We start from the raw sequence: 121,896 nt of genomic DNA on the forward strand, positions 1-121,896 counted from the left end.
GTTACTCGATAGAAAGAAAAAAAATTCGATATTGTCTTTTTTCTTTCATTTTCATTGATGAGAAAAAATCACAATTCAACCTCAGAGCAAAAATCAGGATCAAAATGATTTTTTTAAATTTTTTTCGAACAATTTCATTTTACCGGTCAAATCCGAAATCCATATGGCAGAATAAAAGAGAAGGAAAAGTAATTTCGTGACTTGAATATCGTAAAATGTAGACAATATTCTAAGGAACAACAACAATGTGGTTGATTTCATCTCAAGAAATAATAATAACAATAAAACGTGATGTGTCGTCGATCGAAAGGTTTAACCGTGTTTTGTTTTTGGTGAATCTCGTAAATGCAGGTGCAACCGAAGTAAGTGACATCGAAAGACTGTTACTGTCGTCGCGAACGATCACTTCCGTTTCCGACAACTCGGAGTTTCCATCGGATCTCAGCAAGGACCGGAAATGAAGGCACGAAATAGCGCGACAAGTAGAAAACTGATCAAGGCAAAAAAAAAGAATGAGTGTCATGAAGAATTTGTCGATTGTTTCATCGTCTCGTAACGAGAACAAAAATAAGAAATGAGTAAAGCGAGAGTGCAATAAGAGAAAGGAAAGAAAATAAAGTGTGTACAGAAGCTCGATTATTTAATAATAAGTGGCTATTAACATTATTTATTGTCGTATCTTTATGCTTCTTTCTGAAGTAGAAATTCATTCTAAGTATTCGAGCTAGGTGGGTCATCAACCTTTTTTAAATTGGAGTTGAAAAGAGTGATTTTCTATATTTCGATTTTTTTTTTTTATCAAAATATGTCAAAACACCAAATGTCTCGTTGGTGTAACTCCGCTCAGCGTCAATATCGACGTCTGATGAGGTGCCGTGGCCACTGGCGTTGCCGGTGTGGTGTCATCGAACCCGTCTCACCGTCGCTCCTCGGGGTCATACGTTTCTCGCGTTCTGGAAAATTCAATCAACCCCAAAATTTGAATTTTCTTCAAACTCCATAAATTTGCGAGGAGCAAAAAGTCCACTTTGGGTCAATCTGTCCCGAGGCTTTTTTCAAACCGTTCAATTCCGGAAAATATGAACTTTTCGTTTTTTTTTTTACAGCGAATTTATAGGCCTGAATGTATTTTTCACAAAAAACAAAATTCAATGCCAAACGACCGGTGGGAAAAAATTCTTCAGGTCAAAATGACCCAATGTGTTCTCGAAGGGCTTAAGAAAAAGAAAAAAACCTCCTCAAGTCCACAGTGGATCAATCTGACCCGAGACGTTTTTCAAATCATTTAATTCCGGAAAACATGAATTCCTCGTTCTTTTTTCTAGTTGCGAATTTATGCGAGACTGAATGCATTTTTTCACGAAACAGAAGAGAACAAATTTAACGGGTCAAAATGACCCAGTGTGTATTCGAAGGATTTGACGGAAAAAGAAACAAAAAATCGATAAAAACTGACTGTGACTGCTTCCGGTATCGCTGCACGTGCTCGAGGCCGGCGAAGGAGGCGGCAGCATGTCCAAATGATCTGCGGTTTCCTTGTGGTTCGATTTGCTGCTGCCGCTGGCACTGGCGTTTCCATTGGATTCGCATTTATCGACAGATTCTCCGGTGTGGAGAGACCCAGCGGGCAAAATTTTAAAACGGTAAGTTGAATCGAGGTTCCAGGCGGCCAAGAGCAGCTGACTGACCTTGGGAAAGCCGTTGGCGATGGTGAAGCCTGAAAACGATCGAGCCAGCGATAAAATTGAAAGAAAATGTCGAAAAAACGATTAACATGGTTTTTTTTTAGAAAATTGCGAATTACCGATCGCTCCCGGTTGGTACATTGGACTGTTTTTCATGCAAACTTGCGTCCCGTAACTGATGTCCGTCGAGACGACCATCGAGGGTCTGTGTTTGCGAGATTTCGCCTTGTATTTGTCCCACAATTTTTTTCGCTGCGCAAAAGCTACACAGCTACAGCTGCACAGCTTATTTACCTTGTAAATGCGACAAGGGATGGTACGCCTAGCCGAGTAACATGGATCGTTCGCAAGATCGCTGCAAGCACGGTCCAAGATTTACAAGATCTGAGAACACAGAAATCTTGGGATAGACAAACAGGAACATCGCTGACATATATTATAAGCCCATCGACATTCTACGTTTCGTCCAATTATGAGTGCATTATTCCTTATCTGCAAGTAAATATCAATTTTGGCGTTCTATAAAAGATTCCACTTTCTGTAGCACTGCGTTAAGAAGATTTCGTCAAGTTTCCCGTTTTCGACTCTCGTGTCTTTTTCCAATAGTTTCATCCAATTCTTCTCTTACCATTGGTGTCATTAGAGAAAATTGCTCAGCTTCGTCTCCATGTCCATCTCGTACCCGTTCGATTTACGATAATCCGCATCATCGAAACTCGTATTTCTTCGTCAATCTCGGTCGCTACATCTGATTTCAGACGCACTGCGCAGACATGTTGCGCATATACAGTGCGCACACACAATGCGCACACCGGAAGTGCTCTAATCCTAGGGAAGATCGCACATTGAATAATTATTTAATATCAATTAAAATATTAACTCTCTAACAATTTTTTTCTACTCTCAAATCCTCTCAAACGATTCTCAAAAGATTAAAAAAAAAATTAAACGTCCAAGTCCATTTTTTGAGGAGATAGAAAATATGGGGGCCAACTTCACACCCAAAATTAAAATCAATTTTCCGGAAAAACTATTAACTCTCAAACGAATTTTCTTTACTCTCAAACCCTCTCAAACGATTCTCAAACGAATTGCGTTAATTAGATTTAAAAATAACAACTTCGGGGGGCCAACTTCACGGAGGTGGACGTACGGACGTATCAGCCATAACCTGTTCGTGTCAATTGATAGTAGTTTGTTATTTATTTATTTTTGATTTAGTTTTTGTCTAATAGTTCGCTAATCGCCTCTCGAACTTGAAGCACGCCAGCGACAAGTACGACAAGTTTCTGTACATTCCACGTTTCTCGTTTAAATCGATGATTCAAGAGAGCTCAGGCAAATGTGTATTTGTTTTTCTCGCGTCGTGTCACCATCGAAGATTTATTGTTCGTTGAAAAATCGATGTAGGGCACGAGGCAGTCGGAAAGGATGGAAAAAGATGCGAATGTTTCGGTGCACCGTTGGCTCGGAACTGTTTGCTCAAAGACGAGCCACGGCGAATTATATAGTTTCGCAGTGTCTTTACGTATGGTTTTCAGAAAGGTGGTCGAGCAGGAGAGAAGAAGAGGAGAGAACCGACGAAAAACGTAACCGAAGCGTTAAATCTATGCTGGACCTCGTTGCAAGCCTCTTGCTGCTCCACAGAAAATAATAATAACGTGTCAAGAAATAGTGTGAAATTGAATTGAGAACTCGCGAAACTCTCATTGTTGTCCCCAGGCCTTCTAGGGCAGAGCGCAAAGATACTAGATCTCACTTTCTACCGTTAAACTATATACGAGAAGCCCTCTGGCTAGCTGCTGTGAAAAATCATTGAAAATACAAACAAAAAAGATATAGAAACAGCTTCTTCACGCTTATACACACGTTTACAACTCTCTGCTGAATTTGATGTGACGATACACTTTCCAATTGACGAGGATAGTGCTTCTCGAATCACAGTCCGTATCCAGTTACGAGTACCTAGTTTTTCAAGACGCGTTCCACGTTTTTTCCTCTTTTCCACACGCACCCAAAAGCAAACGATCCTCAAGAGTTTTAACTCTCCTCGCGAATCCACTTTCGTTAGATTTTATCATGATCCAACAAAAAGGCAATAAGTGGGTCGTTTCAAATAATTTATAAACAAGTTATATTCTAATGAAAGTAAAACTTTTCATCATTTATCTTTATAATCTGATTGTGTTTATATGCTTTACAGATTAACGTCGAAACCCGCCTAAGGCTGTGTCGTGCTCGCAAACGATGTAACACAAAATAAAAAATACGAAATAACACCAAAACATAATTAACCCTCCGAAGAGATAATTAGCACACCTCCCTAGACACACATGGGTCCAGGGCGCCCTATACCTTTTTTTAATGTACTTGGGCTCGTTGAAAAAATCGAAAAAAAATTTAGGAAAGTAATTTTGGATCTACAGAAAAAAGGCTGCATTTTGTGATGGATAAAAATGCGTTTTTTTATTATTTTTATTCAATGGTAATCGATACGAGAAACGAGAAATTTACGGCATTCGCTGAATGGGCATCCCAGACCCATGTGTGTCTACTGAGGGTCAAAAGTACGTAATATTAATTCCGGGTAAATTACATGTTTATTAAATTCAAGATTTATTGTTCCGCGATGTTTTTTTTTCGGCTGGTCCACGCCACATTGTAAAAACGGCCACGAAAAAGTCTTGGACTCGACGAAACAGACGCCAAAAGTGTCTGTTCGTGGCAATTTGTGAAATTCTTGGCAAAGGCATTCATCAGCCGGAATCATTGTTTACAATCAATCAAATCGTCGCAAAATACGCGGTGCACAGTAAAAGGAGATTTTGTTGGATAATAAAAAAAAATACAATCGAGTCTCTCGTCCCCTTGGCTTACCAACAAAACTGCCGAAACACAGAGCCACTTTCACCAGTTTCTTCTTCTCGGTTTAATTCGCTTATCCTCAACGTGCCAGCACCAAAAACGAAATTATTTTTTTTCGGCCAGGTTGAGATACATTTTATTTCAATCGTCGAAGGAATCAACGAATTGGTGCAATTCTTTCTGTTGATAAAGTTATCGTCGAGGCAAAACAAATCTTAAAGAAATATCGTAGAATTTTTTGCTGTCTCTCTCAATTTATAAACGTACACTGAGTATTTTTGTCTAGTTTCCAAAGGAACCGAAAAATGGGTCGTACAACTCGAACCGCATTGAAATGTTGCTTGTCTTTTTAACTTTATTCTTCCAGGCACATTCCAATGCATCATGTAAAAAGGATTAAACAAAATACAAAAATTTTATTCCTCCGCCAATTGGAAAATTTTATTCCTCCGCTATTAAACGAGGATTCCTAGACAAAACAAATAGTCATTTTCTCTCCGACACTGATGAACTCGTGAGTTTCAATGATTTTCGGCAATTTTGCCGAATATTCCTGCGTTTTAATGAAATAACCATTGTATTGGGAATTGCAGATTTTTACGGATTCGATGGAGCAACGCCGGCTCCATGAACAAGACATTTTATTGGTCGGCTCGGTCGTAACAGCTCCGAACTAGTTAGACCTGCTCCGTTTTTACGTATTTTGTGCGGTAATGTACAAGCTAATATCACGCAAGTCCGATAATATCGTATGAAACGCCAAGCGTGATATTTTCATCGGTTTTTGTTAATTTCACTTGCATCAATTCTTTGAATTCGTCGTTCATTACGTATATAAAATTGTTTGATTAGCAAAAGAGTGAGAGATTAATTGGCGGAACAACTAGTCGGAGCTTGAGAGAGCAAAGCTTAGAAGTTAGAAAAATCGAAGCAAAATTATCATGAATTCGAAAATTTGAATTATTTACTGACCATTTTTCAAATATAAAATTTTTCTTGCTCTCAATTATTTTGAAAAAATCACACCCCACAATATTCCGCGCATCGGGTATGCGATATCGACTGAGAGACTGGGTATACCAGAAAAATTGATCGACTTATTTATCGTGTCTTTGTGATAAAACAATTATTTCGCAAATTACTTCAACCTTATATACGCGTTTCCCAAATGATTTTCAGTTGATTCGGGGGAAAAAAATTGAATATCCAATCATTTTCTGCTAACTATAAGCTGAACAGATTTTTATTTGTTATTAACAAAATATAATGTCATAAATTATAATAATAGTGGCATTAAATTGCTTAAATAATTCCCTAAATATAACAACAATAAAAAATAATAATTGTTATATTTATCTGCTAACTATACGGAACTCGCTCGCTGCCCTCGATGACCGCGCGCAAGCTCATCAGTAGGGCGATTCTGTAACTCGTTATAAGAATAACGATTCGGAACGCTATCGTAACGATAACGAATTTCGCCGCGTGTAACGACAATCTCATAACGACGGTGCGATTCCGTAACTACGAATAGCGACACTTCGACGTTACAGAATGGGATAACGAATCGTCGTTATGGATACCGACAGGAAGTGACGTATTGTGACAAATCCTTAGTAAGTAACTAGAATTTTATCGAAACTCGCCTTAAAATAGCTGAAATTCGTGCCGCGGTGGCGCGCATGAAGGTTCAAATCGAGGCGCGCACAATCACTCAGTCACAGTCAGTGCAAATCCATCGTATAGTGAACATTGTAAATATAAATATCATCATTGTTATTATATCTTAACACCGTTTAATACTTTTAATAAATTTTAATACGAGTAAAAAAATTTATTTGCACTCATACTCTTAAAAGGAGCCCTTTGTCCACGTGTCGTGAATCCCCATGCAGCGTTTACTGCTTCTACGTTTTCCTCACTATTCTTTTTGCATGGACCACCATTGAGTTCTTCACGTAGAACCAATATTCTGAAGAGTAAAATTATATAACTACTCCCATTTTTTACTAAAAATCATAACTGTAGCTGTAATATTTTCAATACTTCAAGAAGTCTTTGAGTTTGTTAATTTCATGGAGGCAAAGCTATTTAAAAACAATACCACTTGAAAAAAAAATTGAGGTCTAGTTAAAAATAAAGATTTTTCGCGTTTTTATTTTTTGTTCGGGTTAAAAAAGGTGAATATTTTTTATAAAATAAAGTTATACTTTAAAAACACAATTGAATGTTTCTTTATGTACAATCAATTGTAAACATTATAGTTGAAGGAATGTAAATTCGAAAAATTGGTAATTTTGAAAAATTAACGACGGAGCCAGGAATCGAACCTGGCGTCTAGAGATGCTTGACCGGAGCCTTACTCCTATGAGCCTATGAGATTTTGATGAAATATCTTAATATATATAAATCTCGTGTCACGATGTTTGTCCTCAATGGACTCCTAAACCACTCCACCGATTATAATAAAATACGCACACCATGTGCAGTTCGATCCAACTTGAGAGATAGGATAGTTTAAATCTCAAATTATAGTCGCAATTATAATATATTGCTAATTATTTGTCTGTTGTTATTTGACAGTCACAATTATCTGTTAACTCCGAATGATTCTAACAGATGTCGATACCTTTCGACTGGGTTGAGTAAGTAATCAATAGATGGCGCTGCTATGGTAAATCTACGAACGTGTCATATAAGCTACACTAGCAACCCATCCCGGCTTCGCACGGGCATATAATAATATAATAAAAGAAAATACACAATGTTTACAGTGAGTTTCTAGAAAAATAACATTTATATTATTACTTAATATTATTATATGCCCGTGCGAAGCCGGGATGGGCTACTAGTATTTATATATTTATATATTAATTTATATATAATATATATTATAATAAATATAAACATATTCTAATAACGGCGAGTTCCACCCCTCCTGGAAAAAGTCACGTAGAGACCAACAATGATCCCTAGTATAAGGATCAACTTTCTTCTATTTAACTGGTACCAAGAACGGAGATAAGGGACTGCTGAATTAGCATCAGTAGCGCTCAGTCTGGAAATATCCCTCTTTTTAAGTTAAAATTATAATCAATAATCGCGCTAATTCGTCAAATTTGAGCATTTAGTTATTCTGTTAGCTGCAAAAGACTTACTATCTTCTACGTTTCCATCTTGTCTGTGCTTTACTAAATCTCATCATTTCGAGAATAGACATTTTTATGCCATTCCATCTTCCATAATTAAATTGAGTTCGGCCCTGATTCAACCGAATCAGGTAATTTTAAGTGCTAATAATAATAACTACATTAGCGTTTTAATAAATAATCGTTGGAATCATTTTTAACATGTATCAGAATGAGCAAATTGACACTTTCAACTATAGCTTTCAATAATAAGATATCATTCTGAATCTACTAAGACTAAGTGACCGACGTTCAACATCGTTCGATTGATCAACTCTTCCGAACTTGAGGTGAGGACCTGGTCCAGAATTCTACTGACGCAGACCGACACGATCCGACGCTCAGTACACTCTTACTCCCACGTAACAGCGGCTAGGTGGTGTAGTGGAGTAAGGCTCCGGTCAAGCATCTCTAGACGCCAGGTTCGATTCCTGGCTCCGTCGTTAATTTTTCGAAATCACCAATTTTTCAAATTTACATTCTTTCAACTATAATGTTTACAAATGATTGTACATAAAGAAATATTCAATTGTGTTTTCAAAGTATAACTTTATTTTATAAAAAATATTCACCTTTTTTAACCCGAACAAAAAATAAAAACGCGAAAAATCTTTATTCTAAACTAGACCTCAATTTTTTTTCAAGTGGTATTGTTTTTAAATAGCTTTGCCTCCATGAAATTAACAAACTCAAAGACTTCTTGAAGTATTGAAAATATTACAGCTACAGTTATGATTTTTAGTAAAAAATGGGAGTAGTTATATAATTTTACTCTTCAGAATATTGGTTCTACGTGAAGAACCCAATGGTGGTCCATGCAAAAAGAATAGTGAGGAAAACGTAGAAGCAGTAAACGCTGCATGGGGATTCACGACACGTGGTCAAAGGGCTCCTTTTAAGAGTATGAGTGCAAATAAATTTTTCTACTCGTATTAAAATTTATTAAAAGTATTAAACGGTGTTAAGATATAATAACAATGATGATATTTATATTTACAATGTTCACTATACGATGGATTTGCACTGATTGTGACTGAGTGATTGTGCGCGCCTCGATTTGAACCTTCATGCGCGCCACTGCGGCACGAATTTAAACTATTTTAAGGCGAGTTTCGATAAAATTCTAGTTACTTACTAAGGATTTGTCACAATACGTCACTTCCTGTCGGTATCCATAACGAGGATTCGTTATCCCATTCTGTAACGTCGAAGTGTCGCTATTCGTAGTTACGGAATCGCACCGTCGTTATAAGATTGTCGTTACACGCGGCGAAATTCGTTATCGTTACGATAGCGTTCCGAATCGTTATTCTCATAACGAGTTACAGAATCGCCCTACTGTGAGCGACAGAGATAGAAAAAATTTCTCTCTGTTGGCGCAATGGCGCTACAGCCTAACCGCCAAAAATAACGAAATTTAAGTTTCTGTAACTCAGCCCTACTAGATAGTTGCGACGCAGTGCCGAAACCGTAAACTACAAATTGATTCAATATGTGAGTCACTCCTAGCCTACCCCCACCACCAGAGTTGCAAGACCTGTATGTAAGACCGTGCGCCATCCAGTTTAATATACAGATCAGTGAGCTTAACCCACGGTCTTACATACAGGTCTGGCAACTCGGTCAAAACTTCAGTGGTGGGGGTGTTCTCTTATTGAAGCACCGATCGTTTCACCTAGTGACCACGAGTGTCGCTGCGATGGAGGGATGCAGGCCACGATGCAGGCTGTGTGAGAGAGACGGAAACAGGTTTAACCTGGTCTAAGACCACGGTCTTACCACGGAGTGGTAGGAAAGAGACAACACTCTGCGATAAAACTTATCCCCAGTTTTGAGGTAACGTAAGAGGAATTGTCTAAATGCGATTTGAGCGCCTCTTACGGAAAAAGTGAAATTTTCGCTATAACATGTAAACAAAAAGAAGGGTGGCAGTCGTAACCTATAAGCCTCCGGTTTATAAACATACCCCGTAAATTCGTAAAATACGCATCTGAAGTGACTAAAAAACAGTAAAAACCGAGTGATTGCTTTTCTAATCTCAACCGACATTAAATCCGGGGAAAAGGTTTGCAAACGGCGAATCATAAGATCACGGGAGCTTTCCAGTAGCGCGATTCTGTAACTCGTTATGCTGTCGTTATGGACTCATAACGACAAGTTTCGTTATGCTACCGACCGCGTCGCTATTATAACGACAAATGCGATTCTGTACACTATTCTTAGCGAGTTTTGTCGTTATTAGTAACGAAAAGTGTCGTTATGACGTCGTTACGGTGCGAGCGGATAGCGAGGCTCAGAGACCCCCTCGGTACGCTATAACGACCATTATAACGACACTTTGCACACGAGCTAGAGGAGTGGTGTGCGTTTCCCATATTTTTCTCGACTCCGAGAAAGTGCTCCGAAAGTGAAAAATAATTACGCCGTTTGAAATAACAAGTAAGTAAGTTGAATTTTGCAGTAATTAGGAATTATCAATGCAGATTGACTTCAGAAAAAACTGTAGAATAGATTTCATTATTTTCTAAAAAAGAATAACATAACCTATAAATTGTAGTGTTGCTCCGAAGAACCCACAAAGTTGCTTCCACAAATATAATTATTCATTAATTTCATTAATAATTCATTTCTACTATTAAGTCTATTATTTACGCTGTTTCTTTGATTATCTTCAATCTCAAAGGATCATGGCTATCGAATACCTTGCTTGGGATGTATTCGTTCTTGAGGAAAGATTACGTCGACTCGAACGTCGTGTGGAAAGAAGGCGACTGAGAGATGCTCAGAATCCTTTTCAGCTACCACGAGAAGAGTTTCTCAGCCTTTTTCGCCTGCCTCAAGAAGCTGTGATGAATCTTGGTTAACACCTTAAGCGCAGTCAAAGCGAAAATATTTTTCACTGTTCAGCAAAGCAGCATAGGTTCAGTTTGAGTTTTATATACATAATATGCATATTGTATTTAGTCTACTTTTTTCTAAATCAATATATTTTCCATCAGGTGATGCTGGATATCCGTTGGAGCCTTGGCTGTTAACACCTCTGGCCAATTTTCCTGAAGATACGCGACAACATCAATATACATAACAACTATGTAAGGCTAGAAGCGTCGTCGAGCGGTTTTTTGGAGTTTTTAAATCTGTTTGGAGATGCTTGTCATACCAGCGAGTCTTGATGTACGAACCAGCGTTCGCAGCGAAAATTGTTAATGCGTGTGCAGTACTGCACAACATGAGAGTGCAACTACGATTAAACAATGGAGATGACGAACAACTAGCACCGATAGCTCATCCCGTAGAGAATGATGTTGATCCGATGGATCAAGATGAAGAATACAACAGACGAGGACCACGCGCTTTGGCTCAACGAATTCAACAATAAATTATGAGAGAAAGATTTCCCAACTTCCATGATGCGGAAGAATAGAATACAGAATATGGAATGATGTTTATGGTTAAATTGCCAACAAGTATAATGTTTAAAGGTGATGAGAGAAATTAACGACAACAGAGTCAGGGCGGTGTTACGCTCCGACGTACCACCTTGGCGTACCTTTTTCAAAATTCCATGTTATTTCATTTCTTTAATATCTTCAATGCACAGATATTATTTCATCAAAATCTCATAGGCTCATAGGAGTAAGGCTCCGGTCAAGCAACTCTAGATGCCAGGTTCGATTCCTGGCTCCGTCGTTAATTTTTCAAAATCACCAATTTTTCGAATTTACATTCCTTCAACTATAATGTTTACAATTGATTGTACATAAAGAAATATTCAATTGTGTTTTTAAAGTATAACTTTATTTTATAAAAAATATTCACCTTTTTTAACCCGAACAAAAAACAAAAACGTGAAAAATCTTTATTCTAAACTAGACCTCAATTTTTTTTCAAGTGGTATTGTTTTTAAATAGCTTTGCCTCCATGAAATTAACAAACTCAAAGACTTCTTGAAATATTGAAAATATTACAGCTACAGTTATGATTTTTAGTAAAAAATGGGAGTAGTTATATAATTTGACTCTTCAGAATATTGGTTCTACGTGAAGAACCCAATGGTGGTCCATGCAAAAAGAATAGTGAGGAAGACGTAGAAGCAGTAAACGCTGCATGGGGATTCACGACACGTGGTCAAAGGGCTCCTTTTAAGAGTATGAGTGCAAATAAATTTTTTTACTCGTATTAAAATTTATTAAAAGTATTAAACGGTGTTAAGATATAATAACAATGGTGATATTTATATTAACAATGTTCACTATACGATGGATTTGCACTGACTGTGACTAAGTGATTGTGCGCGCCTCGATTTAAACGATTTAAACCTTCATGCGCGCCACCGCGGCACGAATTTCAGCTATTTTAGGACGAGTTTCGATAAAATTCTAGTTACTTACTAAGGATTTGTCACAATACGTCACTTCCTGTCGGTATCCATAACGACGATTCGTTATCCCATTCTGTAACGTCGAAGTGTCGCTATTCGTAGTTACGGAATCGCACCGTCGTTATGAGATTGTCGTTACACGCGGCGAAATTCGTTATCGTTACGATAGCGTTCCGAATCGTTATTCTCATAACGAGTTACAGAATCGCACTACAGCAAGGAGACACAGTGTGTCACTGTGTTACACGGTCGAACACCGTGCCTTGGTGCTTGTTGGAACGCTTCGAGGTTCTTAATTCAGTCATTAGAGTCCGCTCATGCATTAAACGAAAAATCTAAGATCATTGAGCGCTCCAGGACAAAAAAAAACATTTGTGAAATGCGTGTAGATTATCATTGCATTTAATAAATAAGTGTAAACAATACCATGCGTCGAAAATAAAATCTCTAACTAAAAAATTGGTAGCAATGAATCCGACACAGTGTCCAACCATGCTCTGCAGCTGTGTCCGACTGTGTCGTTCTGTGTCGTTGTTGGAAAGCACCATGTTCGACACAGTGTCGCTCTGTGTCGCTCTGTGTCGTTGCTGGAAAGCTCCCCATATGGGGAAGGGGGTGAGTGCGCTATACGGGCTTACACCGCAAGAGGCGCTTAAATCGCACCTTGACAATTCTTACGCTGTCCCAAAAACTGGGCGAGCTTTTGAGCCAAGTGCTGCTCGAGTGTTGTTCCTTCCTACTACTCCGTGGTCTCCGATTCATTGTCCCCAAGTGCACACACAAAAATACATACACTGTTGTCATTCGTCAAGTAGCACGTGTCAAGCAAACATTCGCGGCTTTCCGTGCAGTCTACTCTGTTTAATGTCAATTGCGTTGGATACAAGACGTCTAGTTGATTCCTTTGCGTTGATTTGAGTATTTTTTGACTCGACCATAATGGAAAATCGCTTGGCGGAATTAGCTGTGGAACTATTCGAGATCAACGCCGTGAAGTTTGGCAGCTTCGTAACAAAAGCCGGCCGGCCTACACCCGTCTGCTTTGATTTAAGAGTAATTATTTCACATCCGCGGTTGATGGTAGGTAACTTATATTTCGTTACTTCTGTTCCAATTATCAATTTTGTTTGAAAATAAATAAACAAAGGTCAAAATATACGCGAAGAAAACGTCATATAAAACGAATCAATGACTGCGGATTGCTGCACAGCGCAGTTTCATATGACTCTTTAAGTCCTGAAGTCTGCTAGAATCACGTGAAGCAGTTACAGCTATGAAGTCTCATAGCAGTAATGTATGTCCAACTTCCAGATGGGTTATCCCTCGAATGTGGCTGCATTTCAAAAAAATGTGCAAACTATGAGTTTCGACCACCGAATATCTATACCCAGTGCAACATTGAATGTTCTGTTGAAACTAACGTTTCTTTATCTTCTTACGCCACACTTCTTTAATTGACGAAACTAAATATCACTTGTTGACTAGTATCCAAAATTTGCAGAAGTCTGTGTCCACCTTACTGTGGACCCTGGCAGAAAATGGCAAAAGTGCATCACAAATTTGTGGTATGCCTTACACAGCGTTGCCAATTGCTGCTTTGATATCTGCACAATCAAACATACCTTTGCTAATAAGGAGGAAAGAGACTAAATCCTATAGGACAAAAAAAATAATTGAGGGCCAATTCAAAGAGGGCGAAAATTGCATCATAATTGAAGACATTGTGACGACTGGGAGTAGCGTTTTAGAGGCTGTAAAAGACCTAACCGATGTAGGGTTGAAGATTGAGGAAGCTGTCGTTATTCTGGATCGACAGCAGGGTGGTGATCACAATCTAAGTGCAGAGGGCATCCGAATGAGGAGCTTATATTCTCTGACTAGTTTAATGCAATACCTATTGAATGCAGGCAAAGTGACGTCAGCCATCGTCGAAGACGTCAATAATTATGTGGAACAAAGTAAAGATCAATTAAACAGCGAAGGTGAGTCGGTGTAATGGAAGAATTTAACCTGACCAAGGAAATTAGAAGTTAACGAACTAGAAATCATTCATATTCTGGGGGTTTTTTGATCAAATAGGGAAATAATCTTAGTATCCTTCAGACACGTTATCAAACTCCAAACATTTGGCTTTTTTTTTTAAGCACAGTAACTAAGACTAAAATATAATTTGATTTTCTCTTAGGAAACTCGGTGAGTCGATTAAGAATCGACTTCGCATCACGAGCAAAACTTGCCAAGAACCCAGCGGCAGCAAAACTGTTCAATATAATGTCGGCAAAGAAAAGTACTCTCTGTCTAGCAGTGGATTTGACAAAAGCTGATGAAGTTTTAGATTTGGCCGAACTAGCAGGACCGCACATAGCTGTTTTAAAAACTCATATTGATCTACTTGAAGATTTTACATCTGAGTTTATCGATAAGTTGAAACAGCTGTCCAAAGAGCACAACTTCTTGATAATGGAGGACAGAAAGTTTGCTGATATTGGTCACACGGTATCCTTGCAGTACAGAAATGGGGTTTATAAAATAGCAGAATGGGCAGATTTTGTTACTGCCCATACTGTTCCTGGATCGAGTATTGTTTCTGGTTTACAAGATGGACTGAAGGGGATTAAGGAAAGTCGCGGGATATTTTTAGTTGCAGAAATGTCTAGTGAAGGAGCCTTAACCATTGGAGAATATGTGAAACATTCTGTTCTTTTGTCTGAAACGTCAAACCTAGTAGCTGGTTTAGTGTGTCAGTACAATGTGTTCGATGATCCAGGTTTGATACAACTCACGCCAGGAATTAGATTGGAAAAGTCCCGTGATGATTTGGGACAGCAATACAAGACTCCTCAAATGGTGATCAATGCTGGGGCAGATTTAGCCGTTGTCGGTAGAGGTGTTACAGCCGCGCAGGACAAATTATCAGCCATCATTCAGTATAAAGAAAAACTATGGCAAGCCTACAGTGAAAGGATTAGTAATTGAAATGACACGTCAGTCTATTCGTTGTGATTAGAAGTGTGAAATACAAGTTGAAAAACTCATACTTGACTTGGATAAAGAGGTGATTTGTATTCAACAGGATTGGAAAAGCTAATAGTGTAATTATATGCGTCAATCAATGAAATATGTGATCATGTACAATTTACGGAAGTTATTTTTTACAGAGTAAATCAATGGAAGAAATCACTCGTGGAAAGTATTGGTCATGAACACTGTCATATACACAGGTCTGGGCACTCCAACCCCTTTCCTATATAACGCGGCGTGACCGTCTTGAAGCCTGTGTTTCTCAATTTGTGCACCAGGGATCGGAGCGCTGCAATCTCCGAGGCGGGTGTGCAACGAAGAGAGGAATATAGGGCAGCCGTCTCTCTCCGTGCGCTTGCGTGCCAAGGCCGTGTTCGAAAATTGACTGACAGCACTGTCAGCAATCTTTCATTTCTTTTGCGCTTCCAAGTTCGTGAACAGCTCTGACTCTGTCCTAGGGAATTTTCAGTACTGTCAGTCAATTTACGAACACGGCCTAAGTCGGCCTCTCCCTCATTAGCGCTAGCGGCAAAATTTCACAACATCGGCTTCATTTTCGTGCACGGTTTTACAGCCGGAGTGCCCAGACCTGTCTATAAGACCGTGGTCATGAAGTTACTCTGCTAATATGTCGCAAAACATTAGGATGAAAAACTTGAGTAGTTCACATTAATTATTCTAACAATAATACATAATGTTGAATAATGTTGAAAAAATTCACGATAGGATTTACAGTGCACCTCCTTCACATTACATTACAATTCTGCAGCATTATCTTAAATTCGACATAAAATTTTGCTGGATGTATGCAGTAATTTTGAGCTTTAATTGAAAAGTACATGTCTAAATTTACACCACATCGTTTACCACAGTTAGAAGCTAAAGTGAAATCACCTGTTTATAAACAACGAATCTCGGCGTATCTGAACCCAAGATACAATCAGTATGGTATAAGATTTCTTTTTTGCTTTTAAATTTTTTTTTACTTTTAAATCTCATTGTCATTATCATTGTTATTTTTACTATCCATTGTTACATTTTGTGCGCATATGAAATTGTTGAATACAATTTTTTTCATATCACTTATGGTATTCATTTACACAAGCTTTACAACTAATCAAACAAACCTGCCAAGAAAGTAGAATGTTAAGCGACTTGTTACCTTTGTAAGTACTTTCATATAATACTTGATATTCAACTTGAAAAACACTTTTTCGATATATTTTTGGGAAATACAAACGAAATAGAATAAGTAAACAGACAAGGACAAGGTTTGTTAGATGTATCATGACGTATCGTACCTATCTACGAGCAACAAGGTACAAATGAACAAGTTCATTGGGATAAGCAGAGACACGATTAAATGCTACAAAAATAAGTAAGTAGACAAAGCGTTATAACTATATTTGTTAAAACAGGGTTTATTCGCTTTTTGCAATCTGAAATTCCCTGACTTCCAGGTAATCCGGCCTGAATATAGGATTTTTCTAGCAACCTTTTAAGAAATATGCCGCTGATTACTGACAATTTTTTTACAGATTAATATTAATACCTTAAATATTACCTAGTAACTAACTGTTTGAATATCAATTTACAAACTACAGCCTGCAATTTTCCGTAAGAAAAAAACAGAAGTAGGTATGGTCTGTAATATTATACATAGAATTTATGAATTGGTGGTATGAAATAAAATTTCAAGTGCAATTATTTTTTTTCTTAAGATTGATAGTACTATACATAAGAACGAGTTTGTTTCTTCCACAGATTCAAAATTCCAGTCATTTTCGAAAATCCCAGACTTCTTTGACGTAAGAAATCCCTCGAGTTTTCCCGTTTTTCCCTGTATACGAACCCTGTGAAACATCGACCAAACAAGGATAAGGATATTTAAATTTCCTCGAATAAAATTTCTATTCTACTCGTAAATGTACGAATTGTTACATGCAAGTGTTTTTTTTTTCGTCAATTATATTTTATATTCATGTATGTAAATATCACCTTACCATAATAATATTATTTGCGTTTTTACTTTCAACCTTTGTTATTATAACTCAATGTCAATATTATTACCTTCGAAATAACACCCTTAAATACTAGCGTCCTAGATGGGTAGAATATAATTGGCCAAATGAGTTTTACTAAATAGTTCCATCACCTAGTATTTGCAAACCTGTATACAAAACCGTGAATAACCTGTCATCTAGAGAATTACCGTTTATTTGCCAGAATACTTTTTTCCGAAAAATTGAGATGGATGATGTGCGTGCAAGTCAGGCATGAATAATCGATATTGTGAAGAGTTATTGGTTCACAAATTGAATATGTAAGGCTGATTATTAGTATGTTTTTACTCTTGAGTGACTATATTGTCTATACCCAGAGAAAATAGTGAAACACAGCACATTGAGCAACCGACTGCTCATGCAAGAACTCTTTTGTCAGTTCATGCAGACTGGCATCTCAAGCTTTAGCTATCGAAAGTGGTTTATAGAGGCTTATGTAGGTGATGCACGTTCTTTTCGGTTTACAATAAGTACACCTTAAATATTTGATGTGGTGATTCGAAAATTCTTGGCAATAAGTTTTATTGTTAGCTGATTGATAATTGTTACTTGTCATAACATAATTTTAATTCGCCACTTGACGCGGAAGAGTTTGACATCTCATGATATGTTTCCAGTAAATTGGTTCATCCTGCCTTTTAAACTAAAGTATTCCTGCGGTCTCACCAACCAATGATGTTTCCTCTCGTTATATGCAAGAAGACATCATTGGGAACCCATGCACCAACGAGCTTGGAGTAGCTTAAATCAGGCTTAAATCTTCAATGAAAAATTTTTAAAAAGAACCATTTTTCTCCCTGCGAATTCAAATTGTTTATTGACAAATGTAAACAGCTTGTGATTACATTTTTGTCGAATAATCGTCGTATTCTGCACAAAAAATGCACTCAAACACATCTGAGAAACAAAATTTTTGCGAGCAATTTATATTTTTTGTAAACAATTTTCTGTACCTGATTGTGAGAATCAACTTTAAATGGGTTAAAATCAGGTTTCTTGATGCAAGGGCTTTCATCGATTTAGGTCGTTAAACATTGACACATTAGTTTTGAACGATTTGGAGAAGGTTTGGAAGGTGTTGTGATCAAAATTTCCCCACCAACCCCAATTAAAGACCACCTGATGGTCACATGTTGGTATAAGTGCATTACACAAAGCCGTAGTCATCTTCAGTGCTGTTAATTATGCATTGATAAGGGGCTATGTTTAATTTTCTGCGAAACTTGTAGCAATTCAAAGCTGTTGAAAACATACTGGAGGATATAAAATGTGTCACACGTCGAAATATAAAAGGTACGTAATTATTACAAATTCGATTAGTATGATTTGTGAAGATTTCAATAATAGCAATCACAGCATTGAATTTGCTGGAATGAGCAAAAAAAATATAGCCTATGATCTATGTAATAAATTCTTATAATAGTATAAACATATATTATATGAAACACCTTTGGATTAGAGAGTTCCGTATACTTGTGCTATAGTACAACTTGTAGTATAGTACAGCTGGTAATTACAGTGATATATTATAGAATAATGATATTACAAGTCCGTGAATATTTGTTAGATCTTGCACGACACTTAGTAATCCAGTGCCCATTCATTTTCTTGAAGAAATGCATCAACAACTTCCTTCATGGATAGGTTGGGTATGAGCTGATCTTGGGTCAGGCGAACTCGCGTCACAGGATCAAAATGACCCACCCTCTGCAAATGCTCCTCGATATCTTTTCGTTCATAGGTGATACCACTCGGCGTTATCACTGGTTCCTGAAGGATTTCGAAACTGATCTTGCCACAGAGGTAGTCTGGTACTTCCCGCACCTGTTTCCCAACAATCAGTGTGACTTTATCGACTAATGCAAGTGCAACATTTGTTTCAATACACGAACTTAAAAATAATCTGAAAATATTACACGGTGAAAATGAATTAAAATAAATATAAAATAATAAAATCTCAAAAGTAACGAAAAATCGAAGAGATCTGAGGGTAGGCAGGTCAAAATTTATTTTTGTTCAAAACAAATATGTAATGTTGCATGAGGAAATATCCTGAGAGTATACCACTCAAGATCTTCACAAGAAGGCCAGATTCAAACAAAATATGTCGAAATATTTTTTCAATTTATTTTTTTAAAAGGAATGTTATAAACAAACTCGCAAGCAGTTGCAAGAAAAAAAAATACCCAAGGTCGAAAACATTGCAAGACTAATATTTGATATATCATCATTCCAGCTCTTAAGGGCATGCAATAGTCGATGCCGAACTTTTACTATCGCAATCAATTGAAAATAAATTTGGGGGGGGGGGGGGGGGGGGGGTCCAAAGTTTGACGATATTCGACACTCATGGTCAGGCATAAAAGAATGGGGGTACGAAGATTTACACAAGGAGGAAACCGAAGATAGGGAATCCTATATATAGTGTGCTCTATATCATTCTATCTCTCCATAACTTCTTGGCCGATTTCAGGCGGTATTGCTCTATTTTTACTAAGTGAGATACTTTCCATCATTCCATTCCACCTCAGTAATTTACCGTTCTGGTTTAGATCGATTCCGTTCATTCGTTTATCAATGAAACGAAAAACTGTATTTAAAAGGCTGGTAAAGGACTATTGCATGCTCGTAATAACATTTCATATGTGGAACATACAATCACTACTATGTGAATCATTATACTGATAAAAAGTAAGCAATTTTATAGCGATACTAACTCTTCGTCGTTCATCCACTTTGGCGAATAAATCGTTCAGGTGAGCAATACAGTTGTCCCGATACTCTTCAACCTGTTCTTTCGTCGTTCCTGTTCTATCTGTTTCTTCCTCATTCTCTGTGCCTTCACTATCGTTGGCCTCAAGACTAGCAATGTTCCGGTCGGCATCCTGGATGATCAATTGATTAAGGTAAGATTGCAGTTCAATATCTTGCGCCACCCTTTGTTCTTCCCGCAATTGAAAACGCCGTTTTCTTGCCTGCCTCAGCATAGCTGTCACATCATCTCCATAATTCAACTTTTGTTCTTTGGCTAGATCCACCGCTAAACATGACACAACAATTGATGTTAGCCTTAGCATTTCTACAATGGTGTGAAGTATCATCGTGGAAAGAATACCAGGTGAGCCATTGCGCATGTCATCGATCCGGCCAGTGAGCGGTCAAATTGTTGAGCAAGAATGTAGCCAACGTTTTTAAAAATCATAGCATACACATAGCATATTTACATGCACTGAGTTACGTGCTATAAGTTACTAATTCTCGTAACTTGCGCTATTTGCCAAAAGGTAAACGGGTCGCATCTTTATGAGCACGGAGTCACGTGTCATGAGTCCGTGATAATCGGTAATACTCTCTACGGATCATGCCGTGCACCTCATTCAAGCAACCGAAGCTACAGCTTTCATTTCAGGTTGAGCACTGTATCCCGCCACGACCATCTAAAACGTCAAAATAAATAGTATTCGGATGACTATGGCAGGTTACGATGTTCAATCTGAACATAAGCTGTACTCTGATAGCTTGAATAAGGCACACGCATCGTTCTAAAGATAGCAAAACTCATAGCATATCCAGCTATTGGCTCAGTCATGTGGGATGCATAAACCGAGTCGAATTTGGACCACGAGGCTGAAGCTGGCAGCTGAAATTAGCAGCCAAACGTTCTAATGTTCACTCGAATAAAGTAGTGAAGTCCGAAAATCAAAATTTTTTAAAATACCTTGAACCCCCAATATTTTCACAGATTTATGAGTATAAGACTAAACTATATTTTTCTATTTCCAAAAAGTTGAACACGTTTCGCTGCTAACTCTGACTGCTAGTTTCAACTTCATATTTGGACCCCGTATTGTCATACCTGATATTCTTGTTACTATGATAAAGTATGTATATGTGCTGAAAGGTGAATGGGGAAAGTAACTGAGAGGCTAAAGTTAGTTACGTTAACGAAAAGAAAAATCTGGAAAAAAATTGTCCTAGTAAAAATTTTAGAACGACTTTCAAAAAGTCGGCTTTTCAAAATATCAATGTGTTTTGTTTATTATAATTTATTGAATTTCAAACAATCCTGAATGTGCGAGGTAACGATTGTTGCTAATCATGCATTGTGTAGTACTGTTACTATCTTCAACCTCATAAGTAACTGACTGCCAACACTTGCAGTGGCGAATCTGATCCTTAACTCTTTGACTTTTAACGATGTGATAAATCGCGTACCTACAACAAATTTCAGATAATTTGGCTAATTATAAAATGTTACTCAAAGTATAAAAATTAGAAGAATATTTTCGAGGTAGTGAGTTTGCATGAGTATTATCCTCTCCCGTTTTGGATGCATACCCTAAGGCCGAACAGGATGTAAGATGAACCAAAATCATCATTGCAGTCAAATATTCTGATACAAATAAAACTTTTAATAGATTTTTATCACTGGGATTTATAAGTCTGAAATGCAAGGTGCAAATGATTCCAAAGATGTGAACTGCTAAGGAATTTTAAAAAAAAACGGTTTCTGGCACAGACTCAAATGTCAAACAATACAGAAAAATAACCACTGTAGAATGAAGTTACGAAACAATGTATACAGAGTTAACATAAAAACGTATAATTGACTTTTGAAATGAAAAATATATCTCCCAAATTATTGGACACTCATGTAGTACTTCCATGTGAAGTAATTCCTTTTTGCTTAGTTATCAACATTTTAATATATTAAGACACAACGTAAGGATTTGGTCTAAAAAATACGTAAATTTTTAACATTTTGTTGACAGCGGTGTTAGAAGGACAAGGTCGGATTTTTACACACAGATAGTACAAGGTCTTACAGAGTTTCAGTGTTTTTTGTCGAAATATATGAATTGAAAATGGATTTATTGTTAATACAAAAAAAAAACATATTTGGCCTCGGTGTGGTCCAACAGCATGGACTATTGTAGCTGTTACAGTGATCAGAAATCAAAAAAACCGACGATGTACTTTTAGAAAAGCAATAAAACTGTAGAATGACCAAATATTGTGTAAGAAATTGTAAAATGGGAACAACATGGTGACCCAGTGAAAAAAAATTTTGGTTTTCGACAATAAAAACGACCCCAATAGTTTGTTAGTAACAAATGAATGAACATTTTGTAAGTCCAATCGGTCATTTTACAGAAAATGTTATAATCGTGGAACTGACCAAATTTGAAGTCAATCGGACAAATAAATTTCGAGATCTGATCCACGCCGTTGGACCACACGCCGTTGAATATCTTTTTTGTATTAACAATGAATCAGTTGTTAATTGATATTTTTTAATGTAATAAAACTGCAACTTAAAAGAAACTACAACATTATAATATCATACCATTATTGCAACATTGTGTGCTTTAAAACAGAATTTTTTCACGTGCAATATTTATGCAAATTTTAAGTATTTTAGTGAAAATATCACATGTACAGCGTAACTTTGTCCTACTTCAATCAGTAAATTGATTTTCGAAATTGGTTTAATGATAAGTAAAATTCATAATTTGAAAAGAAGCGAGAATTTAGAAAGCTACTACCATTTTTGAGGATAATATAATTATCTACACAATTATATCCATTTAATAGCGTACTTACGATTATTTATAAACAAGAAACTGGAATAAGTATGTATTTTCAACTTCCTACTTATCTTTTTCTAAGTTATAATAAACTCAAAAATGAAAAATACAGTTGTTACTAGATCTCCGCGTTTCAACATCTAATGAATTACCGGGCACAGGAAAACAAATTCGAACTCACTGGTGATGAGAGAAATTAACGACAACAGAGTCAGGGCGGCTAGGTGGTCTAGTGGAGTAAGGCTCCGGTCAAGCATCTCTAGACGCCAGGTTCGATTCCTGGCTCCGTCGTTAATTTTTCGAAATCACCAATTTTTCGAATTTAAATTGATTGACAAAATGATTCATTTTTGGATTGATGAAGAGTGTGCGTGCGTACGTATGCGTGTGTGAGTGTGTGTGAGAGAGAGAGAGAATAAAATAAATTGGAATAAAAAAATTGAAATAAAAATTTCGTTTGATGTTTTATAAGCTCAAAACATATCTGATCGTGAGTGAGGAATTCTGAGTTTGACCTGTCTAAGTCAGTGACATTAACCACTTGTTTTATAAATTATTTAAATGGAAAATAGTTACATAATGTGAGGCACCTCCTACTCTTGAGCCGAGCATCCAGTACCTTGGGCGGATGTTTTGTACATCACTTTTAAAATTACAAAGGCACTCAATAAACTAGTCTGAGAGTAGTCATCCAGATTCGAATTGTAAGCAGAAACCAATAACTAACATGAGGTACAAATTATTCAAGAATATATCTTATGTACAGGACAATGCAAAAAACTGCATCATATCACGTACATTGGGAAAGAACTCAAGTACAGTGACACAAGTATAAAAGTATAAAACATATGTAGGTCAATGATGTAAGAGAAATATGCTCAGAGACTGAGAAAATGACAGTGACACTGACAAGCGCACCAGACAAGGCGTTGGAAGAGGCAATACTAACTCGAAAATAATAAAGCATACATGGTACAAATGATCAAAAGCCTAGATAGTGTGCAGCAAATAGAAGAAGCTGTCATTGTAGGCATCAACGAAAACAAAGTGATGAAGATCTCGCTTAATGCTATAAAAGAATCCACCATGAAATTTTATTGTGACAAAATTGATGATTTCCTGTAGAAAATAACAGATTATGGTAACGCAAATAAAATTTTTTAACCAATGATCACAAAGCTTAAGAAGTGACATGTATAAACAACAAAAAGATGCGAGATGCTCATTGCTAAAGTAAAATGTATAAAAAATAACGAGATCAAAATAGTCAGTATACCAGTCGCTAAATTACAACTTGAGAAGAGTAATTTGCAACATTGCCAAAGCAATCCAGGCAAAGAATGTCAACACAAACATCGTCAATATGTAGTAGTCGGAGAGCTGGTGAATCAGAGCTACAAAAAAAATTTAGAAAATTTGAAAAAATGTATGCAGCTGAATCTCGGTGTATATGTTAACAATCCTTAGTCAGTTAGCGAGATTATAGGATACCTGACCATGGTTATCTAGTGAATATGCAAAAATGATCGGTCCAGTGCAAAATCCGAGGAGAGGCTGAAAATTGGTATACTGGTGTATTGAAACATCACGCATGCACATACACTATTTAGTTCGTTTGATGCCAGGATAGGGCTTAGTCAGTCAGCATTTTGATGATGTGCGAAAGCAGACAACGTGCCAGGTATTCGTGTTGTAAGATTTCCTTGTAATATTTATTTTTAGTACAGTGGTATCTACAAGACATTAAATGAACAAAATCTTACTCACAAAATTATAACGAATGCGACGAAGTAACCTAAGCGTTGGTGGTTATAAAGAGCAGTCAAGGTAAGTTCTGCTACTTCAAACAGTCTGGTTCTACTGCAGTTAATCTAAACTCTATTCACACAAAATGCATATTATTTCTATAACAATTATACTGAAGCCTAAGATGTCTCGTTTTTTGGTTATCGTTCAGTAAAATCGGTACCGTTGTTTAAAGAGAAAGAATTAAAGAGAGAGAGAGAGGTGTAAATGTATCGCAGCCGCCTTGAATGGTTTTTAAATTGATAAATGGATTTTCAATATTCTTAAAATTCTTTATATATTTATTGACCGTTATTACTAATACCGCTCGTTACACCAAACTACTTATACTGCTTCTGTAAGTATTAAATTACTTTGGGTAAACGCCCGGGGGAATGTGAGCATGTTCCATGCCTTGCACTGTAACCTGTATGCATGCTACCTAGGGTGTAGCCTATTTTCGGGCATCATCAAAATGCTGACTGAATAGGTCGGGTCCCGGAATTAGAGTGACTAACAAGTGGATGTGTATCCCTAATGCTTCAATACACCAGTATACAAATTTTCAGCTTTTCCTAAGATTTTGCACGCTACTCATCATTTTTACATATTCAGTAGGTGTCCCAGAACATCGCTGACTGACCGAGGATTCTTTAAACTACATGAATTTATTCAGATTTTCTCAATTTTTTGTAGCCTTGAGCCACCAGCTAGCGGACTATATAAATCTGCAAAAACAGCGAGATCTGGGAAGGAAGGAAGATTACTGAAACATGGTGCTTGAGCATGGATACACATCAGCGGTTATTACACCAATACACGAGACTGAAACAAGCAGTACATGTATAGATCACATATACAGGGTGAGTCAGTTAAAACGGCCAGAATGGGAGGAGCTCAGTTGACAGATCAGGCCGTACCTCTTAGCCAACTTGGAGCGAATCAATTGAAACACCGAGAATGGGAGGAGCTTTGTTGACGGATTAGGCCGTAGCCCGCGTGTTGATATCAAAGTAAAGTTTGCAGTCTGCGTACAGGTATTCAGTGGTAATACGAAATAAAGTAACGATATGACAACAAGTGAGGGATAATAATAAGAGTTTATTGCCTCACTTGTACAGGTATTCAGTGGTAATACGAAATAAAGTCACGATATGACAACAAGTGGCGGATCATAATAAGAGTTTATTCCCTCACTTGGTGTCATATCGTGACTTTATTTCGTATTACCACTGAATACCTGTACGCAGACTGCAAACTTTACTTTGATATCAACACGCGGGCTATGGCCTAATCCGTCAACAAAGCTCCTCCCATTCTCGGTATTTCAATTGACTCGCTCCAGATTCGCTAAGGGGTATGGCCTGATCCGTCAACTGAGCTCCTCCCATTCTGGCCGTTTTAACTGACTCACCCTGTATGTTAAAAGAGACAATACCAAAGAAATAACAGCAGCAGTATTACCAACGAAGATTGAGTCCCATAGAAGCGTACGGCCTGCAGGCTATTTGAAGCAAGAAAAGTTGGAGTGCTCGGACGAGCTATCCCCCAACAGCTAGGTGTCGCTAGTGGCGCCTTTGCTTGTGTGGCTCACGTACAGCGCTCTATACTAATGCGAACAGTGTCGGTGTGTTGGCTCCGACTGGCGAGTTGGGGTGATCGTGCTAACTCTCTACTGTCGACCGACGGTAGAGCCATCTTACGGATTTACGAGTCGCGGAAAGTTTTGCTTCAAGCGGCCCATAAGCCGTACGCTTCCATGTGACTCGATCTTCGTTGGTATTGCAGACGATGACCACGGATCACTACACGACCATAATCAAGATTGCAAATGATATGATGAAGTAACTTTATTATGGACTCATACAACCTATGATATAATATCGAACAACAGTCTGGGAAATTGTGTAAAAAATAAGCCATTGACCATCTGTAAGTGGTCCAAGATCTACAGAAAATAGCAAACATCCCAAACATCAGGTAGACATATCTAGCAAACATAATGATAAGGCTCAAAAAAAATCGACTGAAAACTGAGGAAAGAAAAGTACAGTAGGAATATATAACTCGGGCTAGCGTACAAGGAAATCTTGTACATCAAAGGGTTGACACAACCAGAACACATTGCCGTAAAAAAAGGATTGCAGTAATTTTTTTTTTCAGTTTTTATAAGGAGGATGAAGGAACAGAACGGAATATTTATTATGAGATTAAGTTTTTTAAAATAGTTTCAGTAAACAGGCTTCCGAATAGCTAATTGACTCTGCAAGTTAATTTACTGTGCAAGATTCGGGATGTACAATTACCTACATGTATAATAGGTCGATTTCTGTATAACAGTCATGAATCTTTAGGGATAAAAATTACGCATGGCTCAAGAGTTCATTTACACGCTAGTCAATTGTACTTAGTCTTCAATTCAACAATCATAATTTAAATATTCTTAGGGTACATAATTTTGAAAACGAATATGAGCTGTTACCTCTCTGAAGATGCTTGACAGCTTCGTCAAATAGTTCCAGTTCAAGAAGTGCTTGGCCTAGGAAAAAATGACCCTTGACTAGACAGGGATCTATATCAAGAGCTCTTCGACAGTCTTGGCAGGACGAGTCCCATCGTTTGAGTTTGAGGTGGCACAAGGCACGATTTGTGAAATATGTAGCTTGAGTTGGATTTTTGATCTATAACAAAATATAGTGAATAATTGTCTTTGAGCACTGATGTGAACCTTCATTCAGGTGGAGACTCGAGTCGAAAACTGAACCAATGGTCACGATAAAATGTTAGCATTTGTGGTGACTATTGTACACCTCTATGTTTTGGAAGAATCCTCTGCACATCACGCAGCACAAAGCGCACAATTAACTGTGGCATAAGAACTTCGTCATCCACTTGATCTTAAATCAGGTTATTCCACTAATACAAAACTGCACATGTATTCAAAAGTCACAAGGTTCAAGTTTGCAACATTAAAATAAAACCCTGAACAAAAAATCACTCTTATGATCAGAATGATTTTATGGTAGCTAAATTTGCAAAATATGAACACGTTCCGCTTCATTATGGTATATCTAATGTTAGACAATTCTAGAGCAACAGAATAATAATTTTTTCTCCAATTGTATTATTATATCAATGCTATGAACACCAGTTCATCAAAAGTTAGTCATATATAGTTATCATCAGCTGGTGTGTGTGGGATCCTTCTAAATATGAAGGCGTACGAAAATACGTACACGTGATATAATAATCCAATATCTCTTGCTTTTAGTCATCGAACAATACCTACGATTGCTTTTGTATAACAACTGGCTGCATCCTCATATTTGTGCAAATTGAACAAGCGGTTCCCCTGTTCTTTCAACTCCTTATCAGAAAGGTTAGTTGTTGAATACATCTTACTCATGTCGCTCGATATGTCAGAAATAGGGCAGATGCTCAATTTTTAATATACTATAGTGCTATGCGCGGTTCTTTTAAGGGAAATAAAACTGGATTTGAATTAAATCTGTCATTGTTGTATAACCTCAAGTACGTTCGCTTCCATTTTGGTTATCCATACAAACCACGGTAACAAACCATAAGTCACGGCCATCAGCATTATCAGCTCCACCCAGCCGCCGTTGCTTAAGGGTGCTTATTTCATGAGCAGTAAAAAGCAGCAGTGGTTTAGTAACTTACAAGTTTTCACTAGCGTCAGTCTGGTAAGTTTACGCAGCAGCAGCGCTGCTCATGAAGTAGATCGTGGCTTCTTGTGATCTTATGGCTTGTCGCTCGAAAAACTAGGTTTGTTCGTGCTAGCTACACTCTACACTCGCGAATGTAAAAAGAACTAGGGTAGTGTACTAGGGATTGCTGGGGAGTGTACGTCGGCTTCTCGAGTGTAGTTAGGATAGCGCGAACGCAATAGTGTAGAAGGTGCAGAAAAGTGGGGACAAGAAAATGGCGCACGTTACGTACAGTCGTTTTTTTCCTTGAAACACTTATTAATACAACAAATTAATATATAAGATAAAACATTTTTGGAATTTGTTGACGAAATCTTTCATACCTTATGTTTTAAGTACACCGTTATCAAATTGAACGTTGTTTTTTAAGTAAAATACTGTACTGCTTTGTTCTGATTTGTAGTGAGGTTATGGGTTTGTTGTCACTCGTGAGTTTTAAGATACATATCGCATCACAGTTCACTAACGTGGTGGAAAAACCTGTAGCATTCATGGTAATTGAACCATTCACACTTTTTACACAAAGGCCGTGTTCGAAAATTGACTGACAGTACTGTCAGCAATCTTTTATCTCTTTTGCACTGCCGAGTTCATGGACCGCTCTGTCTCTGTCCTAGGGAATTTTTAGTACTGGCAGTCAATTTACGAACATGGCCAAAGTGTAACGAAAGTCTAGTGACATTTGTAAAACGAACAGCGCCATCCGACGTCACGTCCGCTAAAACGAACGCGCAAGTGTACACTCCCCACGTAAGTGTAGAAAGTGTAGCTAGCACGAACAAACCTACTGAACTGCGAGCAACAGAAACTTGCGTCTGAAGTGATAGGGGAAAACTGCTGCTGCTGCTTTTTACTGCTCATGCAATAGCACCCTAACAGTGCGTTTCCAAATTAGATCTCAGCGTTTTCAGCAATCTTTTATCTCTTTTCTGCCAAGTTCGCGACTAACTCTGCTCTTACGTATATATACATGATAAAAAAAGATGATGGGTGACGGCAGGTAGCAGTTTCCAAAAATTCCAGAAGTTAGTCCAGTTAGTCATTGGGATTCGTTGACAAAAATACAGTGGGTACTTTCCATTTACTAACACAAGTCGACTTGTGTCGCCTAAAGTGCTTTCCATTTAATTTGTGTCGCCGCGTGTTAGCGACACAAGTCGACTCTTCTAAAAAGTATTTTGGACCAAAAAAATACTTTTATACGTCAGAGTGCTTTATATATTAAAGCGGTTAACTCTTTCAAGACTGAATGTATTTCATAGTTTTGTTACAGAGTGTATAGTATTTTAATACCAATAGTTTCATGCTTGTAGTTAATACTCATAGTTATGATCATATACTGTTATTGTATTCTTGATCAAAACAAGACTGTTATAAGTTAGAGTGCTTTATTGATTAAAACGGTCAACTCCTTCAAGACTTTAAATATATTTTATGGTTTTGTTATCGACTTATAGTATTTTAATATCTATAGTTTCATACTTGTACTTAATACTTATAGTTTTATCAATCCAGTTTTTATGTACTTAAACCCTAAGATGATATTATTGTTTCTGCCCAACAACAGAAGAAAAAAAAACTTTTGATACAAAATCTACTCAATTCATACCCATACTATAACTTACAGATATGCAGCATCATATCTTTAGCATATACATTTAAAATTATACATCTATTGCTTAAATTTATATAATATACAATTTCATGAAGATGAAATGGAGTTCATATGATAATTTTGGAAAAATAAGTTCCGTCAAATATTTAGCGGAAAAAATTTTGAATTATACATCTATTGTTTACATTTATATATTAGTAAATCAAGTCATCGGAATATCGTTGGATTCGAACTCTCAATTTCCTATTACAGATTTTCTGGAAACATATTGTTGAACAAGTATCCCCGAAGATTTCTTGGGTCTCTTTGTGGAACACCCCAGTCCTCATTTACATCTTCATTATCTGATATGTCATTCCATTGTTGATCAAGTTCGTCATTGAAGAAACCTTCCCCATTATCTCCGTTAATAAAACAAATATTGTGCAATACGCAACATGCGACAACAATGCGTATCATAAATTGAATATCTCGAAGTGGCATCATTTGCAATAAACGAAAACGGCCCTTGTGAATGCCGAAGGCTCGTTCGACTACTACACGTGTTTGAGAAATTTTCGTGTTGAACTCATCTTCTTGAACTGTTAAATTTCCGTTGTCCCGAAAAGGACAAACCAGCCACGTTTGTGCTACACCATTATATCCTTTATCGCCTAATAAAAAGCTATTGTTAGAAAAAATTCTTTCGCGATTCTGTTCGGCTGCTACAAATAGATCGGATCTTCTTCATTCTGGCATCGTGAAAAGAGCAGGTCCCCGCAATATACATTCGTGAATTTTAGATCACAGTGAACCACAGCTTGCAGTAGAATAGAATAATGTTGTCTCCTGTTGAAATATACCCAACCATTTCCTTCTGGCTTATTAATATGAATATGAGAATCATCTATTGCGCCAATACAACCACGAATACCTGCTACATTTTCAAATCTCTCAGATATTCTCACAAGGTTATTTCCATGAGCCAATTAATGACTTCGCACTATGCGAAATACAGATGAAAATGAAATATCAAAGGGATTTGACAGTAACCTATGTGACTCTTTGTTGCCGAGAAACCAAAGTGTCATTAATAAACACAATTCAGCAGGTTTCTTTTCCTTTCCAAAGGTATGGAATGAATCCACTATTTCTTCTAAACTTTCTGCAAATATATTGACGTATATGTATTAGCTTTATCCTTTGAAAATATCAGTATACAACTACCATGGTGAAATATGTGTACATAATTACCTAATAATATGTTAACAATTGGTTGCTCCAATCTGGAATCTTCCTTAAACTCCTCGTTGCTTTTAGCATGAACTGTTTCGAGAAAATTTTGCACACACTGTCGTTCACGTCCATCATCGCTTGAAGAATCTGAACTGCTGCTGCTGCTATTATTGCTGCCGCTACTACTACTACTGGATTCACTCATCAGGATAGCTAATAGAGCCTCTTCCATCTAATAAAAATCAGTAATATTTAATTTTGAAATAACATACAATTATAAATTGCAAAAACATATTTTAGCTCTTAAGAAATGAACATGATTAATATGAATACGTTATTCTATGGATTCATTCATATTATAATTATTTATGTAGTATATATCATGTTTGCTTCATTTAATTATAATACACAGAACTTTAAATATATAATCAATCTTACTTTTACATTTTTATTTACTCACCGCAAAGCTTAAATTTGTTGAAACCACGCTTTTCACATTCTAACCTTACTGTGTCGTGCGCATCAACTCTCGCGCGAATGTGTGATGTTCCATTTATTCGTTTTCGAGAGTCGACACGAGTTGACACGAGTCGACACAAAAGTCATGAAAATGGAAAGCACCCAGTTAGACGCACTGTGCAGTCAGTAGTTTTGGGTCGCCAAAAATTGATTAAGCATTAAAATGCACTGGACGACACAGTATAATCGTTCGTTTCAAATAACGGGGATTGAGTCCTAATATAAAATTATTAATTATGACCACTTACCTTTTGGAATGTAGATCTCCGCTGGGTGTTGCTCTGTTTCCATGATGACGTGGAGGAAACAAGGTTTTGAGAGCAAATCATTTAATCTACAATTACTGAAAATATATTATAAAGTGTTTATTCTGTTAATAAACCGTTTACAAATATTATATATTGGATAATTACTTAAAAGTTGGGATGGAGAGATTGACAGTTGTTCGGCCAGAACTAATGTTCGAAACAAAATGAATTGTTTTAAGTTCGTGACAAAGAATATTTCATCAGAATTTCTACGACGGCTTTTGAACTCGTAGCGTTATATGCAAATGACAAAGTACCAAAAGACCAGGTAAGGTCAAGAGTCTACAGGTGGGACCTGAGGCACGATCCAAAAGTAACGTTATATGAAATGGGAGTTTTTAAAACATAGTAACAGAATTTTAAATGCAGGCGAGCAAAAGAATTATGCCACAGGACTGAACGGTGAACAAGTTAGCAAGACTGGGGGCACGAGTCGAGAGAGCGCTTTGACACGTGGTGATATTATTTATAGGAAACGGTAGTGGCTCCGTATAGTTGGCAGGCAAATAAAACTATCTTGATTTTTTATCAATGCAGTCATTTGGGAATTGTTTGGACAAGTTTAGGAATGTAGTTTTATAGTTTAGGAAATGATACTGTATTCGTTATTAATAAAAATCTATCGAGCATGTAGTTAGCAGGTATAATTGAAACAAAAAAAAAATGTTGTCCACATTTAAGTCGAAATCGTTTGGGAAACACGCCTGTGATAAACTCAACGTTTTGAAAATTTTATTGTATTACATAATATAAAAACATTAATTTACCATCAGATAATTCACGAGAAATACACGCGTTATCGAATGCGTGTGCATTTTCATACTCTATCGACTGTACTCACTGTACCGATTGAATTATGGAACCTTATTTCCAATTCCGGTTATTTCTATTACGTCCAACCATTTTGGAGGATTGGAGCTGATTGAAGCTTTAGGAAATGATATTGTTGCACATACAGTAAAGTGAAATGTCAAATAAAATTATTTTCATCCGTTTATTACCTGTAAACAGGTAGGGTAGACCGAGGCGAATCGGATCAATTTTTTTTAGGAATATGAAAATCATACTAAAGTGAAATATATGTAACTTTTATTGACACAATGGTAATCGGTACAATTCAGCTACGCAATAAACATTTTAAAACTTAAATTGTCGATAAATTCTCCAAAATATAAACCAAAAACTTAAAAGACAGAAATGTCCGAATCGCCCCAATTCTCGGGGCGAATGGGATCATAAATAACATTTAATTAAATTAAATGTTTTTAACACTATAAGCTTTGGAATCATTAATAAAACTTAAATATAATAATTAATGCGATCAATATTAATTACAAGCACATAAATCACATTTTTTGTCAGTCTTAAGTTTTTTCTTAGCATCATTGTTTTTCTTTTGTAGGTGCGAACCATCTACAATGAAATAAAAATGCATCATTAACCTCAATATGAAATAAATCATTTTAAAAAAGCGATCCAATTCGCCCCCGATGACGCGATCCAAATAATCCCATATTAAAGACTTATGAAATAAATATTTTACACATTAACCTATAATATTTTGTTTAAAAACTGAAATGTTTTGTAAAATAGACCTCTACCCAATCAAGATAAGCCATATAATTCAAAGTTTTAACACAAACCCTTAGAATAAAGCAAAGAAATCGTAAGTACGTACCTTAGATGAGCGCCAAAATTGTGACGCATACAAACACCCGGACTCACTCTCGAGAAGCGCTGACACTGATGGACTAGTCGAAACCAAATACTACCGATTGCGGGAGGTGCGGGGCGAGAGGGGGTCGTAAGACGCCAGTCGTTTGTTTTCTGTGTCTATGCGTTGTTCAAAATATTAACGGATTTCTTATTTTGATCCGATTCACCCATTGATCCGATTCGCCTCGGTCTACCCTATCGGATTATTCACGTCTTCATTCGTCCAACAGATATGTTAAAACGAATTCGACCATAGCTCGCCTTGCGAAAACCTCGTTTTTTGTTCTTTCTGATTTATTCGAAAACTGTGCAGAAGAAATTTGTCAAAATAATAGAGCAACAAGAAGTAATTAAGGAGAAATTTAGAGCTCATCTTGTTCTGATGGAACGTTGAGTGAAGATGGAATAACGAAGGCAATGAACGAGTGTTTTGGCACCAAAATATATTTGAATATGGCGCCATTTTACTGGAAACGTTACCGACTCACGGTACCTGCAACGTTTCTTTGGATTTTTTCCAAAACCGTGAGGGAGCAAATAACAAAAATGACGGAGCAATTAAGAACATTTGAAGAGCAATTATACGAAGCACGGACTTGCCGGAAATTCCACGATTTTAGAGAATTCGTAAAACACCTGGCCGCTGCCGGATATCCATTTTCGTGTTTTTCGATTTTCTAGAAAACCGCGTGAAAACAAATTATAAAAAAAACATGTATGCAGTTCATACGTGATAGAAGTGCAACCTTCAGAAACTCAACTGCGAGAGAATGAAGAGAATGCAGTATAAGGAGTGGAATAATTACTTGTTTCATCGATAGTCGTTTCATTTCGTTTCATCGAGTTTCAAATCACTACCGCGCTAATTAAGTTAAGTCTTGCATTTCCGTTTCATCGTTAGTCGTTTCATTTCGTTTCATCGAGTTTCGATTCACTCCCGTGCTTGAGAAGTTTTCACCAACGGTGCTAAAGAAGTTTTCACTTCAAAAATAGAGAGCAATTAAGAGCAATACGAGAGCAATTTTTTGGCATAAATTTTTTTACGAAATACCAAGTCGCAGACTGTTTTATATAAGGGTTTGGCTCGGATGAATCGGTTAAAGGACCAAACTGAGTCTGCGGGAAGAAAAGATATATTGTAAAGAGAATTATAATAACTGAAGTAAGATAAGAAAATTGTGGCAATTGGAAGAGTAGTCGTGGTGTTATAACATAGCGTGAGTAGTTTTGTATAGGAAGAATCTGAAAAGTAAAGAAACAGCGTTAGTTCGTTGTTGATTGAGGAGGTTTGTCCAGAAATGTAGGCACAAGTTGGTTAATTTTCAAAGGTAAGTAGACAATATCCAGACTTCAAGGAAATATTACACATAATGGGTTTCATGAATGTAAGCGAACGAGTCGTCCAGAGAAAAGAGTCGCGCTCTAGGCGCAGCGAACAAGATTGCACGAACTAGGTGCAATCAAGTACAGTGCATGAATTAAATGCTCTCAAGAAGGTTGCACGAACTAGGTGCCTTGGATAGAGTGCAAGAACTAGATGCAATCAAGTACAGTGCATGAATTAAATGCTATCAAGAAGGTTGCACGAACTAGGTGCATGAACAAGAACCAATGCACGAACTCGGCGCGGTAGAGTAAAAGAGAGTACTCATTGTCAACCTGTGATTTAACCAATATGGGTTCTTGTTACACTCAAAACTGATGTCAACTCGGCGGTGGTCAGACTAGAAGTGAGCGTCGATCCGCGGTGGCGCTTTTGTAAGAAGTGGTTGGTCGTATCATCGAGCGTTCGGCAGTCGTTCGGTGACGTCACAATTCTGGGAATAGCAACTTGACTGATTATCTGCTCCCTTGCCAAATTATACTCTTAGGTGACCATTCACTCAGTGCAGGCGGAAGCGAATTCGACTGCGTAAATCCACACATACAGAAATTTATTAGTTCAATCATAATAAAAGAAAACATACAACTGTAAGGTTACTAAACACAGACCCATTTCACATAGGTTCAGACCCGGCATATTGTTATGAAAAATAACCCAGAGTTATTAGTCTTTACATATCCTCAGTCGACGCTTTTGAGTCTATTCCTTGGTGATCGTGCAATATTTGTAAAGACCTAAGACATAATCTTTCACTTTTCACCTCAAAACTGGTATAAGTTCTGTTCACTTTAAGGGCTTCATTATTATTGTATTAATACATGATTGTAACATTGTTTGGATTAATGTATGGTACAATTGTTTTGCCTCACGGAATCATGCCGTGAGTTGGATTATTTACAATCGTTTGGTCATTAAGCTTCCTAACATGCTGTCCTGGTAGCGTTCTGTATGGTTTCACATGGGGGATCTGCATACATTCTACGTACACTTGTGGACAACGAATCTGAGACGGCTAATTTTTCACACTAGAAAGTTACGTTGACAATGCAGAGAAACCTACAGCGCCACAGTCGGCCGAGCGCAAAACAAACTCAATCTCAATAATCGTAACATAACCCATGACCGTCGAATCTAACCTTAGAATACCGCGGGGATAATGACTTGTTAGATTAACACATAGACTTATAAAGATAGACTGAGCGCTCTTATGAGCCGCTTGAAGCAAACATTTAAAGGACAGAAATATGCCGGGAGTACTCCTTTCTCTCTCTGACGATATTTGAGGTGGGGATCGAGGCGGTAGAGGAAAATGAGGCGAAATTATACCCCTATATCTATAGCTGTTCCACTTCCACTGCTCCGATGTCTCCCACCATGACGCCGATTGAAAAGAGAGAGCAGTACTCCCGGTATATCTCTGTCCTTTATATGGAATTGTCAGTGCCTCTTATAGGAGCGCTCAGTCCAGTGTTGCCAGATCAGGGGATTTCCCCCTAGATTTAGGGGTTTTTTGGAAATGTTAGGGGGCATTTAGGGGCGAAAATGTTTGGCGTATTTTTTAGGGGAAGCCAAATTCCCGTTTTTTTTGGCAAATCGAGCAAGCGAGGTTGCCAGCCGTATGCCTGAACTCAAAATAACCCAACACAACCAGATACAACCCAACCCAATCCTGAACCCAAAACAACCCATCCAGCCGCTGGATTGGCACAATCGGCACAATCCTCTGACGGTGTGAGGGTGGGGGTATTTACAGGATTTTTAGGAGGAAATAGAAATTGCCTTTGGGGAAGCTACGTGAACCATCTGGCAACACTGGCTCAGTCTATCTTCATAAGTCAATGGATTATCACGTCAATTCTGCGCAAATTATTACGATGAGAATATAACCTCAAAACCTGGTAAAATGTGTCAACAAGTTATGTGTTTTACCATAACTTGTTGCTTCTGAGACATCTTTTGTTTTAGGTATAAAGCAAGATCGACAGCAAAAACAATGCCGACAGCGTTTGACACGTGGTTTGACCAATTTATCCAAGTTATGAGGTTATATTCTCATTGTAATAATTTGCGCATGTGCCGGTCTCGCGCAGCAGAAAGTACGTTCTGCGCGTGCGCTCCTATCATTTTGAAGGAATTCATCAAAAAGAAGAGACCGTCGAACACGGCCACGGTCTTGAAGGTTTCACAGTCACTGGTTTTGTGGATTATTGCAGCAGTGCGTCTAGCACACGGTCTTGTAGACGGATCTGGGCACTCCGGCTGTAAAACCATGCTCGAAAATGAAGCCGATGTTGTCAATTTTCGCTGCTGGCGCTCGTGAGGGAGAGGCCTACTTAGGCCGTGTTCGTAAATTGACTGATAGTACTGAAAATTCCCTAGGACCGAGTCAGAGCTATCCTCGAACTTGGAAGCGCAAAAGAAATAAAAGATTGCTGACAGTACTGTCAGTCAATTTCCGAACACGCCCACAGTACCACTGATATATATATATTAGTGCTTAGTACGCATACACCGGCCTCGGAGATTGCAGCGCTCCGGTCTTTGGTGCACAAATTGAGAAACACAGGCTTCAAGACGCCACGCTGCGTTATATAGGAAGGGGCTTGGAGTGCCCAGACCTGTCTATAAGACCGATATGGGAAATCTGCCGGGGGCGTGGCTTCTCCTTGCGGCAGAAGCAGTAACTATTCTAAAACGCATTTTTAAATCAGCTTTCGTGTTCTTATGTGAAAGCGTGTATTTATTTACAGTTATTAAACTCGAATTTTCAAAAAAAATTCAATAAAATATGAAAATTTCAATACAAGAAATTTGTGAGTTTGCAAATACTCAGCCTAGTCCTAAAAAATTTATTGGTGGTGAAGATATACTTGATGAGGGACATCTAATGAAATGTGGCCTACAGCAATCAGATACTAGTTGTGATAATAAGTATAAAATAATTGCATTCTGTCTCCAAACTTCTCGTTTAAAAGATCCACCGCATGAAATTGTGGGTGCAATATCGCAAAATGGGAAAATAATGGGAATGTCATGTTCGTGCAAGGCTGGTCTAAGTGAAAGCTGTAAGCATGTAGTAGCTCCACTTCTCTACTGCAACAGGTTAGTTTTTTGCTTATAAATAAATTTAACAAGCATAGTAAAATTTAATTCTATAAAATGACTCTACTGTTAATATTATATCTCAATGTTTTTAGAAATGCTGTTGAAAAATTGCAGCTTATCATTTGCACTGACAAAAAATGCACGTGGAGTGCTCCGCAAAAGGATGCGCTTGAAAAGTATGAACCTAAACCATTGGAAGAACACGACTGTTTTCAATTAAAGCTACAGAAAAATTTGGAGGCTCCAGGTAAAAAACATAAAAAAAAAAATCAAGACCCACCGGTTTGTATGGAACTAATAAAGCTGACTGAAGAAGAAAATGACGAACTGCTAAATATTATGTTAGAAAATTTACCCTGCAGTGCATTGAAGGAACACATGTAACAAAATATACATAACTAAATAATTTGTATATTTTTTTTCTTTAAATTTGCACATTTGTTAACTATTCAATTCTTTGTTTTATTTAAAACTGGAAGACACGACGTTCTTGAGATTATTAATAATAATTCTACGTGTGATCTATCTAGAATCCAAGCACTCTTCAAAAATCAACTTTCTTCTAATTTTTTAAGTCAGCTAGAGCAAGTTAAAGTACAACCTATCAAAGAATGCTGCCAAAAAATAGTATCTGGGTTGAATGGAAATGTTGTTGATATCTGTGTAAAAACAATGCAGTTTCATTCAACTTGGCTGGAAGAAAGACAGTTTAGAATAACTGGTAGTGATTCTTATCAATTATTTACCTATCGCAATAATAAAAAACCTGATTGGCGTCAAAAATCAGAAAAATATTTTTATCCAGAATCGATAACTAATGCTTACACACAACACGGTTTAAATAATGAGCCTTTAGCTCGAAACCTGTACGATGAATCTGAACCTTCTATCACAGTAGCTGAATGTGGTCTTGTTGTCTCTGAAAAAAACCCATGGTTAGCATATTCACCAGACGGTGTGGTTTTTGACAAAAATAATAATCCTGTAAAATTGGTTGAGATAAAATGTCCTTAAGAGGGTAAAAAGCGAAAACTAGAAGAAGTATTTCAATTATTAACATGGTTAGTTTTTGAAAATGGAACTTGGAGCTTAAAAAAAAAACACTCCTATTACGCTCAAGTTCAAATAGGTATGGCTGTTTTAAACATGTCAGTCACTGATTTTATTATTTATACATCTTTTGATAACAAATTAGCTGTATTGACTGTTAATTTTGATGAATTGTATGCAAAAGAATTGCTGCATTCTTTGAAAAGTATTTACTTTAATAAAATGATTCATTACATCTGCATCGCTCAAACTTCAAATGATCCTAACAATAATAATTGAACAAATTTTATTTTTTATCATTGTAATTGACAATATTTATGTTTTAAAAAAATTTAACTACTTCTTTACCATCCAAAAATATTTCTTTATTAACCTTTTTAATAATTATATCTTTAACAACTGTTTGTTTGATTAAATAACATTCTTACTTGTTTAATAATTATTTGTGTAATTTATTACTGTAGTTATAAAAGCACAACTATAATTACTATTTTTTATTGTATTTTAAAAATGTTTGGACTTAAAAAATTCACAGATTATAATTAATATTTTTTTGTGAATAAAAAAATATTTATATTTATATGGAAATATTATAAATAAACATCGATTTATAAAATTTAATTACTTATGAATTTTTTCAAACCAAAAAAAATAATCAATCTATTTTTTCAGCTATAAAATTTATCTTTCTTTAAAATCGGCGCACTCATATTTACCACACCACAAATAATCGTGAAAATTTCTTTAACTTTACTCATAAGACATGCAGGCATAGTTGTGCCTAAAACGTCAAAAGCTTTCAAGCGTTGATTACTTCTTTCAAAATGTACCCGAGCTTTAGCAACATATCGATTCATATTTGCTTCAGATTTTGAAAATTGCTGTTTGTCTCTGAGAAAAAAAGGTGTACACAGCGTGATGTCATGTTTTCTGCAAAACTCATTCATGGTGAATCCTTTATCTGCCAGTACAATGTCTTTTTTATCCATCATAGTAATAATATTACTTTGTTCAAATATGGCATTATCTGACACACGTCCACCATACGGAAGGCTTACGAAAGAAATGAGCCCTGCTGGTGTAACACCAGTCATAAACTTAATCGTATATGTAGATTTATAGTAAGAGTAGGCTTGTAGTTGACAGCACAGTTTGGAAGGTTTCTGAATTTTAATTTCAGTACAGTCAACAACTACTCGAACTTGTTCAAAATCTTTGAAGCACAAAGGAATATTCTTTAAAATATTTTCTTTGCTAGGCCATCGAATACTGGGTTTTAAAACAACGTATAAAATGTCGATCATTTTCCAAATCAATTCTTTGCAAGCTTGACTGGATACTTCAAAGAAAATTGCTAGAGTTGCATATGACATGTTTTGCTTCAATTTCATAAAAGTCATTATAATTAACTCTCGTAAATTAAATGTAATACAAGCGATTGAGATACGACGCATTGATTGTGCTTTAATGATTAACTTCTCGATAGTAAATAAAATTTGAAAATTAGATAATTCAGTTAACGTACTAAGCTGTTTATCAGTTTTTATTTTACTCGATAATTTGGGAGTCAGATAATCACTCTCGACTTGAATCGCAACATCGAGATGTATAATAGGCAAACTATTTTCGGATCTTGTCACGTTATCAACAGATACCGTGTTAGACAACAGCAGCAAGTCTTCAGTCGTTACTTCAACATTAAATTGATCTCCACTACACGGATCTACATTACACGGATTATCTTGTGTCTGGTCTAAGGGGTCATCTCGAGTAGCTGTGGAAATACCTTCAAACGTATCAGTGATAATAGATGATTTTTTCTTCAATGATCTTTGACGTTGTCTTTCGTTTCTGCTTTGGATTTGACTCACATTTGGTTTATCAAATGATGTTAATGATGTTTGAGGAAGGTTGCATGACGGAACGCTTGTTTTTTTCAAATGAGAACAAAGAGGATTGACATTGGCTGCAATGAAAAATAAAATTTAATGTTTATTGTTTTTTATTTTTTCTAACAAATATTACACTACAAAAAATTTCATTTCATATTGATGATAAACAAATAATTATGAAATGAAATTCTATAGGTAATTACTTACATGTTGGTATGAAGTCATTTTTGGTGAAATGTAATGAACACACTTTTTTTGACTGTGTAACCTTATTCCCAATTTTCAATGCTTTTATCCAAACTAATCGACGATCAATTACTTCATCTTCACCAAATTTATTTTTGATTACTACAAAACTAGAATTTGCCGAAGGAAAAGCGTAAAATCGAACTGTATTGTTCTTACTGGACTTGCTATTACACCCATACACGCAGCAGACAGTTTTATTTTTATTTTCTCGTGGTGGAAACTCCATGATTAAATTTTTTGATCAAATATTGAAATTTAAGATGTTTTTAAGTAATAACTAAGCTTATAGATAATAATTGTTTACTTAATGTTTAAAAAAAAGTTTAACACTTTTAAACTACATTTCTCACATGTTATATTTGAGATCAGCAGTTTAAGCTTGACCTGCATAGAGTAGTTTATTTTTGATCCGTCAGGTAGCGTATCTGAGTGGATGATTTCCCATATTGGTCGGTTGTATCCACGAAGTAAGAGGGAAGGAGACCGAACTCTGCCGAGGCCTCATCCCAAGAGTGGGATCAATTTTCCAGCGATAAGTAAGCAGTTCTCTGCGATGAATAACCGAGATGACGAGTCACGCATGCGCAGTACGACTTAGCTGCGTCCTTGTCTCTCTCGCATAAAGTGCGAGTGAGACAGTTTTGTTGTGACAGTGAGGTTAGTTTCTACAGTAAGATGTCAGCGTGTCGTGTACCACAGTGCAAAACCAAATATGAAGACAAAAATAACAATCACACGTTGTTTAAAGCTCCCCCGGTACGTAACGTGATCATAGAGTGATGGTAAAACAGAATTATACTTCTATTTATGTTTATTACCATATTGTACAATAAATTGAAATTGACAACAACAAGCAAGAAATATCGTTTTTATGTATATATCTAATTTGTAAATCCTTATATTCTACATCCTAACCTTATCTCGCAATTCTCGTGACTGTAGCTGATAATTTCTATGACGTAAAACTTGTATATATCCTAATTCTCTCATTTCCTACTTTAGCTGATACATTTTGAGTATTAAATTGTGTAAAACTTGTATACATCCTGATTTCCCTATTTACCATTTACAATTTTCGTATTGAACATGATTGATAAATTGTTTACGTTTAAAGCATGATTGTAAAAAATGGTTGTTCAATGTCCTAGTGATCTGGCAAAGGCATTTTATCTACGTTGTTCAGAAGAATAATAAACTGATCCATATTAACAAGGATAATACATTCTGAGGGCGGCCAAATTTTATTGTCTATGTATATTTCAACGTGCATATCTGATAAAACAGCAATCCTTTTCCTGATCCTGCAATTTTTTTCCATCTTTTGTGGACCAAAAAATGTGTGATCTCCTCGTGTGAAACGCCAACTTGGTGCTGGTAAAATACTTGCACATAGCTTTTTCCTCAAATACGTGTAATTAAATTCATTACGTACTTGCTCCATATCTGTAAGAACGTCCAGAATGATTCAAATGCTCCACTATTTACGGCTTAAAGTTCCATAAACAACGTTCGTAAAATACTCACCTATGATTTCTGACTTCGTAGCGTATTCACGTTTCTTTTTTGCAAATAATGAAGCGATATTTGTGATTCTACCATTCTGCCAAGAAATTATTACGCACCATAACCTCATGAACTTGCTGTCACAACAACAAAACTGTCTCACTCGCACTTTATGCGAGAGATACAAAGACGCAGTTAAATCGTACTGCGCATGCCTGACTTGTCATCGCGGTTATTCTTCGCAGCGAACTGCTCACTTGTCGCTGGAAAACTGATCCCATTTTTGGGATCGGAGTTCGGTCTCCTTCCCTCTTACTTCGTCTTTGTAACGTATTATCTCCGGCTATACGGTATTAGCTTAAGTTGCTTATGATATTGCTCTCAGCTCCGGGTACGCACATCGGCACATGGCGTTGTTGAGTGTTATACATGTAATGATTGAATACCATGGTGTTAGTTGATTATGGTGTTAGTCACGGTCTTACATACAGGTCTTGCGACTCTGAGTTTCGACGTGGGCCTCTTAACGTGTCAAGCCGCTAGCGTCGCTGCGATCGAGGGATGCCCGGTGCGACAAGGACACGGTCTTGACCGTGTTGTGAACGAAACACGATACGGAACACGCACGTCAGTCGTCAAAGGCTTATTCAAACATTGTAGGTTATGTTGATGCATCCCTCGATCGCAGCTCCATCTGGATTTTTCTTCAGTAGAGGAGCCACTCTCTACCATTGGAATTCTATTGAGTCGCAAGACCTGTATGTAAGACCGTGGTGTTAGTATAATAATATTATAGTTCTTCGTGGTATAATCAGAGATGAGTAGGGAGATCTCCAATACTCGGCTTTTCGTGATACCAGCCAGGTTGGAGCGTCGACGTGACACCTAGGCGGCCAGGCACCGAAGGTGGCCCATTTCTGACCTGACACCTAGGCGGCCATGCACCGAAGTGGCCCACAATCGTGTATATATAGATATACTCGGTCGCTCGAGCGGTTGCCAATCGCATCCTTGTCCCCGCTCGCACAGATGTTTCCAGGAATGCAAGAATTGGGATTTTTTTGTTTCAATTATGAATGTCAGCGAATAAAAGTATCTCCAGATTTGATAAATTTTGGATTCAATTAGCGGATGCTGAACTAAAATAATTAACCATACCCGGCCCGAATACTTTTTTTTTTAATATATATTATTTTTTTATTGATATGAAAATATGTGACGCCTGGTGTTCTCAAATATTTGTACACGCAGTCTATGGAAAAATATAAGAAGCCAGCTCGATAACATTTATGCAACATGTGCAATGGACAAGTGGTTAAAGCAAATTTTTTTTTCTCGAGTTGAATCTTCCAGAGAACCATCAGCGAATTCCAAGCAAGCTCCAGAAACATACCGAGCAAACGCGCGATTACGGACGTAGCTGTGGTGTGGCTGAGTGGATACCACATGAGGATGAATTTTCAATCACAGGTTTTTGCGCGAAGTTTTCCTGTATTTAAATTAATTACTGCTGCCTCCGCTATAATACTGCATTCAAGTCTTAAACAAAACACTAAAAAATAAGTTAACCACTTGGCGTAAAACAAAATGTTAGATTGAGCCTAAAATTTAAGCCGGAGTTACATAAACTAAGATAATTACAAGTGCAACATTGTAAATATTGTTCATTTATTGTTCATCTAAATAAATATGGTTTCCTCCTCAAAAAAAAAAAAAAAACATGAGGATGGAGTGATGCGGGACACGGGTTCGATCGCAGTTCACTCTTTTTTGTTTTTTTTTTTTTTCAAATTCAATCCCGGCTTTTGTTTTCGTATTTTCGGAGAGAGAAAACAAACCAAAGAAAGAAAATTTCCTAAGCCGGTCGATTTTTTCCTTCTTTCCTTTTGCTTTTTTTTTACTGAACCCACCTTTTTTGTAGTGGGGGTAACCCAGAAGAGAACAAATAATTGAAACAATAAAATTCCGAGAGTGAATCGATTTGTTCCCCGTTTTTGGCGCCTCTTTTTTAATAAGGAAAAGTTTTGACAGTAATGAAAAATAGAGATTACTAAAAACAAATGTATTGTTTTTTAATAACACGGGCCCACAAAAAAAAAAAAAAAAAGAAAGAAAAAATGATCGAAAATGTGTACTATATTCTTGGGTCAAATGTTGAGCTGAGACGAGTTGAAAAATCTCATAGAAAAAATTAAAAGTTGACATCACAAAGATGGGTTTTTATTATTTAATATTATAATAAGGTTTACATGTCGTTGCCTCATGTCAAGATGTAGACGTCAATGGATTTACTTCTTGGCTGCAGCTCCAACCTTGCTCTTCTTGGTACTTCGTACCTTCTTCATTCTGTTCTTGCGTTCCTTGCGCTGCTTTCTCGTTTGCTTATGCTTTTCATAAAGACCATGCCTGGCCAACCTGTGTTTAGGCTCAAACTTTTCTTCTCACTAGAATGGAATTCCCCACATATCGTCTTCCTATACAATCAAAAATAAAAACGTCTCACAATTCAAGGAAAATTAAATAAAGTATAAAATACGACTACAGGTCCCTCCCTTTTTTTCTCTTCTTAATCTGTTGGGATTTTTTATTATTTAGTATAATCACAAATAACAGTATTTTTATTGATTAACCGAAAATAATTTGAATAGTGGTTAGAGGAGAGGTTTTGTTTATGATGATGTCCGTTACACGGCATAGAGAGTACTGCCTCTCAAGAGCCTACAAAAGAAAAAGAAAAATAAACAAAAACATAGAAAAGAAAGGTCGTAAGAGTGGATTATATCTCATGCCACTGGTGGCACCTCTTCCTTAACTACAACAGACTTTTGCTTTCTAGCGGGAACTTCTTAATACTTAATATTCCAACACTCTTACTTATTAAGACTGGCGTACAATACTCAGTCTCTCTCTTATGTACACAAACTGTTGTTTCGACAATGGTTTAGTAAAAATGTCTGCAAGTTGCTCTTTACTTTCTACGTGTCTTACAGATATTTCACCACGCTCATTTACGTTGCGTACAAAATGAAACCGAACATCTATATGTTTAGTTTTCTTATGGTACTCTGGATTTTTTGCTAAGTCGATCGCAGATCGATTATCAACGTACATAGGTATAGTATCACTCTTAAAGCCTATTTCACCTAAAATTCTGCGTAACCATATCGCATCTTTGGTACCGTGTGCGAGAGCGATATACTCTGCCTCTGTAGTCGAAAGCGCTACGACTCGTTGTCGTTGGCTAGACCATGAAATCGCACCACCGTTAAGTAAAAACACGAAACCGTTCGTTGACTTTCGCGTATCCACACATCCAGCATAGTCTGCGTCAGTAAATCCAGTAGGTTCAAGGTTACTCCCACTGCTTCCGTAGACAATCCCATAATCCAGGGTTCCCTTCAGGTACCGGAAGATTTTCTTAACTGCTTGCCAATGTTCTTGCCCATAATTCGATAGGAATTGGCTAGCTTGGTTGACCGCGTATTCTATATCGGGACGGCTCACTCTCGCAGCAAACAGGAGGGAGCCAATTGCTTCACGATATGGAATGCTCTGTATATTCTTATTCTCCTCCTCATTTCTAGGGCTCTGCTCTTGACTCAGATGCAAGCCTGGTTCAGCGGGGACAGTTGACGGATTGGCTTCTTCCATTCGAAATTTCTTGAGAATTTTCTGTATGTACACCTTCTGTCCAATTTTTATTGTCCTGTTCTTTCGATCACGATCAATTTCGAGACCAATAAACTGCTTGCCATCTTCTATGGTTATCTTGAAGTGCTGTTCCAAGTTTCTCAGTACTACTGTTATTGCTGGTTTCGATGATGATAGTAGTAGACCATCGTCCACATAAAGTGCCAGATACACTTTTGCTCCTCTTACATTACCGGAAAATACGCAGTGGTCACTTTCTGTTGCACCAAAATTGAACTGCTTCAAAAATAAGACAAATTTTGAATTCCAGCACCGTGGAGATTGCTTGAGTCCGTATAGGCTTTTATGTAGTCTGCAAACTACACCAGCCTTCTCTTCATCTTCAAATCCACGGGGCTGCTCCATGTAAATATTTTCTTCTAATTCTCCATGAAGAAACGCCGTTTTTACATCGAACTGCACTACTTCCATATCCTTTGCTGCGGCTATGGCAAGGAGCATTCTTATCGATTCATAGCGGACCACTGGCGAAAAAGTCTCGAAATAGTCAATACCTTCTCGTTGTGCAAAGCCTTTTGCTACGAGTCTAGCTTTGAGTCGCTTGGTATTGCCTTCCGAATCAGTCTTTCTTGTATACACCCACTTACACCCGATCGCGCGTTGCCCAACCGGGAGCTTTTCTAGTGTCCAAGTCTCGTTTTCGCGAAGCGCCGCCACTTCTTCACACATCGCACTCTTCCAATCATCAGCTTCATCACTTGCAATTGCACTTTCGTATGTCTCTGGCACTGCATCAGCAACGAGTGCGATCTCGTCAACTAAGCGGCTAGTTTTTCTGATCAGGTTCCTATCACGCAACCGTGTTCTTCCCGATCTCTGATTATCCACCTCAGGTTCAACTTCGATTACTTCCGGTAGTTGAGGCTGTTCTTCGGGCTCACCGATGTCCTCTTCATCCTCTTCAGCCTCAGAATCACTGTCATCTTCGATAACTATGTGGTCATTTTGTTTTCGTACAGCTTCCAACTTATCCTTGACTGATGTGGTTTCATTGAATTTGACGTTGCAGCTTACTGTTATTTTTCGGGTTTTAGCGTCCCACAATCGATAATTCTTCGATTCTCCTTCGTAGCCAACGAAGGTCATCCTTTTACTTTTCGGATCCAGCTTCTTACGTTTTTGTTTTGGCACACTTACGTAGGCATCACTTCCAAACACGCGTATGTGTTTGATTTCTGGCTTGCGTTGAAACCACCTCTCGTAGGCTGTCATTCCGTCGATCTGTTTACAAATCGTTCTGTTTAGAACGTACGATGCCGTACTAACAGCTTCCGCCCACAGTTCCTTAGGAAGATCCTTCGCAATCAACATCGATCTCGCACTTTCAACTAGCGTTCGCATTTCACGCTCAGCACGGCCGTTTTGTTCAGGAACGTACGGCGTCGATAACTCATGGACAATGCCTTTCTTTTGTAAGAAATCTTTAAGCTGATTTGAGAGATACTCTTTCCCATTGTCAGACTTCAAGGTTTTCACACTATTGCCAGTTTGCTTTGAGACTAAAGCTTCATAGTCCTTGAGTCTATCGAAGACCTCTGCTTTGTGCCGCATAAAGTAAACATTTCGGAATCCAGTACGGTCGTCTTTGAAAAGTACAAAGTATCTCGACCCAAGCGGCGATTCTACGTTTATCGGACCGCATACATCGGAGTGTATCATTTCTCCAGGCTTTGTAAGTTTCTCTCGTTCGCTCGATGGATGTGAAACTTCAGGCTGCTTACCCAAGACACATGCTTCGCAGAAGAATTCATCAGCCTTGTTGACGATTTTCATCCCGTTTGCAGCACCGCGTTCTTCGGTCTCCTTGATAGCCTTGACATTGATGTGGCCGAGTCTGTTGTGCCACAGCTGTAGCGATTGAGTCTCGGCCACATTCGCGTTCGCTGGAGCTTTCATTGCGAAAAGCATACGGAATAGCTTCCCATAGCAAACACCTTCCGCGGAAACAGTACCATCGCTCTCTCGAACTTCACACCGATCACGATAGCAATGAAACGAGAATTGTCTATCATTTATTGCTCCCACTGAGAATAAATTTTGTTTCAAATCGGGCACTAAAAGAACGTTCGACAGCTGTCTGTCATACAGTTTATTGTACGCGCTCACTTGAATATCAATTGTTCCGATACCGGCGACCGGTAACGTTTTGTCACTCGCGATTTTCACGAAACGCACTGTTGTCACGGGACCGAGTTCACGAAAAAGTTCACTCCGGAAGGTCATGTGCATGCTAGCACCCGAATCTGCCAGCCACACAGACTCATCGCTTTCCGTCGTTTCGGAGAAAAGAATCGAGATATTACTGAGATACGCCTTTCCCTGACCCGAATTCATTCCATCACTTTTTTCGTTTGCCAACCGTTTGTTGCACTCGCGATACCAATGTCCTGTTTCATGACAATAAGTACACGGGTACTTATTCTTTAGAGCTTCGATTTTCTTCGCACTTAATTTCTTCTTCAGCCTCTTCTGACCGCTGGTCGACGGCTTCGATTTTTCATCGAGCTTTATCTGTAAAGCTTTCACTTGTAGCGCAAGTGATGACTCATTTTCTTCCGTGTCGGTGAGTCGCTTTTCTTCACGAACTATCCTCGCAGTCAAATTCTCCTTTTTTCGCTCTACTTTAGGGGTGCATTCCCATGCCATCGTGAATGCTGAGAATTTTGTAGGTAGACTGCTGGGGAGCTTAGACATCATAGCGGATTCAGACGGCTTGTCGTCTGCATCCTCCAACTTTTTACAGATTGTTTCGAACTTTTCAATCTGAGTTACGACTGCCTGACCATCGTTGACGCGGAACTCATAGAAATCTTGCCAATAACGCTGTTTCGCATTCTCACTTGAGTCACAATACAGTGCGTGCAGCTTGTCCCAGATTTTCTTCGGACTGTCACAATTAATCAAATTGATATGTAACGACTGTTCCACTGAGCCGAGTAAGATCACCGCTGTCTTTGACCAACCCTTTTTCCACTCTTTCCACTCTTTCAGTTTTGTAGCTTTGTCTGGTTCGTCATCCGTACCATCAGCAAACTGCATCGAGTCTTTTGAGTCTAGCAAAAAAGACACGCCGAACTTCCACATAGCAAAGTTCGTACCATCGAATTTGGTTAGATTTGACACTTCTTTGTCTGCCATTTCAACGGATAAAAGTTAAACACACCGAAAGTCTATACCGTATACGACAACTTTATTATTCGATTCGCGCAGTGGAATCGTTCCTGGGCCCATAACCTGTTGGGATTTTTTATTATTCAGTATAATCACAAATAACAGTATTTTTATTGATTAAACGAAAATAATTTGAATAGTGGTTAGAGGAGAGGTTTTGTTTATCATGATGTCCGTTACACGGCATAGAGAGTACTGCCTCTCAAGAGCCTACAAAAGAAAAAGAAAAATAAACAAAAACATAGAAAAGAAAAGTCGTAAGAGTGGATTATATCTCATGCCACTGGTGGCACCTCTTCCTTAACTACAACAGACTTTTGCTTTCTAGCGGGAACTTCTTAATACTTAATATTCCAACATAATCTATAAAGTAAATAGACGATCGTCGAACCTGCCGGTTTTTCCATACATGTAAAATAATTATGTAATTCACTTACTATCTTGATACCTCGAGAGCTGCTGGCACCGAACTGAACACTGTGAAGCCTCTTAACTGGCTGCCAATATCCGAAGAGGAGAGGGGTCCATACATTGTTGCTACTGAAATAATTTTGTCGTTCCGATCTCGCATCTCTCAAAATTCTTAAGAAATGCTCGTCAAGACTGATATAAAATGGGCGTTTTTTTTTATTAAGTAAAAGTTTTGACAGTAATAGAAAATAGAGATTACGAAAAACAAATGTATTGTTTTTTAATAACACCGGCCCAATTAAATTTTATAAGGCTTATGGTTGAATAAACTTCAGATTTGGGTTTAGCGGACCAAAATGCATAAAAATCATACTTGGTCTATAGTTGCACAAATTTTTTTCTCACCAAAACTGCTAATTTTTGGCGATTTTTATGGTTTTTTGCAATTTACTCGAAATTTTGAGGGTGTACGGGCAAAACTGACTTCAGATTCGGATTCAGCGCGTCAAAATACATAAAGATAGGTAGGTCCGGTCAAAAGTACAGACCACTTTTTTTTTTTTTGTGGGCCGATGTTATTAAAAAACAATACATTTGTGTTTAGTAATCTCTATTTTCCATTACTGTCAAAACTTTTCCTTATCAAAAAAGAGGCGCCAAAAACGGGGAACAAATCGATTCGCTCTCGGAATTTTATTGTTTCAATTATTTGTTCTCTTCTGGGTTACCCCCACTACAAAAAAGGTGGGTTCAGTAAAAAAAAAGCAAAAGGAAAGAAGGAAAAAATCGACCGGCTTAGGAAATTTTCTTTCTTTGGTTTGTTTTCTCTCTCCGAAAATACGAAAACAAAAGCCGGGATTGAATTTGAAAAAAAAAAAAAACAAAAAAGAGTGAACTGCGATCGAACCCGTGTCCCGCATCACTCCATCCTCATGTTTTTTTTTTTTTTTTGAGGAGGAAACCATATTTATTTAGATGAACAATAAATGAACAATATTTACAATGTTGCACTTGTAATTATCTTAGTTTATGTAACTCCGGCTTAAATTTTAGGCTCAATCTAACATTTTGTTTTACGCCAAGTGGTTAACTTATTTTTTAGTGTTTTGTTTAAGACTTGAATGCAGTATTATAGCGGAGGCAGCAGTAATTAATTTAAATACAGGAAAACTTCGCGCAAAAACCTGTGATTGAAAATTCATCCTCATGTGGTATCCACTCAGCCACACCACAGCTACGTCCGTAATCGCGCGTTTGCTCGGTATGTTTCTGGAGCTTGCTTGGAATTCGCTGATGGTTCTCTGGAAGATTCAACTCGAGAAAAAAAAATTTGCTTTAACCACTTGTCCATTGCACATGTTGCATAAATGTTATCGAGCTGGCTTCTTATATTTTTCCATAGACTGCGTGTACAAATATTTGAGAACACCAGGCGTCACATATTTTCATATCAATAAAAAAATAATATATATTAAAAAAAAAAGTATTCGGGCCGGGTATGGTTAATTATTTTAGTTCAGCATCCGCTAATTGAATCCAAAATTTATCAAATCTGGAGATACTTTTATTCGCTGACATTCATAATTGAAACAAAAAAATCCCAATTCTTGCATTCCTGGAAACATCTGTGCGAGCGGGGACAAGGATGCGATTGGCAACCGCTCGAGCGACCGAGTATATCTATATATACACGATTGTGGGCCACTTCGGTGCATGGCCACCTAGGTGTCAGGTCGGAAATGGGCCGACTTCGGTGCGTGGCCGCCTGGGTGTCACGTCGACGCTCTAACCTGGCTGGTATCACGGAAAGCCGAGCGTTGGAGATCTCCCTACTCATCTCTGGTATAATGATCTCGTAACATGGTTTAAACTCCAGTAATGTTCTTTCTTGTTATTTTTATCTAGGAATGTTTTAAATAGTTGGACGCAGCCCCCTGACACACGCTGCTAAAAGTGGTTCGCAAAACGTCCCTTGATTCTGCCGCCACTCTCCGCCACTTGTGGCGCTAGTAGTTGTCTGAAAAGCTTGCGCGCGGTCAGCGAGCGTGTCAAAAGTCTACTAGCGCCACGTAGAGGAACTAAAAAACGGGGACAAAACGCGTACGATTTTTTAGTATACGAGCAGTGGTAAGTGTCAGGGGGCTGGTGGGTTCTACGGTTTTTTGCTCTCCATACTATTAGTATGGCCGTGTTCGAAAATTGACCGACAGTACTGTCAGCAATCTTTCATCTCTTTTGCGCTTCCAAGTTCGTGGATAGCTCTGACTCTGTCCTAGGGAATTTTGAGTACGGTCAGTCAATTTACGAACACAGCCTATATTACTTATTCGCGCTTCTGTGGCTCACGTACTCTATTCTTATATCTCTATGGGTCCGACTGCCCTATACTTCCTGTGTTGAGCTCTGTGATTATTGAGTTTTAGTACAACGGAGATCCGCCAGGGAGCTCACACATCGGTGAGGATGAGGAAAATAATAATGGCGGCGATCTAGAAGACTGTATTCACAGAAGTTTGACGTTTTCGCGAGGAAAATCAAATCTGCTGGTGAAGATTACATGAATACATTAATATTTAACAGAATCAAATATTTGTATGATGAATGTATGTGACTATAGCGACAACAATTATTAAAAAAGAAATCCATTATGAATCAAAAGACCAAAGATTAAATAAAATTCCATCGATACACTTCCTTGATAAAGAGAAAACGGTAATCACAGTGCAGAATCAATCATGCAGAGGATGCACAATAATAAATGTGTGGGTTAATAATAAAATAGTTACGCATCATGTATAATATTATTATTATTATAGTTTGTATACAGTATAGTTTGGCTTGATTTTTTTTTACCCTACTAGTCTTTACCATTTCCCTACTTTTTGTTTTAGTTGATTGACGCATTCTCATAACTATATAGTAAATTAGACAGTATGCAATGACTTCTTCCTCATGCAAATCACATGGAAACGAGAACTTACAATTTATAAGATCATCATCAATTGTCACCTGATATAAATTAGGTACGCCATAGTTGAAATGCAATTCGCAAATAAAATGATTGAATTTAAGGTCGACGCCGAATTGTTTCACAGCACTGGACCACTTTTGAAATATACAAAACTGTTTCGTCAGCTCCTAGACATCCGCTTCGACAATCGGGCAAATAACAATTCACGATTTTCTTACCTTTTGAGTGAGTGACAGAAACCCAAACGTCGATCCCGGATTGCCTGTCAACTTTCGTTATTATTACGCCCACACATTTATTATTGTGCATCCTTTGCATGATTGATTCAGTGTGATAACCGTTTTTTTTTATCAAAAAAGCGTACAAATGGAATTTTATTCAGTCTTTGAACTTTCGATTCATCATGCATTTTATTTTCACTGATATACTGTCGCTATAGTCACTTACATTCATCATACAATTATTTTTTTGTGGCAAATATTTATGTACCCATGCAATCTTCAGCAGCAGATTTGATTTTCCACATGCAAACGTTAAACTTTCGTGAGTACTGTCTGCTGAATAGAGACTAGAGGTATGGAGGCCGAACGTATATGGCGAAAACGTCAAAAAGTGGATCATGTAAGTGATGAAAGATCTTGTAGTTCGGGATGTATCCGCAAGCAATACCAGCGCCTGGTTACGAATAGTATACATACGTGAGGATCGACGATTCGAAATCACCGCGCTGACGAAACCCGTAGTGGTAGCGCTGCCAGGCGGTTACAATCCGCGGATCGTTCATTACTTTCACCGATCATTTGGCTAGCATTCCGTTCGGCCACCTTACCTCTAGTCTCCATGCGGAGCTTTCCAGCAAGGAGACACAGGCCGTGTTCGAAAATTGACTGACAGCACTGTCAGCAATCTTTCATTTCTTTTGCGCTTCCAAGTTCGTGAACAGCTCTGACTCTGTCCTAGGGAATTTTCAGTACTGTCAGTCAATTTACGAACACTGCCACAGTGCGACACTGTGTTACACGGTCGAGCACTGTGCCTTGGTGCTTGTTGGAACGCTTCGAGGTTCTTAATTCAGTCACTAGAGTCCGCTCATGCATTATACGAAAAATCTAGGATCATTGAGCGCTCCAGGAAAGAGAAAAAAAAAAGTGGGTGCGTGTACTTATGTACGCGCGTGAGAAGTTGTACTTCTTTGGCATCATTGAAAAACAACAAAACAAATAACGGATGTCTTACGTTATATTTAAATAATCTATTAAATTTTTGTCACGAACTTTTTATTAAATGTTCTATTAAATTTATTACTTTATTTTGTAAATATTAAAAAACCAATAATAAATACTCAACATTGACAATTTAATAATATTTAGTATTAATTATATTAAATAATGATATTTTAATTTATATCAATAAATAATACATACGGATAACTAACCTCAATTATATTGGAGCACTTGAAAAAGTATTTTAGCACAATTTTTTCACTAATATTCACAAATAGTAAATAATATTAATCCAAATATTCAATTTAAATCACTGCTGAATATATTTTATCGCCACATATACAATTCGCACTTGTATGAAAATAAAACACGTGTTGTGACTGTAAAAACTAGAACCATGTGGATAAATATTATAAATAAATATGAAAACAGTGATCAGAGGCGACAAGCGTACCAACATTAGCTTTTTTTCGAGACTTGATGAATTCGGTTGAGTGGGCAACTTCATCCTGTCAATTTTGCGTTACAGCGATGCGCGCGCATCTTGAAATTTCACTCTCATCAGTTTTTCATAACGCGCCTAAAGAAGTATAACTTTAAAAATTTGTGAAATGCGTGTAGATTATCATTGCATTTAATAAATAAATGTGAACAATACCATGCGTCGAAAATAAAATCTCTAACTAGAAAATTGGCAGCAATGAATCCGACACAGTGTCCAACCGTGCTCCGCAGCTGTGTCCGACTGTGTCGTTGTTGGAAAGCACCATGTTCGACACTGTGTCGCTCTGTGTCGTTGCTGGAAAGCTCCCCATATGGGGAAGGGGGTGAGTGCGCTATACGGGCCTACACCGCAAGAGGCGCTTAAATCGCACCTTGACAATCCTCACGTTGTCCCAAAAACTGGGCCAGCTTTTGAGCCAAGTGCTGCTCGAGTGTTGTTCCTTCCTACTACTCCGTGGTCTCAGATTCATTGTCCCCAAGTGTACACACAAAAATACATACACTGTTGTCATTCGTCAAGTAGCACGTGTCAAGCAAACATTCGCGGCTTTCCGTGCATGCTACTCTGTTTAATGTCAATTGCGTTGGATACAAGACGTCTAGTTGATTCCCTTGCGTTGATTTGAGTATTTTTTGACTCGACTATAATGGAAAATCGCTTGGCGGAATTAGCTGTGGAACTATTCGAGATCAACGCCGTGAAGTTTGGCAGCTTCGTAACAAAAGCCGGCCGGCCGACACCCGTCTGCTTTGATTTAAGAGTAATTATTTCACATCCGCGGTTGATGGTAGGTAACTTATATTTCGTTACTTCTGTTCCAATTATCAATTTTGTTTGAAAATAAATAAATAAAGGTCAAAATATACGCGAAGAAAACGTCATATAAAACGAATCAATGACTACGGATTGCTGCACAGCGCAGTTTCATACGACTCTTTAAGTCCTGAAGTCTGCTAGAATCACGTGAAGCAGTTACCGCTATGAAGTCTCATAGCAGTAATGTATGTCCAACTTCCAGATGGGTTATCCCTCAAACGTGGCTGCATTTCAAAAAAATGTGCAAACTATGAGTTTCGACCACCGAATATCTACACCCAGTGCGACATCGAATGTTCTGTTGAAACTAACGTTTCTTAATCTTCTTACGCCACACTTCTTTAATTGACGAAACTAAACATCACTTGTTGACTAGTATCCAAAATTTGCAGAAGTCTGTGTCCACCTTACTGTGGACCCTGGCAGAAAATGGCAAAAGTGCATCACAAGTTTGTGGTATGCCTTACACAGCGTTGCCAATTGCTGCTTTGATATCTGCACAATCAAACATACCTCTGCTGATAAGGAGGGAAGAGACTAAATCCTTTAGGACAAAAAAAATAATTGAGGGCCAATTCGGAGAGGGCGAAAATTGCATCATAGTTGAAGACATTGTGACGACTGGGAGTAGCGTTTTAGAGGCTGTAAAAGACCTAACCGATGTAGGGTTGAAGGTTGAGGAAGCTGTCGTTATTCTGGATCGACAGCAGGGTGGTTATCACAATCTAAGTGCAGAGGGCATCCGAATGAGGAGCTTATATTCTCTGACTAGTTTAATGCAATACCTATTGAATGCAGGCAAAGTGACGTCAGCCATCGTCGAAGACGTCAAAAATTATGTGGAACAAAGTAAAGATCAATTAAACAGCGAAGGTGAGTCGGTGTAATCGAAGAATTCAACCTGACCAAGGAAATTAGAAGCTAACGAACTAGAAATCATTCATATTCTGGGGGTTTTTTGATCAAATAGGGAAATAATCTTAGTATCCTTCAGACGCGTTATCAAACTCCAAACATTTGGCTTTTTTTTTTTTTTTAAGCACAGTAACTAAGACTCGAATATAATTTGATTTTCTCTTAGGAAACTCGGTGAGTCGATTAAGAATCGACTTCGCATCACGAGCAAAACTTGCCAAGAACCCAGCGGCAGCAAAACTGTTCAATATAACGTCGGCAAAGAAAAGTACTCTCTGTCTAGCAGTGGATTTGACAAAAGCTGATGAAGTTTTAGATTTGGCCGAACTAGCAGGACCGCACATAGCTGTTTTAAAAACTCATATTGATCTACTTGAAGATTTTACATCTGAGTTTATCGATAAATTGAAACAGCTGTCCAAAGAGCACAACTTCTTGATAATGGAGGACAGAAAGTTTGCTGATATTGGTCACACGGTATCCTTGCAGTACAGAAATGGGGTTTATAAAATAGCAGAATGGGCAGATTTTGTTACTGCCCATACCGTTCCTGGTTCGAGTATTGTTTCTGGTTTACAAGATGGACTGAAGGGGATTAAGGAAAGTCGGGGGATATTTTTAGTTGCAGAAATGTCTAGTGAAGGAGCCTTGACCATTGGAGAATATGTGAAACATTCTGTTCTTTTGTCTGAAACGTCAAACCTAGTAGCTGGTTTAGTGTGTCAGTACAATGTGTCCGATGATCCAGGTTTGATACAACTCACGCCAGGAATTAGATTGGAAAAGTACCGTGATGATTTGGGACAGCAATACAAGACTCCTCAAACGGTGATCAATGCTGGGGCAGATTTAGCCGTTGTCGGTAGAGGCGTTACAGCCGCGCAGGACAAATTATCAGCCATCATTCAGTATAAAGAAAAACTATGGCAAGCCTACAGTGAAAGGATTAGTAATTGAAATGACACGTCATTCTATTCGTTGTGATTAGAAGTGTGAAATACAAGTTGAAAAACTCATACCTGACTTGGATAAAGAGGCGATTTGTATTCGACAGGATTGGAAAAGCTAATAGTGTAATCATATGCGTCAATCAGTGAAATATGTGATCATGTACAATATACGTGGCAACAATTAACTGGAAAATGTATTTCTCGTAAAGTGTTGGATCAAATGGATATTCAAACGGTACACCAAGTAGAAGTTATTTTTCACAGAGTGAATCAACGGAAGAAATCACTCGTGGAAAGTATTTGTCACGAACACGGTCATATACACGGGTCTGGGCACTCCAACCCCTTTCCTGTACAACGCGGCGTAACCGTCTTGAAGCCTGTGTTTCTCAATTTGTGCACCAAGGATCGGAGCGCTGCAATCTCCGAGGCCGGTCTGCAACGAAGAGAGGAATATAGGGCAGCCGTCTCTCTCCGTGCGCTTGCGTGCCAAGGCCGTGTTCGAAAATTGACTGACAGCACTGTCAGCAATCTTTCATTTCTTTTGCGCTTCCAAGTTCGTGAACAGCTCTGACTCTGTCCTAGGGAATTTTCAGTACTGTCAGTCAATTTACGAACACTGCCACAGTGCGACACTGTGTTACACGGTCGAGCACTGTGCCTTGGTGCTTGTTGGAACGCTTCGAGGTTCTTAATTCAGTCACTAGAGTCCGCTCATGCATTATACGAAAAATCTAGGATCATTGAGCGCTCCAGGAAAGAGAAAAAAAAAAGTGGGTGCGTGTACTTATGTACGCGCGTGAGAAGTTGTACTTCTTTGGCATCATTGAAAAACAACAAAACAAATAACGGATGTCTTACGTTATATTTAAATAATCTATTAAATTTTTGTCACGAACTTTTTCTTAAATGTTCTATTAAATTTATTACTTTATTTTGTAAATATTAAAAAACCAATAATAAATACTCAACATTGACAATTTAATAATATTTAGTATTAATTATATTAAATAATGATATTTTAATTTATATCAATAAATAATACATACGGATAACTAACCTCAATTATATTGGAGCACTTGAAAAAGTATTTTAGCACAATTTTTTCACTAATATTCACAAATAGTAAATAATATTAATCCAAATATTCAATTTAAATCACTGCTGAATATATTTTATCGCCACATATACAATTCGCACTTGTATGAAAATAAAACACGTGTTGTGACTGTAAAAACTAGAACCATGTGGATAAATATTATAAATAAATATGAAAACAGTGATCAGAGGCGACAAGCGTACCAACATTAGCTTTTTTTCGAGACTTGATGAATTCGGTTGAGTGGGCAACTTCATCCTGTCAATTTTGCGTTACAGCGATGCGCGCGCATCTTGAAATTTCACTCTCATCAGTTTTTCATAACGCGCCTAAAGAAGTATAACTTTAAAAATTTGTGAAATGCGTGTAGATTATCATTGCATTTAATAAATAAATGTGAACAATACCATGCGTCGAAAATAAAATCTCTAACTAGAAAATTGGCAGCAATGAATCCGACACAGTGTCCAACCGTGCTCCGCAGCTGTGTCCGACTGTGTCGTTGTTGGAAAGCACCATGTTCGACACTGTGTCGCTCTGTGTCGTTGCTGGAAAGCTCCCCATATGGGGAAGGGGGTGAGTGCGCTATACGGGCCTACACCGCAAGAGGCGCTTAAATCGCACCTTGACAATCCTCACGTTGTCCCAAAAACTGGGCCAGCTTTTGAGCCAAGTGCTGCTCGAGTGTTGTTCCTTCCTACTACTCCGTGGTCTCAGATTCATTGTCCCCAAGTGTACACACAAAAATACATACACTGTTGTCATTCGTCAAGTAGCACGTGTCAAGCAAACATTCGCGGCTTTCCGTGCATGCTACTCTGTTTAATGTCAATTGCGTTGGATACAAGACGTCTAGTTGATTCCCTTGCGTTGATTTGAGTATTTTTTGACTCGACTATAATGGAAAATCGCTTGGCGGAATTAGCTGTGGAACTATTCGAGATCAACGCCGTGAAGTTTGGCAGCTTCGTAACAAAAGCCGGCCGGCCGACACCCGTCTGCTTTGATTTAAGAGTAATTATTTCACATCCGCGGTTGATGGTAGGTAACTTATATTTCGTTACTTCTGTTCCAATTATCAATTTTGTTTGAAAATAAATAAATAAAGGTCAAAATATACGCGAAGAAAACGTCATATAAAACGAATCAATGACTACGGATTGCTGCACAGCGCAGTTTCATACGACTCTTTAAGTCCTGAAGTCTGCTAGAATCACGTGAAGCAGTTACCGCTATGAAGTCTCATAGCAGTAATGTATGTCCAACTTCCAGATGGGTTATCCCTCAAACGTGGCTGCATTTCAAAAAAATGTGCAAACTATGAGTTTCGACCACCGAATATCTACACCCAGTGCGACATCGAATGTTCTGTTGAAACTAACGTTTCTTAATCTTCTTACGCCACACTTCTTTAATTGACGAAACTAAACATCACTTGTTGACTAGTATCCAAAATTTGCAGAAGTCTGTGTCCACCTTACTGTGGACCCTGGCAGAAAATGGCAAAAGTGCATCACAAGTTTGTGGTATGCCTTACACAGCGTTGCCAATTGCTGCTTTGATATCTGCACAATCAAACATACCTCTGCTGATAAGGAGGGAAGAGACTAAATCCTTTAGGACAAAAAAAATAATTGAGGGCCAATTCGGAGAGGGCGAAAATTGCATCATAGTTGAAGACATTGTGACGACTGGGAGTAGCGTTTTAGAGGCTGTAAAAGACCTAACCGATGTAGGGTTGAAGGTTGAGGAAGCTGTCGTTATTCTGGATCGACAGCAGGGTGGTTATCACAATCTAAGTGCAGAGGGCATCCGAATGAGGAGCTTATATTCTCTGACTAGTTTAATGCAATACCTATTGAATGCAGGCAAAGTGACGTCAGCCATCGTCGAAGACGTCAAAAATTATGTGGAACAAAGTAAAGATCAATTAAACAGCGAAGGTGAGTCGGTGTAATCGAAGAATTCAACCTGACCAAGGAAATTAGAAGCTAACGAACTAGAAATCATTCATATTCTGGGGGTTTTTTGATCAAATAGGGAAATAATCTTAGTATCCTTCAGACGCGTTATCAAACTCCAAACATTTGGCTTTTTTTTTTTTTTTAAGCACAGTAACTAAGACTCGAATATAATTTGATTTTCTCTTAGGAAACTCGGTGAGTCGATTAAGAATCGACTTCGCATCACGAGCAAAACTTGCCAAGAACCCAGCGGCAGCAAAACTGTTCAATATAACGTCGGCAAAGAAAAGTACTCTCTGTCTAGCAGTGGATTTGACAAAAGCTGATGAAGTTTTAGATTTGGCCGAACTAGCAGGACCGCACATAGCTGTTTTAAAAACTCATATTGATCTACTTGAAGATTTTACATCTGAGTTTATCGATAAATTGAAACAGCTGTCCAAAGAGCACAACTTCTTGATAATGGAGGACAGAAAGTTTGCTGATATTGGTCACACGGTATCCTTGCAGTACAGAAATGGGGTTTATAAAATAGCAGAATGGGCAGATTTTGTTACTGCCCATACCGTTCCTGGTTCGAGTATTGTTTCTGGTTTACAAGATGGACTGAAGGGGATTAAGGAAAGTCGGGGGATATTTTTAGTTGCAGAAATGTCTAGTGAAGGAGCCTTGACCATTGGAGAATATGTGAAACATTCTGTTCTTTTGTCTGAAACGTCAAACCTAGTAGCTGGTTTAGTGTGTCAGTACAATGTGTCCGATGATCCAGGTTTGATACAACTCACGCCAGGAATTAGATTGGAAAAGTACCGTGATGATTTGGGACAGCAATACAAGACTCCTCAAACGGTGATCAATGCTGGGGCAGATTTAGCCGTTGTCGGTAGAGGCGTTACAGCCGCGCAGGACAAATTATCAGCCATCATTCAGTATAAAGAAAAACTATGGCAAGCCTACAGTGAAAGGATTAGTAATTGAAATGACACGTCATTCTATTCGTTGTGATTAGAAGTGTGAAATACAAGTTGAAAAACTCATACCTGACTTGGATAAAGAGGCGATTTGTATTCGACAGGATTGGAAAAGCTAATAGTGTAATCATATGCGTCAATCAGTGAAATATGTGATCATGTACAATATACGTGGCAACAATTAACTGGAAAATGTATTTCTCGTAAAGTGTTGGATCAAATGGATATTCAAACGGTACACCAAGTAGAAGTTATTTTTCACAGAGTGAATCAACGGAAGAAATCACTCGTGGAAAGTATTTGTCACGAACACGGTCATATACACGGGTCTGGGCACTCCAACCCCTTTCCTGTACAACGCGGCGTAACCGTCTTGAAGCCTGTGTTTCTCAATTTGTGCACCAAGGATCGGAGCGCTGCAATCTCCGAGGCCGGTCTGCAACGAAGAGAGGAATATAGGGCAGCCGTCTCTCTCCGTGCGCTTGCGTGCCAAGGCCGTGTTCGAAAATTGACTGACAGCACTGTCAGCAATCTTTCATTTCTTTTGCGCTTCCAAGTTCGTGAACAGCTCTGACTCTGTCCTAGGGAATTTTCAGTACTGTCAGTCAATTTACGAACACTGCCACAGTGCGACACTGTGTTACACGGTCGAGCACTGTGCCTTGGTGCTTGTTGGAACGCTTCGAGGTTCTTAATTCAGTCACTAGAGTCCGCTCATGCATTATACGAAAAATCTAGGATCATTGAGCGCTCCAGGAAAGAGAAAAAAAAAAGTGGGTGCGTGTACTTATGTACGCGCGTGAGAAGTTGTACTTCTTTGGCATCATTGAAAAACAACAAAACAAATAACGGATGTCTTACGTTATATTTAAATAATCTATTAAATTTTTGTCACGAACTTTTTCTTAAATGTTCTATTAAATTTATTACTTTATTTTGTAAATATTAAAAAACCAATAATAAATACTCAACATTGACAATTTAATAATATTTAGTATTAATTATATTAAATAATGATATTTTAATTTATATCAATAAATAATACATACGGATAACTAACCTCAATTATATTGGAGCACTTGAAAAAGTATTTTAGCACAATTTTTTCACTAATATTCACAAATAGTAAATAATATTAATCCAAATATTCAATTTAAATCACTGCTGAATATATTTTATCGCCACATATACAATTCGCACTTGTATGAAAATAAAACACGTGTTGTGACTGTAAAAACTAGAACCATGTGGATAAATATTATAAATAAATATGAAAACAGTGATCAGAGGCGACAAGCGTACCAACATTAGCTTTTTTTCGAGACTTGATGAATTCGGTTGAGTGGGCAACTTCATCCTGTCAATTTTGCGTTACAGCGATGCGCGCGCATCTTGAAATTTCACTCTCATCAGTTTTTCATAACGCGCCTAAAGAAGTATAACTTTAAAAATTTGTGAAATGCGTGTAGATTATCATTGCATTTAATAAATAAATGTGAACAATACCATGCGTCGAAAATAAAATCTCTAACTAGAAAATTGGCAGCAATGAATCCGACACAGTGTCCAACCGTGCTCCGCAGCTGTGTCCGACTGTGTCGTTGTTGGAAAGCACCATGTTCGACACTGTGTCGCTCTGTGTCGTTGCTGGAAAGCTCCCCATATGGGGAAGGGGGTGAGTGCGCTATACGGGCCTACACCGCAAGAGGCGCTTAAATCGCACCTTGACAATCCTCACGTTGTCCCAAAAACTGGGCCAGCTTTTGAGCCAAGTGCTGCTCGAGTGTTGTTCCTTCCTACTACTCCGTGGTCTCAGATTCATTGTCCCCAAGTGTACACACAAAAATACATACACTGTTGTCATTCGTCAAGTAGCACGTGTCAAGCAAACATTCGCGGCTTTCCGTGCATGCTACTCTGTTTAATGTCAATTGCGTTGGATACAAGACGTCTAGTTGATTCCCTTGCGTTGATTTGAGTATTTTTTGACTCGACTATAATGGAAAATCGCTTGGCGGAATTAGCTGTGGAACTATTCGAGATCAACGCCGTGAAGTTTGGCAGCTTCGTAACAAAAGCCGGCCGGCCGACACCCGTCTGCTTTGATTTAAGAGTAATTATTTCACATCCGCGGTTGATGGTAGGTAACTTATATTTCGTTACTTCTGTTCCAATTATCAATTTTGTTTGAAAATAAATAAATAAAGGTCAAAATATACGCGAAGAAAACGTCATATAAAACGAATCAATGACTACGGATTGCTGCACAGCGCAGTTTCATACGACTCTTTAAGTCCTGAAGTCTGCTAGAATCACGTGAAGCAGTTACCGCTATGAAGTCTCATAGCAGTAATGTATGTCCAACTTCCAGATGGGTTATCCCTCAAACGTGGCTGCATTTCAAAAAAATGTGCAAACTATGAGTTTCGACCACCGAATATCTACACCCAGTGCGACATCGAATGTTCTGTTGAAACTAACGTTTCTTAATCTTCTTACGCCACACTTCTTTAATTGACGAAACTAAACATCACTTGTTGACTAGTATCCAAAATTTGCAGAAGTCTGTGTCCACCTTACTGTGGACCCTGGCAGAAAATGGCAAAAGTGCATCACAAGTTTGTGGTATGCCTTACACAGCGTTGCCAATTGCTGCTTTGATATCTGCACAATCAAACATACCTCTGCTGATAAGGAGGGAAGAGACTAAATCCTTTAGGACAAAAAAAATAATTGAGGGCCAATTCGGAGAGGGCGAAAATTGCATCATAGTTGAAGACATTGTGACGACTGGGAGTAGCGTTTTAGAGGCTGTAAAAGACCTAACCGATGTAGGGTTGAAGGTTGAGGAAGCTGTCGTTATTCTGGATCGACAGCAGGGTGGTTATCACAATCTAAGTGCAGAGGGCATCCGAATGAGGAGCTTATATTCTCTGACTAGTTTAATGCAATACCTATTGAATGCAGGCAAAGTGACGTCAGCCATCGTCGAAGACGTCAAAAATTATGTGGAACAAAGTAAAGATCAATTAAACAGCGAAGGTGAGTCGGTGTAATCGAAGAATTCAACCTGACCAAGGAAATTAGAAGCTAACGAACTAGAAATCATTCATATTCTGGGGGTTTTTTGATCAAATAGGGAAATAATCTTAGTATCCTTCAGACGCGTTATCAAACTCCAAACATTTGGCTTTTTTTTTTTTTTTAAGCACAGTAACTAAGACTCGAATATAATTTGATTTTCTCTTAGGAAACTCGGTGAGTCGATTAAGAATCGACTTCGCATCACGAGCAAAACTTGCCAAGAACCCAGCGGCAGCAAAACTGTTCAATATAACGTCGGCAAAGAAAAGTACTCTCTGTCTAGCAGTGGATTTGACAAAAGCTGATGAAGTTTTAGATTTGGCCGAACTAGCAGGACCGCACATAGCTGTTTTAAAAACTCATATTGATCTACTTGAAGATTTTACATCTGAGTTTATCGATAAATTGAAACAGCTGTCCAAAGAGCACAACTTCTTGATAATGGAGGACAGAAAGTTTGCTGATATTGGTCACACGGTATCCTTGCAGTACAGAAATGGGGTTTATAAAATAGCAGAATGGGCAGATTTTGTTACTGCCCATACCGTTCCTGGTTCGAGTATTGTTTCTGGTTTACAAGATGGACTGAAGGGGATTAAGGAAAGTCGGGGGATATTTTTAGTTGCAGAAATGTCTAGTGAAGGAGCCTTGACCATTGGAGAATATGTGAAACATTCTGTTCTTTTGTCTGAAACGTCAAACCTAGTAGCTGGTTTAGTGTGTCAGTACAATGTGTCCGATGATCCAGGTTTGATACAACTCACGCCAGGAATTAGATTGGAAAAGTACCGTGATGATTTGGGACAGCAATACAAGACTCCTCAAACGGTGATCAATGCTGGGGCAGATTTAGCCGTTGTCGGTAGAGGCGTTACAGCCGCGCAGGACAAATTATCAGCCATCATTCAGTATAAAGAAAAACTATGGCAAGCCTACAGTGAAAGGATTAGTAATTGAAATGACACGTCATTCTATTCGTTGTGATTAGAAGTGTGAAATACAAGTTGAAAAACTCATACCTGACTTGGATAAAGAGGCGATTTGTATTCGACAGGATTGGAAAAGCTAATAGTGTAATCATATGCGTCAATCAGTGAAATATGTGATCATGTACAATATACGTGGCAACAATTAACTGGAAAATGTATTTCTCGTAAAGTGTTGGATCAAATGGATATTCAAACGGTACACCAAGTAGAAGTTATTTTTCACAGAGTGAATCAACGGAAGAAATCACTCGTGGAAAGTATTTGTCACGAACACGGTCATATACACGGGTCTGGGCACTCCAACCCCTTTCCTGTACAACGCGGCGTAACCGTCTTGAAGCCTGTGTTTCTCAATTTGTGCACCAAGGATCGGAGCGCTGCAATCTCCGAGGCCGGTCTGCAACGAAGAGAGGAATATAGGGCAGCCGTCTCTCTCCGTGCGCTTGCGTGCCAAGGCCGTGTTCGAAAATTGACTGACAGCACTGTCAGCAATCTTTCATTTCTTTTGCGCTTCCAAGTTCGTGAACAGCTCTGACTCTGTCCTAGGGAATTTTCAGTACTGTCAGTCAATTTACGAACACTGCCACAGTGCGACACTGTGTTACACGGTCGAGCACTGTGCCTTGGTGCTTGTTGGAACGCTTCGAGGTTCTTAATTCAGTCACTAGAGTCCGCTCATGCATTATACGAAAAATCTAGGATCATTGAGCGCTCCAGGAAAGAGAAAAAAAAAAGTGGGTGCGTGTACTTATGTACGCGCGTGAGAAGTTGTACTTCTTTGGCATCATTGAAAAACAACAAAACAAATAACGGATGTCTTACGTTATATTTAAATAATCTATTAAATTTTTGTCACGAACTTTTTCTTAAATGTTCTATTAAATTTATTACTTTATTTTGTAAATATTAAAAAACCAATAATAAATACTCAACATTGACAATTTAATAATATTTAGTATTAATTATATTAAATAATGATATTTTAATTTATATCAATAAATAATACATACGGATAACTAACCTCAATTATATTGGAGCACTTGAAAAAGTATTTTAGCACAATTTTTTCACTAATATTCACAAATAGTAAATAATATTAATCCAAATATTCAATTTAAATCACTGCTGAATATATTTTATCGCCACATATACAATTCGCACTTGTATGAAAATAAAACACGTGTTGTGACTGTAAAAACTAGAACCATGTGGATAAATATTATAAATAAATATGAAAACAGTGATCAGAGGCGACAAGCGTACCAACATTAGCTTTTTTTCGAGACTTGATGAATTCGGTTGAGTGGGCAACTTCATCCTGTCAATTTTGCGTTACAGCGATGCGCGCGCATCTTGAAATTTCACTCTCATCAGTTTTTCATAACGCGCCTAAAGAAGTATAACTTTAAAAATTTGTGAAATGCGTGTAGATTATCATTGCATTTAATAAATAAATGTGAACAATACCATGCGTCGAAAATAAAATCTCTAACTAGAAAATTGGCAGCAATGAATCCGACACAGTGTCCAACCGTGCTCCGCAGCTGTGTCCGACTGTGTCGTTGTTGGAAAGCACCATGTTCGACACTGTGTCGCTCTGTGTCGTTGCTGGAAAGCTCCCCATATGGGGAAGGGGGTGAGTGCGCTATACGGGCCTACACCGCAAGAGGCGCTTAAATCGCACCTTGACAATCCTCACGTTGTCCCAAAAACTGGGCCAGCTTTTGAGCCAAGTGCTGCTCGAGTGTTGTTCCTTCCTACTACTCCGTGGTCTCAGATTCATTGTCCCCAAGTGTACACACAAAAATACATACACTGTTGTCATTCGTCAAGTAGCACGTGTCAAGCAAACATTCGCGGCTTTCCGTGCATGCTACTCTGTTTAATGTCAATTGCGTTGGATACAAGACGTCTAGTTGATTCCCTTGCGTTGATTTGAGTATTTTTTGACTCGACTATAATGGAAAATCGCTTGGCGGAATTAGCTGTGGAACTATTCGAGATCAACGCCGTGAAGTTTGGCAGCTTCGTAACAAAAGCCGGCCGGCCGACACCCGTCTGCTTTGATTTAAGAGTAATTATTTCACATCCGCGGTTGATGGTAGGTAACTTATATTTCGTTACTTCTGTTCCAATTATCAATTTTGTTTGAAAATAAATAAATAAAGGTCAAAATATACGCGAAGAAAACGTCATATAAAACGAATCAATGACTACGGATTGCTGCACAGCGCAGTTTCATACGACTCTTTAAGTCCTGAAGTCTGCTAGAATCACGTGAAGCAGTTACCGCTATGAAGTCTCATAGCAGTAATGTATGTCCAACTTCCAGATGGGTTATCCCTCAAACGTGGCTGCATTTCAAAAAAATGTGCAAACTATGAGTTTCGACCACCGAATATCTACACCCAGTGCGACATCGAATGTTCTGTTGAAACTAACGTTTCTTAATCTTCTTACGCCACACTTCTTTAATTGACGAAACTAAACATCACTTGTTGACTAGTATCCAAAATTTGCAGAAGTCTGTGTCCACCTTACTGTGGACCCTGGCAGAAAATGGCAAAAGTGCATCACAAGTTTGTGGTATGCCTTACACAGCGTTGCCAATTGCTGCTTTGATATCTGCACAATCAAACATACCTCTGCTGATAAGGAGGGAAGAGACTAAATCCTTTAGGACAAAAAAAATAATTGAGGGCCAATTCGGAGAGGGCGAAAATTGCATCATAGTTGAAGACATTGTGACGACTGGGAGTAGCGTTTTAGAGGCTGTAAAAGACCTAACCGATGTAGGGTTGAAGGTTGAGGAAGCTGTCGTTATTCTGGATCGACAGCAGGGTGGTTATCACAATCTAAGTGCAGAGGGCATCCGAATGAGGAGCTTATATTCTCTGACTAGTTTAATGCAATACCTATTGAATGCAGGCAAAGTGACGTCAGCCATCGTCGAAGACGTCAAAAATTATGTGGAACAAAGTAAAGATCAATTAAACAGCGAAGGTGAGTCGGTGTAATCGAAGAATTCAACCTGACCAAGGAAATTAGAAGCTAACGAACTAGAAATCATTCATATTCTGGGGGTTTTTTGATCAAATAGGGAAATAATCTTAGTATCCTTCAGACGCGTTATCAAACTCCAAACATTTGGCTTTTTTTTTTTTTTTAAGCACAGTAACTAAGACTCGAATATAATTTGATTTTCTCTTAGGAAACTCGGTGAGTCGATTAAGAATCGACTTCGCATCACGAGCAAAACTTGCCAAGAACCCAGCGGCAGCAAAACTGTTCAATATAACGTCGGCAAAGAAAAGTACTCTCTGTCTAGCAGTGGATTTGACAAAAGCTGATGAAGTTTTAGATTTGGCCGAACTAGCAGGACCGCACATAGCTGTTTTAAAAACTCATATTGATCTACTTGAAGATTTTACATCTGAGTTTATCGATAAATTGAAACAGCTGTCCAAAGAGCACAACTTCTTGATAATGGAGGACAGAAAGTTTGCTGATATTGGTCACACGGTATCCTTGCAGTACAGAAATGGGGTTTATAAAATAGCAGAATGGGCAGATTTTGTTACTGCCCATACCGTTCCTGGTTCGAGTATTGTTTCTGGTTTACAAGATGGACTGAAGGGGATTAAGGAAAGTCGGGGGATATTTTTAGTTGCAGAAATGTCTAGTGAAGGAGCCTTGACCATTGGAGAATATGTGAAACATTCTGTTCTTTTGTCTGAAACGTCAAACCTAGTAGCTGGTTTAGTGTGTCAGTACAATGTGTCCGATGATCCAGGTTTGATACAACTCACGCCAGGAATTAGATTGGAAAAGTACCGTGATGATTTGGGACAGCAATACAAGACTCCTCAAACGGTGATCAATGCTGGGGCAGATTTAGCCGTTGTCGGTAGAGGCGTTACAGCCGCGCAGGACAAATTATCAGCCATCATTCAGTATAAAGAAAAACTATGGCAAGCCTACAGTGAAAGGATTAGTAATTGAAATGACACGTCATTCTATTCGTTGTGATTAGAAGTGTGAAATACAAGTTGAAAAACTCATACCTGACTTGGATAAAGAGGCGATTTGTATTCGACAGGATTGGAAAAGCTAATAGTGTAATCATATGCGTCAATCAGTGAAATATGTGATCATGTACAATATACGTGGCAACAATTAACTGGAAAATGTATTTCTCGTAAAGTGTTGGATCAAATGGATATTCAAACGGTACACCAAGTAGAAGTTATTTTTCACAGAGTGAATCAACGGAAGAAATCACTCGTGGAAAGTATTTGTCACGAACACGGTCATATACACGGGTCTGGGCACTCCAACCCCTTTCCTGTACAACGCGGCGTAACCGTCTTGAAGCCTGTGTTTCTCAATTTGTGCACCAAGGATCGGAGCGCTGCAATCTCCGAGGCCGGTCTGCAACGAAGAGAGGAATATAGGGCAGCCGTCTCTCTCCGTGCGCTTGCGTGCCAAGGCCGTGTTCGAAAATTGACTGACAGCACTGTCAGCAATCTTTCATTTCTTTTGCGCTTCCAAGTTCGTGAACAGCTCTGACTCTGTCCTAGGGAATTTTCAGTACTGTCAGTCAATTTACGAACACTGCCACAGTGCGACACTGTGTTACACGGTCGAGCACTGTGCCTTGGTGCTTGTTGGAACGCTTCGAGGTTCTTAATTCAGTCACTAGAGTCCGCTCATGCATTATACGAAAAATCTAGGATCATTGAGCGCTCCAGGAAAGAGAAAAAAAAAAGTGGGTGCGTGTACTTATGTACGCGCGTGAGAAGTTGTACTTCTTTGGCATCATTGAAAAACAACAAAACAAATAACGGATGTCTTACGTTATATTTAAATAATCTATTAAATTTTTGTCACGAACTTTTTCTTAAATGTTCTATTAAATTTATTACTTTATTTTGTAAATATTAAAAAACCAATAATAAATACTCAACATTGACAATTTAATAATATTTAGTATTAATTATATTAAATAATGATATTTTAATTTATATCAATAAATAATACATACGGATAACTAACCTCAATTATATTGGAGCACTTGAAAAAGTATTTTAGCACAATTTTTTCACTAATATTCACAAATAGTAAATAATATTAATCCAAATATTCAATTTAAATCACTGCTGAATATATTTTATCGCCACATATACAATTCGCACTTGTATGAAAATAAAACACGTGTTGTGACTGTAAAAACTAGAACCATGTGGATAAATATTATAAATAAATATGAAAACAGTGATCAGAGGCGACAAGCGTACCAACATTAGCTTTTTTTCGAGACTTGATGAATTCGGTTGAGTGGGCAACTTCATCCTGTCAATTTTGCGTTACAGCGATGCGCGCGCATCTTGAAATTTCACTCTCATCAGTTTTTCATAACGCGCCTAAAGAAGTATAACTTTAAAAATTTGTGAAATGCGTGTAGATTATCATTGCATTTAATAAATAAATGTGAACAATACCATGCGTCGAAAATAAAATCTCTAACTAGAAAATTGGCAGCAATGAATCCGACACAGTGTCCAACCGTGCTCCGCAGCTGTGTCCGACTGTGTCGTTGTTGGAAAGCACCATGTTCGACACTGTGTCGCTCTGTGTCGTTGCTGGAAAGCTCCCCATATGGGGAAGGGGGTGAGTGCGCTATACGGGCCTACACCGCAAGAGGCGCTTAAATCGCACCTTGACAATCCTCACGTTGTCCCAAAAACTGGGCCAGCTTTTGAGCCAAGTGCTGCTCGAGTGTTGTTCCTTCCTACTACTCCGTGGTCTCAGATTCATTGTCCCCAAGTGTACACACAAAAATACATACACTGTTGTCATTCGTCAAGTAGCACGTGTCAAGCAAACATTCGCGGCTTTCCGTGCATGCTACTCTGTTTAATGTCAATTGCGTTGGATACAAGACGTCTAGTTGATTCCCTTGCGTTGATTTGAGTATTTTTTGACTCGACTATAATGGAAAATCGCTTGGCGGAATTAGCTGTGGAACTATTCGAGATCAACGCCGTGAAGTTTGGCAGCTTCGTAACAAAAGCCGGCCGGCCGACACCCGTCTGCTTTGATTTAAGAGTAATTATTTCACATCCGCGGTTGATGGTAGGTAACTTATATTTCGTTACTTCTGTTCCAATTATCAATTTTGTTTGAAAATAAATAAATAAAGGTCAAAATATACGCGAAGAAAACGTCATATAAAACGAATCAATGACTACGGATTGCTGCACAGCGCAGTTTCATACGACTCTTTAAGTCCTGAAGTCTGCTAGAATCACGTGAAGCAGTTACCGCTATGAAGTCTCATAGCAGTAATGTATGTCCAACTTCCAGATGGGTTATCCCTCAAACGTGGCTGCATTTCAAAAAAATGTGCAAACTATGAGTTTCGACCACCGAATATCTACACCCAGTGCGACATCGAATGTTCTGTTGAAACTAACGTTTCTTAATCTTCTTACGCCACACTTCTTTAATTGACGAAACTAAACATCACTTGTTGACTAGTATCCAAAATTTGCAGAAGTCTGTGTCCACCTTACTGTGGACCCTGGCAGAAAATGGCAAAAGTGCATCACAAGTTTGTGGTATGCCTTACACAGCGTTGCCAATTGCTGCTTTGATATCTGCACAATCAAACATACCTCTGCTGATAAGGAGGGAAGAGACTAAATCCTTTAGGACAAAAAAAATAATTGAGGGCCAATTCGGAGAGGGCGAAAATTGCATCATAGTTGAAGACATTGTGACGACTGGGAGTAGCGTTTTAGAGGCTGTAAAAGACCTAACCGATGTAGGGTTGAAGGTTGAGGAAGCTGTCGTTATTCTGGATCGACAGCAGGGTGGTTATCACAATCTAAGTGCAGAGGGCATCCGAATGAGGAGCTTATATTCTCTGACTAGTTTAATGCAATACCTATTGAATGCAGGCAAAGTGACGTCAGCCATCGTCGAAGACGTCAAAAATTATGTGGAACAAAGTAAAGATCAATTAAACAGCGAAGGTGAGTCGGTGTAATCGAAGAATTCAACCTGACCAAGGAAATTAGAAGCTAACGAACTAGAAATCATTCATATTCTGGGGGTTTTTTGATCAAATAGGGAAATAATCTTAGTATCCTTCAGACGCGTTATCAAACTCCAAACATTTGGCTTTTTTTTTTTTTTTAAGCACAGTAACTAAGACTCGAATATAATTTGATTTTCTCTTAGGAAACTCGGTGAGTCGATTAAGAATCGACTTCGCATCACGAGCAAAACTTGCCAAGAACCCAGCGGCAGCAAAACTGTTCAATATAACGTCGGCAAAGAAAAGTACTCTCTGTCTAGCAGTGGATTTGACAAAAGCTGATGAAGTTTTAGATTTGGCCGAACTAGCAGGACCGCACATAGCTGTTTTAAAAACTCATATTGATCTACTTGAAGATTTTACATCTGAGTTTATCGATAAATTGAAACAGCTGTCCAAAGAGCACAACTTCTTGATAATGGAGGACAGAAAGTTTGCTGATATTGGTCACACGGTATCCTTGCAGTACAGAAATGGGGTTTATAAAATAGCAGAATGGGCAGATTTTGTTACTGCCCATACCGTTCCTGGTTCGAGTATTGTTTCTGGTTTACAAGATGGACTGAAGGGGATTAAGGAAAGTCGGGGGATATTTTTAGTTGCAGAAATGTCTAGTGAAGGAGCCTTGACCATTGGAGAATATGTGAAACATTCTGTTCTTTTGTCTGAAACGTCAAACCTAGTAGCTGGTTTAGTGTGTCAGTACAATGTGTCCGATGATCCAGGTTTGATACAACTCACGCCAGGAATTAGATTGGAAAAGTACCGTGATGATTTGGGACAGCAATACAAGACTCCTCAAACGGTGATCAATGCTGGGGCAGATTTAGCCGTTGTCGGTAGAGGCGTTACAGCCGCGCAGGACAAATTATCAGCCATCATTCAGTATAAAGAAAAACTATGGCAAGCCTACAGTGAAAGGATTAGTAATTGAAATGACACGTCATTCTATTCGTTGTGATTAGAAGTGTGAAATACAAGTTGAAAAACTCATACCTGACTTGGATAAAGAGGCGATTTGTATTCGACAGGATTGGAAAAGCTAATAGTGTAATCATATGCGTCAATCAGTGAAATATGTGATCATGTACAATATACGTGGCAACAATTAACTGGAAAATGTATTTCTCGTAAAGTGTTGGATCAAATGGATATTCAAACGGTACACCAAGTAGAAGTTATTTTTCACAGAGTGAATCAACGGAAGAAATCACTCGTGGAAAGTATTTGTCACGAACACGGTCATATACACGGGTCTGGGCACTCCAACCCCTTTCCTGTACAACGCGGCGTAACCGTCTTGAAGCCTGTGTTTCTCAATTTGTGCACCAAGGATCGGAGCGCTGCAATCTCCGAGGCCGGTCTGCAACGAAGAGAGGAATATAGGGCAGCCGTCTCTCTCCGTGCGCTTGCGTGCCAAGGCCGTGTTCGAAAATTGACTGACAGCACTGTCAGCAATCTTTCATTTCTTTTGCGCTTCCAAGTTCGTGAACAGCTCTGACTCTGTCCTAGGGAATTTTCAGTACTGTCAGTCAATTTACGAACACTGCCACAGTGCGACACTGTGTTACACGGTCGAGCACTGTGCCTTGGTGCTTGTTGGAACGCTTCGAGGTTCTTAATTCAGTCACTAGAGTCCGCTCATGCATTATACGAAAAATCTAGGATCATTGAGCGCTCCAGGAAAGAGAAAAAAAAAAGTGGGTGCGTGTACTTATGTACGCGCGTGAGAAGTTGTACTTCTTTGGCATCATTGAAAAACAACAAAACAAATAACGGATGTCTTACGTTATATTTAAATAATCTATTAAATTTTTGTCACGAACTTTTTATTAAATGTTCTATTAAATTTATTACTTTATTTTGTAAATATTAAAAAACCAATAATAAATACTCAACATTGACAATTTAATAATATTTAGTATTAATTATATTAAATAATGATATTTTAATTTATATCAATAAATAATACATACGGATAACTAACCTCAATTATATTGGAGCACTTGAAAAAGTATTTTAGCACAATTTTTTCACTAATATTCACAAATAGTAAATAATATTAATCCAAATATTCAATTTAAATCACTGCTGAATATATTTTATCGCCACATATACAATTCGCACTTGTATGAAAATAAAACACGTGTTGTGACTGTAAAAACTAGAACCATGTGGATAAATATTATAAATAAATATGAAAACAGTGATCAGAGGCGACAAGCGTACCAACATTAGCTTTTTTTCGAGACTTGATGAATTCGGTTGAGTGGGCAACTTCATCCTGTCAATTTTGCGTTACAGCGATGCGCGCGCATCTTGAAATTTCACTCTCATCAGTTTTTCATAACGCGCCTAAAGAAGTATAACTTTAAAAATTTGTGAAATGCGTGTAGATTATCATTGCATTTAATAAATAAATGTGAACAATACCATGCGTCGAAAATAAAATCTCTAACTAGAAAATTGGCAGCAATGAATCCGACACAGTGTCCAACCGTGCTCCGCAGCTGTGTCCGACTGTGTCGTTGTTGGAAAGCACCATGTTCGACACTGTGTCGCTCTGTGTCGTTGCTGGAAAGCTCCCCATATGGGGAAGGGGGTGAGTGCGCTATACGGGCCTACACCGCAAGAGGCGCTTAAATCGCACCTTGACAATCCTCACGTTGTCCCAAAAACTGGGCCAGCTTTTGAGCCAAGTGCTGCTCGAGTGTTGTTCCTTCCTACTACTCCGTGGTCTCAGATTCATTGTCCCCAAGTGTACACACAAAAATACATACACTGTTGTCATTCGTCAAGTAGCACGTGTCAAGCAAACATTCGCGGCTTTCCGTGCATGCTACTCTGTTTAATGTCAATTGCGTTGGATACAAGACGTCTAGTTGATTCCCTTGCGTTGATTTGAGTATTTTTTGACTCGACTATAATGGAAAATCGCTTGGCGGAATTAGCTGTGGAACTATTCGAGATCAACGCCGTGAAGTTTGGCAGCTTCGTAACAAAAGCCGGCCGGCCGACACCCGTCTGCTTTGATTTAAGAGTAATTATTTCACATCCGCGGTTGATGGTAGGTAACTTATATTTCGTTACTTCTGTTCCAATTATCAATTTTGTTTGAAAATAAATAAATAAAGGTCAAAATATACGCGAAGAAAACGTCATATAAAACGAATCAATGACTACGGATTGCTGCACAGCGCAGTTTCATACGACTCTTTAAGTCCTGAAGTCTGCTAGAATCACGTGAAGCAGTTACCGCTATGAAGTCTCATAGCAGTAATGTATGTCCAACTTCCAGATGGGTTATCCCTCAAACGTGGCTGCATTTCAAAAAAATGTGCAAACTATGAGTTTCGACCACCGAATATCTACACCCAGTGCGACATCGAATGTTCTGTTGAAACTAACGTTTCTTAATCTTCTTACGCCACACTTCTTTAATTGACGAAACTAAACATCACTTGTTGACTAGTATCCAAAATTTGCAGAAGTCTGTGTCCACCTTACTGTGGACCCTGGCAGAAAATGGCAAAAGTGCATCACAAGTTTGTGGTATGCCTTACACAGCGTTGCCAATTGCTGCTTTGATATCTGCACAATCAAACATACCTCTGCTGATAAGGAGGGAAGAGACTAAATCCTTTAGGACAAAAAAAATAATTGAGGGCCAATTCGGAGAGGGCGAAAATTGCATCATAGTTGAAGACATTGTGACGACTGGGAGTAGCGTTTTAGAGGCTGTAAAAGACCTAACCGATGTAGGGTTGAAGGTTGAGGAAGCTGTCGTTATTCTGGATCGACAGCAGGGTGGTTATCACAATCTAAGTGCAGAGGGCATCCGAATGAGGAGCTTATATTCTCTGACTAGTTTAATGCAATACCTATTGAATGCAGGCAAAGTGACGTCAGCCATCGTCGAAGACGTCAAAAATTATGTGGAACAAAGTAAAGATCAATTAAACAGCGAAGGTGAGTCGGTGTAATCGAAGAATTCAACCTGACCAAGGAAATTAGAAGCTAACGAACTAGAAATCATTCATATTCTGGGGGTTTTTTGATCAAATAGGGAAATAATCTTAGTATCCTTCAGACGCGTTATCAAACTCCAAACATTTGGCTTTTTTTTTTTTTTTAAGCACAGTAACTAAGACTCGAATATAATTTGATTTTCTCTTAGGAAACTCGGTGAGTCGATTAAGAATCGACTTCGCATCACGAGCAAAACTTGCCAAGAACCCAGCGGCAGCAAAACTGTTCAATATAACGTCGGCAAAGAAAAGTACTCTCTGTCTAGCAGTGGATTTGACAAAAGCTGATGAAGTTTTAGATTTGGCCGAACTAGCAGGACCGCACATAGCTGTTTTAAAAACTCATATTGATCTACTTGAAGATTTTACATCTGAGTTTATCGATAAATTGAAACAGCTGTCCAAAGAGCACAACTTCTTGATAATGGAGGACAGAAAGTTTGCTGATATTGGTCACACGGTATCCTTGCAGTACAGAAATGGGGTTTATAAAATAGCAGAATGGGCAGATTTTGTTACTGCCCATACCGTTCCTGGTTCGAGTATTGTTTCTGGTTTACAAGATGGACTGAAGGGGATTAAGGAAAGTCGGGGGATATTTTTAGTTGCAGAAATGTCTAGTGAAGGAGCCTTGACCATTGGAGAATATGTGAAACATTCTGTTCTTTTGTCTGAAACGTCAAACCTAGTAGCTGGTTTAGTGTGTCAGTACAATGTGTCCGATGATCCAGGTTTGATACAACTCACGCCAGGAATTAGATTGGAAAAGTACCGTGATGATTTGGGACAGCAATACAAGACTCCTCAAACGGTGATCAATGCTGGGGCAGATTTAGCCGTTGTCGGTAGAGGCGTTACAGCCGCGCAGGACAAATTATCAGCCATCATTCAGTATAAAGAAAAACTATGGCAAGCCTACAGTGAAAGGATTAGTAATTGAAATGACACGTCATTCTATTCGTTGTGATTAGAAGTGTGAAATACAAGTTGAAAAACTCATACCTGACTTGGATAAAGAGGCGATTTGTATTCGACAGGATTGGAAAAGCTAATAGTGTAATCATATGCGTCAATCAGTGAAATATGTGATCATGTACAATATACGTGGCAACAATTAACTGGAAAATGTATTTCTCGTAAAGTGTTGGATCAAATGGATATTCAAACGGTACACCAAGTAGAAGTTATTTTTCACAGAGTGAATCAACGGAAGAAATCACTCGTGGAAAGTATTTGTCACGAACACGGTCATATACACGGGTCTGGGCACTCCAACCCCTTTCCTGTACAACGCGGCGTAACCGTCTTGAAGCCTGTGTTTCTCAATTTGTGCACCAAGGATCGGAGCGCTGCAATCTCCGAGGCCGGTCTGCAACGAAGAGAGGAATATAGGGCAGCCGTCTCTCTCCGTGCGCTTGCGTGCCAAGGCCGTGTTCGAAAATTGACTGACAGCACTGTCAGCAATCTTTCATTTCTTTTGCGCTTCCAAGTTCGTGAACAGCTCTGACTCTGTCCTAGGGAATTTTCAGTACTGTCAGTCAATTTACGAACACTGCCACAGTGCGACACTGTGTTACACGGTCGAGCACTGTGCCTTGGTGCTTGTTGGAACGCTTCGAGGTTCTTAATTCAGTCACTAGAGTCCGCTCATGCATTATACGAAAAATCTAGGATCATTGAGCGCTCCAGGAAAGAGAAAAAAAAAAGTGGGTGCGTGTACTTATGTACGCGCGTGAGAAGTTGTACTTCTTTGGCATCATTGAAAAACAACAAAACAAATAACGGATGTCTTACGTTATATTTAAATAATCTATTAAATTTTTGTCACGAACTTTTTCTTAAATGTTCTATTAAATTTATTACTTTATTTTGTAAATATTAAAAAACCAATAATAAATACTCAACATTGACAATTTAATAATATTTAGTATTAATTATATTAAATAATGATATTTTAATTTATATCAATAAATAATACATACGGATAACTAACCTCAATTATATTGGAGCACTTGAAAAAGTATTTTAGCACAATTTTTTCACTAATATTCACAAATAGTAAATAATATTAATCCAAATATTCAATTTAAATCACTGCTGAATATATTTTATCGCCACATATACAATTCGCACTTGTATGAAAATAAAACACGTGTTGTGACTGTAAAAACTAGAACCATGTGGATAAATATTATAAATAAATATGAAAACAGTGATCAGAGGCGACAAGCGTACCAACATTAGCTTTTTTTCGAGACTTGATGAATTCGGTTGAGTGGGCAACTTCATCCTGTCAATTTTGCGTTACAGCGATGCGCGCGCATCTTGAAATTTCACTCTCATCAGTTTTTCATAACGCGCCTAAAGAAGTATAACTTTAAAAATTTGTGAAATGCGTGTAGATTATCATTGCATTTAATAAATAAATGTGAACAATACCATGCGTCGAAAATAAAATCTCTAACTAGAAAATTGGCAGCAATGAATCCGACACAGTGTCCAACCGTGCTCCGCAGCTGTGTCCGACTGTGTCGTTGTTGGAAAGCACCATGTTCGACACTGTGTCGCTCTGTGTCGTTGCTGGAAAGCTCCCCATATGGGGAAGGGGGTGAGTGCGCTATACGGGCCTACACCGCAAGAGGCGCTTAAATCGCACCTTGACAATCCTCACGTTGTCCCAAAAACTGGGCCAGCTTTTGAGCCAAGTGCTGCTCGAGTGTTGTTCCTTCCTACTACTCCGTGGTCTCAGATTCATTGTCCCCAAGTGTACACACAAAAATACATACACTGTTGTCATTCGTCAAGTAGCACGTGTCAAGCAAACATTCGCGGCTTTCCGTGCATGCTACTCTGTTTAATGTCAATTGCGTTGGATACAAGACGTCTAGTTGATTCCCTTGCGTTGATTTGAGTATTTTTTGACTCGACTATAATGGAAAATCGCTTGGCGGAATTAGCTGTGGAACTATTCGAGATCAACGCCGTGAAGTTTGGCAGCTTCGTAACAAAAGCCGGCCGGCCGACACCCGTCTGCTTTGATTTAAGAGTAATTATTTCACATCCGCGGTTGATGGTAGGTAACTTATATTTCGTTACTTCTGTTCCAATTATCAATTTTGTTTGAAAATAAATAAATAAAGGTCAAAATATACGCGAAGAAAACGTCATATAAAACGAATCAATGACTACGGATTGCTGCACAGCGCAGTTTCATACGACTCTTTAAGTCCTGAAGTCTGCTAGAATCACGTGAAGCAGTTACCGCTATGAAGTCTCATAGCAGTAATGTATGTCCAACTTCCAGATGGGTTATCCCTCAAACGTGGCTGCATTTCAAAAAAATGTGCAAACTATGAGTTTCGACCACCGAATATCTACACCCAGTGCGACATCGAATGTTCTGTTGAAACTAACGTTTCTTAATCTTCTTACGCCACACTTCTTTAATTGACGAAACTAAACATCACTTGTTGACTAGTATCCAAAATTTGCAGAAGTCTGTGTCCACCTTACTGTGGACCCTGGCAGAAAATGGCAAAAGTGCATCACAAGTTTGTGGTATGCCTTACACAGCGTTGCCAATTGCTGCTTTGATATCTGCACAATCAAACATACCTCTGCTGATAAGGAGGGAAGAGACTAAATCCTTTAGGACAAAAAAAATAATTGAGGGCCAATTCGGAGAGGGCGAAAATTGCATCATAGTTGAAGACATTGTGACGACTGGGAGTAGCGTTTTAGAGGCTGTAAAAGACCTAACCGATGTAGGGTTGAAGGTTGAGGAAGCTGTCGTTATTCTGGATCGACAGCAGGGTGGTTATCACAATCTAAGTGCAGAGGGCATCCGAATGAGGAGCTTATATTCTCTGACTAGTTTAATGCAATACCTATTGAATGCAGGCAAAGTGACGTCAGCCATCGTCGAAGACGTCAAAAATTATGTGGAACAAAGTAAAGATCAATTAAACAGCGAAGGTGAGTCGGTGTAATCGAAGAATTCAACCTGACCAAGGAAATTAGAAGCTAACGAACTAGAAATCATTCATATTCTGGGGGTTTTTTGATCAAATAGGGAAATAATCTTAGTATCCTTCAGACGCGTTATCAAACTCCAAACATTTGGCTTTTTTTTTTTTTTTAAGCACAGTAACTAAGACTCGAATATAATTTGATTTTCTCTTAGGAAACTCGGTGAGTCGATTAAGAATCGACTTCGCATCACGAGCAAAACTTGCCAAGAACCCAGCGGCAGCAAAACTGTTCAATATAACGTCGGCAAAGAAAAGTACTCTCTGTCTAGCAGTGGATTTGACAAAAGCTGATGAAGTTTTAGATTTGGCCGAACTAGCAGGACCGCACATAGCTGTTTTAAAAACTCATATTGATCTACTTGAAGATTTTACATCTGAGTTTATCGATAAATTGAAACAGCTGTCCAAAGAGCACAACTTCTTGATAATGGAGGACAGAAAGTTTGCTGATATTGGTCACACGGTATCCTTGCAGTACAGAAATGGGGTTTATAAAATAGCAGAATGGGCAGATTTTGTTACTGCCCATACCGTTCCTGGTTCGAGTATTGTTTCTGGTTTACAAGATGGACTGAAGGGGATTAAGGAAAGTCGGGGGATATTTTTAGTTGCAGAAATGTCTAGTGAAGGAGCCTTGACCATTGGAGAATATGTGAAACATTCTGTTCTTTTGTCTGAAACGTCAAACCTAGTAGCTGGTTTAGTGTGTCAGTACAATGTGTCCGATGATCCAGGTTTGATACAACTCACGCCAGGAATTAGATTGGAAAAGTACCGTGATGATTTGGGACAGCAATACAAGACTCCTCAAACGGTGATCAATGCTGGGGCAGATTTAGCCGTTGTCGGTAGAGGCGTTACAGCCGCGCAGGACAAATTATCAGCCATCATTCAGTATAAAGAAAAACTATGGCAAGCCTACAGTGAAAGGATTAGTAATTGAAATGACACGTCATTCTATTCGTTGTGATTAGAAGTGTGAAATACAAGTTGAAAAACTCATACCTGACTTGGATAAAGAGGCGATTTGTATTCGACAGGATTGGAAAAGCTAATAGTGTAATCATATGCGTCAATCAGTGAAATATGTGATCATGTACAATATACGTGGCAACAATTAACTGGAAAATGTATTTCTCGTAAAGTGTTGGATCAAATGGATATTCAAACGGTACACCAAGTAGAAGTTATTTTTCACAGAGTGAATCAACGGAAGAAATCACTCGTGGAAAGTATTTGTCACGAACACGGTCATATACACGGGTCTGGGCACTCCAACCCCTTTCCTGTACAACGCGGCGTAACCGTCTTGAAGCCTGTGTTTCTCAATTTGTGCACCAAGGATCGGAGCGCTGCAATCTCCGAGGCCGGTCTGCAACGAAGAGAGGAATATAGGGCAGCCGTCTCTCTCCGTGCGCTTGCGTGCCAAGGCCGTGTTCGAAAATTGACTGACAGCACTGTCAGCAATCTTTCATTTCTTTTGCGCTTCCAAGTTCGTGAACAGCTCTGACTCTGTCCTAGGGAATTTTCAGTACTGTCAGTCAATTTACGAACACTGCCACAGTGCGACACTGTGTTACACGGTCGAGCACTGTGCCTTGGTGCTTGTTGGAACGCTTCGAGGTTCTTAATTCAGTCACTAGAGTCCGCTCATGCATTATACGAAAAATCTAGGATCATTGAGCGCTCCAGGAAAGAGAAAAAAAAAAGTGGGTGCGTGTACTTATGTACGCGCGTGAGAAGTTGTACTTCTTTGGCATCATTGAAAAACAACAAAACAAATAACGGATGTCTTACGTTATATTTAAATAATCTATTAAATTTTTGTCACGAACTTTTTCTTAAATGTTCTATTAAATTTATTACTTTATTTTGTAAATATTAAAAAACCAATAATAAATACTCAACATTGACAATTTAATAATATTTAGTATTAATTATATTAAATAATGATATTTTAATTTATATCAATAAATAATACATACGGATAACTAACCTCAATTATATTGGAGCACTTGAAAAAGTATTTTAGCACAATTTTTTCACTAATATTCACAAATAGTAAATAATATTAATCCAAATATTCAATTTAAATCACTGCTGAATATATTTTATCGCCACATATACAATTCGCACTTGTATGAAAATAAAACACGTGTTGTGACTGTAAAAACTAGAACCATGTGGATAAATATTATAAATAAATATGAAAACAGTGATCAGAGGCGACAAGCGTACCAACATTAGCTTTTTTTCGAGACTTGATGAATTCGGTTGAGTGGGCAACTTCATCCTGTCAATTTTGCGTTACAGCGATGCGCGCGCATCTTGAAATTTCACTCTCATCAGTTTTTCATAACGCGCCTAAAGAAGTATAACTTTAAAAATTTGTGAAATGCGTGTAGATTATCATTGCATTTAATAAATAAATGTGAACAATACCATGCGTCGAAAATAAAATCTCTAACTAGAAAATTGGCAGCAATGAATCCGACACAGTGTCCAACCGTGCTCCGCAGCTGTGTCCGACTGTGTCGTTGTTGGAAAGCACCATGTTCGACACTGTGTCGCTCTGTGTCGTTGCTGGAAAGCTCCCCATATGGGGAAGGGGGTGAGTGCGCTATACGGGCCTACACCGCAAGAGGCGCTTAAATCGCACCTTGACAATCCTCACGTTGTCCCAAAAACTGGGCCAGCTTTTGAGCCAAGTGCTGCTCGAGTGTTGTTCCTTCCTACTACTCCGTGGTCTCAGATTCATTGTCCCCAAGTGTACACACAAAAATACATACACTGTTGTCATTCGTCAAGTAGCACGTGTCAAGCAAACATTCGCGGCTTTCCGTGCATGCTACTCTGTTTAATGTCAATTGCGTTGGATACAAGACGTCTAGTTGATTCCCTTGCGTTGATTTGAGTATTTTTTGACTCGACTATAATGGAAAATCGCTTGGCGGAATTAGCTGTGGAACTATTCGAGATCAACGCCGTGAAGTTTGGCAGCTTCGTAACAAAAGCCGGCCGGCCGACACCCGTCTGCTTTGATTTAAGAGTAATTATTTCACATCCGCGGTTGATGGTAGGTAACTTATATTTCGTTACTTCTGTTCCAATTATCAATTTTGTTTGAAAATAAATAAATAAAGGTCAAAATATACGCGAAGAAAACGTCATATAAAACGAATCAATGACTACGGATTGCTGCACAGCGCAGTTTCATACGACTCTTTAAGTCCTGAAGTCTGCTAGAATCACGTGAAGCAGTTACCGCTATGAAGTCTCATAGCAGTAATGTATGTCCAACTTCCAGATGGGTTATCCCTCAAACGTGGCTGCATTTCAAAAAAATGTGCAAACTATGAGTTTCGACCACCGAATATCTACACCCAGTGCGACATCGAATGTTCTGTTGAAACTAACGTTTCTTAATCTTCTTACGCCACACTTCTTTAATTGACGAAACTAAACATCACTTGTTGACTAGTATCCAAAATTTGCAGAAGTCTGTGTCCACCTTACTGTGGACCCTGGCAGAAAATGGCAAAAGTGCATCACAAGTTTGTGGTATGCCTTACACAGCGTTGCCAATTGCTGCTTTGATATCTGCACAATCAAACATACCTCTGCTGATAAGGAGGGAAGAGACTAAATCCTTTAGGACAAAAAAAATAATTGAGGGCCAATTCGGAGAGGGCGAAAATTGCATCATAGTTGAAGACATTGTGACGACTGGGAGTAGCGTTTTAGAGGCTGTAAAAGACCTAACCGATGTAGGGTTGAAGGTTGAGGAAGCTGTCGTTATTCTGGATCGACAGCAGGGTGGTTATCACAATCTAAGTGCAGAGGGCATCCGAATGAGGAGCTTATATTCTCTGACTAGTTTAATGCAATACCTATTGAATGCAGGCAAAGTGACGTCAGCCATCGTCGAAGACGTCAAAAATTATGTGGAACAAAGTAAAGATCAATTAAACAGCGAAGGTGAGTCGGTGTAATCGAAGAATTCAACCTGACCAAGGAAATTAGAAGCTAACGAACTAGAAATCATTCATATTCTGGGGGTTTTTTGATCAAATAGGGAAATAATCTTAGTATCCTTCAGACGCGTTATCAAACTCCAAACATTTGGCTTTTTTTTTTTTTTTAAGCACAGTAACTAAGACTCGAATATAATTTGATTTTCTCTTAGGAAACTCGGTGAGTCGATTAAGAATCGACTTCGCATCACGAGCAAAACTTGCCAAGAACCCAGCGGCAGCAAAACTGTTCAATATAACGTCGGCAAAGAAAAGTACTCTCTGTCTAGCAGTGGATTTGACAAAAGCTGATGAAGTTTTAGATTTGGCCGAACTAGCAGGACCGCACATAGCTGTTTTAAAAACTCATATTGATCTACTTGAAGATTTTACATCTGAGTTTATCGATAAATTGAAACAGCTGTCCAAAGAGCACAACTTCTTGATAATGGAGGACAGAAAGTTTGCTGATATTGGTCACACGGTATCCTTGCAGTACAGAAATGGGGTTTATAAAATAGCAGAATGGGCAGATTTTGTTACTGCCCATACCGTTCCTGGTTCGAGTATTGTTTCTGGTTTACAAGATGGACTGAAGGGGATTAAGGAAAGTCGGGGGATATTTTTAGTTGCAGAAATGTCTAGTGAAGGAGCCTTGACCATTGGAGAATATGTGAAACATTCTGTTCTTTTGTCTGAAACGTCAAACCTAGTAGCTGGTTTAGTGTGTCAGTACAATGTGTCCGATGATCCAGGTTTGATACAACTCACGCCAGGAATTAGATTGGAAAAGTACCGTGATGATTTGGGACAGCAATACAAGACTCCTCAAACGGTGATCAATGCTGGGGCAGATTTAGCCGTTGTCGGTAGAGGCGTTACAGCCGCGCAGGACAAATTATCAGCCATCATTCAGTATAAAGAAAAACTATGGCAAGCCTACAGTGAAAGGATTAGTAATTGAAATGACACGTCATTCTATTCGTTGTGATTAGAAGTGTGAAATACAAGTTGAAAAACTCATACCTGACTTGGATAAAGAGGCGATTTGTATTCGACAGGATTGGAAAAGCTAATAGTGTAATCATATGCGTCAATCAGTGAAATATGTGATCATGTACAATATACGTGGCAACAATTAACTGGAAAATGTATTTCTCGTAAAGTGTTGGATCAAATGGATATTCAAACGGTACACCAAGTAGAAGTTATTTTTCACAGAGTGAATCAACGGAAGAAATCACTCGTGGAAAGTATTTGTCACGAACACGGTCATATACACGGGTCTGGGCACTCCAACCCCTTTCCTGTACAACGCGGCGTAACCGTCTTGAAGCCTGTGTTTCTCAATTTGTGCACCAAGGATCGGAGCGCTGCAATCTCCGAGGCCGGTCTGCAACGAAGAGAGGAATATAGGGCAGCCGTCTCTCTCCGTGCGCTTGCGTGCCAAGGCCGTGTTCGAAAATTGACTGACAGCACTGTCAGCAATCTTTCATTTCTTTTGCGCTTCCAAGTTCGTGAACAGCTCTGACTCTGTCCTAGGGAATTTTCAGTACTGTCAGTCAATTTACGAACACTGCCACAGTGCGACACTGTGTTACACGGTCGAGCACTGTGCCTTGGTGCTTGTTGGAACGCTTCGAGGTTCTTAATTCAGTCACTAGAGTCCGCTCATGCATTATACGAAAAATCTAGGATCATTGAGCGCTCCAGGAAAGAGAAAAAAAAAAGTGGGTGCGTGTACTTATGTACGCGCGTGAGAAGTTGTACTTCTTTGGCATCATTGAAAAACAACAAAACAAATAACGGATGTCTTACGTTATATTTAAATAATCTATTAAATTTTTGTCACGAACTTTTTCTTAAATGTTCTATTAAATTTATTACTTTATTTTGTAAATATTAAAAAACCAATAATAAATACTCAACATTGACAATTTAATAATATTTAGTATTAATTATATTAAATAATGATATTTTAATTTATATCAATAAATAATACATACGGATAACTAACCTCAATTATATTGGAGCACTTGAAAAAGTATTTTAGCACAATTTTTTCACTAATATTCACAAATAGTAAATAATATTAATCCAAATATTCAATTTAAATCACTGCTGAATATATTTTATCGCCACATATACAATTCGCACTTGTATGAAAATAAAACACGTGTTGTGACTGTAAAAACTAGAACCATGTGGATAAATATTATAAATAAATATGAAAACAGTGATCAGAGGCGACAAGCGTACCAACATTAGCTTTTTTTCGAGACTTGATGAATTCGGTTGAGTGGGCAACTTCATCCTGTCAATTTTGCGTTACAGCGATGCGCGCGCATCTTGAAATTTCACTCTCATCAGTTTTTCATAACGCGCCTAAAGAAGTATAACTTTAAAAATTTGTGAAATGCGTGTAGATTATCATTGCATTTAATAAATAAATGTGAACAATACCATGCGTCGAAAATAAAATCTCTAACTAGAAAATTGGCAGCAATGAATCCGACACAGTGTCCAACCGTGCTCCGCAGCTGTGTCCGACTGTGTCGTTGTTGGAAAGCACCATGTTCGACACTGTGTCGCTCTGTGTCGTTGCTGGAAAGCTCCCCATATGGGGAAGGGGGTGAGTGCGCTATACGGGCCTACACCGCAAGAGGCGCTTAAATCGCACCTTGACAATCCTCACGTTGTCCCAAAAACTGGGCCAGCTTTTGAGCCAAGTGCTGCTCGAGTGTTGTTCCTTCCTACTACTCCGTGGTCTCAGATTCATTGTCCCCAAGTGTACACACAAAAATACATACACTGTTGTCATTCGTCAAGTAGCACGTGTCAAGCAAACATTCGCGGCTTTCCGTGCATGCTACTCTGTTTAATGTCAATTGCGTTGGATACAAGACGTCTAGTTGATTCCCTTGCGTTGATTTGAGTATTTTTTGACTCGACTATAATGGAAAATCGCTTGGCGGAATTAGCTGTGGAACTATTCGAGATCAACGCCGTGAAGTTTGGCAGCTTCGTAACAAAAGCCGGCCGGCCGACACCCGTCTGCTTTGATTTAAGAGTAATTATTTCACATCCGCGGTTGATGGTAGGTAACTTATATTTCGTTACTTCTGTTCCAATTATCAATTTTGTTTGAAAATAAATAAATAAAGGTCAAAATATACGCGAAGAAAACGTCATATAAAACGAATCAATGACTACGGATTGCTGCACAGCGCAGTTTCATACGACTCTTTAAGTCCTGAAGTCTGCTAGAATCACGTGAAGCAGTTACCGCTATGAAGTCTCATAGCAGTAATGTATGTCCAACTTCCAGATGGGTTATCCCTCAAACGTGGCTGCATTTCAAAAAAATGTGCAAACTATGAGTTTCGACCACCGAATATCTACACCCAGTGCGACATCGAATGTTCTGTTGAAACTAACGTTTCTTAATCTTCTTACGCCACACTTCTTTAATTGACGAAACTAAACATCACTTGTTGACTAGTATCCAAAATTTGCAGAAGTCTGTGTCCACCTTACTGTGGACCCTGGCAGAAAATGGCAAAAGTGCATCACAAGTTTGTGGTATGCCTTACACAGCGTTGCCAATTGCTGCTTTGATATCTGCACAATCAAACATACCTCTGCTGATAAGGAGGGAAGAGACTAAATCCTTTAGGACAAAAAAAATAATTGAGGGCCAATTCGGAGAGGGCGAAAATTGCATCATAGTTGAAGACATTGTGACGACTGGGAGTAGCGTTTTAGAGGCTGTAAAAGACCTAACCGATGTAGGGTTGAAGGTTGAGGAAGCTGTCGTTATTCTGGATCGACAGCAGGGTGGTTATCACAATCTAAGTGCAGAGGGCATCCGAATGAGGAGCTTATATTCTCTGACTAGTTTAATGCAATACCTATTGAATGCAGGCAAAGTGACGTCAGCCATCGTCGAAGACGTCAAAAATTATGTGGAACAAAGTAAAGATCAATTAAACAGCGAAGGTGAGTCGGTGTAATCGAAGAATTCAACCTGACCAAGGAAATTAGAAGCTAACGAACTAGAAATCATTCATATTCTGGGGGTTTTTTGATCAAATAGGGAAATAATCTTAGTATCCTTCAGACGCGTTATCAAACTCCAAACATTTGGCTTTTTTTTTTTTTTTAAGCACAGTAACTAAGACTCGAATATAATTTGATTTTCTCTTAGGAAACTCGGTGAGTCGATTAAGAATCGACTTCGCATCACGAGCAAAACTTGCCAAGAACCCAGCGGCAGCAAAACTGTTCAATATAACGTCGGCAAAGAAAAGTACTCTCTGTCTAGCAGTGGATTTGACAAAAGCTGATGAAGTTTTAGATTTGGCCGAACTAGCAGGACCGCACATAGCTGTTTTAAAAACTCATATTGATCTACTTGAAGATTTTACATCTGAGTTTATCGATAAATTGAAACAGCTGTCCAAAGAGCACAACTTCTTGATAATGGAGGACAGAAAGTTTGCTGATATTGGTCACACGGTATCCTTGCAGTACAGAAATGGGGTTTATAAAATAGCAGAATGGGCAGATTTTGTTACTGCCCATACCGTTCCTGGTTCGAGTATTGTTTCTGGTTTACAAGATGGACTGAAGGGGATTAAGGAAAGTCGGGGGATATTTTTAGTTGCAGAAATGTCTAGTGAAGGAGCCTTGACCATTGGAGAATATGTGAAACATTCTGTTCTTTTGTCTGAAACGTCAAACCTAGTAGCTGGTTTAGTGTGTCAGTACAATGTGTCCGATGATCCAGGTTTGATACAACTCACGCCAGGAATTAGATTGGAAAAGTACCGTGATGATTTGGGACAGCAATACAAGACTCCTCAAACGGTGATCAATGCTGGGGCAGATTTAGCCGTTGTCGGTAGAGGCGTTACAGCCGCGCAGGACAAATTATCAGCCATCATTCAGTATAAAGAAAAACTATGGCAAGCCTACAGTGAAAGGATTAGTAATTGAAATGACACGTCATTCTATTCGTTGTGATTAGAAGTGTGAAATACAAGTTGAAAAACTCATACCTGACTTGGATAAAGAGGCGATTTGTATTCGACAGGATTGGAAAAGCTAATAGTGTAATCATATGCGTCAATCAGTGAAATATGTGATCATGTACAATATACGTGGCAACAATTAACTGGAAAATGTATTTCTCGTAAAGTGTTGGATCAAATGGATATTCAAACGGTACACCAAGTAGAAGTTATTTTTCACAGAGTGAATCAACGGAAGAAATCACTCGTGGAAAGTATTTGTCACGAACACGGTCATATACACGGGTCTGGGCACTCCAACCCCTTTCCTGTACAACGCGGCGTAACCGTCTTGAAGCCTGTGTTTCTCAATTTGTGCACCAAGGATCGGAGCGCTGCAATCTCCGAGGCCGGTCTGCAACGAAGAGAGGAATATAGGGCAGCCGTCTCTCTCCGTGCGCTTGCGTGCCAAGGCCGTGTTCGAAAATTGACTGACAGCACTGTCAGCAATCTTTCATTTCTTTTGCGCTTCCAAGTTCGTGAACAGCTCTGACTCTGTCCTAGGGAATTTTCAGTACTGTCAGTCAATTTACGAACACTGCCACAGTGCGACACTGTGTTACACGGTCGAGCACTGTGCCTTGGTGCTTGTTGGAACGCTTCGAGGTTCTTAATTCAGTCACTAGAGTCCGCTCATGCATTATACGAAAAATCTAGGATCATTGAGCGCTCCAGGAAAGAGAAAAAAAAAAGTGGGTGCGTGTACTTATGTACGCGCGTGAGAAGTTGTACTTCTTTGGCATCATTGAAAAACAACAAAACAAATAACGGATGTCTTACGTTATATTTAAATAATCTATTAAATTTTTGTCACGAACTTTTTCTTAAATGTTCTATTAAATTTATTACTTTATTTTGTAAATATTAAAAAACCAATAATAAATACTCAACATTGACAATTTAATAATATTTAGTATTAATTATATTAAATAATGATATTTTAATTTATATCAATAAATAATACATACGGATAACTAACCTCAATTATATTGGAGCACTTGAAAAAGTATTTTAGCACAATTTTTTCACTAATATTCACAAATAGTAAATAATATTAATCCAAATATTCAATTTAAATCACTGCTGAATATATTTTATCGCCACATATACAATTCGCACTTGTATGAAAATAAAACACGTGTTGTGACTGTAAAAACTAGAACCATGTGGATAAATATTATAAATAAATATGAAAACAGTGATCAGAGGCGACAAGCGTACCAACATTAGCTTTTTTTCGAGACTTGATGAATTCGGTTGAGTGGGCAACTTCATCCTGTCAATTTTGCGTTACAGCGATGCGCGCGCATCTTGAAATTTCACTCTCATCAGTTTTTCATAACGCGCCTAAAGAAGTATAACTTTAAAAATTTGTGAAATGCGTGTAGATTATCATTGCATTTAATAAATAAATGTGAACAATACCATGCGTCGAAAATAAAATCTCTAACTAGAAAATTGGCAGCAATGAATCCGACACAGTGTCCAACCGTGCTCCGCAGCTGTGTCCGACTGTGTCGTTGTTGGAAAGCACCATGTTCGACACTGTGTCGCTCTGTGTCGTTGCTGGAAAGCTCCCCATATGGGGAAGGGGGTGAGTGCGCTATACGGGCCTACACCGCAAGAGGCGCTTAAATCGCACCTTGACAATCCTCACGTTGTCCCAAAAACTGGGCCAGCTTTTGAGCCAAGTGCTGCTCGAGTGTTGTTCCTTCCTACTACTCCGTGGTCTCAGATTCATTGTCCCCAAGTGTACACACAAAAATACATACACTGTTGTCATTCGTCAAGTAGCACGTGTCAAGCAAACATTCGCGGCTTTCCGTGCATGCTACTCTGTTTAATGTCAATTGCGTTGGATACAAGACGTCTAGTTGATTCCCTTGCGTTGATTTGAGTATTTTTTGACTCGACTATAATGGAAAATCGCTTGGCGGAATTAGCTGTGGAACTATTCGAGATCAACGCCGTGAAGTTTGGCAGCTTCGTAACAAAAGCCGGCCGGCCGACACCCGTCTGCTTTGATTTAAGAGTAATTATTTCACATCCGCGGTTGATGGTAGGTAACTTATATTTCGTTACTTCTGTTCCAATTATCAATTTTGTTTGAAAATAAATAAATAAAGGTCAAAATATACGCGAAGAAAACGTCATATAAAACGAATCAATGACTACGGATTGCTGCACAGCGCAGTTTCATACGACTCTTTAAGTCCTGAAGTCTGCTAGAATCACGTGAAGCAGTTACCGCTATGAAGTCTCATAGCAGTAATGTATGTCCAACTTCCAGATGGGTTATCCCTCAAACGTGGCTGCATTTCAAAAAAATGTGCAAACTATGAGTTTCGACCACCGAATATCTACACCCAGTGCGACATCGAATGTTCTGTTGAAACTAACGTTTCTTAATCTTCTTACGCCACACTTCTTTAATTGACGAAACTAAACATCACTTGTTGACTAGTATCCAAAATTTGCAGAAGTCTGTGTCCACCTTACTGTGGACCCTGGCAGAAAATGGCAAAAGTGCATCACAAGTTTGTGGTATGCCTTACACAGCGTTGCCAATTGCTGCTTTGATATCTGCACAATCAAACATACCTCTGCTGATAAGGAGGGAAGAGACTAAATCCTTTAGGACAAAAAAAATAATTGAGGGCCAATTCGGAGAGGGCGAAAATTGCATCATAGTTGAAGACATTGTGACGACTGGGAGTAGCGTTTTAGAGGCTGTAAAAGACCTAACCGATGTAGGGTTGAAGGTTGAGGAAGCTGTCGTTATTCTGGATCGACAGCAGGGTGGTTATCACAATCTAAGTGCAGAGGGCATCCGAATGAGGAGCTTATATTCTCTGACTAGTTTAATGCAATACCTATTGAATGCAGGCAAAGTGACGTCAGCCATCGTCGAAGACGTCAAAAATTATGTGGAACAAAGTAAAGATCAATTAAACAGCGAAGGTGAGTCGGTGTAATCGAAGAATTCAACCTGACCAAGGAAATTAGAAGCTAACGAACTAGAAATCATTCATATTCTGGGGGTTTTTTGATCAAATAGGGAAATAATCTTAGTATCCTTCAGACGCGTTATCAAACTCCAAACATTTGGCTTTTTTTTTTTTTTTAAGCACAGTAACTAAGACTCGAATATAATTTGATTTTCTCTTAGGAAACTCGGTGAGTCGATTAAGAATCGACTTCGCATCACGAGCAAAACTTGCCAAGAACCCAGCGGCAGCAAAACTGTTCAATATAACGTCGGCAAAGAAAAGTACTCTCTGTCTAGCAGTGGATTTGACAAAAGCTGATGAAGTTTTAGATTTGGCCGAACTAGCAGGACCGCACATAGCTGTTTTAAAAACTCATATTGATCTACTTGAAGATTTTACATCTGAGTTTATCGATAAATTGAAACAGCTGTCCAAAGAGCACAACTTCTTGATAATGGAGGACAGAAAGTTTGCTGATATTGGTCACACGGTATCCTTGCAGTACAGAAATGGGGTTTATAAAATAGCAGAATGGGCAGATTTTGTTACTGCCCATACCGTTCCTGGTTCGAGTATTGTTTCTGGTTTACAAGATGGACTGAAGGGGATTAAGGAAAGTCGGGGGATATTTTTAGTTGCAGAAATGTCTAGTGAAGGAGCCTTGACCATTGGAGAATATGTGAAACATTCTGTTCTTTTGTCTGAAACGTCAAACCTAGTAGCTGGTTTAGTGTGTCAGTACAATGTGTCCGATGATCCAGGTTTGATACAACTCACGCCAGGAATTAGATTGGAAAAGTACCGTGATGATTTGGGACAGCAATACAAGACTCCTCAAACGGTGATCAATGCTGGGGCAGATTTAGCCGTTGTCGGTAGAGGCGTTACAGCCGCGCAGGACAAATTATCAGCCATCATTCAGTATAAAGAAAAACTATGGCAAGCCTACAGTGAAAGGATTAGTAATTGAAATGACACGTCATTCTATTCGTTGTGATTAGAAGTGTGAAATACAAGTTGAAAAACTCATACCTGACTTGGATAAAGAGGCGATTTGTATTCGACAGGATTGGAAAAGCTAATAGTGTAATCATATGCGTCAATCAGTGAAATATGTGATCATGTACAATATACGTGGCAACAATTAACTGGAAAATGTATTTCTCGTAAAGTGTTGGATCAAATGGATATTCAAACGGTACACCAAGTAGAAGTTATTTTTCACAGAGTGAATCAACGGAAGAAATCACTCGTGGAAAGTATTTGTCACGAACACGGTCATATACACGGGTCTGGGCACTCCAACCCCTTTCCTGTACAACGCGGCGTAACCGTCTTGAAGCCTGTGTTTCTCAATTTGTGCACCAAGGATCGGAGCGCTGCAATCTCCGAGGCCGGTCTGCAACGAAGAGAGGAATATAGGGCAGCCGTCTCTCTCCGTGCGCTTGCGTGCCAAGGCCGTGTTCGAAAATTGACTGACAGCACTGTCAGCAATCTTTCATTTCTTTTGCGCTTCCAAGTTCGTGAACAGCTCTGACTCTGTCCTAGGGAATTTTCAGTACTGTCAGTCAATTTACGAACACTGCCACAGTGCGACACTGTGTTACACGGTCGAGCACTGTGCCTTGGTGCTTGTTGGAACGCTTCGAGGTTCTTAATTCAGTCACTAGAGTCCGCTCATGCATTATACGAAAAATCTAGGATCATTGAGCGCTCCAGGAAAGAGAAAAAAAAAAGTGGGTGCGTGTACTTATGTACGCGCGTGAGAAGTTGTACTTCTTTGGCATCATTGAAAAACAACAAAACAAATAACGGATGTCTTACGTTATATTTAAATAATCTATTAAATTTTTGTCACGAACTTTTTATTAAATGTTCTATTAAATTTATTACTTTATTTTGTAAATATTAAAAAACCAATAATAAATACTCAACATTGACAATTTAATAATATTTAGTATTAATTATATTAAATAATGATATTTTAATTTATATCAATAAATAATACATACGGATAACTAACCTCAATTATATTGGAGCACTTGAAAAAGTATTTTAGCACAATTTTTTCACTAATATTCACAAATAGTAAATAATATTAATCCAAATATTCAATTTAAATCACTGCTGAATATATTTTATCGCCACATATACAATTCGCACTTGTATGAAAATAAAACACGTGTTGTGACTGTAAAAACTAGAACCATGTGGATAAATATTATAAATAAATATGAAAACAGTGATCAGAGGCGACAAGCGTACCAACATTAGCTTTTTTTCGAGACTTGATGAATTCGGTTGAGTGGGCAACTTCATCCTGTCAATTTTGCGTTACAGCGATGCGCGCGCATCTTGAAATTTCACTCTCATCAGTTTTTCATAACGCGCCTAAAGAAGTATAACTTTAAAAATTTGTGAAATGCGTGTAGATTATCATTGCATTTAATAAATAAATGTGAACAATACCATGCGTCGAAAATAAAATCTCTAACTAGAAAATTGGCAGCAATGAATCCGACACAGTGTCCAACCGTGCTCCGCAGCTGTGTCCGACTGTGTCGTTGTTGGAAAGCACCATGTTCGACACTGTGTCGCTCTGTGTCGTTGCTGGAAAGCTCCCCATATGGGGAAGGGGGTGAGTGCGCTATACGGGCCTACACCGCAAGAGGCGCTTAAATCGCACCTTGACAATCCTCACGTTGTCCCAAAAACTGGGCCAGCTTTTGAGCCAAGTGCTGCTCGAGTGTTGTTCCTTCCTACTACTCCGTGGTCTCAGATTCATTGTCCCCAAGTGTACACACAAAAATACATACACTGTTGTCATTCGTCAAGTAGCACGTGTCAAGCAAACATTCGCGGCTTTCCGTGCATGCTACTCTGTTTAATGTCAATTGCGTTGGATACAAGACGTCTAGTTGATTCCCTTGCGTTGATTTGAGTATTTTTTGACTCGACTATAATGGAAAATCGCTTGGCGGAATTAGCTGTGGAACTATTCGAGATCAACGCCGTGAAGTTTGGCAGCTTCGTAACAAAAGCCGGCCGGCCGACACCCGTCTGCTTTGATTTAAGAGTAATTATTTCACATCCGCGGTTGATGGTAGGTAACTTATATTTCGTTACTTCTGTTCCAATTATCAATTTTGTTTGAAAATAAATAAATAAAGGTCAAAATATACGCGAAGAAAACGTCATATAAAACGAATCAATGACTACGGATTGCTGCACAGCGCAGTTTCATACGACTCTTTAAGTCCTGAAGTCTGCTAGAATCACGTGAAGCAGTTACCGCTATGAAGTCTCATAGCAGTAATGTATGTCCAACTTCCAGATGGGTTATCCCTCAAACGTGGCTGCATTTCAAAAAAATGTGCAAACTATGAGTTTCGACCACCGAATATCTACACCCAGTGCGACATCGAATGTTCTGTTGAAACTAACGTTTCTTAATCTTCTTACGCCACACTTCTTTAATTGACGAAACTAAACATCACTTGTTGACTAGTATCCAAAATTTGCAGAAGTCTGTGTCCACCTTACTGTGGACCCTGGCAGAAAATGGCAAAAGTGCATCACAAGTTTGTGGTATGCCTTACACAGCGTTGCCAATTGCTGCTTTGATATCTGCACAATCAAACATACCTCTGCTGATAAGGAGGGAAGAGACTAAATCCTTTAGGACAAAAAAAATAATTGAGGGCCAATTCGGAGAGGGCGAAAATTGCATCATAGTTGAAGACATTGTGACGACTGGGAGTAGCGTTTTAGAGGCTGTAAAAGACCTAACCGATGTAGGGTTGAAGGTTGAGGAAGCTGTCGTTATTCTGGATCGACAGCAGGGTGGTTATCACAATCTAAGTGCAGAGGGCATCCGAATGAGGAGCTTATATTCTCTGACTAGTTTAATGCAATACCTATTGAATGCAGGCAAAGTGACGTCAGCCATCGTCGAAGACGTCAAAAATTATGTGGAACAAAGTAAAGATCAATTAAACAGCGAAGGTGAGTCGGTGTAATCGAAGAATTCAACCTGACCAAGGAAATTAGAAGCTAACGAACTAGAAATCATTCATATTCTGGGGGTTTTTTGATCAAATAGGGAAATAATCTTAGTATCCTTCAGACGCGTTATCAAACTCCAAACATTTGGCTTTTTTTTTTTTTTTAAGCACAGTAACTAAGACTCGAATATAATTTGATTTTCTCTTAGGAAACTCGGTGAGTCGATTAAGAATCGACTTCGCATCACGAGCAAAACTTGCCAAGAACCCAGCGGCAGCAAAACTGTTCAATATAACGTCGGCAAAGAAAAGTACTCTCTGTCTAGCAGTGGATTTGACAAAAGCTGATGAAGTTTTAGATTTGGCCGAACTAGCAGGACCGCACATAGCTGTTTTAAAAACTCATATTGATCTACTTGAAGATTTTACATCTGAGTTTATCGATAAATTGAAACAGCTGTCCAAAGAGCACAACTTCTTGATAATGGAGGACAGAAAGTTTGCTGATATTGGTCACACGGTATCCTTGCAGTACAGAAATGGGGTTTATAAAATAGCAGAATGGGCAGATTTTGTTACTGCCCATACCGTTCCTGGTTCGAGTATTGTTTCTGGTTTACAAGATGGACTGAAGGGGATTAAGGAAAGTCGGGGGATATTTTTAGTTGCAGAAATGTCTAGTGAAGGAGCCTTGACCATTGGAGAATATGTGAAACATTCTGTTCTTTTGTCTGAAACGTCAAACCTAGTAGCTGGTTTAGTGTGTCAGTACAATGTGTCCGATGATCCAGGTTTGATACAACTCACGCCAGGAATTAGATTGGAAAAGTACCGTGATGATTTGGGACAGCAATACAAGACTCCTCAAACGGTGATCAATGCTGGGGCAGATTTAGCCGTTGTCGGTAGAGGCGTTACAGCCGCGCAGGACAAATTATCAGCCATCATTCAGTATAAAGAAAAACTATGGCAAGCCTACAGTGAAAGGATTAGTAATTGAAATGACACGTCATTCTATTCGTTGTGATTAGAAGTGTGAAATACAAGTTGAAAAACTCATACCTGACTTGGATAAAGAGGCGATTTGTATTCGACAGGATTGGAAAAGCTAATAGTGTAATCATATGCGTCAATCAGTGAAATATGTGATCATGTACAATATACGTGGCAACAATTAACTGGAAAATGTATTTCTCGTAAAGTGTTGGATCAAATGGATATTCAAACGGTACACCAAGTAGAAGTTATTTTTCACAGAGTGAATCAACGGAAGAAATCACTCGTGGAAAGTATTTGTCACGAACACGGTCATATACACGGGTCTGGGCACTCCAACCCCTTTCCTGTACAACGCGGCGTAACCGTCTTGAAGCCTGTGTTTCTCAATTTGTGCACCAAGGATCGGAGCGCTGCAATCTCCGAGGCCGGTCTGCAACGAAGAGAGGAATATAGGGCAGCCGTCTCTCTCCGTGCGCTTGCGTGCCAAGGCCGTGTTCGAAAATTGACTGACAGCACTGTCAGCAATCTTTCATTTCTTTTGCGCTTCCAAGTTCGTGAACAGCTCTGACTCTGTCCTAGGGAATTTTCAGTACTGTCAGTCAATTTACGAACACTGCCACAGTGCGACACTGTGTTACACGGTCGAGCACTGTGCCTTGGTGCTTGTTGGAACGCTTCGAGGTTCTTAATTCAGTCACTAGAGTCCGCTCATGCATTATACGAAAAATCTAGGATCATTGAGCGCTCCAGGAAAGAGAAAAAAAAAAGTGGGTGCGTGTACTTATGTACGCGCGTGAGAAGTTGTACTTCTTTGGCATCATTGAAAAACAACAAAACAAATAACGGATGTCTTACGTTATATTTAAATAATCTATTAAATTTTTGTCACGAACTTTTTCTTAAATGTTCTATTAAATTTATTACTTTATTTTGTAAATATTAAAAAACCAATAATAAATACTCAACATTGACAATTTAATAATATTTAGTATTAATTATATTAAATAATGATATTTTAATTTATATCAATAAATAATACATACGGATAACTAACCTCAATTATATTGGAGCACTTGAAAAAGTATTTTAGCACAATTTTTTCACTAATATTCACAAATAGTAAATAATATTAATCCAAATATTCAATTTAAATCACTGCTGAATATATTTTATCGCCACATATACAATTCGCACTTGTATGAAAATAAAACACGTGTTGTGACTGTAAAAACTAGAACCATGTGGATAAATATTATAAATAAATATGAAAACAGTGATCAGAGGCGACAAGCGTACCAACATTAGCTTTTTTTCGAGACTTGATGAATTCGGTTGAGTGGGCAACTTCATCCTGTCAATTTTGCGTTACAGCGATGCGCGCGCATCTTGAAATTTCACTCTCATCAGTTTTTCATAACGCGCCTAAAGAAGTATAACTTTAAAAATTTGTGAAATGCGTGTAGATTATCATTGCATTTAATAAATAAATGTGAACAATACCATGCGTCGAAAATAAAATCTCTAACTAGAAAATTGGCAGCAATGAATCCGACACAGTGTCCAACCGTGCTCCGCAGCTGTGTCCGACTGTGTCGTTGTTGGAAAGCACCATGTTCGACACTGTGTCGCTCTGTGTCGTTGCTGGAAAGCTCCCCATATGGGGAAGGGGGTGAGTGCGCTATACGGGCCTACACCGCAAGAGGCGCTTAAATCGCACCTTGACAATCCTCACGTTGTCCCAAAAACTGGGCCAGCTTTTGAGCCAAGTGCTGCTCGAGTGTTGTTCCTTCCTACTACTCCGTGGTCTCAGATTCATTGTCCCCAAGTGTACACACAAAAATACATACACTGTTGTCATTCGTCAAGTAGCACGTGTCAAGCAAACATTCGCGGCTTTCCGTGCATGCTACTCTGTTTAATGTCAATTGCGTTGGATACAAGACGTCTAGTTGATTCCCTTGCGTTGATTTGAGTATTTTTTGACTCGACTATAATGGAAAATCGCTTGGCGGAATTAGCTGTGGAACTATTCGAGATCAACGCCGTGAAGTTTGGCAGCTTCGTAACAAAAGCCGGCCGGCCGACACCCGTCTGCTTTGATTTAAGAGTAATTATTTCACATCCGCGGTTGATGGTAGGTAACTTATATTTCGTTACTTCTGTTCCAATTATCAATTTTGTTTGAAAATAAATAAATAAAGGTCAAAATATACGCGAAGAAAACGTCATATAAAACGAATCAATGACTACGGATTGCTGCACAGCGCAGTTTCATACGACTCTTTAAGTCCTGAAGTCTGCTAGAATCACGTGAAGCAGTTACCGCTATGAAGTCTCATAGCAGTAATGTATGTCCAACTTCCAGATGGGTTATCCCTCAAACGTGGCTGCATTTCAAAAAAATGTGCAAACTATGAGTTTCGACCACCGAATATCTACACCCAGTGCGACATCGAATGTTCTGTTGAAACTAACGTTTCTTAATCTTCTTACGCCACACTTCTTTAATTGACGAAACTAAACATCACTTGTTGACTAGTATCCAAAATTTGCAGAAGTCTGTGTCCACCTTACTGTGGACCCTGGCAGAAAATGGCAAAAGTGCATCACAAGTTTGTGGTATGCCTTACACAGCGTTGCCAATTGCTGCTTTGATATCTGCACAATCAAACATACCTCTGCTGATAAGGAGGGAAGAGACTAAATCCTTTAGGACAAAAAAAATAATTGAGGGCCAATTCGGAGAGGGCGAAAATTGCATCATAGTTGAAGACATTGTGACGACTGGGAGTAGCGTTTTAGAGGCTGTAAAAGACCTAACCGATGTAGGGTTGAAGGTTGAGGAAGCTGTCGTTATTCTGGATCGACAGCAGGGTGGTTATCACAATCTAAGTGCAGAGGGCATCCGAATGAGGAGCTTATATTCTCTGACTAGTTTAATGCAATACCTATTGAATGCAGGCAAAGTGACGTCAGCCATCGTCGAAGACGTCAAAAATTATGTGGAACAAAGTAAAGATCAATTAAACAGCGAAGGTGAGTCGGTGTAATCGAAGAATTCAACCTGACCAAGGAAATTAGAAGCTAACGAACTAGAAATCATTCATATTCTGGGGGTTTTTTGATCAAATAGGGAAATAATCTTAGTATCCTTCAGACGCGTTATCAAACTCCAAACATTTGGCTTTTTTTTTTTTTTTAAGCACAGTAACTAAGACTCGAATATAATTTGATTTTCTCTTAGGAAACTCGGTGAGTCGATTAAGAATCGACTTCGCATCACGAGCAAAACTTGCCAAGAACCCAGCGGCAGCAAAACTGTTCAATATAACGTCGGCAAAGAAAAGTACTCTCTGTCTAGCAGTGGATTTGACAAAAGCTGATGAAGTTTTAGATTTGGCCGAACTAGCAGGACCGCACATAGCTGTTTTAAAAACTCATATTGATCTACTTGAAGATTTTACATCTGAGTTTATCGATAAATTGAAACAGCTGTCCAAAGAGCACAACTTCTTGATAATGGAGGACAGAAAGTTTGCTGATATTGGTCACACGGTATCCTTGCAGTACAGAAATGGGGTTTATAAAATAGCAGAATGGGCAGATTTTGTTACTGCCCATACCGTTCCTGGTTCGAGTATTGTTTCTGGTTTACAAGATGGACTGAAGGGGATTAAGGAAAGTCGGGGGATATTTTTAGTTGCAGAAATGTCTAGTGAAGGAGCCTTGACCATTGGAGAATATGTGAAACATTCTGTTCTTTTGTCTGAAACGTCAAACCTAGTAGCTGGTTTAGTGTGTCAGTACAATGTGTCCGATGATCCAGGTTTGATACAACTCACGCCAGGAATTAGATTGGAAAAGTACCGTGATGATTTGGGACAGCAATACAAGACTCCTCAAACGGTGATCAATGCTGGGGCAGATTTAGCCGTTGTCGGTAGAGGCGTTACAGCCGCGCAGGACAAATTATCAGCCATCATTCAGTATAAAGAAAAACTATGGCAAGCCTACAGTGAAAGGATTAGTAATTGAAATGACACGTCATTCTATTCGTTGTGATTAGAAGTGTGAAATACAAGTTGAAAAACTCATACCTGACTTGGATAAAGAGGCGATTTGTATTCGACAGGATTGGAAAAGCTAATAGTGTAATCATATGCGTCAATCAGTGAAATATGTGATCATGTACAATATACGTGGCAACAATTAACTGGAAAATGTATTTCTCGTAAAGTGTTGGATCAAATGGATATTCAAACGGTACACCAAGTAGAAGTTATTTTTCACAGAGTGAATCAACGGAAGAAATCACTCGTGGAAAGTATTTGTCACGAACACGGTCATATACACGGGTCTGGGCACTCCAACCCCTTTCCTGTACAACGCGGCGTAACCGTCTTGAAGCCTGTGTTTCTCAATTTGTGCACCAAGGATCGGAGCGCTGCAATCTCCGAGGCCGGTCTGCAACGAAGAGAGGAATATAGGGCAGCCGTCTCTCTCCGTGCGCTTGCGTGCCAAGGCCGTGTTCGAAAATTGACTGACAGCACTGTCAGCAATCTTTCATTTCTTTTGCGCTTCCAAGTTCGTGAACAGCTCTGACTCTGTCCTAGGGAATTTTCAGTACTGTCAGTCAATTTACGAACACTGCCACAGTGCGACACTGTGTTACACGGTCGAGCACTGTGCCTTGGTGCTTGTTGGAACGCTTCGAGGTTCTTAATTCAGTCACTAGAGTCCGCTCATGCATTATACGAAAAATCTAGGATCATTGAGCGCTCCAGGAAAGAGAAAAAAAAAAGTGGGTGCGTGTACTTATGTACGCGCGTGAGAAGTTGTACTTCTTTGGCATCATTGAAAAACAACAAAACAAATAACGGATGTCTTACGTTATATTTAAATAATCTATTAAATTTTTGTCACGAACTTTTTCTTAAATGTTCTATTAAATTTATTACTTTATTTTGTAAATATTAAAAAACCAATAATAAATACTCAACATTGACAATTTAATAATATTTAGTATTAATTATATTAAATAATGATATTTTAATTTATATCAATAAATAATACATACGGATAACTAACCTCAATTATATTGGAGCACTTGAAAAAGTATTTTAGCACAATTTTTTCACTAATATTCACAAATAGTAAATAATATTAATCCAAATATTCAATTTAAATCACTGCTGAATATATTTTATCGCCACATATACAATTCGCACTTGTATGAAAATAAAACACGTGTTGTGACTGTAAAAACTAGAACCATGTGGATAAATATTATAAATAAATATGAAAACAGTGATCAGAGGCGACAAGCGTACCAACATTAGCTTTTTTTCGAGACTTGATGAATTCGGTTGAGTGGGCAACTTCATCCTGTCAATTTTGCGTTACAGCGATGCGCGCGCATCTTGAAATTTCACTCTCATCAGTTTTTCATAACGCGCCTAAAGAAGTATAACTTTAAAAATTTGTGAAATGCGTGTAGATTATCATTGCATTTAATAAATAAATGTGAACAATACCATGCGTCGAAAATAAAATCTCTAACTAGAAAATTGGCAGCAATGAATCCGACACAGTGTCCAACCGTGCTCCGCAGCTGTGTCCGACTGTGTCGTTGTTGGAAAGCACCATGTTCGACACTGTGTCGCTCTGTGTCGTTGCTGGAAAGCTCCCCATATGGGGAAGGGGGTGAGTGCGCTATACGGGCCTACACCGCAAGAGGCGCTTAAATCGCACCTTGACAATCCTCACGTTGTCCCAAAAACTGGGCCAGCTTTTGAGCCAAGTGCTGCTCGAGTGTTGTTCCTTCCTACTACTCCGTGGTCTCAGATTCATTGTCCCCAAGTGTACACACAAAAATACATACACTGTTGTCATTCGTCAAGTAGCACGTGTCAAGCAAACATTCGCGGCTTTCCGTGCATGCTACTCTGTTTAATGTCAATTGCGTTGGATACAAGACGTCTAGTTGATTCCCTTGCGTTGATTTGAGTATTTTTTGACTCGACTATAATGGAAAATCGCTTGGCGGAATTAGCTGTGGAACTATTCGAGATCAACGCCGTGAAGTTTGGCAGCTTCGTAACAAAAGCCGGCCGGCCGACACCCGTCTGCTTTGATTTAAGAGTAATTATTTCACATCCGCGGTTGATGGTAGGTAACTTATATTTCGTTACTTCTGTTCCAATTATCAATTTTGTTTGAAAATAAATAAATAAAGGTCAAAATATACGCGAAGAAAACGTCATATAAAACGAATCAATGACTACGGATTGCTGCACAGCGCAGTTTCATACGACTCTTTAAGTCCTGAAGTCTGCTAGAATCACGTGAAGCAGTTACCGCTATGAAGTCTCATAGCAGTAATGTATGTCCAACTTCCAGATGGGTTATCCCTCAAACGTGGCTGCATTTCAAAAAAATGTGCAAACTATGAGTTTCGACCACCGAATATCTACACCCAGTGCGACATCGAATGTTCTGTTGAAACTAACGTTTCTTAATCTTCTTACGCCACACTTCTTTAATTGACGAAACTAAACATCACTTGTTGACTAGTATCCAAAATTTGCAGAAGTCTGTGTCCACCTTACTGTGGACCCTGGCAGAAAATGGCAAAAGTGCATCACAAGTTTGTGGTATGCCTTACACAGCGTTGCCAATTGCTGCTTTGATATCTGCACAATCAAACATACCTCTGCTGATAAGGAGGGAAGAGACTAAATCCTTTAGGACAAAAAAAATAATTGAGGGCCAATTCGGAGAGGGCGAAAATTGCATCATAGTTGAAGACATTGTGACGACTGGGAGTAGCGTTTTAGAGGCTGTAAAAGACCTAACCGATGTAGGGTTGAAGGTTGAGGAAGCTGTCGTTATTCTGGATCGACAGCAGGGTGGTTATCACAATCTAAGTGCAGAGGGCATCCGAATGAGGAGCTTATATTCTCTGACTAGTTTAATGCAATACCTATTGAATGCAGGCAAAGTGACGTCAGCCATCGTCGAAGACGTCAAAAATTATGTGGAACAAAGTAAAGATCAATTAAACAGCGAAGGTGAGTCGGTGTAATCGAAGAATTCAACCTGACCAAGGAAATTAGAAGCTAACGAACTAGAAATCATTCATATTCTGGGGGTTTTTTGATCAAATAGGGAAATAATCTTAGTATCCTTCAGACGCGTTATCAAACTCCAAACATTTGGCTTTTTTTTTTTTTTTAAGCACAGTAACTAAGACTCGAATATAATTTGATTTTCTCTTAGGAAACTCGGTGAGTCGATTAAGAATCGACTTCGCATCACGAGCAAAACTTGCCAAGAACCCAGCGGCAGCAAAACTGTTCAATATAACGTCGGCAAAGAAAAGTACTCTCTGTCTAGCAGTGGATTTGACAAAAGCTGATGAAGTTTTAGATTTGGCCGAACTAGCAGGACCGCACATAGCTGTTTTAAAAACTCATATTGATCTACTTGAAGATTTTACATCTGAGTTTATCGATAAATTGAAACAGCTGTCCAAAGAGCACAACTTCTTGATAATGGAGGACAGAAAGTTTGCTGATATTGGTCACACGGTATCCTTGCAGTACAGAAATGGGGTTTATAAAATAGCAGAATGGGCAGATTTTGTTACTGCCCATACCGTTCCTGGTTCGAGTATTGTTTCTGGTTTACAAGATGGACTGAAGGGGATTAAGGAAAGTCGGGGGATATTTTTAGTTGCAGAAATGTCTAGTGAAGGAGCCTTGACCATTGGAGAATATGTGAAACATTCTGTTCTTTTGTCTGAAACGTCAAACCTAGTAGCTGGTTTAGTGTGTCAGTACAATGTGTCCGATGATCCAGGTTTGATACAACTCACGCCAGGAATTAGATTGGAAAAGTACCGTGATGATTTGGGACAGCAATACAAGACTCCTCAAACGGTGATCAATGCTGGGGCAGATTTAGCCGTTGTCGGTAGAGGCGTTACAGCCGCGCAGGACAAATTATCAGCCATCATTCAGTATAAAGAAAAACTATGGCAAGCCTACAGTGAAAGGATTAGTAATTGAAATGACACGTCATTCTATTCGTTGTGATTAGAAGTGTGAAATACAAGTTGAAAAACTCATACCTGACTTGGATAAAGAGGCGATTTGTATTCGACAGGATTGGAAAAGCTAATAGTGTAATCATATGCGTCAATCAGTGAAATATGTGATCATGTACAATATACGTGGCAACAATTAACTGGAAAATGTATTTCTCGTAAAGTGTTGGATCAAATGGATATTCAAACGGTACACCAAGTAGAAGTTATTTTTCACAGAGTGAATCAACGGAAGAAATCACTCGTGGAAAGTATTTGTCACGAACACGGTCATATACACGGGTCTGGGCACTCCAACCCCTTTCCTGTACAACGCGGCGTAACCGTCTTGAAGCCTGTGTTTCTCAATTTGTGCACCAAGGATCGGAGCGCTGCAATCTCCGAGGCCGGTCTGCAACGAAGAGAGGAATATAGGGCAGCCGTCTCTCTCCGTGCGCTTGCGTGCCAAGGCCGTGTTCGAAAATTGACTGACAGCACTGTCAGCAATCTTTCATTTCTTTTGCGCTTCCAAGTTCGTGAACAGCTCTGACTCTGTCCTAGGGAATTTTCAGTACTGTCAGTCAATTTACGAACACTGCCACAGTGCGACACTGTGTTACACGGTCGAGCACTGTGCCTTGGTGCTTGTTGGAACGCTTCGAGGTTCTTAATTCAGTCACTAGAGTCCGCTCATGCATTATACGAAAAATCTAGGATCATTGAGCGCTCCAGGAAAGAGAAAAAAAAAAGTGGGTGCGTGTACTTATGTACGCGCGTGAGAAGTTGTACTTCTTTGGCATCATTGAAAAACAACAAAACAAATAACGGATGTCTTACGTTATATTTAAATAATCTATTAAATTTTTGTCACGAACTTTTTATTAAATGTTCTATTAAATTTATTACTTTATTTTGTAAATATTAAAAAACCAATAATAAATACTCAACATTGACAATTTAATAATATTTAGTATTAATTATATTAAATAATGATATTTTAATTTATATCAATAAATAATACATACGGATAACTAACCTCAATTATATTGGAGCACTTGAAAAAGTATTTTAGCACAATTTTTTCACTAATATTCACAAATAGTAAATAATATTAATCCAAATATTCAATTTAAATCACTGCTGAATATATTTTATCGCCACATATACAATTCGCACTTGTATGAAAATAAAACACGTGTTGTGACTGTAAAAACTAGAACCATGTGGATAAATATTATAAATAAATATGAAAACAGTGATCAGAGGCGACAAGCGTACCAACATTAGCTTTTTTTCGAGACTTGATGAATTCGGTTGAGTGGGCAACTTCATCCTGTCAATTTTGCGTTACAGCGATGCGCGCGCATCTTGAAATTTCACTCTCATCAGTTTTTCATAACGCGCCTAAAGAAGTATAACTTTAAAAATTTGTGAAATGCGTGTAGATTATCATTGCATTTAATAAATAAATGTGAACAATACCATGCGTCGAAAATAAAATCTCTAACTAAAAAATTGGCAGCAATGAATCCGACACAGTGTCCAACCGTGCTCCGCAGCTGTGTCCGACTGTGTCGTTGTTGGAAAGCACCATGTTCGACACTGTGTCGCTCTGTGTCGATGTGTGACGTCGTTACGGTACTCGGTGGAAATTTCCGGATGCTAGACACCGGAATCATTCACACAGCTGTAACATCCGACCGGAACGTCCGTATGTTTCATCGACTATTATTACTGCATGTTACTTTTATCAACTAACCAAACTCGAAGTACGAGAATCTTGTAACCATAAGAAACTAAAACAACTGTCTAACTATTTGGAATATCCCTAGATGGAATTAACTATGAAATTCACTAGCCAAGGCTTAAAAACCATGTTACGAGATCTTCGTACTACAGAGAACTATAATATTATTATACGTTATTATATATCACTATCATATTAACACCATAATTGACTGTAAGATATGTGATGTACGAATGTGTACGAATGTGTGTATCCATAACGATAGTATAGAATGTGAGAAGGCAGGCAATAAAGGCAGTCGGTCCTGAACCGTCACAGAGTGTAGTCGTCTTTATTTACCTCTTCCTCGCATACACAATAACTGGCGACGAGGATAAAAGCATTGTTCCAGAAACCTCGTCGGCATATGACGAAATAAAACCAAATTAAAGTGTTGGAATGCTGATTGAAATAAAAGGGACTGCATGGATCCAGAATTCAACAAAATAATATTAATGAGTTACGAAGAAAATTTCGCGAATTTGTGAAAGAAAAGACTGAGTGTGGCCACCAAAAATTAATACGGATAGCAGATATAGTGGATAAAAAAACGTCCGAAATAGTTGATCCAGATAGTATAAATGAACAATTAAACAAAAGCATAATGGAACGTAGTGCAAATTTGGATTTTGATATTACCAAAAATGATTGGGAAATGTTTTGTGATCGACTAGAGCAGTATTTCATTGCAAACAAAATAACAAATGCTGAAGAAAAAAGAGCAATTTTGTTGATTAAAGTGAATGCAGAGACGTACGAAGAGATCGCAAAAATATGTAAGCCCGTTAAGCCTAAGGACAAAACCTATGAAGAAATTATAACAAAGGTCAAAGATTATTTGAAACCGCCAGCATCATACCTTGTATATAGATATGAATTCAGACTCAGGAAGCAATCAGACGGCGAGGGTATAAAAGAATACGTCACAGCGCTGAAGGTTATGACAGACAAATGTAAATTTACGAACGAAGACGAGCAAGTACTCGATCAAATGATTTGTGGCTTAAAAAGTAAAGCAATAACGGCGGAATTATTAAAACTAGAGAAACCCGATCTGGAAACAGCATTAAAAAAAGCTATGGCATCAGAGGCAGCTAGTAAAGGCGCAGAAAAATTGCAAGAAACAAATGCGGAAATTCAAGAGGTACACATGCTAAGTCGTGGAAAGTTTTGGCGAAAGCAACATGAGGGAGATCGTAGACAGGGACAACGTACATGGACTAGAAGGGGAAGAACATTCGGCCGGGCTCGAGGAACGGCGCGAGCACAACAAATACCGGGAGGCTCTGCTTGTTACCGTTGCGGGGATTCAAGACACTTCGTGAATGATTGTATGTATAGGGAAAATGTAGTATGCCATACGTGCGGTGATAAAGGTCACACTACTAGAGTTTGTACGCATAGAGCCGAAAAAAAAGATGCAGAACAATAGCCGCGTGTAGGTTACGTAAGTGAATGCGGTAGTAGTAGTAGCTCCGATGGTGAAATGTCGCGAGAGTTGAGCCACATGTATATTGATAATAAAAGAAGTCTGTACAGTCTGTATGTACCCGGAAAAACTAGAGTCGAGCCTCAATATGTAACGGTCGAAATAAATAAATCTAAAATTAAAATGGAAATAGATTCGGGCGCGGAACCAGCTATAATTCCAAAAGAAATTATAAAGAAATGTTTTCCGAAAGAAACAATGTATGAGCCAGATATAGAATTTAGGAACCATGATAATACCGTCAATAAGCCTGCAGGAATGTTCAAAGGTGTAACTGTGAGTCTGAACAATAAGATGATTAAAGCTGATTTATATGTAACTGAATCGTCCGGGCCGCCGATAATAGGCAGAGCGTGGCTCAAAGCACTAGGATTATGGCCATTAGTTAAAGACCTAGATCTGCATATAGTTAAAAATAAAATTGATGGTAATGACAGGCTAAATAAAATCTTAGAAAAACATGCTAAATTTTTTAAAAATTCTAAAGGATCGTTCAATAGGGCCAAGATCAGGTTAGAATTAAAGGAGGATGCTAAACCGATATATGAGTTAGCGCGATCTGTACCTTTCGCTTTAAAGGATAAAATAGAGAAAGAATTAGATAGATTGGTAGAAGAGAAAATATTGGAACCAGTAGAAATGAGCGAATGGGCTACCCCGATCGTGCCGATACTAAAACCGAATGGAGATGTTCGACTTTGTGGAGCTTTCAATGTAACTATTAACCCTTTATTAAAAACAATTCGCTATGCACCACCAAACTTCGATCACGCTATGGCTCGATTAATAACAAAAAATATTAATAATAAAAATAAGAAGCGGTATTCGAAAATTGACCTAAAAGAAGCTTTTTTACAAGTTCCCGTTGAGGAAAATTCGCAAAACTTATTAACTATCAATACTCATAAGGGCTTGTTTAAATGCTTGTATATGATGTACGGTATATCATCGGGACCTGGGTATTTTCAAAAGCAAATGGAGGAAGTTTTGAAAAATATAAACGGAGTCGCGGTGGTAGCAGACGACGTAGTGGTAACGGGAAGTGATGATGAGGAACATTTGCGAAATTTAGATATAGTATCAACGAGTTTAGAAGAATGCGGTTTGAAAGGACGAGTAAACAAATGCGAATTTTTCAAAGATGAAGTTAATTATTTAGGATATAAGTTACGGGATGACACTATTACAGTAAATGAAGAAAAGTATAGAGCAATAGTTGATATGAAAGAACCGGAAAATCACAAAGAATTACAGTTATTATTAGGTAAAATCAATCATTATGGCAGGTTATTTAAAGATCGTGCTAAAATTCTAGCACCATTATATAATTGCAGTAATTCGAGAATTTTTGAGTGGGATCAAAATTGCAAAGAAGCGTTTAAAACAGCAAAAATAGAATTAAAAAGCGTTCTTGTAAACTACAATCCATCTTTACCATTAAAATTAACATGTCATGCGTCCCCAAAAGGGCTGGGTGCGTATATCAGCCAGTCTTATAAAGACGGCGATAGACCAGTAGCGTTTGCATCAACGAGGTTGACAGCCGCGCAAGAAAATTACTCGCAAATTGATAAAGAAGCAGCTGCGATAATATTTGGAGTAACTAAGTTTTATGATTATTTATTCGGACGTAAATTTCTTTTAAAAACGGATAATAAACCGTTATCTAGGATCTTTTCTCCTGAAAAGGGTATACCAAAAATGGCTACGAGTAGATTGCAAAATTGGAGTTACTTTCTATCGGCATTTGATTATGAAATAGAGTACATTAGTACAAGAGATAATATTGTGGCTGATACTTTATCGAGATTACCGATAAATTATGTAGAAAATAATGATGTTTTAGAAACTGAAGGCCGATTTACGTATTTACACTATGTATATTCAACAAACATAACATGTTTAAATTTCAAAGCAGTAGCACGCGAAACTGCTAAAAACGAGACCCTATCCATCGTGAAGCGGATGGTAATGGAAGGATGGCCTGACTGTAGTCTTAAAAGTTGGCCTAATGAGTTGCAACCATATGCACTGCGTAAAGACGAAATTCACGTCGAAAAAGAATGTTTAATGTGGGGACAGAGAGTTATCGTCCCACCTAAATTAAGGTGCCGCTGACCTGGATCTAAAAGTTGTAATCGATCGAAGCGCCCTCTGCGTAAGTTTTCTCGGTTCCAAACCATTCGAAAGTGGTACTCTCCACCGGGGAGTAGCGCAACACAATATTAGACAAAACGCGGTCGGTAAAAGGCCTGAATCTGAGTCGGTAACCATACCACCAGGATTGACCCGAATTTTGCATGCAAATGATGACGTCATGTGTGTAGCGATTGCATCACGACCGAACTGATTATTTTGATAGTTTTACGGTGAATATAGCAAATTCAATTTATTGTTCCGTGAAACACCCTTGAATATGGGACATTCTTTGACGAATCGGAGAGATTTAGATAAAAATCGACCGACACAATTTTGATGTAGCTTAAAATTGTTTCACGGGTTCTATATCGAAAAAATAGGGATACGTATTCGAGGATTTTTTTATTTTACATATTTCGTAACATAGAGGAGATCGAAAATTTGATAATTTGGTGTTTTCTGGCACGGAGAACTCATTTTCAAAAATTCATAACGCCGGCTCTCTTTGAGCTGAAAAGTTCGTTTTTTCAACCCAAAGCGAATAAAATAAGTTTTAATGCAACAATTGTTTCATTTACGAGTATTCCGAAATTTATATTGTTATAAATAATTAATATGTTTAAATCGATTTTTAGCTATTGCCTTCACCTCGTAGCGAGTTCTCAGCACGACCATCGTATTCTCCATCAATTCAAAATACGTTATGGATGAAAAATTTGACGTAGAATACGATGGTTGTGCTAAGAACTCGCTACGAGGTTGGGGCAATTGTTAAAGATCGATTAAAACATATTAATTGTTTATAACAGTATAAATTTCGGAATAATCGTTAATGAAAGAATTGTTGTAATAAAATTCATTTCATTAGCTTTGAGATGAAAAAAACGAACTTTCCAGCTCAAATAGAATCGGCGTTATGAATTTTTGAAAGTGAGTCTTCCAAGCCAAAAAACACCAAATTATAAAATTTTCGATCCCCTCTATTTTACGAAATATGTGAAATAAAAAATCCTCGAATACGTATCCCTATTTTTTCGGTATAGATCTCGTCAAAAAAAATTTCAGCTGAATCAAAAATGTGTCGGTCTCAAAGGTGTTTGGTTGTAAAAGAATGTCCCATATACATTAAAACATATCGCGCAATATTAATTTTACACAGCACGAAGTATTTTCAAAATGATTTCATAAATATCACCATTCACCATTTGTAAATATTTGGAAATATGTTCGAAAAATACTATTGAAAGAAAACGGGTACGAATCGTTGTGGTCTCGTTTTATGAAGTTACGCCATCGGTCGCCCCCCCCCCCCCCGCCCAACTCCGCTTCTCCTTGTCGGCAAACTTGAATGGTCATGTTTATTTTCCGTCCGTGCATTACATTGTATTCGATTATTCGTTCAGTCTACGGATAGTGACTGTGCGCGAGAAAAAAAAATCTTTGTGTCGGCAGACGACTGTGCTCGAACATTTTCTATTTCCAAAATAAAGAGTATTTCTCATTCTTCTTCAGAGGTTTTCTATGAGGTACATACATGATTATCTCTGGTGAGTATTTATACATATATATATATATATATATATATATATATATATATGTACACTATACAGTTGTATAAAACGTGCACCCCGACTTACGTTTTTTTCGACATACGCCGTCAATGCCGGAACGACCCATAGCGTAACTTCGGGGTATTACTGTATTGGAATCATTCTGGAATTGTACATCGCTTGTTACACACAACTCTACTGACAATAATGAAATAATTTTATGTTCGAAGCTATTTTACTAGTGAAAAGGGTTTCAAAAAATGATTATATATAATATTGTAACACTTTATTCATGTTACTATGGATATATGAAACAATTGTTGACATCGACGTTGAGGAGTATTTTTATACCCTCTGAGATATTAAATGCAAGGAAATAGTATCTGAGATTCGAGGTAACTATGAAGCTGCGGGTTGTACGAAACAGTTCCTTCTCCCGGTTGATGGGAGTTTCTAACATCCTTTGCGAAGTAATGTAATTCGAACATAGTTCACCACTCCACGAAGATCTCCTCGCGGCATGTGACATTGCGTCCGTCCAACGGTTACGACGGATTATCCTGTAAAATATAAGCGTGTTCATTTGGTTGTTTCGCTTTTTCAATGCAGAATCCATAACATGATTAGTACTTGTCGATAAAAATATACTTTGGCAGAGAATTCATGCTCTCCCCTCCTTATCATATAAAGACACATACAAATACATGGGTCCTCTTCTGTTCTCTTATAACCATGTGTCCGCGCCATCTCACTATACACAAAAATGTTGAAAGGGAGTGGTCGAATCTGATGAAATGGAATAGTGTGATTAAAAATTTTGATCATCTTGAATAATCCGAAAAGTTGAGATAATTCTTTTAAAATTAAGATATTCATTTTTTACGAATCACTCTAAATTTCACCGTGTTCAATATTTTACTACCGATAGCAGATATCTAACGTATGGTCGTTCGGAATGAATATGAATGGGAAATTCCTCGTCAAACCCGACGGATTATTTGTAATCGGAAAGATTTTTTACAGAATGTATAAAATGGTAGAAGCCTCGCCAAAAAATGGTACCATTAAACAATTCGTTCGTTAATAACAATTACAATGTTCAATGTTTCCGGATAAACCAAAGTTTTCTACGAAAGCTTAGCCTCCCTGCTCGCGAATGTGCTGTGAATCATTTTTCTACGTCAAATAGAACCGGAGATGAGATATTGATTCTTCAAGTTTACTGCGCGCCCATTTTGCAACAAAATTGAATGACTCGGCGCTTTCGGAAAAAAAAATCGTAGAAATAGGTTTTGACTTTTTATGCTCACATATCACTTCGAAAAAGCTTTCATTGTTTTGGAAAATACGCGGTCATTTTTTGTCAGAATGATATTTCTGATTCAAGAACCTAAATTTCGTTCCAACTGACTTTTTATGGTTTATATGATGAAATAATAACAGTCGTAATATTTATTTTCCTTAAGATTTGAAATTTCTCGCATATTTGCATCGTACTTAGGGTATATGTCAACACGTGTAAATTTCTCCTATTATCGGAAAAGAAAATTACCGTACGATTATAATAATTGAACTCTCCGAGCATTCGAATCTAGGCTCCGATAAAATTGTGGTATTCGCAACGAAGCATTCAGCAATTCTTATGTTCTGCACACTCCTAACGAAAAATCAAAATGATTATATATGAAGAGAACAGAGAAAAGAAAATTTGAAACACGTATACAATTTGGTTACTCAATATTTTGAAAAATGTATAACAGAACGACGATCGAAACAAATGTCAAAAAAACGACGATCTTTCGAACGCCACTCTTTCGAAGTAAACGTAAACAAGACGATTTGTTTTCTACATTTTTTTTCTATACTATGAAAATGCCGGAAGTCCCTCCCCACTCCTCAACGGTGTACATTTTCGTAGAAATACAATGAGCATCATGGGTACAGTGAGAACAATCTGGGGCGAGTGTTTCCATACTTATGAACGGTAGTGTATATTCATTTGAAGAAAAAAACGGCAATTTCTCAAATAATAAATTGCAAAATCTGAAAAAATTCACGCAGAGTACCTTTTAGTAGTACTTTGATTTAACCAATTATGGGTCGAAAAAAAAGTGGCCGAGTTGACGGAGAATCCTTCCTTTTCGGGTTAAATTCCGAAAATATTGATTTTTGGAAAAAAAGGTGAGAACCGAAGTTGTTCAGAATTTGATTATCAACAAGTTTGTTGCTATTCATTTATGCCATTAAGTTGAAAATAAACGAGATAATGGAAATATTTAGAATTTGCCGCTTTTTTCAGGTTTAATTCCAAAAATCTTGATCCTGGAAGAAAAACTGTAAGAACTAAACTTGTAGAGAATCAAAATTGATACAACTTTTGTTCCGACGGTTTTTCTGTAAAATCAAAACCGGCCGAGTTATTCAAGAAAAACCATTTTAACCTAAAAAAACCATTTTTCGAATATACGCATAAGCATGATTTGGTCGCCACTTTGAATTTACACTCCCAGTGACCCCCCCGAGACAGCTGTGAAAAAAAAATTTTCGTACAAATTATTTACAAATTAACCGGGGAATTTCGATATCAATTCTGACGATGACCCAAGAAATTAAAAGGTTGATCGAAACAGAAATCCGAAAAAATTAAATTTCCATTTCTTTGAATGAAAAAAGGCGTTTTCCCGAAAAATTTCTTAGGAACTTTCGACTCCAATTTTGACAAGGATTCGCCCTGTCAAGTATTTGCTGTGAATTACGAATCACCCTGCATAGCAAGTGCAGATTTGGCAGGATTCTTGTAAATGATATGTATAATTGCATAACAGAAATTTGCAGTATAAAACACTTACCATTGCAACGAACGATTCGTTCGTCGGTGCGTCAAATTTAACCTTTTTTCGGTTCAGCCGTGCGACGTAACTCATCCATTGTTGCACTCGCAAGATTATTGTTGTTTGTAACAAATATCTGTATACACACTGGCCGAGTGAAAATTTGCACGTGATTAGAACTTGTGACACGGCAAATTACCAAAACACTCGCGTTTGCTTCGTTCGCCGCGAAAAGTGAATGTGGACGGTACACGAGGAAACGCAGAAGTGACGGCCGCGCGGATAGTGGGGACAGTGGGGTGTGAGGGATAGTACTCGGAATCCGAAGAAGTTGATTCCTTCGAGAGTTCCAAATTTCTGTGAAATCTTATAGGATTGTGCCGGATTTGATGTACAACAGTAACACATACCCTGACTTTTCGTAGGTCGTATACGATGCAGAAACCAACCCAAAACTCGCTAGCGTATCCGTAGCGTATACCATCTACGAGAAGTCACGGTATGTAGTTTTATAACGATTTCCACCTAATGAGTAACTTTCAGGTAGTTCGTCTAATGTAAAAAAAAATTTTGGTAGCATCATTCAGAACTAGGCGTAATTGACAAATGAAACGAAGCAAATAAAGTATGAAATCCTTATTTGTTGAGAATTAAAAACAGAAAAAATTGGCAAGCAAATTCTTCATCAGAATTTTAACAAGGATCGGCCCTGTAAAATATTTGCCACGAATCTTGAACCGTTGTATGCAGTAATTTTATGTATGTACAATGACATAGATTTTTTGCGGGATGTATTTCTAGTATTGTTAAACACATCCGGTTCAGAAACAATTTCGCGTATGTATTAGGGTAATCTTTAAAACAGGCTCGGACGATTATCAACCGGCCCCCCCCCCCCCCCCCCCCCTCCATATTTGCTATAAATAAATAAATATTGGTCTGTTCAAGAGCACAATTTTTTATCTCAACCCTAAACACTCACGCCTATACTTGCGTGTTTCCTGCAATTTCGGTATTTATTTTACTGCCGCATCTAATCTTTCGGTCAATAATCTGTAAGTATGACAATTTTGCGGACATTGATGCTACTATTAGATGAGGATATCCGGAGCGTATATGGGGCATTCTATGTCAATTATTCGCCATTTATATCTGCCTTTTCGACGAACAGGAATTAAAGGATAGGTATTTTCGTTTTTGTTAATGATTTTCTATCAAATCGATGAAAAAAAGGTAGATTTAAGTGGTGCGTACTCGATGTAGAATGCCCCAAAACCCTTCAATAAAATAAAAAAGAATAATTTTCTTTGCGGAACTACGACTCAAAACGAGAAAAGAAACAGTATGTTATTTTAATTAATATCGGGTTTTGGAAAAGCCATGAGCATTTAAAAAAAAATTGTGCGATATTTTGATAAATTTATGGTGTTTGGATGGGTTGAGACAAACATCTAAAATATTTCAGAAAGACTGCTTTTGGCAGGTACAAGAAAGTGTAAAATTTTCAATAGAATAAAAATTGGTCGAGGTCACGGGTTGGTCGGTTTCGCATGGAATGCCCCGTTCACGTATAGTCGGGCTACGTGCGATTACGAATAGTTACCGCGATTGTGAACTGATGTTACCATTTCCCAACGATGCCTTATAATATGCACGAATTTCAAAATCTAACGGTTATTCTGAGTGAGTTGTACATTTTTTCGTATCCACCTAAAAGCCTATGCTCTCGTCGGCACTGCAGATTGTTGCTTTAGCAGAAACATAGGACGTGTGCGTATTACCATGTCATTTTACCATCTGGTACCGCTTCGGTCGACTACAGCGCTTCTGGAGGTTCAACGTTGAACTAAATTACAGACTTCTCGTGCATCAGAACGGGCGCCTGTCACCTGAAAATCGCCCGCACAAATCGTGCCATATTTACAGAAAACTGACTGGTGCTATAGGTTTTCCCGGATTACGTGTGTGTTTTTGTACGTCGGTATCTCCTTGGCAAAAGTGAAAGAAATTCTGATATCGTACAAACGGTGAATATTCAACAAGTCGCTAGCCCGATCGGCCATGTTTGACGCGACGTGATTTTATTGAGTTCATCATTATTTTTATTAGACGTTATCAATGATCTGCGATAGTAGTGACTGAGATACAGACGTACAATTTTATTCAAGCTATCTTTTAAAAATTTTCCCAGTCAGATTCATATCCCCGTTTTATCAGGATTTGTGCGGGCGATTTCCCCGCTTCTGACGTCACGAAATATATATAGGACATGCCAGGTCAGCGGCACCTTAAGAGAAAAGGTAATCGAAAAATTGCACGAAAGTCACTTTGGGATAGTTAAAATGAAGAGTTTGGCAAGGTCAGTGGTTTGGTGGCCTAATATAGATAAAAATTTAGAAGATAAATCTAAATATTGCAAATGGTGTGTTGAATCTAAAGACAATCCAATTAGAATGGAATTAACTCCATGGCCATGGCCAAGCCAACCTTGGCAAAGACTTCATGCAGACTTTGCGGGGCCATATTTGGGGCAAACTTACCTTTTAGTCATCGATGCCTATTCTAAGTGGCCTGAAATTTTCATTATGAAAAATATATCAGCAGAAGCAACGATAGAAAAATTCCGAGAAATGTTTACAACGCATGGGCTACCGAACCATATTGTAACTGATTCAGGAACGCAGTTTACGAGCGACGAATACAAAAAGTTTCTCAAGCAATTAGGAATAAAACAAGATTTTTCAGCGCCGAAACACCCAGCGACAAATGGAGCTGCGGAAAATCTTGTAAAAACATTTAAGCGTAAACTCAAAGCGATTGTACAAAGCTCGAAAGTAGATGTGAGAACTGCTATACAAATGTTTTTATTCTCATACAGAACAACAAAACATGCAACAACGAATGAAACTCCGGCCAACTTGTTGTTTAAAAGAGAACTGAAAACTCCCTTGTTATTATTACGGCCAGAAACGAGATATCACGTTAAATCAAAGCAATATATGCAAAAAAAGCACTTCAAAGGTAGTAGAAAAGAAAACTTTGAAGAAGGCGACGTAATAATGGCAAAGGATTTTCGAAAACATCACCCGAAAATGTCGGAAGCCAAAATTGTTTATAAATCACCTCCAAGAAACTGTATAATAAAATTTAAGGAAGGAGGAGAGAAAGAGCACAAAAGACATTTCGATCAAATACGACATTGGCGGGAAAGCGAAAATGATCAAAGTAAAATAGATGTTAGTACTAATGTGCGAGATAATGTAAGCAGCGAAAATTCGGCGATAGTTTTAAGAAAATCAACTAGATTAAAGCGAAATGTAACACCATACGATGCTACGCATTATTTGTAAAGGTATAATGTCTATCAACTTTGATAACTGAATAAAACGGGGAAGGGTGTAAGATATGTGATGTACGAATGTGTACGAATGTGTGTATCTATAACGATAGTATAGAATGTGAGAAGGCAGGCAATAAAGGCAGTCGGTCCTGAACCGTAACAGAGTGTAGTCGTCTTTATTTACCTCTTCCTCGCATACACAATATTAACTAACACGATTATACCCAATTATTATATAGCACTCGACAATGCCATTTGTGCATTCGGAGCTGAGAGCTATACTATAAGCAACATACGCTTTACTATATAGCCTGGAGTATAGAAGACTGTAAAACCATAGATAAATGCATAACCAACATAATGTAAAGATAGCACTGCTGCAATACCCATAAAACCAGAGACTGCAAAACCACCAAAACCGTGAATACTAATTACCCAGCATGAACTATACCTTTCTCCGTAACGCCGTAATGTAGGCAACACGCGCAACGTTTTGAAGGCAATGCAGATCTCCAATGTGGAGCCATACAGAGCTTCACCTAGAGAATACATTAGGAAACTTACCGACGAAACGAAAACGTCCTAGAAGCTTCCAAGCCGATTTATATCAATATAAGAATTAACAATTACAGAAGAGAATTATATACAAAAAGCACACATGTAAACCTGCTCTAAAGCTATGAATTATCAAATTACTAAATACTCTAAATCTGTTAAGATAGTTATAACACAAACAGCTAAGGATATTCGCAGCAGCGCGATTCTAATAATGTTAAGCAAATAGCAAACTATGTTTCATAAACAATCGCTATTGTACTCCAGGTTAATAACGACAGTAATCGATTATAATACATATGTAATTCTATATAGATACAGCTATAAAACTAACAAACGACGGGTAACCAATATGACATACGGACTTTGTAACGAGCAAGATAGTAAAAACATTAAGAAGTAAACAGGAAGAAGTTAAGTGGCCGAGGAGGGCCAAAGGGGGGCTGGCGCCTCAACAAGAAGCTCACGCAGGTTGGAGAATTACGGAACAAAGTCCACGCACCTACACCACCGCACCAAGCAGCGTTATACCATACGTAAAAAGCTACAATATAGTAATAGCTAATGGACTAAGATAACAGGCGTGCATGCGCGAGGATGTCGTGCCCTAATTAGTTCCTAGAAAACGGAGGGAGGTGCGCAAAGGTGACCAAAAATCTAAAGAGGGGGATCGTTCTGCGCAACGATCGACCCCTATAAAAACGGCGACCGATCACTCGATCGTCCTCTTGGTTTCTACCTCCAGATTCGTCATCTTGTTCCGGTACAGTCTCGCGGTAAAATCCTTTAGCCTTTTGCATTTAAACTTTCATACAACGTTACTCTGCCCAAAAGTCCAGCGAGCTTCAGCTCCATTGTGTCATATTAAGTTTAAGATCTTACACTGTGTAACTCCGTTTTTGTGACTTTTAAATATCGAACTTATAAAATATACCAAAGTTAATCAAAGTATCCAAATATATTAGAGTCAGTTATTCCGCTAAAACCTCTCACCAATCTACGCTGCAAGTCATCGCATCCAGAATATTCTCAAAAAGGTAAGCCAAATTAAATCTTTTATCCAACAATTACTCCTTCTTCGGTTCGTTCGATTAGAGCGACAGAATGCCCGTTGTCCGGTGTATTTCAATACTTAATCGGTAATTCGTGACCCAAACTACTGATGTGAGTCTAGCTGTAGCTACGTGTGAATGTTTCCGGTGTCTAACATCTGGAGATTTCCACTAGGTACCGTTCCGACGTCACACAGCTACGGTTAGACTCACATCAGTAGTTTGGGTCACCAATTACCGATCCAGTATTGAAATACACCGGACAACGGGCATTCTGTCGCTCTAATCGAACGAACCGAAGAAGGAGTAATCGTTCGATCAAAGATTTAATTAGTTGGCTTACCTTTTGAGAATACTCTGGATGTGATGACTTGCAGCGTAGATTGGTGAGAGAATTCAACGAAATAACTGTTTCTAATATATTTGAATACTTTGATTCACTTCGATTTATTTTATAAGTTCAATATTTCAAGTCACAAAAACGGAGTTACACAGTGTAAGATCTTAAACTTAATATGACAAAATGGAGCTGAAAGCTCGCTGGACTTTTGGGCAGAGTCACGTTGCATGAAAAGTTTTAATGCAAAAGGCAAAAGGATTTTACCGTGAGACTATACCGGAACAAGATGACGAATCTGGTGGTAGAAACCAAGAGGACGATCGGGTGATCGGTCACCGTTTTTATAGGGGTCGATCGTTGCGCAGAACGATCCCTCTCTTTAGATTTTGTCACCTTTGCGCACCTCCCTCTTTTTCTAGGAATTCTAATCCTGACACGACATCTTCGCCGCATGCACGCCTGTGATCTTAATCTATTAGCTATTACTATATTGTAAGTTTTTACATATGGTATAACGCTGCACTGGTGCGGTGGTGTAGGTGCGGGGTCTTTGTTCTGTAATCTTCCATTCTGCGTGAGCTTTGTTGCCGAGGCGCAAGCCCCCCTTGGCCACTTGGCTACTGAGCTTCTTCTCCCGTCTTGTGCTTTCGGCAGCTATTGCCTAATATGTGGTAATCGCAGTGCGTATGCGCTAGTGGTGACTCATGTTTTATGTTAGTGCCGTGTGCAATTTCAGGGTCACGATGCGCTTAATTCTAGTTCCTGTTTACTTCTTAATATTTTTACTATCTTGCTCGTTACAAAGTCCATATGTCATATTGGTTACCCGTCGTTTGTTAGTTTTATAGC

General features: G+C 38.5%; 18 protein-coding genes and 3 long non-coding RNA genes across 25 annotated transcripts; 17 read left to right on the top strand and 4 right to left on the bottom strand.

The window, feature by feature from the left end:
• Positions 1-9,842: 9,842 nt before the first annotated feature.
• Positions 9,843-11,600, top strand: LOC124214694 (uncharacterized). Of its 2 annotated transcripts, none has more exons than XR_006882183.2 (3): positions 9,843-10,181; positions 10,422-10,658; positions 10,738-11,600. It is a non-coding gene; the product is annotated as an uncharacterized lncRNA (long non-coding RNA). The 2 variants fall into 2 exon arrangements; XR_006882182.2 differs by having other exon boundaries at positions 9,844-10,177.
• A 1,229-nt stretch (positions 11,601-12,829) lies between these two features.
• Positions 12,830-17,159, top strand: LOC124214055 (uridine 5'-monophosphate synthase-like). Its single transcript, XM_046616020.2, has 3 exons — positions 12,830-13,199; positions 13,621-14,101; positions 14,305-17,159. The coding sequence occupies exons 1-3, from the start codon at positions 13,059-13,061 to the stop codon at positions 15,093-15,095; spliced, it is 1,413 nt and encodes a 470-aa protein (XP_046471976.1). The 5' UTR covers positions 12,830-13,058; the 3' UTR covers positions 15,096-17,159.
• A 1,493-nt stretch (positions 17,160-18,652) lies between these two features.
• Positions 18,653-28,242, bottom strand: STUB1 (STIP1 homology and U-box containing protein 1). Of its 4 annotated transcripts, none has more exons than XM_046616024.2 (4): positions 28,156-28,242; positions 27,059-27,257; positions 19,921-20,243; positions 18,653-19,027 (listed from the first exon to the last, which is right to left on the bottom strand). In XM_046616024.2, exons 1-4 carry the CDS (start codon positions 28,156-28,158, stop codon positions 18,785-18,787), a joined length of 768 nt encoding a protein of 255 aa, XP_046471980.1. In that variant the 5' UTR covers positions 28,159-28,242; the 3' UTR covers positions 18,653-18,784. The 4 variants fall into 4 exon arrangements, with proteins under 4 accessions (XP_046471980.1, XP_046471978.1, XP_046471977.1 ...); XM_046616022.1 differs by lacking the exon at positions 28,156-28,242 and adding an exon at positions 28,103-28,138; XM_046616021.1 differs by lacking the exon at positions 28,156-28,242 and adding an exon at positions 27,866-28,136.
• A 1,278-nt stretch (positions 28,243-29,520) lies between these two features.
• LOC124214529 (uncharacterized) lies at positions 29,521-34,628 on the bottom strand. Its single transcript, XM_046616867.2, has 5 exons — positions 34,484-34,628; positions 33,640-33,872; positions 31,902-31,996; positions 31,153-31,366; positions 29,521-31,063 (listed from the first exon to the last, which is right to left on the bottom strand). The coding sequence occupies exons 3-5, from the start codon at positions 31,980-31,982 to the stop codon at positions 30,888-30,890; spliced, it is 471 nt and encodes a 156-aa protein (XP_046472823.1). The 5' UTR covers positions 31,983-31,996; positions 33,640-33,872; positions 34,484-34,628; the 3' UTR covers positions 29,521-30,887.
• Positions 32,097-33,110, top strand: LOC124214530 (uncharacterized). The gene is made up of 2 exons (XR_006882146.1): positions 32,097-32,229; positions 32,331-33,110. It is a non-coding gene; the product is annotated as an uncharacterized lncRNA (long non-coding RNA).
• Positions 34,629-39,884: 5,256 nt separating the features above from the next.
• On the bottom strand, positions 39,885-43,618 carry LOC124214386 (uncharacterized). The gene is made up of 3 exons (XM_046616658.1): positions 42,882-43,618; positions 41,316-42,800; positions 39,885-41,182 (listed from the first exon to the last, which is right to left on the bottom strand). Exons 2-3 carry the CDS (start codon positions 41,581-41,583, stop codon positions 39,885-39,887), a joined length of 1,566 nt encoding a protein of 521 aa, XP_046472614.1. The 5' UTR covers positions 41,584-42,800; positions 42,882-43,618.
• Positions 43,619-55,250: 11,632 nt separating this feature from the next.
• Positions 55,251-58,356, top strand: LOC124214789 (uridine 5'-monophosphate synthase-like). Its single transcript, XM_046617424.2, has 3 exons — positions 55,251-55,639; positions 56,061-56,541; positions 56,750-58,356. The coding sequence occupies exons 1-3, from the start codon at positions 55,499-55,501 to the stop codon at positions 57,538-57,540; spliced, it is 1,413 nt and encodes a 470-aa protein (XP_046473380.1). The 5' UTR covers positions 55,251-55,498; the 3' UTR covers positions 57,541-58,356.
• Positions 58,357-59,284: 928 nt separating this feature from the next.
• On the top strand, positions 59,285-62,390 carry LOC124214783 (uridine 5'-monophosphate synthase-like). Its single transcript, XM_046617414.2, has 3 exons — positions 59,285-59,673; positions 60,095-60,575; positions 60,784-62,390. The coding sequence occupies exons 1-3, from the start codon at positions 59,533-59,535 to the stop codon at positions 61,572-61,574; spliced, it is 1,413 nt and encodes a 470-aa protein (XP_046473370.1). The 5' UTR covers positions 59,285-59,532; the 3' UTR covers positions 61,575-62,390.
• Positions 62,391-63,318: 928 nt separating this feature from the next.
• LOC124214781 (uridine 5'-monophosphate synthase-like) lies at positions 63,319-66,424 on the top strand. The gene is made up of 3 exons (XM_046617412.2): positions 63,319-63,707; positions 64,129-64,609; positions 64,818-66,424. Exons 1-3 carry the CDS (start codon positions 63,567-63,569, stop codon positions 65,606-65,608), a joined length of 1,413 nt encoding a protein of 470 aa, XP_046473368.1. The 5' UTR covers positions 63,319-63,566; the 3' UTR covers positions 65,609-66,424.
• A 928-nt stretch (positions 66,425-67,352) lies between these two features.
• LOC124214785 (uridine 5'-monophosphate synthase-like) lies at positions 67,353-70,458 on the top strand. The gene is made up of 3 exons (XM_046617417.2): positions 67,353-67,741; positions 68,163-68,643; positions 68,852-70,458. Exons 1-3 carry the CDS (start codon positions 67,601-67,603, stop codon positions 69,640-69,642), a joined length of 1,413 nt encoding a protein of 470 aa, XP_046473373.1. The 5' UTR covers positions 67,353-67,600; the 3' UTR covers positions 69,643-70,458.
• Positions 70,459-71,386: 928 nt separating this feature from the next.
• Positions 71,387-74,492, top strand: LOC124214787 (uridine 5'-monophosphate synthase-like). Its single transcript, XM_046617423.2, has 3 exons — positions 71,387-71,775; positions 72,197-72,677; positions 72,886-74,492. Exons 1-3 carry the CDS (start codon positions 71,635-71,637, stop codon positions 73,674-73,676), a joined length of 1,413 nt encoding a protein of 470 aa, XP_046473379.1. The 5' UTR covers positions 71,387-71,634; the 3' UTR covers positions 73,677-74,492.
• A 928-nt stretch (positions 74,493-75,420) lies between these two features.
• On the top strand, positions 75,421-78,526 carry LOC124214784 (uridine 5'-monophosphate synthase-like). The gene is made up of 3 exons (XM_046617416.2): positions 75,421-75,809; positions 76,231-76,711; positions 76,920-78,526. The coding sequence occupies exons 1-3, from the start codon at positions 75,669-75,671 to the stop codon at positions 77,708-77,710; spliced, it is 1,413 nt and encodes a 470-aa protein (XP_046473372.1). The 5' UTR covers positions 75,421-75,668; the 3' UTR covers positions 77,711-78,526.
• A 928-nt stretch (positions 78,527-79,454) lies between these two features.
• LOC124214779 (uridine 5'-monophosphate synthase-like) lies at positions 79,455-82,560 on the top strand. Its single transcript, XM_046617410.2, has 3 exons — positions 79,455-79,843; positions 80,265-80,745; positions 80,954-82,560. Exons 1-3 carry the CDS (start codon positions 79,703-79,705, stop codon positions 81,742-81,744), a joined length of 1,413 nt encoding a protein of 470 aa, XP_046473366.1. The 5' UTR covers positions 79,455-79,702; the 3' UTR covers positions 81,745-82,560.
• Positions 82,561-83,488: 928 nt separating this feature from the next.
• On the top strand, positions 83,489-86,594 carry LOC124214776 (uridine 5'-monophosphate synthase-like). Its single transcript, XM_046617406.2, has 3 exons — positions 83,489-83,877; positions 84,299-84,779; positions 84,988-86,594. The coding sequence occupies exons 1-3, from the start codon at positions 83,737-83,739 to the stop codon at positions 85,776-85,778; spliced, it is 1,413 nt and encodes a 470-aa protein (XP_046473362.1). The 5' UTR covers positions 83,489-83,736; the 3' UTR covers positions 85,779-86,594.
• Positions 86,595-87,522: 928 nt separating this feature from the next.
• Positions 87,523-90,628, top strand: LOC124214778 (uridine 5'-monophosphate synthase-like). The gene is made up of 3 exons (XM_046617409.2): positions 87,523-87,911; positions 88,333-88,813; positions 89,022-90,628. The coding sequence occupies exons 1-3, from the start codon at positions 87,771-87,773 to the stop codon at positions 89,810-89,812; spliced, it is 1,413 nt and encodes a 470-aa protein (XP_046473365.1). The 5' UTR covers positions 87,523-87,770; the 3' UTR covers positions 89,813-90,628.
• Positions 90,629-91,556: 928 nt separating this feature from the next.
• LOC124214782 (uridine 5'-monophosphate synthase-like) lies at positions 91,557-94,662 on the top strand. Its single transcript, XM_046617413.2, has 3 exons — positions 91,557-91,945; positions 92,367-92,847; positions 93,056-94,662. Exons 1-3 carry the CDS (start codon positions 91,805-91,807, stop codon positions 93,844-93,846), a joined length of 1,413 nt encoding a protein of 470 aa, XP_046473369.1. The 5' UTR covers positions 91,557-91,804; the 3' UTR covers positions 93,847-94,662.
• Positions 94,663-95,590: 928 nt separating this feature from the next.
• On the top strand, positions 95,591-98,696 carry LOC124214777 (uridine 5'-monophosphate synthase-like). Its single transcript, XM_046617408.2, has 3 exons — positions 95,591-95,979; positions 96,401-96,881; positions 97,090-98,696. The coding sequence occupies exons 1-3, from the start codon at positions 95,839-95,841 to the stop codon at positions 97,878-97,880; spliced, it is 1,413 nt and encodes a 470-aa protein (XP_046473364.1). The 5' UTR covers positions 95,591-95,838; the 3' UTR covers positions 97,881-98,696.
• Positions 98,697-99,624: 928 nt separating this feature from the next.
• Positions 99,625-102,730, top strand: LOC124214780 (uridine 5'-monophosphate synthase-like). Its single transcript, XM_046617411.2, has 3 exons — positions 99,625-100,013; positions 100,435-100,915; positions 101,124-102,730. The coding sequence occupies exons 1-3, from the start codon at positions 99,873-99,875 to the stop codon at positions 101,912-101,914; spliced, it is 1,413 nt and encodes a 470-aa protein (XP_046473367.1). The 5' UTR covers positions 99,625-99,872; the 3' UTR covers positions 101,915-102,730.
• Positions 102,731-103,658: 928 nt separating this feature from the next.
• LOC124214774 (uridine 5'-monophosphate synthase-like) lies at positions 103,659-106,764 on the top strand. Its single transcript, XM_046617404.2, has 3 exons — positions 103,659-104,047; positions 104,469-104,949; positions 105,158-106,764. The coding sequence occupies exons 1-3, from the start codon at positions 103,907-103,909 to the stop codon at positions 105,946-105,948; spliced, it is 1,413 nt and encodes a 470-aa protein (XP_046473360.1). The 5' UTR covers positions 103,659-103,906; the 3' UTR covers positions 105,949-106,764.
• A 1,591-nt stretch (positions 106,765-108,355) lies between these two features.
• On the top strand, positions 108,356-109,183 carry LOC138190621 (uncharacterized). Its single transcript, XM_069134372.1, has one exon. It carries the CDS (start codon positions 108,356-108,358, stop codon positions 109,181-109,183), a length of 828 nt encoding a protein of 275 aa, XP_068990473.1.
• A 3,994-nt stretch (positions 109,184-113,177) lies between these two features.
• On the bottom strand, positions 113,178-116,228 carry LOC138190565 (uncharacterized). The gene is made up of 3 exons (XR_011176612.1): positions 115,779-116,228; positions 113,628-113,680; positions 113,178-113,489 (listed from the first exon to the last, which is right to left on the bottom strand). It is a non-coding gene; the product is annotated as an uncharacterized lncRNA (long non-coding RNA).
• Positions 116,229-121,896: the final 5,668 nt, after the last annotated feature.

This window comes from Neodiprion pinetum, chromosome 3 (assembly GCF_021155775.2).
Source record: "Neodiprion pinetum isolate iyNeoPine1 chromosome 3, iyNeoPine1.2, whole genome shotgun sequence".
Taxonomy (NCBI): Eukaryota; Metazoa; Arthropoda; class Insecta; order Hymenoptera; family Diprionidae; genus Neodiprion; species Neodiprion pinetum.

Bases quoted from the DNA above. Each gene is read 5' to 3' on its own strand.
- LOC124214055 (XM_046616020.2), top strand. From the start codon at position 13,059: ATGGAAAATCGCTTGGCGGAATTAGCTGTGGAACTATTCGAGATCAAC. The intron at 13,200-13,620 runs GTAGGTAACTTA...CAAAATTTGCAG, and splicing joins TTTCACATCCGCGGTTGATG to AAGTCTGTGTCCACCTTACT. The intron at 14,102-14,304 runs GTGAGTCGGTGT...ATTTTCTCTTAG, and splicing joins AGATCAATTAAACAGCGAAG to GAAACTCGGTGAGTCGATTA.
- STUB1 (XM_046616021.1), bottom strand. From the start codon at position 27,982: ATGAGTAAGATGTATTCAACAACTAACCTTTCTGATAAGGAGTTGAAA. The intron at 20,244-27,058 runs GTAACAGCTCAT...TGTCATGTTTAG, and splicing joins TGTCAAGCATCTTCAGAGAG to CGGTGGATCTAGCCAAAGAA. The intron at 19,028-19,920 runs GTTAGTATCGCT...GTTGGGAAACAG, and splicing joins AAGTGGATGAACGACGAAGA to GTGCGGGAAGTACCAGACTA.
- LOC124214529 (XM_046616867.2), bottom strand. From the start codon at position 31,982: ATGATTTGCTCTCAAAACCTTGTTTCCTCCACGTCATCATGGAAACAG. The intron at 31,367-31,901 runs GTAAGTGGTCAT...GATTTTTATTAG, and splicing joins GGAGATCTACATTCCAAAAG to ATGGAAGAGGCTCTATTAGC. The intron at 31,064-31,152 runs GTAATTATGTAC...ATATATTTGCAG, and splicing joins AATTGTTAACATATTATTAG to AAAGTTTAGAAGAAATAGTG.
- LOC124214386 (XM_046616658.1), bottom strand. From the start codon at position 41,583: ATGGAGTTTCCACCACGAGAAAATAAAAATAAAACTGTCTGCTGCGTG. The intron at 41,183-41,315 runs GTAAGTAATTAC...TTTTCATTGCAG, and splicing joins AAATGACTTCATACCAACAT to CCAATGTCAATCCTCTTTGT.
- LOC124214789 (XM_046617424.2), top strand. From the start codon at position 55,499: ATGGAAAATCGCTTGGCGGAATTAGCTGTGGAACTATTCGAGATCAAC. The intron at 55,640-56,060 runs GTAGGTAACTTA...CAAAATTTGCAG, and splicing joins TTTCACATCCGCGGTTGATG to AAGTCTGTGTCCACCTTACT. The intron at 56,542-56,749 runs GTGAGTCGGTGT...ATTTTCTCTTAG, and splicing joins AGATCAATTAAACAGCGAAG to GAAACTCGGTGAGTCGATTA.
- LOC124214783 (XM_046617414.2), top strand. From the start codon at position 59,533: ATGGAAAATCGCTTGGCGGAATTAGCTGTGGAACTATTCGAGATCAAC. The intron at 59,674-60,094 runs GTAGGTAACTTA...CAAAATTTGCAG, and splicing joins TTTCACATCCGCGGTTGATG to AAGTCTGTGTCCACCTTACT. The intron at 60,576-60,783 runs GTGAGTCGGTGT...ATTTTCTCTTAG, and splicing joins AGATCAATTAAACAGCGAAG to GAAACTCGGTGAGTCGATTA.
- LOC124214781 (XM_046617412.2), top strand. From the start codon at position 63,567: ATGGAAAATCGCTTGGCGGAATTAGCTGTGGAACTATTCGAGATCAAC. The intron at 63,708-64,128 runs GTAGGTAACTTA...CAAAATTTGCAG, and splicing joins TTTCACATCCGCGGTTGATG to AAGTCTGTGTCCACCTTACT. The intron at 64,610-64,817 runs GTGAGTCGGTGT...ATTTTCTCTTAG, and splicing joins AGATCAATTAAACAGCGAAG to GAAACTCGGTGAGTCGATTA.
- LOC124214785 (XM_046617417.2), top strand. From the start codon at position 67,601: ATGGAAAATCGCTTGGCGGAATTAGCTGTGGAACTATTCGAGATCAAC. The intron at 67,742-68,162 runs GTAGGTAACTTA...CAAAATTTGCAG, and splicing joins TTTCACATCCGCGGTTGATG to AAGTCTGTGTCCACCTTACT. The intron at 68,644-68,851 runs GTGAGTCGGTGT...ATTTTCTCTTAG, and splicing joins AGATCAATTAAACAGCGAAG to GAAACTCGGTGAGTCGATTA.
- LOC124214787 (XM_046617423.2), top strand. From the start codon at position 71,635: ATGGAAAATCGCTTGGCGGAATTAGCTGTGGAACTATTCGAGATCAAC. The intron at 71,776-72,196 runs GTAGGTAACTTA...CAAAATTTGCAG, and splicing joins TTTCACATCCGCGGTTGATG to AAGTCTGTGTCCACCTTACT. The intron at 72,678-72,885 runs GTGAGTCGGTGT...ATTTTCTCTTAG, and splicing joins AGATCAATTAAACAGCGAAG to GAAACTCGGTGAGTCGATTA.
- LOC124214784 (XM_046617416.2), top strand. From the start codon at position 75,669: ATGGAAAATCGCTTGGCGGAATTAGCTGTGGAACTATTCGAGATCAAC. The intron at 75,810-76,230 runs GTAGGTAACTTA...CAAAATTTGCAG, and splicing joins TTTCACATCCGCGGTTGATG to AAGTCTGTGTCCACCTTACT. The intron at 76,712-76,919 runs GTGAGTCGGTGT...ATTTTCTCTTAG, and splicing joins AGATCAATTAAACAGCGAAG to GAAACTCGGTGAGTCGATTA.
- LOC124214779 (XM_046617410.2), top strand. From the start codon at position 79,703: ATGGAAAATCGCTTGGCGGAATTAGCTGTGGAACTATTCGAGATCAAC. The intron at 79,844-80,264 runs GTAGGTAACTTA...CAAAATTTGCAG, and splicing joins TTTCACATCCGCGGTTGATG to AAGTCTGTGTCCACCTTACT. The intron at 80,746-80,953 runs GTGAGTCGGTGT...ATTTTCTCTTAG, and splicing joins AGATCAATTAAACAGCGAAG to GAAACTCGGTGAGTCGATTA.
- LOC124214776 (XM_046617406.2), top strand. From the start codon at position 83,737: ATGGAAAATCGCTTGGCGGAATTAGCTGTGGAACTATTCGAGATCAAC. The intron at 83,878-84,298 runs GTAGGTAACTTA...CAAAATTTGCAG, and splicing joins TTTCACATCCGCGGTTGATG to AAGTCTGTGTCCACCTTACT. The intron at 84,780-84,987 runs GTGAGTCGGTGT...ATTTTCTCTTAG, and splicing joins AGATCAATTAAACAGCGAAG to GAAACTCGGTGAGTCGATTA.
- LOC124214778 (XM_046617409.2), top strand. From the start codon at position 87,771: ATGGAAAATCGCTTGGCGGAATTAGCTGTGGAACTATTCGAGATCAAC. The intron at 87,912-88,332 runs GTAGGTAACTTA...CAAAATTTGCAG, and splicing joins TTTCACATCCGCGGTTGATG to AAGTCTGTGTCCACCTTACT. The intron at 88,814-89,021 runs GTGAGTCGGTGT...ATTTTCTCTTAG, and splicing joins AGATCAATTAAACAGCGAAG to GAAACTCGGTGAGTCGATTA.
- LOC124214782 (XM_046617413.2), top strand. From the start codon at position 91,805: ATGGAAAATCGCTTGGCGGAATTAGCTGTGGAACTATTCGAGATCAAC. The intron at 91,946-92,366 runs GTAGGTAACTTA...CAAAATTTGCAG, and splicing joins TTTCACATCCGCGGTTGATG to AAGTCTGTGTCCACCTTACT. The intron at 92,848-93,055 runs GTGAGTCGGTGT...ATTTTCTCTTAG, and splicing joins AGATCAATTAAACAGCGAAG to GAAACTCGGTGAGTCGATTA.
- LOC124214777 (XM_046617408.2), top strand. From the start codon at position 95,839: ATGGAAAATCGCTTGGCGGAATTAGCTGTGGAACTATTCGAGATCAAC. The intron at 95,980-96,400 runs GTAGGTAACTTA...CAAAATTTGCAG, and splicing joins TTTCACATCCGCGGTTGATG to AAGTCTGTGTCCACCTTACT. The intron at 96,882-97,089 runs GTGAGTCGGTGT...ATTTTCTCTTAG, and splicing joins AGATCAATTAAACAGCGAAG to GAAACTCGGTGAGTCGATTA.
- LOC124214780 (XM_046617411.2), top strand. From the start codon at position 99,873: ATGGAAAATCGCTTGGCGGAATTAGCTGTGGAACTATTCGAGATCAAC. The intron at 100,014-100,434 runs GTAGGTAACTTA...CAAAATTTGCAG, and splicing joins TTTCACATCCGCGGTTGATG to AAGTCTGTGTCCACCTTACT. The intron at 100,916-101,123 runs GTGAGTCGGTGT...ATTTTCTCTTAG, and splicing joins AGATCAATTAAACAGCGAAG to GAAACTCGGTGAGTCGATTA.
- LOC124214774 (XM_046617404.2), top strand. From the start codon at position 103,907: ATGGAAAATCGCTTGGCGGAATTAGCTGTGGAACTATTCGAGATCAAC. The intron at 104,048-104,468 runs GTAGGTAACTTA...CAAAATTTGCAG, and splicing joins TTTCACATCCGCGGTTGATG to AAGTCTGTGTCCACCTTACT. The intron at 104,950-105,157 runs GTGAGTCGGTGT...ATTTTCTCTTAG, and splicing joins AGATCAATTAAACAGCGAAG to GAAACTCGGTGAGTCGATTA.
- LOC138190621 (XM_069134372.1), top strand. From the start codon at position 108,356: ATGGAACGTAGTGCAAATTTGGATTTTGATATTACCAAAAATGATTGG.